At 35.3% G+C, this 141113-nt stretch overlaps 15 protein-coding genes across 42 annotated transcripts in view; 7 read left to right on the top strand and 8 right to left on the bottom strand.

The window, feature by feature from the left end:
• The window catches only part of LOC104889696 (hypothetical protein), a 3476-nt gene extending 3048 nt beyond the window's left edge, over nucleotides 1–428 (bottom strand). The window contains exon 1 of one of the 3 annotated variants that reach the window (XM_057393208.1): nucleotides 185–428. The gene's annotated coding sequence lies outside the window, so the exon portion shown is untranslated. The remainder of the gene's footprint in view (nucleotides 1–184) is intronic. The other 2 variants (XM_057393209.1, XM_010674981.4) reach the window with 2 other exon arrangements.
• A 3724-nt stretch (nucleotides 429–4152) lies between these two features.
• LOC104889695 (putative pentatricopeptide repeat-containing protein At3g47840) lies at nucleotides 4153–8486 on the bottom strand. Of its 3 annotated transcripts, XM_048640054.2 has the most exons (3): nucleotides 8161–8485; nucleotides 6050–8048; nucleotides 4153–4994 (listed from the first exon to the last, which is right to left on the bottom strand). In XM_048640054.2, the coding sequence occupies exon 2, from the start codon at nucleotides 7660–7662 to the stop codon at nucleotides 6187–6189; it is 1476 nt and encodes a 491-aa protein (XP_048496011.1). In that variant the 5' UTR covers nucleotides 7663–8048; nucleotides 8161–8485; the 3' UTR covers nucleotides 4153–4994; nucleotides 6050–6186. The 3 variants fall into 3 exon arrangements, with proteins under 3 accessions (XP_048496011.1, XP_010673279.1, XP_010673280.1); XM_010674977.4 differs by having other exon boundaries at nucleotides 6050–8485; XM_010674978.4 differs by lacking the exon at nucleotides 4153–4994 and adding an exon at nucleotides 5580–5939 and having other exon boundaries at nucleotides 6050–8486.
• A 2202-nt stretch (nucleotides 8487–10688) lies between these two features.
• LOC104889694 (protein PHR1-LIKE 2) lies at nucleotides 10689–16454 on the top strand. Of its 8 annotated transcripts, none has more exons than XM_010674976.4 (7): nucleotides 10705–11360; nucleotides 14536–14612; nucleotides 14755–14809; nucleotides 15087–15165; nucleotides 15267–15336; nucleotides 15595–15727; nucleotides 16132–16454. In XM_010674976.4, the coding sequence occupies exons 1-7, from the start codon at nucleotides 11123–11125 to the stop codon at nucleotides 16134–16136; spliced, it is 657 nt and encodes a 218-aa protein (XP_010673278.1). In that variant the 5' UTR covers nucleotides 10705–11122; the 3' UTR covers nucleotides 16137–16454. The 8 variants fall into 8 exon arrangements, 6 of the variants coding, with proteins under 6 accessions (XP_048496009.1, XP_048496006.1, XP_048496010.1 ...); XR_789596.4 differs by having other exon boundaries at nucleotides 10708–11360; nucleotides 14755–14767; nucleotides 15595–15824; XR_789595.4 differs by having other exon boundaries at nucleotides 10711–11360; nucleotides 15595–15824.
• Nucleotides 16455–18148: 1694 nt separating this feature from the next.
• LOC104889693 (snRNA-activating protein complex subunit) lies at nucleotides 18149–25801 on the top strand. Of its 2 annotated transcripts, XM_048640047.2 has the most exons (12): nucleotides 18149–18322; nucleotides 19289–19536; nucleotides 19632–19698; nucleotides 20004–20059; nucleotides 20323–20543; nucleotides 21046–21082; nucleotides 21158–21226; nucleotides 21346–21427; nucleotides 23570–23665; nucleotides 23909–24034; nucleotides 24499–24756; nucleotides 25329–25801. In XM_048640047.2, exons 2-12 carry the CDS (start codon nucleotides 19334–19336, stop codon nucleotides 25617–25619), a joined length of 1506 nt encoding a protein of 501 aa, XP_048496004.1. In that variant the 5' UTR covers nucleotides 18149–18322; nucleotides 19289–19333; the 3' UTR covers nucleotides 25620–25801. The 2 variants fall into 2 exon arrangements, with proteins under 2 accessions (XP_048496004.1, XP_010673277.1); XM_010674975.4 differs by lacking the exon at nucleotides 21046–21082 and having other exon boundaries at nucleotides 18151–18322; nucleotides 20323–20527; nucleotides 21158–21246.
• Nucleotides 25802–27897: 2096 nt separating this feature from the next.
• Nucleotides 27898–33226, top strand: LOC104889692 (protein WHAT'S THIS FACTOR 1, chloroplastic). The gene is made up of 2 exons (XM_010674974.4): nucleotides 27898–28132; nucleotides 28518–33226. The coding sequence occupies exon 2, from the start codon at nucleotides 28647–28649 to the stop codon at nucleotides 30123–30125; it is 1479 nt and encodes a 492-aa protein (XP_010673276.2). The 5' UTR covers nucleotides 27898–28132; nucleotides 28518–28646; the 3' UTR covers nucleotides 30126–33226.
• Nucleotides 33227–43000: 9774 nt separating this feature from the next.
• Nucleotides 43001–49148, top strand: LOC104889691 (hypothetical protein). Of its 3 annotated transcripts, none has more exons than XM_010674971.4 (10): nucleotides 43001–43184; nucleotides 44005–44143; nucleotides 44266–44433; nucleotides 44536–44622; nucleotides 45427–45561; nucleotides 45786–45896; nucleotides 46399–46490; nucleotides 46566–46671; nucleotides 46903–46989; nucleotides 48165–49148. In XM_010674971.4, the coding sequence occupies exons 2-10, from the start codon at nucleotides 44012–44014 to the stop codon at nucleotides 48576–48578; spliced, it is 1332 nt and encodes a 443-aa protein (XP_010673273.1). In that variant the 5' UTR covers nucleotides 43001–43184; nucleotides 44005–44011; the 3' UTR covers nucleotides 48579–49148. The 3 variants fall into 3 exon arrangements, with proteins under 3 accessions (XP_010673273.1, XP_010673274.1, XP_019103836.1); XM_010674972.4 differs by lacking the exon at nucleotides 43001–43184 and adding an exon at nucleotides 43244–43378; XM_019248291.3 differs by lacking the exon at nucleotides 43001–43184 and adding an exon at nucleotides 43429–43815.
• Nucleotides 49149–60214: 11066 nt separating this feature from the next.
• Nucleotides 60215–64336, top strand: LOC104889690 (probably inactive leucine-rich repeat receptor-like protein kinase At3g28040). Its single transcript, XM_010674970.4, has 2 exons — nucleotides 60215–62103; nucleotides 62709–64336. Exons 1-2 carry the CDS (start codon nucleotides 60548–60550, stop codon nucleotides 64180–64182), a joined length of 3030 nt encoding a protein of 1009 aa, XP_010673272.2. The 5' UTR covers nucleotides 60215–60547; the 3' UTR covers nucleotides 64183–64336.
• Nucleotides 64337–68591: 4255 nt separating this feature from the next.
• LOC104889688 (eukaryotic translation initiation factor 3 subunit H) lies at nucleotides 68592–75617 on the bottom strand. 4 transcript variants are annotated; one of them, XM_019248289.3, is made up of 13 exons: nucleotides 75434–75617; nucleotides 75249–75334; nucleotides 73719–73835; nucleotides 73474–73577; nucleotides 72805–72871; nucleotides 71955–72088; nucleotides 71824–71872; nucleotides 71210–71281; nucleotides 71016–71117; nucleotides 70855–70922; nucleotides 69971–70123; nucleotides 69283–69354; nucleotides 68592–68863 (listed from the first exon to the last, which is right to left on the bottom strand). In XM_019248289.3, exons 1-12 carry the CDS (start codon nucleotides 75441–75443, stop codon nucleotides 69297–69299), a joined length of 1020 nt encoding a protein of 339 aa, XP_019103834.1. In that variant the 5' UTR covers nucleotides 75444–75617; the 3' UTR covers nucleotides 68592–68863; nucleotides 69283–69296. The 4 variants fall into 4 exon arrangements, with proteins under 4 accessions (XP_019103834.1, XP_019103833.1, XP_010673270.1 ...); XM_019248288.3 differs by lacking the exon at nucleotides 68592–68863 and adding an exon at nucleotides 68917–69203; XM_010674968.4 differs by lacking the exon at nucleotides 68592–68863 and having other exon boundaries at nucleotides 68917–69354; nucleotides 75434–75616.
• Nucleotides 75618–78186: 2569 nt separating this feature from the next.
• LOC104889687 (CRIB domain-containing protein RIC4) lies at nucleotides 78187–79733 on the bottom strand. The gene is made up of 3 exons (XM_010674967.4): nucleotides 79348–79733; nucleotides 79078–79197; nucleotides 78187–78666 (listed from the first exon to the last, which is right to left on the bottom strand). The coding sequence occupies exons 1-3, from the start codon at nucleotides 79469–79471 to the stop codon at nucleotides 78422–78424; spliced, it is 489 nt and encodes a 162-aa protein (XP_010673269.2). The 5' UTR covers nucleotides 79472–79733; the 3' UTR covers nucleotides 78187–78421.
• Nucleotides 79734–80894: 1161 nt separating this feature from the next.
• LOC104889686 (leucine-rich repeat receptor protein kinase MSP1) lies at nucleotides 80895–88818 on the bottom strand. The gene is made up of 3 exons (XM_010674966.4): nucleotides 88348–88818; nucleotides 87025–87099; nucleotides 80895–84999 (listed from the first exon to the last, which is right to left on the bottom strand). The coding sequence occupies exon 3, from the start codon at nucleotides 84979–84981 to the stop codon at nucleotides 81157–81159; it is 3825 nt and encodes a 1274-aa protein (XP_010673268.2). The 5' UTR covers nucleotides 84982–84999; nucleotides 87025–87099; nucleotides 88348–88818; the 3' UTR covers nucleotides 80895–81156.
• Nucleotides 88819–94916: 6098 nt separating this feature from the next.
• On the top strand, nucleotides 94917–112071 carry LOC104889684 (15-cis-zeta-carotene isomerase, chloroplastic). Of its 9 annotated transcripts, none has more exons than XR_008968526.1 (10): nucleotides 94917–95435; nucleotides 97187–97333; nucleotides 97537–97746; nucleotides 98395–99021; nucleotides 102758–102982; nucleotides 103172–104124; nucleotides 104218–106404; nucleotides 107751–107883; nucleotides 108532–108656; nucleotides 110119–112071. XR_008968526.1 is itself a non-coding variant. In XM_010674965.4 (4 exons), the coding sequence occupies exons 1-4, from the start codon at nucleotides 95034–95036 to the stop codon at nucleotides 98728–98730; spliced, it is 1095 nt and encodes a 364-aa protein (XP_010673267.2). In that variant the 5' UTR covers nucleotides 94917–95033; the 3' UTR covers nucleotides 98731–99197. The 9 variants fall into 9 exon arrangements, 1 of the variants encoding a protein (XP_010673267.2); XR_008968524.1 differs by having other exon boundaries at nucleotides 107738–107883; XR_007272082.2 differs by lacking the exon at nucleotides 107751–107883 and having other exon boundaries at nucleotides 103172–104069; nucleotides 104171–106404.
• Nucleotides 99566–102230, bottom strand: LOC104889683 (amino acid transporter AVT1H). Its single transcript, XM_057393207.1, has 3 exons — nucleotides 101894–102230; nucleotides 100928–101529; nucleotides 99566–100422 (listed from the first exon to the last, which is right to left on the bottom strand). The coding sequence occupies exons 1-3, from the start codon at nucleotides 102096–102098 to the stop codon at nucleotides 99880–99882; spliced, it is 1350 nt and encodes a 449-aa protein (XP_057249190.1). The 5' UTR covers nucleotides 102099–102230; the 3' UTR covers nucleotides 99566–99879.
• A 4487-nt stretch (nucleotides 112072–116558) lies between the features above and the next one.
• On the top strand, nucleotides 116559–118376 carry LOC104889677 (protein PHYTOCHROME KINASE SUBSTRATE 4). Its single transcript, XM_019248361.2, has 2 exons — nucleotides 116559–117507; nucleotides 117637–118376. Exons 1-2 carry the CDS (start codon nucleotides 116559–116561, stop codon nucleotides 118374–118376), a joined length of 1689 nt encoding a protein of 562 aa, XP_019103906.2.
• Nucleotides 118377–125286: 6910 nt separating this feature from the next.
• Nucleotides 125287–131535, bottom strand: LOC104889675 (uncharacterized). 3 transcript variants are annotated; one of them, XM_010674951.4, is made up of 6 exons: nucleotides 131351–131535; nucleotides 130971–131022; nucleotides 129212–129659; nucleotides 126917–128648; nucleotides 126349–126555; nucleotides 125287–126073 (listed from the first exon to the last, which is right to left on the bottom strand). In XM_010674951.4, exons 3-6 carry the CDS (start codon nucleotides 129556–129558, stop codon nucleotides 125762–125764), a joined length of 2598 nt encoding a protein of 865 aa, XP_010673253.1. In that variant the 5' UTR covers nucleotides 129559–129659; nucleotides 130971–131022; nucleotides 131351–131535; the 3' UTR covers nucleotides 125287–125761. The 3 variants fall into 3 exon arrangements, with proteins under 3 accessions (XP_010673253.1, XP_057249189.1, XP_019103831.1); XM_057393206.1 differs by lacking the exon at nucleotides 131351–131535 and having other exon boundaries at nucleotides 130971–131344; XM_019248286.2 differs by lacking the exons at nucleotides 130971–131022; nucleotides 131351–131535 and adding an exon at nucleotides 130436–130935.
• A 7181-nt stretch (nucleotides 131536–138716) lies between these two features.
• The window catches only part of LOC104889674 (14 kDa zinc-binding protein), a 4669-nt gene continuing 2272 nt past the window's right edge, over nucleotides 138717–141113 (bottom strand). Inside the window, exons 4-6 of the mRNA XM_010674950.3 lie at nucleotides 140399–140488; nucleotides 139241–139358; nucleotides 138717–139006 (exon numbers count right to left, since the gene is read on the bottom strand). Coding sequence (XP_010673252.2) covers nucleotides 138939–139006; nucleotides 139241–139358; nucleotides 140399–140488 — 276 coding nt within the window. The 3' untranslated portion in view covers nucleotides 138717–138938. The remainder of the gene's footprint in view (nucleotides 139007–139240; nucleotides 139359–140398; nucleotides 140489–141113) is intronic.

Here is a 141113-nt window from a genome sequence, read left to right as displayed (position 1 = left end):
GAAAGTTCACATTTACAACTGTGATATGGTATCACATCCTCAAATTAACCAAAAACAATAATCTTACTAATTGTTTACCAAATTTTCCAATACATCCCTCTATAATACTTGAAAATCTCCATAAATTAAGTTTCTAATATTACTCCATAATCATAGTTTTAAACTGTACAACCCACAAACTTACAGAAACTCCATTGAGATTGATGATTGTAGCTATAAAAGTTCAGCTTGAAAGTGATGAACAGATAAATGAAGATATGAAGTAAATTACTTGTACTCCATAATAAAAAAAAGTTGAAGAAATCAGATGGGTTTTTTAAGTAGAGAGAAAAAGAGAGTAAATTTGTGTAAGTGATGTTATGTTGGCAGGTAAAGGGTGATGGTGCAAATCTACTTGTACGGCAAACACTCCCCACTTACATAGTTACATGTGTGACCCAATATCTGCTAAAAACAAAGTTATCTTTTTTCTTAGGCTTACTAGTAGCCTAGTTTTACTAGGAGTATTGATATTTGATCATGTCATGTGGTGAGATAGATTTGGTTGAGTATGGTTATTTAGAGGGTCCACTAGTGGAAAAATGAAGAAGGGCTGCGCTAAAAAAGGCATGTAGGGCTGCGCTTTTTGACAGCAGCCCTTTCAGTAGCAGCCCTTCACTTTTTAAGTAGGGCTGCGCTAGAAAAGCGCAGCCCTTAAGCTAGAAGGGCTGCGCTAGTTAGGAAAAAGCGCAGCCCTTCTAGCCCAGAAGGGCTGCGCTAGTTGAAGAAAAGCGCAGCCCTTCTGGGCTAAAGGGCTGCGCTTTTTCCTAACTAGCGCAGCCCTTCCTACCAAAAAAAAAAATTTTTGTCATTTTTTTACTCATAATCTCACATTTTCTGAAATTAAACAGAAGAGAAGAGAAACGAAACGAAAATACTAAACCCAAAACAATAAAAAGAATGAAACGAAAATGAAAAAAAGGAACAAAAACTAATATACAAAGAGAAGTATACAATAAGTATACAAGAACATTAATCAAAACAAAGATGAAAATACAAGAATTAATAAAAGAGAAGTATACAAGAACATTAATCAAAATAAACAAAGAGAAGCATACAGAATAACATTAATCAAAATAAACAAGAGAAGTATACAAGAACATTAATCAAAACATAAAACAAGAGAAGTATACAAGAACATTAATCAAAATATATAAACAAAGAGAAGTATACAAGAACATTATAGATCTGAAAATACAAGAACTACAACCTAATAATGTTTAAATACATAAAACAAAACCCAAATACATAATTTAAGGAAAAAAAAATTTCGGAAAAACTTAAAATGGCTATTTGGAGGCTTAAACGAACTCGGATGGCTTAAAAAGCCTAAACTCACGCATAGCGGTGAGTTTGACTCGTTGGCTCGTTCCGCTTCCGAAAAGGTATCACAATAGGCAATCGGACTCCGTCGCCATGTTTAGTGCAAATCATTTCAAGGTTTTTGTCGCAAATGTTTATGGGAGTTTTTGAGAGAGAAGAGAGGATGAGAGAGAAGAGAGGATGAGAGAGAAGGAGGAAAGGAATAATGAGGGACGTGAGAGAGGAGAGAGAATGAGGATAATATATTTGACGAATCCCCGCTCAATATTTCAAAGCCGCGATTCCGAAATTTCAAATTTTTTCAGGAAGGGCTGCGCTTTTTTAAAAAAGCGCAGCCCTACTAAGCAGAAGGGCTGCGCTTTTTAAAAAGCGCAACCCTTCACTTAGTAGGGCTGCGCTTTTTTAAATAAGCGCAGCCCTTCACTAGTAGGGCTGCGCTTTTACGAAAAGCGCATCCCTTCCTGCGCAGCCCTTTATGTTTTTTCCCCTAGTGGTCGTTGTCTACAAGGACAAACTTTAGTTTAGAAAACTACAAAATCACCAAATAAAGGTTTGTTTTAGAGGTGATTATGTTCAGGTCAGGCCGGGTTTAAAAAAATTATCCTTTAATCAGGTCGGGCCGAAATTCGAGCCAAAATAAGCGGGTTTGTCAGGTTGAGTCAAAAAATTGACTGAAAAGTCCTTTCTGACTTGCCCAAAGCAAAAAAAAGGGTCGGGCCGGGACAAAAAATCTGCCCAAACCCGCCCAAAAATAGCGTCAGGCCGAGCTGGAGTTGATCAGGTCTAGTTTGTTTGTTATCGTCTGTTCTCATATTTTATTAAAAAAACTAAATACAAAAATAGAGAATTCATAAAAAGTAGTTTTCAATTTTCTATTGTCAATTTTCAAAATGACATATATAGTATAAGTATGACTAATTTTTAGTTTATTATACTCATATATCATATAATTTTTATATTTATAAAACCAAACCATGAAAATTGACAGGACTGGTCCCTGAGTTAAGGTTTTATGATTAAAAAAAAAATAGTGGTCTTACACTTATAATGTTTGTTCATAAGGACTAAGGTTAGTTTGTTCAATATCGGTTATTAACCAATACTTCCAAAATTCTTCGAAAGAAAATTAAATTTGGGTGTTCTCATTAATCGGCAAAAATAAAGTTTCACTTTTTTCTTTTCTTCTCATGGGATTTTATCAGAGTGGTAAGATAAATGAAACTTTCAATGAAAAGTCTTTGATAAATTAGGGCGCACCAGAAAATCTATATGGTCTTTCATTAATTGATACACTATTAATATACAATCTACTGCTAAGTGTAATTAGGCCACAGGCCCATTAATACTAACTACAGTCATTAATTACATAGGCTTAATACAACATGGTTCAATACTCCCCTCAAGTTGGAGCATGAATGTCACAAATGCCCAACTTGCTCAATAGGTGAAGAAATTGGCGTTTGCCAAGAGCCTTAGTGAAAATGTCGGCGAGCTGCGCATTAGTGAGAACATGATGAGTGGTGATGAGGCCATCCCGAATCGCATCACGCACATAGTGACAATCAACCTCAATGTGTTTCATACGCTCAACTTACTCTGATACCATGATAAATTAGGGCGCACCAGAAAATCTATATTGCCTTTCATTAACTGATACACTATTAATATAAAATCTACTGCTAAGTGTAATTAGGCCATAGGCCCTTTAATACTATCTACAGTAATTAATTACATAGGCTTAATACAACATGGTCCAATAATCTTACTTCCTAATTTATTTAGTAGTCTTACTCCCTAATCCTTGCCGCGAATAACTATTGGTTGTTAATTGGCTCACTCAATCTTGTTCAACAGCTAGTAAATTTCGAGTGACTATTACGAAATTTGAGCAATTCACCCTTTAATAGTGCACTAATTTAACTTTTATGCTAAACCACAACATAGACCATTAATATTTTAAATTCTTTAAGTACCAAAATATTGATATTTAGCAAATATATATTGAAATATATTCAATCACATTTTGGATAATGCTATTTTACAAAAAATCTTTTTCTATTTCTTTATAATTGCAACTAAATTTTCTGGCAAATAGTTTTAGCGGGATAATAGAAACCCTATACAAGATATCAATAGTCAAAGGTGTATCTTAATTCATAGGGACTGTGCAAAAGAAAACTGGATCTGAATATTTGAGACAGAGGGGTATCGTCAAGTGATCAAGTGACTTGAACTAATTCTTTAATCATAAAAGATGAAATTTTAAGGCAGGGAAATCTCAAGAATACTGGTACCTGTTTTTCACTCTCAAACTCTCAACTGTTGAGAGCACAGTAGGATGCTAAATCTCTTCAGTCTGCAATTGCATTGTCCAATCACATCTACTTCCTCCGTTTCGTTTTAAATGCAACAAAGGGGTATTATTTGTAAGATATAAAGTATTCATTTGTTGCATTTAAAATGAAACGGGGAAGTATATACTATGACATTAAAACTCTACAGTAGGGTGCACATCTTCAGTAAAATCACAGCCTTCAAATGCTACTTCCAAGTGTTGTACTATATATGCGCAAGCTGTGCTCAAAATACTTGATTCAAGAGTTATGCTCAAAATACTTCCTACATCTTATCATATTAGGTTACATAATTTGACTTTTATAGTCAAACTTCCCAAACATTAAACTATAAGTAGAATAGATTAGGGAGAGAGAAAGCATGGAAAAGTATCGTTAAGAGTTTTAGTTTGTTCTCGGGAGAGATTTAAGCCTCTCGATTGTAGCGGATCTAGAATTTCTATCTAGTGGCGAAACAAAATCTCAACTTTATATCGAAAATTTCCAATATTTTCAAATTCAAGTGGGTTCAATTGACCCTACAACTCTGAATGTCGCTACACCCCTGTTCTCAAAAGCTTGTTACTAACTTTACATTATCTGCAACTTCCATTGAATCAATACAAATCAATTTCTAGTAATTAACACTAACTTAATCTGGCATCAGCTATGGCAGTTCATTACAGACAACGTTAGACAATTCGCAAACATGCCTCATCCAAAGTTTTGGACAGGTATCAACAGATCACTACCGTTCTCTAGAATGCGCCTGAGCTGAAAGCCTGAAACCAAAGATGCCTGCACTCATTCACTAAGTGCATCAAAACTGTAGTTTTATCTGTTATCCCAAACACTCTTGCTTACAGCTACGAATAACTCTTGAATTATGCACAGCCAAAGTGTAGCTGCTGATCTATTTCGTTTTCTGGTTTCCTTTTCTCGTCTTCCTATTCTGGTACTGTATATGAGAAAGTCTTACACCCACCATAAAAACCAAAACCTGCTGGCTTGTGTGGTTGTGTCTGTGCCTCTCGTGCTGGCTAGACCTAGAACCAAGGCTAGGGCACGACAAAATCCACGGACCCACTGTGTCGTGCCTAGGCAATAAAAACTTGAGTTTGGTGTGCTCTTCATGTCGAAGTTTTCCCCTCGTTTTAGTGTCATCTTTAGGTACATAGGCTAAATACAATCATGAACTTTCGCCACCTTTCTTCTACCCGAGGTGTTCCTTTATAAATTATGATGCCCACTCCGGATCCCTATTTCAGCTCGAATTCCATTAGTACTCCCTTGTGCCTCCTACACATAATCATGAGACTCCAAGTTGACATAAAGCATCTTCCAACAATTTTATTCACCAACTAAAGCAATGCAAACATCTATATATACTAGTAATTCAGAACATAATACTGTTGCAGAAAGGGGGAACAAATCAAATATGCTGCCTTTTCTGAAAAGACTACACCCCGTGACATTCCAGTAAATTATAACGAACCAGAGCCCTAAAATCATCAAACTAACATCCTAGACTGGTGTAGGGTATGAAATGTATTCAATAAAGGAGCTGTCATTAGCATTAGTAGTTGTAGTTGGCACTCATCCCGCTCTTGCTTTCGTAAACACAAATGCAGAAAGGATCCGATTGGAATAATCATTAAGTTCTCCAAAAACCATTGAACAAATATTGGCTCATTCTCCTTTCAGGAAATGCACCAAAACAAGAGAAGGTTTTACATTTGAAATGATATGGAGATCTTGCAGAAAGTTTTGTATCACAAGCAAATTTGTTCTGTTTAAGTCAATTTTTCCCTTCAGCTTCTCATAATGAGTTGGAATTCCGAACTCTAAAGGAGGAAGAAATCCATCAACCAGACCAAAAACTAGTTGAAAAATCCAAAACCAAACAACTTGAAACTTATGCCATAAGACAAATCCAAATATTTACATCCACTTGGATGCAACAAAAAAAAGGACTTTGGTTCCCAGCTTTAGCAATCAAAGCTGACAGATTTGAAGTTATTGGTTTATTGCATAAGATGAGTTAGTATGAACAACAGTAGATGAAAGTTTCAGCCGAATTGTACTCTATTATAAGCATTAATCTGATTTGATACATGTTTTGTTTGATTTCTCAACGCTACTGCTTTCTTCGGTGGTCTTTTATTCATGGTTGCTAGTGCAAAACAAGAATCACGCTCATATGCTATTATGGTCAAACTCCTTCACCAGGACAGACTAATGTACCTTAATCAACAGTAGATTAATAATTGGAATAAGTAGGATACAAGTCAAAAACAAAATAATTAGTGTTCATATATAATGCAAATTAATTGAAACTGAGAGTAGAGTAATACCTTGGTACATCTCAAGTAGCTGTATAGTTCGATACTCTCCTGTTTCACTTGCCTTGCAAGAACTACTCTGGCCCACATCATTTTTTCCAAAAGGATTTTGATTCCAAGCTTCAACGTATTATGACATGCCATACCAACTAAGAATATCTCAATTGTTCATCTACCTCAATCCAACTCCATGCTGCACCCTTTTCTACCCCTTTCGGCTTCATTAATTTTCTAACATTGGCAGCCTCATCCCATGAGCCATTTTCAGCATATATATGAGCCATTGTTATACGTGAAGCGGAACTGTTTGGCTGCAGAGCAAAGAGACGATTAGCAACCTCTCTTCCCACATCAACTGCACCATACGTTTTGCAGCAACGCAAGAGGGAACTCAACATTACACAATTAGGATCAAAAGGCATCTCATCCATTAGTTGCATTGCCTCTATTACATGTCCTTGTCTTGCATACAAGTCAATCAGACAAGCATATTGGTCTAATGTAGGAGACATATCATAATCTTTTATCATCTTCTTGAAGTGTTCTACAGCAATATCAAGAAAGCCAGCATGATTACAAGCACTGAACACTACACTAAAGCTAGTATGATCAGGTAGAAAACCTTTACTAACCATATGATCAAAAAGTTCTAGCGCTTCAATTGCTCTTCCACTCTGAGCATACCCTAAAACCATAGTTGTCCAAATAACATTGTTCCTCTCAATTGCTTGATCGAAAACATAACGAGCTTCATTGACGCTACCATTTTTTGAGTACATGTCAATCAGAGAGCTTAGAACAAACATATTGGTCAAGGAACCTAATTTTATTACCAAGCCATGAACCTGCTTCCCAAGTTGAAAAACAGATAGCCTCGCAGAAGCATGCAAAATACTACTCATTGTAAAGTCAGTGGAATGTATACCCCAATTTCTCATTAGTAAAAACAGTCTGACTGCATTCTCAATGTAAAGGTTCTGGCAATAACAAGCCATCATTGAGTTGTAGACAATCTTATCCCTGCTTGCTGCTTCATGAAAAATAAGAGCAGCTTGATCCACACTCCCACACTTTGAGTAATAACTAATCAAAGCGCTAGCCACGAAAATATGAGCAACAAATCCAAGCTTGATAACATGAGCATGAACTAGTAAGCCTTGTTCAAGAGGTTCTGTCTCTTCAGTGCACGCAGCAATAACACTAACATAAGTGTAGCAATTAGGTTCAATGTCACTTCTTAACATCTTCTTGAACAAAAAGTTGGCTTCTACTCCATAACCACATTGTGAATACCCATATATAATCGATGTCCATGACACTTTATCATGAAGCTTCATCCCATCAAATATACTCCTAGCATCCTCAATCCCACAACATTTCGCATAAAAATCAACAAGCACGCTGCTCAAAACTAGATTATCTACATAACCATACTGAATTATCTTAGCATGGATTTGCAAACCCAATTGCCCATTTTGAAACTTTGCACATGAATTTAGTGTTGCACATAAATCATACTTACTCACCTCAGTTCCTACATGTACATTTCTCAAAAACACTCTCCCATACATTCTAAGCATTGTTTTGCACGACAAAGAAATCAGCCCACTTCCCAATTTCACCATTTCCCTTACAATACAACCTAAGTGGAGGACCTACATTGCACCAAGGGATGATGTTCGACACCCGAGAGAAATAAAAAGCTCTCTATATTTTTTCTCCAAAATTGTGTTTAATTGTCGATACTGCAACCCCAAATTTCCACCCTCATAACCTATCACTGAAACCGCAAAACTAAATCCTGGACAGTGTTACTCCAACACCTTCATTTACCTCAAAAACTGATACGACACTTTACTTGGATACTTCATTTTTAACTTAAAAACTTGACTTTTTTCTACAAAATAGCCGAGCCGGACACTTGGACACCCATAACCGAGAGTAGACACTCAATCTCAATCCGTGTCTGAGTAACATAGAACTTGGGTCCGCCACTGATTATTGATGCACACTTCAAATAAAAATTGCCCACTTTACAATATGTGGATACAGATTATATTAAATGAACAAATTGAATAACCTAAATTCGAAAGCACAAAAGATTGAATTTTTTTGAAACTCACCTCCTCAATTGTATGTTTCTCTTCTCTAATTATATTTTGCTCTATCTTCAATCTTCAATCCTCTCAGTGCTTTAATTGACCGAAAATGCTCCAATTATTAAGTAGAAATTTCTTCCCCTATCTCCAATTATTAGGTTTCCATTGATATAGAGAGAACGGACAGAAGATAGAGAAAGAAGGAAGATGGAGGTGGACTAGTGGTATACAGGGAGAAGTACAAGCGGAAGTTTAGAGAGTGAGATTCGGGGGGCTGAAGAAAATGTGTAGAGAATAAACAAGTGATGGGATTCGTATGTTTGTTTGTTTCATACTCCCTCCGTCCTCTATTAGCCGTGTTCATTTTAAGGGTATCTCTTAGTAAAAGTAAATTTTTGAGGAGCAATTTGTAAGTTATGTTATTGGTCGTAGTACGCTCTGGATCTCATCAAATTGCAATTCAAATTGTATTTTTGCGGTTTGGGTTAGTTTACGGTATCAAAAGTTTGTGTTGGTTTGCAATTTTAATGGTTTGGGTTAGTCTGCAGTTTCAGAAATTTGTGTTGGTTTGCAGTTTTAATGGTTTCGGTTGATTTGAGGTTTCAGAAATTTGTGTTGGTTTGCAATGTTAAGCATTACCATGATTATTTAAAATAAAGTTTACTCTTATGTTTTTTTTTTCTATTTTAGACTTATGGACTCTTTGCATCCAATTACTACATATTGGGGTTTACAACATATATGTACCGGATGTTTTAGCACTTTATGAGTTTCTTTTCCTAGCAATTTGAAAATAATTAACTATTCCAACAACATTGTAGGTAGTTTATAAATTCATTTAGAAATTTGAAATTTCTTTGGCTCCTTTACAACAACTTTTACCACATTTTTTTTACAAAAGCTACAGTAAATTATAAAACGCCTATCGCTGATAAAAAAAATGGTTAAACCACATTGCCTAGAACAATTTAACGCGGTGTGTTTTGGGGGCAAAGTACGGTACAGTTTGAGGTAAAGTGCAAGGTGGTACAGTTTCGGAAAGTGTCATGGGATTGTGCATTTTCATAACATAGGATTTATCTATTTGTACTAATATCATGGGTCATGTACGGAGAGTTTGTTGAACTTTTTCTTGGTCAAAAGTGATTGTTTGATGTGGTCAAAATAATCGCATTCATTATCTTAAAGTACTTACTAACCAAAGACTAACGAGTAAAACACGCCTCTTACTGACAAAGTGTTTTTGAACATTAAGGGATTCATTCCTATCTGTTTAGCCATTACCCATTAAAATAGCTAAGCATATATATTCACCAAGTTTAATAGCTTATCAGTTGGAACAATGCCTCTTGAATCCATAGCCCCGCTAAAAAAATTGTACTATTTTTCGTTGGCGAATCCATGCTTGCAACATGTCTATAGCTCCAGCCTTCATGTCCCCAGCAATCACAAACTTGAGTATAATTCTAAATTTAGCATTTGCAGGCGAAACACTTGGAAATAAAGGGAAAAGTAAAAGGATCCATATTCCCTACTCCCAAGCAGACCCAAGCACAACATTTGGGAGTAGTGCTAGATCCAGGATTATAGTTTCCATGGTTCAGTGATACGGTAGGAGGGTAGAAATTTAGGGTTGCAATATTGACAATTAAACACGATTTTGGAAAAAATAAAATAAACCTTCTTATTTCTTTAGAGTGTCGTATACCAATGTATTATTCATTGTCTTAACATAAGTCCTCTAATGTTAAGAGGATTTAAGATGAATCCCCAACGAATTATACCAAACAACCTTGATCATTGATACTTAAAACTTTACCCTATATAGGATTTTACCTATTCCATATTCCTTCCCAAAATTTTTAGAAGAGAGCTTAAAAAAAGGAGTTTGTTAATTATTGCCCCAAAATTACTTAATATCGCCACAAATCCATTTTTTCGGAGTATTTTACCCTTTTTTCCTTTCCACACCACCCACCACCCCCACCTCCACTGACACCTGTGACCCTCCACCGCCGTCACCTGTAACTCTCCACCGCCGTCACCTACCTCCCCCAACCATCACCATCACCCACGTACGATTTTTTTTTTTTAGGTTTGGGCGAACGTCCAACGTCCGCGGTGGACGTTCGCCCCATGGCTGGAACGTCTGGCCTGGACGTTCCGGCCATGGGTGGAACGTCCACGGGGAGAGCGGTCTTGGTCTCAGGTTGTCGGGAGTGATGGACCTGCGAGGCCGTCGGAAGTCTGAGTACAGTGCCACAGCAGGAGGTGGCCGGCGAGTGGCGACTGAGAAGGAGAGAGAACTCAGGGGTTAAGGGTTTGGGAAGTAGAGAGAACTCAGAGTTAAAGATACGGTCTGTCGTGGCATGATCGGAGGTGGGTGGTGTGGTGGCGGCAGTCTGTTAGGAGGTGGGTGGTGGTGGTGGCGGCAGTCTGTTAGGAGGTGGGTGGTGGTGGTGGGGTGATGATCTATGGAAAAAAGAGAGAAAGTTATAGAGGTAATTTTAACTATTTTTTAGGCGATTTTAAGTAATTAGTGGGCGATGTATAGAAGTTCAGTACAAAAAACACTTCAAAAGTTGTAACCCCCCTTAATCACAAGAAAAGAAAGAGAAAAAGATAGCTATAAAAAGACGTAGAAGTCACAGATAGATTCAGACATCACAGCTCATTTTACTCAAACAATACAAACCAAAATTCCAGGTCAAGAACACAAGGATAGAGAATAAAGAGGTGATAAAATTTTGTAATACAGTGGTCCAAACTACAACTATTGACAACTCAGTGAGTTCACTAATTTAAACTCCCCTCAAAAAAAAAAAAAAAACCCAAATCCCCTTTTTCACTGAAATCACCAAAAAGCATAGAAAAGAAGAACAAAGAGTACTGATTCTCCCCTTTTTTCTTCTGTTACTTTCAACTTTTCTACAAAAATTCACAATTTTTCTTAAAATTAAGAAAAATTTTAAAAAGAAAAAAAAAGATGTATCCAAGATTCATTCAACCGCATCATCAACATCAACAGCAACAACAACTTCATGAATCTTTGAATGTAATGGCGGGTCCCATTGATGAGATTCATCAAGTGGGTCCCAATAATAGTTCTTCTCCAACGGACCCACGACTTGTGTTGACTTCTGATCCAAAACCACGTCTTCGTTGGACTGCAGACCTCCATGAACGTTTTGTTGATGCAGTTACTCAGCTTGGTGGGCCCAATAGTATGTTCTTTCTATCTTTGTTGGATCTGATTTTATGTTGTGTTGTTATGATTTTATCAAAGTTTTTAACTTTTTCTTTGCTTGATGGTGTTTTGAGAAAAAAAAAAAAGTGGGGTTTTGTGTTATGGGTGTGTATGTTCTCATGAAATTAAATGCTAAAATGGGTATATTATAATGTTGTTATGCTTTCTCAAAGTTTCAACTTTTTTTTGGGTGTTTTGAGAAAAAAAAGTGGGATTTTGTTTTGTGGGTGTGTATGTTCTCATGAAATTAAATGCTAAAATGGGTATATTACAATGTTGTTGTTATGATTTCTCAAAGTTCCAATTTTTTTGGGTGTTTTGAGAAACAAGTGGGATTTTGTTCTATGGTTGTGTATGTTGTCATGAAATTAAGTGATCAATGGGTATATTATAATGTTGTTGTTATGATTTCTCAAAGTTTCATTTTTTTTGGGTTTTTTGAGAAAAAAGTGAGATTTTGTTCTATGGTTGTGTATGCTCTCATTAAATTAAATGCTAAAATGGGTATATTATAATGTTGTTTTGATTTATCAAAGTTTCAATTTTTTTGGGTGTTTTGAGGAAAAAGTGGGATTTTGGTTTATGGGTGTGTATGTTGTCATGAAATTAAATGCTCAAATGGGTATATTATAATGTTTTTTATTTTCTTCCTTCTTGTAATACTATATAGTTTCGGTTGTTGCTCTTGATTGTGTAATGGGCTAAGTAATGTTGATGTTATTATGGTTCTCAAAGTTTGAACTTTTATAGGTGTTTGAGAAAAAGGGGGGATTTTGTTTTATGAGTATGTTTGTTTTCATGAAATTAAATGTCAAAAATGGGTATATCATAATGATTTTTTTTTTCCTACTTGGTATATGGTTTTGTTTGTTGCTCCTGGTTGTGTGATGGGCTAATTTTGTTTCATGGAATAAATGTCGGGGTTGGAAAATTTTGGATTTATATTAAGTACTACTGTACTAGTATGACAGTGAAGTAAAGGATAAATCATAAATGTGTTGGTAAATGACTTAATGTTAATGTTGTTATGATTCTAATTTCTAAAGTTTGAACTTTTCTGGGTGTTAGAAAAAAAGTGCGATTTTGTTTTATGAGCATGTATCTAAACTGGATAGTTGACTTTATAATTTCCTTTTTTCTTCTTGTAATATTAATTTGTTTGTTGATCTTTATTGTCTGATGGGCTAATTTTGTTTTGTGGAATAATGTATTTACATTGAGCATGACAGTGTAGAAGGAAATGATTGCGTTGGATAATGTTAGTGTTATACTACATTATGTTTTAAATAGGAGTATAGAACTATGGAACACATAGAACCATAGGATAATGATTCCGTATTTCCGTAGTGGAAACAGTTCTAAGAGTAATCCTTTTGTGGAGTTGGTTGTTTTTGGAGATTAGGTTGGATAAGGTGAAGGTGACGGGGTTATTGTTACAATGATGTATGGGATTATAAAGAAGAAGATTCTTTGGGCATTCTGTCTAAAATTTGGGTGTCTGCCTTTAGGTTTGTCTATCACAATATTGGACTCTCACGTTGGTTGATAACGAAGTTTTTTGGCCATTTAACAGAAATGACGAAGATGAAAAGGTAAAGAGGTTGTTATCAAGTACTAACTTGTGAGGAAGGGTGTCATGCGCGGTGTGGTACATTAAAGTGGGTTCTATCTCTCGTCTCATTTTCATGTATGGATTTGTTGATAAAAATAATTTGAAAGGGGTATAAATTGGATTGCAGCCGGAAAGATTAGATGCTTAGTAAGCAGAAGTGATTCAGATTATTGATGTTGAGATCCTAATGAAGTTGGCTCTGTTGTATTATTCAGCTAATAAGTTCCAATAAGTTCAAGTGGACTCTAATAAGTTCCAGTAAGTTCTAATTACTTATGAAATAACCTTCTAGAAGTTCCAATAATTTCAACTAAGTTCAGCAAAATTAAGGTGACGAGAACGCACCCGAAGCCCTTTTCCTATAAAAGGTCAATCACTTACTGGTTTCTAGGTGATTCTCGTGATGAAGGCGCCTGTGATATCCTGGTGCCCTGCAGAAATTGTGCATGCAAGGGATGCTAATAGTGTAGTTGATGTAGATGGTTTTCCTTTGACATGTTTGATTAAGTGGTGCCACTCTGCTATTTGAGTGATATTCAAAGTTGATATGCTTTTGAGAGTTGTTTGCAAAGAAATGGGAAAGTTAAATTTTACATTAAGACACACAACTGAGAGTTTTGGTAATGCTGTAGTGAAGGGACTTGGCGAAGACTAAAAGAAGCCCTTACTTATCCATTTGTAAACTTCTGCTGTCAGTCATCATACCATCCACTTATCATCTGTTGTAAGAGGGAAATGTAATTGGGTTGTAATGTTTGTAGCGAAATTGCAGTCAAGTCTTAATATCATCATCACAATTATCCCCTTCTTAACTGAGCTATTTTGTAGAACCTATGAAGCAACTCAAATACTTAGAGGCTTCATTGAGTTGGATGGACCTTATATTCCTCTCTGACGTAGTTCTTTTTTACAATGTATGTTTCTTTCTCTCGACATATATATTGGTTAAAAGCTCTCTATCTACCTGTATAGCTATATGAGATATCAGGGAGTGGGCCAGTGGGGGAGTGCAGTGAAAGATTCATCCTTCTCCCCTAGAAAGCCACTGTTTTTCTCCGTCACTGAGATTTTAATATCTGTTCAATGTATTCATCCTAAACTCGTTTTCACGTGTTAAAATGTGAACTGCTATTATGAGTGCACACTGACTCTCTACCCTTCTACCGGTTCTTGCTGGCTATGGGGAAAATTGCTTCATGTGGACCTTCCTTAACCTGGCCAATGGTGGGACATATACTTGGCTGTTGTTGCTATACTGAATTTGTAGAATATCACTCGCGGAGTCGCGATCCTTAATCGTTGGAAATAAGATTAACTTAACAAGTCGTATGTTGTTGTGGCTTCATAGCTTCTCCATGGAATATTTAGTTCTTTATTACGCGTAACTTTTAGCCTGCCTTATTTGTTTCCACAATGATAGCCATGCTTTGAAGCACTATCCTCTTTTAATATTTTTGTAACCATTGACAAGCTGAAAACCAAGGTTTTTTTTGTCCCTTTTTCGAGCTTCTAATGAATGTTTGAACATGAATTTTTGCAGAAGCTACACCAAAGGCTATTATGCGGACAATGGGTGTGAAGGGATTGACTCTTTTCCATTTGAAAAGTCATCTTCAGGTTTAAATTTGTTCTATAACTATCTACCTCAAATGTAATATCAGTCATTTTCGAACAAGTCAGAGTGGAAGCAATCTTAATGCAACCATTTCATCAACCTGCTTGTAAGTTTCTAATTAGTAATTTCTTTTGTTCATGGCAGAAATACAGACTAGGTAAGCAATCGGGGAAGGATATGGGTGAGGCTCCAAAAGATGGTGCGTGTCACGCAAAAAAAGTTTTTCTATCTTTAATAATCTCGAAGTTGTCTTTCTATGCAACATTTTATACCATAAAATGAAACTTAGTTTTTTATTTGCATTTTTATATTGTTATAAGGTCATCTTATGCTGCCAAAAGAACGATAAAAATACTAAAACTCTTTTTCTAAAATGGGGATCGCTTATACAAGTACTAAACGAAGTAAAATGTGAAGTATTTAGCTTAGCAGAATATATTGCTCTCATTACTGATCATCAACAATAATGACCAAAGGAATCTCGGGCTCATACCATTTGGAAAGCCCTCGCACCAGTAATTCTTCTTCAAGTTTGCCAACATCAGACATGGATGAGTAAGAATTTGTAAATTTTATTCTCATACTTATAGCTGACTGATATCGTTTACTCTAACATCTAATATCGCTGATATTCATGTAAAATTTGGCTTGAGAAGGGGTTTTAAGGTTAAGGAGGCATTAAGAACTCAAATGGAGGTACAGACTAAACTACATTTGCAGGTTGAGGTATGCAAGTTTTCGAATTCCAGTGCATGTAACATCAAAGAGGATATTGGAATTATCTGAACTTAGAATTATAAGAACTTATTTTACTTGTGAATGGAACATCGAACCTGTGTAGTCCTTGTATATAACCTATAAAAAAAATTAAACTGAAAAGAACAAAGCATTAGAATTGTTGTTTTCTTTTGCAGGACTAACTAACTTCTGTGGTGGATCATCAGGTGTTTTATGTGAATAATTATATTTTGTTTATTACTGTAGGCTGAGAAGCACTTACAGATACGACAGGATGCAGAGCGAAGATATATGGCGATGCTTGAGAGAGCTTGTAAGATCCTTGCTGACCAACTTATGGGGGTTGCAATTGCAGAAAATCATGTGCAGACACTTCAAGGTCAGGCATCGGAAGCTGTTTACCCTTCACAAACTCACAGATAAAGTAGATTCCATGGTGCTGCATGCTATGTTATTTGGACTCAGGCTGGACATAGGTATTATCTTAGTGTTTGACTTGGCAATTTCATAAAAAAAATTCTTAATTTCGGCTCAAAATGAAGTACAAAGTGTCCATGCTTATATTAGTGTGTCAAGGACCCGACCCGACTAGGGTCCTTGAGGTAAATTGACGAATGTAAGTAACATAGGGTGTTGAGGATCCAACCTGAATACTCCGTACTTGGGTTAAAATGAAGAATCCGAGTAACATAGGATGCGTCCAAATCTAAATCTTCAAAGGGATGATTGCTTTACTGTAAGCTGCTTGACGTGAAAATAATTAATGTCTTTCGAGCTTTACAGAATGATACTTAGCGGGAGGCAGCACAAGGGTCATTTCAGGCTTGGATCAACAAGGGTTGGATTTTGTTAGGGTGGATGACTGATTGCTTGATTATGATATCTTCATTTTACAAGATGGTGTTACATTCCAGAAATGAAGATGGAGTTACACTCATCGATGTTCGGCAAAGTACTGATTTTTACGTTTCTTCTGTTAACTTAGTGTAGCCTGTATGTGACTTACTTCTTCCCTGAAGAACATAATCTATAGGGAAGATAAAAGTTGCTTGTAAAATCAATTGAAGTTATGCTAATGTTTCTAACATGAAGATTTACCTTTGCCATATCCTCGTACTTCGTCTCCATACCATTCTAATTTGAGTTTTAAGCTAGTATCTTTATTATTGCTTTTTAAGATTGATGTTTATCATCTCGTTTGTATTTTATTTGTTTGAATTATTGTAAAGATTAATGTACATGGAGCAATATTTTTGTGAAAATATTGTGTCAGATCGTCTGACCTAAATATTTGATCATATGGACCACCCTTAAAGCCAAAGAAACACAAAGAAATATAGAGTATTTGTGGAGCAAGGTCCAAATTTTTCTTTTTCCTCTTTTCAACTTTCTCTCTCCTCTTCGGCCTCTCAATCCTGCCAATCCTTCGCCTTAACCCTGTTGATCCCTCGCCATTGAATGATTCTGACTTCCTCTGTATTGAAATTGACGGCTGGTTTAAAGATGATGGAGCCAACCACAATGACGAGGACAATAACGGTAATGGTAATGAATTTAGGACTTTACTAAAATGGACCAGCCGGCCCAGCGGAATGTCAACATTTTTTTTAAAAAAACGGATCTGCGGATCCGGGTCTGTTATGCATATCCGGACCCGGATCCGTGATATGACAAATGGACCCGAATCCGACCCGGATCCAACGGGTCCATAATTCTAGGGTCCAGACCCGGGAAAACGGATCCGGGTCCAGGATCCACTGCCATCTCTAGTTATGATAATGATAACGATAACGAAGAGAATGCAAGTGAAGATGATGACAATGATGATGTCAGAAGCGTTGAGATCGAAGGACAATATGATCAAAGTGTACCGGGATCGACCCAATTTTTTTTTGTTTAGAATGGTTTTGAGCAACCTAAAAATGAGTTTTTAGTTCAAATTTTGTCTCGCTTCAATTTTAGCCCTAAAAGACCGTCGTTTTGGGCTAAAAAGCGAGCCTTGTGCACAAAATTTTGGTCTGGCCCGACTAGTACGCAATTTTTAAAGCGCGGCCAAGAGGTAATAAGTATTTTGTATTTTTTTGAAAAACACAATAAAAGCTACCTCATATACTACTTTTATCAATATTAGAGTTTTAACTTAGTTCAAATGCTAAGGTCTTGTTCTTTTGGAATCAACTAGAGGTGATCAACATGGACCCGACTTGTGAGCCCGAAAATGTGTTGGTTTTGGACACATTTGTTTTACCCGTGCTCTGACCTCGACCCAATTTTAGGGCAAAAATTCGAGCCAAAGGTAACCTAAATATGAAAATCTAGTCTCATATTTGCCCGATCCGAAAATGCCCCCAAAAATCCACTTGGCCTGGTCCAAAATAGCAGGTTTTGGTGTGGCAATTTCGACCTGAGGCCTCGGCCCAAAATGGACCATTTTTTTTAGCCAAAGCCCGACCCAATTTATGATCACCTCTAAATTAAACTCAACTAAACTATATTATTTAAACTGAAATAAGCTAAACTATACTCCCTCTGTTTTTTTTTTTTTTTTTTTTTTTATCTTTCTCACCTTTGTGCTCATCTCCGAATGCACATCTTTGAACTTAAATATCTTTCATTATATATTAGTAAAAATTATAACGATTGAATATTAATAATAATAACGTATTACTTAAAAATTCTCTAATAATATCAAGATTTTGAATGAGAACGATAAAAAAAACAGAGCGAGTACTTAACAAAATTTCAATTAATTCAGTCTAAGAAAACAAGACCTAAGAGCTACTTTTAAAAATCTATTGCTGAATAGTACGCCTTTTAATTTACCCTTCTTTGCTGTTAAAATTGTTCTCTCTCTCTCCTCATTCCTGGAAAAAGGCTTCAAGCATACCGATTTTCCGACGAAGTCACGGCGGACCTACATCACCTTCAACCGACCTCTTCACTGCACCATTGTTGGGGGCGCACGAATTTCGAGGTACATATTGAATGCTTCACTTTACTCTACTGTGCTTAATTAATCTACTAGAATTTCATGAACAACACATTCTTATATGAAAATTGTAAGCATTAAACTTTTCAACTAATCCTAATTTAACTACCCAACTATGTTTTTCTTTACTTTTTATTGTTTGCTTGAGGAGAATTTTACCCATTATTTTTTCAATTGAATACTAATGGTAATTGGTAGAGCGTGGAATAATTGCTGCTTTTGGTTTATTTTTTTGGGTTACAATTTAATTATAGCTAAGCGCAATTTAGAAGGTACAACCGTACTAGAAACTAGAAAGTGCACCCTGTTATTTGATTTTGAATTGTATGTTCTTTTCATTACCTCAATACTGCAAATTAGTAGGTGCATACGTCCGTGTGGTGAGGAAAGTATGCACAATGAACATCAAACATTAGGTTATGAACATAAAGACTAACACCAATTAACATAACAGAGATGTACATATGTTCATTTGGCTTGTCAGCCATGTACACGTGTTCGTTTGACTTGTTATTCATATGGACGTGTGTACCATTTACGAATTGCCTCAGTACGAAAAAGAATATGAACTTATTTTCTCTCCCGGTACATACGTAAAAGAACATGACTCAATATGGAAAATAACATGGAGTTGTTATAACAAGAAAATAGTAAGTGTCGTTTCACCATCGGTATGCTCTTTTAATTCAAAGGTATGCTCTTTTAGTTTGGTTATTTGGTACATAGAAAAAGAACATACCTCAATTTGGAACATAACTCAATTTGGAACATAACTCAATTTGATACACAACTCAATTTGAAAAAGAGCATGAAATTGTTTAAAATATGCTTCTATGTAAGTAGTTTTCAAAATCGGTATGACATTTTAATTTAAAATGTATGTTCATTCAATTTTTGTACATACAAAAGAACCTAAGACAATATGAAAACAAATGTAAAATTGGTTAACAGGAAAACCATTCAATTTGTTGGTTCCTGATTGTTTGGGGAAAAAAGATGGAGAAGGGGGAGTCTTCGCAGCAAATTTCGGATGAAGAATCCTTGGTTTCGATTCCTCGAGGAGGTCCTATCTTTGTACATGATTTTGTAAGCCCCCTCACTAGAGTTTCAGTTTTTGAATCTGAGGTTTTCCATGAATTGGAAAGTTTGAAGGCTGAGTTAGGTTCTGAACCTACAGATTTTGCAGAAGAAGATATTTCGTAAGTCAGCCTTTTCGTCCTTCTTTCATCCCCTTTACACTGATTTCCTTATTACTTTTGGTGATGATTTGAGCTATTAATTTGTATTTTTTTAGGGTGGATGAACTGAAAATATACAGTGATGAGGAGTTGGTTGCTGAGGCTATGAAGATTGCATTTGAGGTATGTTATCGTTCATATTAATGTCAATTATATAAGTGCTACATTCTGTTGTATCCTATGTTGCTCATATACGGGTGTCCAAGTGTCCGACTCGGCTATTTTGTAGAAAAAGACAAGTTTTTAGTTTGAAATAAAGTATCCAAGTGAAGTGTCGTGTCGGACAGGACACGCACGACACCCGATTTTTGAGGTAAATGAAGGTGTCGGAGTAACATAGGTTGTAGAGTGCAGGTTGGGCCTAATTTGCCTTTTTATTGTTCCTTCTCTTGGATGGTTCTTGAATTATCCTAATGCTTCTTTTGTAGGATGATCTGGAGGATGAAACTTCTTCAGACATGGCAGAAGACCCATGCTGCTCAAGGTTAGTGTAGCTGACATGTTACCATTTGATCAGCTCGTCTGTTATGTTTCTCGGAATACTATGCCTCCACTCACATAAAAAGGTCATGTGCAGGTGACTTTCTTTTTATGTGAGAGGAAACATGGTATTCCAGGCCACTGCACTGTTTGATAGAGTGGTTAATCAAATAACTTTAAGTACTGTTTATTGGCAGATCAGTTGCTAGAGTATTGCTTGAGCTTGCAGTAAACATATGTCTTATCGTTGAGTGTCTTAATTTCCAGGGCTGAAGATTATCAAAGGATGTTTGATGCTGATATGTATGCTTCATGTGACTCCTCTACTGGCTTTTCCTCTGATACAAGTTACAATGGAGATAAAGTTGATGCCAATTTGAACAAGAGGAAGAGAAATACTAAGAATAAGGCCAAGTCAAAGAATGGGAAGACAAAGAAATTGATTAATCATGCAAAGGATAATCAAGTTGATGTATTGTTCTTCCTCAGTAATGTCATTATCTATGCTGCAGTTTTTGCTTTAATTTTTTATCTTCCTTCTTTTATGACTTTACCCTTTATGCCCCTTCTCCCCAAGTTTGGGATTTTTGAGGTCTATCTAAGTGAGAGTCTCATGATGACCTTCAATTTGAATAAGGCAACCAGGAGCGCTATCAGTCATCAACCTTGTGCTTTTAGTGATCTAAAAGGTTTATTCTGTTCTTCGGTTGGTGTACAGAGATACTTGAATGAAGGCACTGTTGCCTATTTTCTGACAAGAACCTGTAGGATCTCATATCATCAGTGACCTTTTACCCTGCCTATCTTCTGACAAAAACTTGTGGAAGTTCAAATTATTTGTCTTTTTATGCCCATAGGACTATTCTATAACTGGATTGGCCGCTTCTTAGATTCAAGAGTTCAACTTGATGCTGATAGGACTCTCTTTTCCGTTTGATTTCTAAGTTTTTCCTTAATAGAAATTGACTTGCAATATTATTTTGTTTGAAGGACAAGACCTGCAGAATGTAGCTTCCATATTTTTCAGGTATATAATTTGCATTGTGAAGTTTGCTATTGCATCCATCTTGACTCTCAGATATTTATGTTCTTGTAATTGTAGGACTCCTATCTTGCAAAAGTGGAGCATCTTGCAAAAATCAGGCAGAAGCAGGAAGAAGATAAAGCATCAGTAAAACTTCATTCATTCAAGTGTGTGATTAATCTCTTTGAAATTGTCTTCTGGCAGACCTGTGTATTTTTTGGCCTTGGTTCTAACCTTTCCGTGCTCTGATTGTTGGTGAATTTCAGTCGTGAGAAGGATGACGCTGCTGCTTTATCTTCTGGAATTGAAACTCTTAAATATCTCGAAGCATATAATTGTCCAGTCAAGGTGTGTGCTATGAAACATTCTTGGCTTTCTTGCAGATTTATGATTCCTGGTTTATTTTGTTTTCTCAACTTTCGAGTCACTCAGATGTTACATTAATTGATGAATTTGTGGTGTTGGTTTGAGTTGTGATCTGATGGTCCTTGACAGTTGCCACCACCTCCTGTAATTTTCAACCCTTTTCTCCCTTTTGTGCTTGGTTTGGTGGGAGTGAGGGGAGGTAAAAAAAAAATGCTCAGCTCTTTATAATACTGCATTGAAATATGTTAGAGCTAATGAACTCTCTTGTCATCATTGTATCTCTATAATTCAATAGAGTTGTGGACTGTAATATAACTGATAAGATTTGGCGGCCTTATGAAAAATGCTTATCTTACCACCTTTTCTATTTTCGGTTTCACTCTTATCGTTTCATACCAGTTTATAATAGTTGTGGATTAAAAAAAGTGATCCTATTTGAATGGTAGGGTTAAGTGTGCTTAAGTCATATTAGGTTTGGGGTGCTGACTTTCTATGATATTCATGTGACTCTGCTGTCCACCAAATGCTACAAGTGGGAAAGGCAAAGAAGGAAAGTTGCTCATCAGATTTTGCTGTGCTCCAAAAGACATGTTCCGCATATGATAGTTTGCCTTAAATAATCCAAAAAGCACTAGACAGATTTGCAAAATATGATATGCTCCCTCTACCCATAATAAAGTTCGATTCGACTTTAGCATGAAGGTTATTACTCGTCAGTTTGATATATGTCCATTGAATTCTGAATTTGCCTGTGATAAAGTGGTTTTGTTGAGAGACTAACATATTAGCGCAAGGTTATGGTTGGGAATTATGCATTCTTAAAGTACTGACCTTTTGACTTTCATAACTTAATAAGGTAAAGGGATTTTATATGAATAACCCTATATTTCAGGTGGTTTTTTTTTTTTCAAAAAATCCTCAACTTTGCAACCTTTCCAGAGCTAAGCCCCAACTTGTAAAATGTCATTACACTTAACAATACCGGGGACGACATTAATAAGGTAAAGAATACTACTGAAATACTCCCTGCACACCACATCCTCTCTCAAAAATTTCATCTACTTATCATAGTTTCTTCTCCTGTATCCCCATTCAACGATTTGTATACTACGTAAAGCAGGATGCTGTAGATGAAAATTCCGAAAGGAGTTATGGCTTGTAGGGGGTATTTTAATAGGACTTTTTCCCTAGAATTGTTATCCTCAAAATCATTATGTTTAATGATTTTTCACAAGTTGAGGGTTATCTTAGGAAGGGGTGAATGTGGAGGTTATTCGAGAAAAACACCTGTAAAACAAGTTTATGTGATATAAAATCCGAAATTGCTGTTGTTTAAGGGATATTCCAACCTATTAATACGTAAGTTTGATTTGAGATCATCATTTTATTACAATCTATTGGTAATCTATTCTTTTCACTAGTTTTGCAGTGGAAGTGCTGCTTCCTTTATTTTTTCTCATGCATCCATACCTACTTTGGCTAATTGTGCAAGAATCATAATGTGCATGTTGATTTTGAATTTTATTTTTTAGCTATAAACTTCAGATAATTCAATTATGAACATGCAATATTAGGGGAAGTAGATGTATCTAAAACTTCTAATTCAGTGGCAAATGAAATATACCATGTCTATACTCTACAGTGCAAATGTACTACTCCCTCTGTCCCATACAGTGCTTGTTTCCTTTTTGGGTGTCCCAAAATTTTATGCTTGTTTCTTTTTTAATTCCTCATCTTTTCTTGATTTGCCTAAAGAAAAACCGTGTCACCATCATTTATTGGCTTCCTTGGAATTTGTTTTTTTCTTTGTTTATTCAACCCGACTGTTGAATTAGTCATACATTTGGTGCTTTTTCACCCATTATTCTCCATTCTCTCTCCTAAAGTCAGTTTTTTTCCCCCCACAACATTGATTGTACATCATTTTATGTCCACTTATCTTAATTCTAGTGAAAGATGAGAATCAAGCACTATATTATGGGATGTAGGGGGTATATATGTCCAGACCTTGTCAGCAGTTTCTGTACTGGGTTCCTTTTGTAACTTTGTCCAGTAAATAATTTATCTCCGAATGTCTTCCTTTTGCCTTTTTGTTTATAACGCTTTTGATTATGATGGAAGCAGGTGAAGTGTTCACTGACAGGGAAACCTGGACCAATTCAATATCCAGAAGTGATTCTGTGTGTTGAGATCTATCATAACAAATGTTCCTGGCAAAAGGTATGAATGCATATGCTCTTAGGTTAGAAACTTAAATTGCAGTGCTTGGACTTGCTCATGTCTATTTGTCTCTGATTTATAATACTGTCAATTGATTTCCTATATGAGAAGAAAAAAGTAGAAAAGATTCTCTCTTAATTAGAATGTGTGAATGGAGTTATGAGAAAATGTAGTTCCACAATTGGCTTAACGTCTTGTAGATTTTCAAATGATTTTTCCCTGTCTGTCTCCTTCTCTTGGCAGACACAAGAATTATTGGTCCTTGGGAGTCAGGCCCTGACTGAGCTGAGGGATAAGATTCGCTGTTTGACGGATACGGTTATGCAGAAAGCTGGTGCATATGACCCATCTGGATATTTCCTAATAGAGGTAAGTGACGATGTGACATACAAATTCTCTTGTTCGTTTTGTCCAAATGCTGCCTGTTTACTAGACCCTTTAGCTTTATTATTGGGTAGGTTGGACCGAACAACAGGTCGGGTCAATGGCAAGTCACCTACTTATGGTTAGACTGGGCTGGCCCATGTGGGTTCCAGGTAAGGTTATCAAGGGATGAGCCATTTGAGGAATAAGGACAGGCGAAAGGAGAGAGAAATCTCCCCCATGTAGCGAACCTTAAAATTTTTGTACTTGTTGTATCTATTCCTGTTTATGAAATCATTTGCGTATGATTTTGGCATTTTGTCCAATTATTGACCTTGTCCAGGCCCTGTCCATTGAAGATCATATCTTGTAGAAAAATGTTAACCTGTCCCTACTCTTATGTTCATTGGCTATCCTGTCCATTTACTTGACCTACTGTCTTATGTATTAATGGAGCTCTGTTACTGTAGGAGGTGTTCTGCAATGACTTAAGGGACTCTTCTGCTATTGACTATAGTGAGCCAATTTTTGATTGGCTTAAGAATCAGAAAGAAGAGGCACTTGCAAAATGGAATTGCATTCTATCTGGTGTAGGAAAGCGTCGGAAGATTCCTTTGGAGAGCAAGCCAATTTCCAAGTTGCCTAATTTTAGATCAGTGGATATGCACAGGGCTCGCTTTTGCGACTTGGGATTCCGTCTTGGCTCTGGATATCTTTACTGCCACCAGGTAATTCTCAATTCTGATCACTTCTCTTACACTTTTTCACTGTATTTAGTTTCTAGACATCTCTTTTGAGATGTCCCAATTAGTTACAACATTCCTTGCTTGATGTTTTGTAAGATTTCTCTCTCTACTTTTGGATTCCAGTCCCACCTATCCACTCTTTTCACTCCACTTTTTCCCTTAAAAATGTGCCAGAAGTGAATTTTTATAACTAATATGTGGGACGAAGGGCTTATAATCTATGGAAGAACTTCTGGAAAGGTACTTCCAAGAACCAACCATTCATTGCAGCTGAAACTACTTAATTACCCTTGTCTAATCGCTTGATGTCCAATTAGCGCGGATATAACCCTCTTTTCAGATGCAATAGGTGAAAAGGGTGGATTAGGTACATCTGAGCTTATGGTTGGTCAGAGAAATTGTACTCTAACAATCAGCGTTCTTATGGAAGTAGCTACAACTAGCCTCTTCTCTTGAATATATTATTTGTCTGTGACTTCATTATCATTCTCTTCCTCCTATGTTACGACTTCTTGGAACATGACTACTGATGTTACCAGCAAAACTATATGTAGGGAGGTTGTAAGCATGTTATTGTGATCAGAGACATGAGATTGATTCACCCTGACGATGTACAAAACCGGGCAGCTTACCCGTTGATTGTGTATCAACTGAAAAAGATTTTGAAGAAGTGCTCCGTCTGTCGTATCTACAAAGCCACAAAGGTGACTTTAGACGATAAGTTGGCCGGGGAAAACCCTTGTTACTTCTGTGATAACTGTTATTACCTCCTCCATTACTCTGCAGATGGAACTCTGCTGTATAGTTCCTTCAAAGTGTACGATTATCTTCAAGATTACTGCTAGTGTTCTTTTTGTATTGAAGGTGTACCACTGTAATTGTATATTCTATTCTGTTCTTTCTCCTCCATTGGATGTCTTCGCTCTTAAAGATCATTTCTTTACTATTGTAGATTAGTATTCTTTGAATCTCTGTATGAGAATCTAAAAATAATTTGTTAATAAATTACATCTAAATTTATGTTAAATCTGGCAGAAAAAGTTAAATCTGACAAGAATTCAGGCTTAAATGAACTTGAAATTGTTTTCTTTGTTTGCCTTCTCCCCTCTATGTATTCTCAAGCCACATAAATCTAGCGATGCCTGACATGAGCGGGTTACCCATGGGCTATATTCCTAGTGTTGCTCGACTAATTGGTATGACACGGTAAGCAGATTATGGCGTAGCACGACCAATTTTTGGCACAACTGAAATCTATTTGGAATTTCGAATAGCACGATCGATGAAGGAGGTAGTGGTTGGGTACGAAACGGTGACCAGCTTATGAGCTAGCACAATTGCTTTGTCTAGAGTACAAGATGCTTAAGTTCTTGATAATAACGTTGCTTGGAGTTCATATCTATGACTTGATAGTGGTAACGGTTAAAAACACTTCCTAGCTAATGTTAATAGTAGTTTGGAACTTGGGGGCATTGTCTGCAGTATCTCATTTGCAGTAGTTTGAAACATGGGAGCATTTTCTGCAGTATCTCATTTTCAAGTGCCCAATTATAAGCACTTGTTTGAACTTTATCCGGTTGATGTCATTACTAATCCTACGTAAATAAGGTGTTGCTTGGTTGTCATAAAAAATCATAGAAACGAGGAAGCATATTCTTCTAAGAAGTGGAAGATGGTATTGTTTGGTTGACAAAATCGTGAGTTACACCTCGTAGGAAGTCCTACCTCTCCTAAAATGGAGGAAGTTGCTAGTAGTCTTTTTTGTATACATGGGAAATTAACTTTTCATGTTCAACCAAACAATATGTGTTGGTACTTCATAGGATATACTTATCCATGGGAGAAGCTTCTTCTTAGGAAATTATACTTCCTATGATCAATCAAACGACATCTAATAGTACGAAACGAATCACATTTTGCCACATTTATAATTGATGATTTGTTGTATTTCCTTTCAATCGATTCATAACGCTTCGAGCCCAACCAATATCCATCCAATTTCCGTTTTCTTTTAGGAGTGTGTCTTGGATATGTCGATTGTGTTATGGTCGAAATCCTACTCACCACGACCTGGTTGAAGTGTGAAAGTATTATTACAAATCAAATTTATTACTTTAGTTACCTTAAGAGGCTCATCTAGGCCTCTAATGTTCCAACTTCCAAGTACAAATAGCCATCATGGAACTAGAGGGATAAGGATCCCGCCCATATTATTTTCATATAAAACTCCAAGATCATGTGGATATTTATTATTCAGGAAATTTTTTCTATTAGATCATTGTGATACCTTGTAATCATTCCTACTTACTTTTGTACAATTTGAAATGCACATTTTTAACTACAAATATCTCTAAATAAGTATTAGTACAATTATAAAAACTAAATATTTCTAAACACTACACAACTAGACGAATCTGACCAAATCTCATATAAATATGTATATTATATAATAATCACTACATATGGTCAACGTTTTCTAACTTTGACTAGAATATTTCAAGTAAGAAAAATAATAGAATTATAGTCTCGACTTCTTGTGATCCAAAGAAACCGAAGTTGTTTAGTACTCATAAGTCATAACACTTACACTTGATTCTCATATTACTAAAGCTTTACAACTTTTATGATACCAATTAATTATTAATCACGGGCTATACACTGGGTGAGGAAAATTTTTCATTTATGAACACTGTACTTTAAAACGATAACACTATACCATTTGGTCTAGTGGTTAAGACTTCAACTTGAGAACACGAGATGAAAGTCTATACTATGTAATTTTAATTTTTTTTTAAAAAAAAATATACATGGTTTACATGAAGTAAAACACCATTAAAAAGAGCGCCACGTGGCATCGTTCCTTGTTTAGGAACATCTGTTAACATTATTTTTTTGAGGGGAAAAAACCAAGCTAGCATCACTTCAACGACAAAATGTCAATGAGTACATAAGGAGTCACTTCACTAGGATAATGGTTCTCCCAACTAGCTCAATACCAAAAGTAACTAGCTTAGCTAAGTGGTGTACAACAAAATTGTCATCTCGTTTAACATGAGACCAAAAAAGAGAATTAAAATTTCTATATAAGATAAAATTGAGTTCCGAGAGAAAAACAACATGCTTTAATAGACGGTTTATAACAACTTGACAATCCGATTCCAATATAATCTCCTCAAGCCCATAGCGAGATCAATATACCTTGTCATTCGAGGGTTTTTCCGCTGCATATTTACGAGCTGCTTTCACCTTTCTTGCTGTTTCTTTCACGAAAATAAAACACCCGGGAAGAAAAGAGATTTTCGAAAAAGTAACAATTAGGGCACTTGTAAAGGAAATTGGAGCTATTTATTTATGTCTGGTAAGCAAGCTTTTCTGCTGTTATATTGTTTCTCTTCTCAGTTTTAGTTGCCTACAATATGTTTGTTGAAATGCCTGAATGAATATTTTCTACTATTTTCTTCTTGCTATTCATAACTTACTGGGTTTTTTTTTTCATTTAGGTATATTGTTTATAAATTTGTTGTTATGTTTAACATAATCAGGAATTAGAAATATATGCATTACTGCTTGTTGGGTTTTTTCATTTTGGAGGAAGTATGCGCTATTCTGCATTTCTGCTTATCTGCTGATGTTTTTAATCTTGCTTGGAGTTTTTCACTTTTTGTCTTTTGGGTAAATTTAATTTGCTTAGTAACTGTTGATTAGTCTACAATGCTAATTGGCATGGTGGTAATCTTTAATAGATGCCGCTTGGAGTATAATCTCGATGCAGCTGCTCGTGCCATCACACCGCGATTATTGTTTGATCTTTGATTGAGAGCTAGTTTTTAATCCTGATAACTCAATAAGTTCCTGTATTTTGAAGCTTGAATATGGCATTGCTTATGCCTGTTCCTTTCTCTGAGAGAGGGAGATGTTACTTTGATATTAAATCGAGTTTTTTACCTTGTGTAACAATGGATAGGATCGGTAGGGATGGAAAAGATTCTGTTTTTATGAGTAATGTTAAGAAAGGGTCCCTCTCCATCTGTTGTTCTGCTCCAAAGCTTGTACGAGATCGCTCGTTAGATAGGCATGTGGTAAAGCAAAATAGAATCCGGTTTGTGCAGAAGCTTAGAGTCTTGCTTGCTTCAAAACCTAAACACTACATGCCTCTCCATATTCTTTCTAAATGCCGCTCCTACTTGGCTCTATCAAAGCCTCGGTCTATTCTCTCCATGATCCAACGCTATCCTACCATTTTTGAGCTCTTCTACATTCCATATGCACCTACTCCACTTAACGCAACCAAAACATACTCGCAACTGTGTGTGCGTCTAACCCCTGCTGCTGAATCACTTTCTATGCGAGAAGCCCATCTTAAGTCTACTGCTTCTGTTACACTGGCCAAAAAGCTTCAAAAGCTTCTCATGCTTTCTCCTCATAGAAGGCTTGTTTTGTCAAAGCTTGTCCATTTGGGTCCTGATCTTGGTCTACGACCCAATTTTAGGTCCTGTCTTTGCAATGAACATCCTGAAAAATTTAAGATTGTTGATACATCCTATGGTCGTGCGCTTGAACTGGTTTCTTGGGACCCAAACTTAGCTTTCCCGATGGAAAAACTTAAAAACCATTTACCAGATCTGATAGTGGACCGGCCCTTGAAATTTAAGCTGGTTAAACTAAGAAAGGGGATGAATGTGAAAAGACGCCATCATGATTTTTTAATCAAATTTGGAGAAATACCAGATATTTGTCCATATAAGACTTCTTTTGAGGAATTCCAGAAAAATTCTATTGAAGCAGAAAAGAGGGCTTGCAGTGTAGTGAGGGAAATTTTGGGGATGACAATGGAAAAGAGAACGTTGATTGATCATTTGACACATTTTAGAAAGGATTTTGGGCTACCCAACAAGTTAAGGGCTATGTTAGTTCGGCACCCTGAGCTTTTCTATGTAAGTTTGAAGGGGCAGAGGGACTCAGTGTTCTTGGTGGAAGCGTATGATGATAACGGTGACCTTATCCAGAAGGATGAAGCTCTTATTATCAAAGACCAGTTGTTTGGGTTGGTCAAGCAAGGCAAGAGAATAAGGCGAGAAAGGAAATTGGCCCTAGATAAGGATGTCACTGTCATTAATGATTACCCTGTGGCTGTCCCTGACCACGAGCTGAAACCTTTTGATGATGTTTATGAAGATGATGGATTAGAGGATCTTTTTAACTGGGATGATTCAGATTTTGGAATTTATGAGGAAGACAGTGATGAGGAGTATGGTCCACCCGTAAATGTAAGTGTGGAGCAGCAATTCTGGATCTCAGAAGATTTTGAAAGGGGTCTTGGTGAAAATGGTGATACTTCTGAGTGCTGGTAGTAGTGTATGTTGACACTGAATAGTTTTGAAGAGAAACAGAGTGAAAGCTGTGAATAAAGAAAGTTATTCAACATCCTATATAATTTAATCTGTGTCTATAGTGCTTTCTTGCATGTATAGTCTGGTGATGAAGGTAAATCCTTCCTTCGTTTTTGCTATCCTTTATCTTTTTCCTTTCCCTTTATGATTTTAGAAATTTGGGGGCAGGGGAGGGGGTTAACACTGTAAATGGTGTATATGGCACAGATTATACAAGATATTAACTTGCGACCCCAGCTATGATATGAGGTTTAACTATGCTTCCTCTCTGATTCATAGAGCTGCTCTTTCTTGCTGTGTTTTGTTGGTTATAGATATATGTGCTAACAGCCTAGGGTAAACACATGATGCTTTTACATAGCCACTACTAGCACTCTCCTCCAATCGTGATGGTAAGTAACTGAGTATGAAAAGGGTCGAAAAGTGTCTTCAAGAAGCGTTAATATCTGCTTCAGGGTTTATGCTGCTCAGAGCATTGGCAGTCTCTGCAAGTTGTTTGTTCAGCAGATTTACTTCTTATAGGTAATACTCTCTTAGTGGTAAGCAGCATGGACAACTGGACAGGTGTTTCAACTTTCAAATATTATTACATTTCTTGCTTTTAGCTGAAGCACTTTCTATATGCTATTACTCAAAAGACCTGATGCTACACCTTGCAATTTAGGGATTGTGTGCTGTGAAAGTTTCAAATTGATGGTGGGGTCATGGATGCAAGAATTGGGCTCGAGTCCCATAGTCCCGACGTGGCTCCCCTGCGCCTGTGGAACAAGTTATCGCACCCTCTTGTTCGAGTTCTGCCTTGATGACCGGATGGAAATATTGAAGTATACTCGCATTTGGGGTTGGAACTAACTTATAGACTCGGTCTCGTCTCACAGCAAGCTGTTTGGTTTAGTCCTAGCTATGGGTCCTTCATCCATTAGTTGGTATCCCGTTAGCAGTTCACCAAGTGAACGAGTCTTGGTTGGCCTATTGCTTGATCATAATAATTCCCTTTTTCGTGAATTTTCAAATAATGATGTTTTAAATATCACTTTTGCCTCTCGAGAAGCCAATCCAATACTTTTCAAATATTCATGTGGAATATGGTTTTTTTTTTTAACACGTTCGTAAATAATCCTCCTGAGTGTCTACACATCAATTTTGTGAAGCACACAACTGAAACATGTCGAAAGCCCTTCTATATGCTGCTGGGAAATCTATTACCTCCCAAATCTTATTGAACTTTGAGCATACCCTCCCCACTTCAGGGCAGGAGGGATCAAGTGTTTGAGAATCTGTGATGAACCAGCTCCACCGTCTCTTCACCCCCCCCCCCCCCCCCCCCCCAAGGTGGGCAGAAGAGAAGTCATCACATCATTTCCATTGATTAGTATCGCTTTACCACATCATTTCCAGATAGTATAATTTATTTTGGCAAATTATGGCCAAGTATCCTTAGAAAATTTCGGAGCTATAAACCTGTCTTTTTTTCTTGTGTGCTATGTGAGATTGTCCATCCCTTCTCATCTAGAATGCCTGCATTCGTTAGGGCTTTCCTTCTTTTGGTATGTGTGGTTATTCAGAAATGTCAATGGCTTTCAAGTGCTTCAGGGTGACTGCTATGCCTCCTGTAAAGTATTGGCTTTTATCTGTGAGCTGGATTCTATCTAGAGTGAATTGTTTCTCGTGGATAAGTGCAAGTTACTGCATTCTGCTTATCTTAGACAATTTAGGGTTTTTTTCCAACTGAAGTTAATTAGCACAATTTTTTTTCTCTAACATAAGTCTTTGCTTTAACTTCCCTCTTTTACGTCCCACACCAAATTCCTAGTACCAGTTATTGCCACCAGTATGTGGAAGAACATCCTGTTGCAGATCCTATGTGAAAGGGACTAGTTTTGGAGCATTGCGGATGGGTCCCTTCTAGCTTTGGAGGGTTCCTTAGTTTATGCTCCAACAGCAATTTTGGCTTCTGATGACCGCACACTAATAGAACTACTGTGTGGACAGATACGGGTCAAACATCTTCATCATAATCAACTCGTTCAGAATTCCATCTCGTCTCTCTTGCTTTTTCCCCCCCTTCCTCTTCTTAGTTTATGCTTCCTACTATTTTTCAGCTATAAGCTCCTGTACATTCCAATTTATCTCTGTATGCGATATTGCTTTCACTAGTAATGTCTTAGTGTTTACAAACTTCTTGGTATGTTCTAAAACATTGCACAACCCATTGACATGGGAAACACTATTCTTAATTCTTAACATTTGTGGTTTGATCGTAAATTGATTGGATTATTGGTTTTTATCTAGTTATACATCCCCCCCTCCTGGGCTCCTGTTCTCTTTTTTGAACTTTTTTAGGTTGCTGTCCTGTGGTTTGGAAGGATTCTCTTGCATGCTTGTCTGCAAGTTCTGTATTGTTTGTTTCGCTGCTCAAGTTCGTATTACATAAGATCTGGAGAGCTGTTCTCCATTTGGTGCCATCAAAGCTAGGTCTTCTTATTTCAAGGTATGGTTCAAGTACTTGTTTTTGAAGCTACATTTACTGATCTATATTGTAGCAAAGAAGCCAGCAATTGCACAATGCACACACTAATTTGCAGCAAGGGGTATTTGAAGATTCAAAGAACCAAGAAGTTATTCATCAAGCAACGTCTTGCTGATGGCTTGACCTTCGTATCTCAACAACAATTACATAATTTACATCTTATGTTTTTTGGAAATCAGAACCATCAAGAAGAGATTAGTTGAAAGCCAAGTCATCGACTGACCGATTTCTTTGTTTCAACGAATCAAGTACAAGCCAGTATTTTCCCTATATGTTCAAAGTGAAAACTCCCTTTCATTCTTGGAACTGCCTTCCTTGCTTTCATCCCTTGTGGCGAACTAGACTGATGTTCCTTTTTTTTTTTTTTTTGCTTTCTTTCCTTTTAGTACTGAACTGAGAACAAAGGCTGAGGAGAGAAAATAGGTCGAACGACTAAATTGAAATTATTGGTAGGTTTGATTGAAACTTGAAAGTAGGAAGTATTGTTTTTCCGGTGTAGAATCTAAGAAAGTGAAAAAAATTGTTTGGTTGACGCTAGGCAAATTAACTTTATTGCGGAAGTAGAAGTTTTCGTGAAATTGCTTTTTTTGTGTGTTTGTGTCAACTAAACAACTCCACAATTTTTCCACTTTTCTAAAGCTTCTACTTTACATGCTACTTATATTATCCAAACAAGCACAGAGACAAGTAAAATGGTAAATAATACACTTGTAAACCAAGATTTCTGAAGACAAGAAACCTGGTTTTGTCAAAGCTAAAATGTAGAGCAAGTATAATGACATATTGTCATTTTCAATATTTAAAGTGTAATTGTTTTGAACATTTAAATACTCTTGTGGTAAATTGTACTTTCTTGTGTGAAAGTATCAAAACTACTGCTCATACAGAAGAAGAATGCAGATACAAACAAGGATTGTTAAGATCGGTTTTATTGTGTTACTATTATTGCCTTGCGAGTCATGTTATGGTAAGAATCTTATAACCTTTCTTGAATCTTGATAAAGGGTTTTGCATCACCTTCGGTTCAGAGATCTTGGAATCGAGTCTCTCACCCCTTGTAAGGAGGAATTCACAATCCCCCCCCCCTCCCCGGTTCGCAAGGGACTTCAACTTACCTTAAAAAGAATTCTGTTAATGAGGAATTCACAATCCCCCCCCCTCCCCGGTTCGCAAGGGACTTCAACTTACCTTAAAAAGAATTCTGTTAATGATTGCATTATTTGGACTTTTACATCATTCACACACTCACTTTTGACCATCATTTGTGATTTAGATATGAGTTTATAACTAGTTATTATGCCCGGGCTATGCCCCGGGTAAGAAAATTTTCATTTATTAATATTGTACTTTGATATGATATCACTAAATACAACTTGGTCTAGTGGTTAAAACTTTAGTACATGAGCTTGAGGTCACGTGATCAAAACCTATACTATGCAATTTCTAATTTTTTTCATTGTACATGGATTACATGAACTAAAACTCCCTAGGGAGAGCGTCACGTGACACCGTTCCCGATTTACGCACGCCTTTTAATATATTAGTATATATGTTAATCTTTTGTCATTTTTACTAAAATTATGAGTTACATATATTAATAGTAAAGTTGTGAATTGACAATTGAGAAACTCTAAATTTTTCCATTATAAAAACACAAACACATAGTAAGTGTAATTTAAAACCTTTTTTAACCCAATCTTTTAAAAATTATGGAGCGTATTTTATATTTATTGATATTAACTAATTTGAACTTATTTTTCTGGCTTATAAATATTTTAGCTTATCAAAAGCTAAGTGCCCCACGGGCATCTCCTAAAAAAACTTTATCGAAATGTAATTGTTCACTTTAATCGATTTTGTCTAATATTATATTACCTAAACTTATCCAAATGAATTTGAAATTGTTTTATTTGTTACTATTTTTGTCTAAAATTGACTAGTTTTATGTGCTAAGGTGTCCATAATTGTTTGAATACAGCTTATGTTTGATTTATTTGAATTTATTTTAAGTAAACATATCTAAATTTGTCTGAACGTATTATAACTTATCTAAATTTATTTTATCAGAATTAAGTTTGAGTAAGTTATAATAAGATGAAGTGAACCAACTTCATAAATCTTAATTTTATGACTAAAATACTTGCGTATTTAAAGTGTTAATCTTGTGATCTTCTCAAATTTGATATGTTCTCTTCAAGATGTTATCAACTTAGAATTTTGCTATTTGGCAACTGGTTATGTGGTTAACAATTAACATATCAATTCTTTTAGCGTGTTGATTTTGCGTAAGTGTACATAGCAATTTTTACACACCCAAAACCTAAACTCGCACATCCAAAACATACATTTGCACATCCAAATAATATGTATGTATCCAAAAATCATGTCTCCACATCCAAAATATATATTTGTACATCCAAATTACGTATTTACACATCTAAAGAGTATATTGCACATCAAAAAAATATGTTTGCACATCCAAACTACATATTTCAAATCCAAACACTATATTTACACATCAAAAAAATTGCTTGCAAATCTAAATGTGTGATTGCGCGTCCAAAGATTTTATTTTCACATCTAAAGAGAATAATTTGTAAATTAATAAATTCTTAGATGTGCAAACAGTCTGAGGTAGTGAGGTGAATCATGGATGTGCATATTTAAGGGATTAAATGTGCATCACATGTATACATTTGACCAAAATAGGATAATGGTTGGCTTATTTTTAGTCTAACCAGACACAATCATCTTTTCATCAATTTGTTCACAGTCGAACAATTTGGTATTTAGCCTTTTCTTTTTTAACAAGTTACTATACGTATTTAAACGGAAAATAATTAGTCTACCCATCAGGTAATATATCCACTACTAATAGAGAGTAATGGTAAGTGATGATAGTAGAATCCAACTCATATGATATTTTAATTCTTTTATTAATAGTGGGTAGATTATCCACCGAGTAGATGTAACAACTTCGTATTTAAACCACTAGTATTGTTTCTCTGACAAATATAGTTATGATGGCTTAAAAGAACGTTGAATTGGTGAAAGAAATATCGACAAATGAACAGCAAAACTTGCACTACTTTGAGTAGGAATATTTCCCTTTTTCCCCTTCCACATGGCCTATGTTTTCTTGGTCTAGAAAAAGAAAACGCACTATAATGAGGAATAAAAAATAGGAATAACAATAAATAAAAAAAACTACATGGCACAATAAATAATGGAATAACTTCTAGAGGATTTTTATACTCCACATTTTGCTAACATTTTACATAAAAGATTGAGCATATGTCTCCTATTCTCCAACACCACAAGTTTGGATTGTCAATCTCCACTAAAGTTTTTACATCTTTTCGATGCAAGGGTGTGTTTATGTTTAACTTAATTAAGCAAGTTGTTGCCTAATTAAGCAAGTTTTGCTTAATCAAGCAAGTTTTATTTTCGAACTTAAAGACTATATTAACGTAAAATTTCGTGTTCATGTGGTTGTGTATCTCATGATGCTTGATTGTTTGATATTTTTTTCGTCATTGAGATATGGTGTAGACACGTAATCTTAACATTACGTGATTATTTTACGTAATAGAAAATATTACATGATGGTTTTAGATAGTAATTTGTTAAAAAAGAAAAAAAATCGATATATGAGTTTGTCCCGCATGAAAGAAAGAGATATTATATAAGATGAATAACTATAAGTATTGAATGATGATCTGCTTTACCTACGACTATTTTGAAATGGAATTTTATTAGATTCGTGAGGGAACTAATTTCACATAATACCTTTTCATAACCCCAACTATCCACCAAAGCACACATGCAATCAAATTCTTGAAAAGAACATTGGAGTTTTAGCTTTTATGACATAGCATGATAGCATGCAGAAGATGAGAATAATGGTAGAGAACTCTGTATATGCCAATGTTAGTACATACTTGCATGTATCTTCCCCTTTTCACCTATTATAAAATTTGAAATGCTCACGAAACATATATCTAACGTTATAATAAATCAAAGGAAAAATTGATAAAAATAGTCCAAACTATTACCGTTTTATTCGAAATAATCTCAACTTTGAATTATTCTAGAATAATTTCAATGTGTCTTTTTCTACCGAAACCAGAACTATTGCTAAATAATAAAATGTCAAGTGAGCTAAACTATAGATATTGCACTTTTATATAAAGCACCGTTTAAAATATCTTATTTTATCAGATATTATAAGTTAGTTTATACTAATACTTTTGTTATCTTTATCTTTAGAGTTCACAAAGCTTGTCCACATAATAAGTCAAATATTGCCAATAATTTTGGAGCCATGGGAAGATTTTTGCATAAGTTGAATAAATCTCTCCCACTTTCGGTGGTGTATAAATATATTCTTTGCAAGTTTATTTCAGGTTAGAAAAGGAAAACGTGTTCTTATGCACATTTTCTTATTCAATCTTCACTCGGTTTTAAAAGATAAGGTACGTATGATGTTCGAGGTCGAACTTTGACAGTTAATTACTCTCAATTTATGTTGATAAAAATTTTTAAAAGTAATATTATTATAGTATTTTTTTAGACGAATCCAACGGTATAATTTTTATATATTGTATTTGAGAGATATTTATGATCTAAACAAATTTTCATAAAGCGTAAATGCCTTATATTTTAAAATAGAGGGAGTATCATCTAAGTCTATTATATAATACAAATTATTATGATAGGCGGTTTAATTTTAACGAAAATGACAAATTTAAGCATACATTTTTCTAACAATCCTATTTTATCTCACTTTAACCCAACGCTAACTTAGTTGTCCTTTCTTTTCTATTTTCTTGTTTCCTTTGAGTCTTGAATGACTACAACATGCATTTTTAAAAAAGAATAACACGACAGTCTTACTTAATGTATTACACTATTCACTAAATGATATAAAAAAAGTGATTTTCAATTAGATTAAACTGGTCACTAAATAGATTAAACTAGTTACTATATTTAGAAATGTGGTCAGATATCTTCTTAGTATTGAACTTAAGCAATTACCTGGTTTTAAATTAAAAGTATATGGTCTATTTATAAGACCAACCTTTAATATAGGACAAAAAAACTTCTCGAATATACATTTGGTGGGGTTTGAAAAAGATGTAGGCTACCTTGCTTTTAATTAGTTCAAACAAAAAGATCTTTTTTTTCTAGAGAAATCATTAACAAGAAAAGCAAGTATGGGATGATCATATGAGACACCAGTATTACTCATAATCATAATTCTCAAAAAAAAAAAAATCTTTTAATTAGTAAGAATAACATCTTAAAAAATTTGGAATTATCACCCATATTACTTGATAATTTAATGTTAAAATCTTTTTATATGAGATTTGACAAATATATAAAAAGTAAGACAATAATATGTTCTAAACATTATATACTATATTTCTTTTTTTTCGTGTTCAATCTAATTTCATTTTGTTAGAGCTCGTTTGGTTACCGCTGGAACGAACTTAATTCCTATGGGAAGTCTTATTTCATGGAAAGTAAATTATGATCTTGTCTATTTTTTAGGAAATGGCTTTTGGTGTTTGGTTGAGCATATGAATTTGTAATTGACACGAATTTCTAATCATCAAGGGGGGATCGGTGATTAATTTCCTACACTTCATAGGAATTTTCATTTCCTTAGAAATTCTATTTCTCATGAATTCACTATTTCCTGCATACCAAACAACCATCCTATTTTATACTCCCTCCGTTTCACAATATAAGGCACGCACAATATTCGAGGTCGAACTTTGACATTTAATTACTCTCAATTTATGTGGATAAAAAAAATTTAAAAATAATATTATTATAGTATTTTTCAAGACGAATTCAACGGTATAATTTTTATAATTTTATTTAACGTATTTGAGAAATATTTGTTGTCAAAGTAAATTTTCGTAAAACGCAAATGACTTATATTTTGAAACAGAGGGAGTATTTCCTAGGAAATCCAAATTCCAGTGAAATTTTAAGTGAACCAACCTACCTCTTTAATACTATATATTTTAGGTTTGAATTTGAATAGCTGCCCACCTATCATAGGTGGGTTACATCTTTAATACTATATAATTAACATAAAGTTGGGTATATTTTCTTGAATTAGCTAAGTTTGAGTTGGAAAGATTTGTTGGATTACACTCATGAAAATGATTGCTTAACAATATATCTTCATTGTGAGGCTCAAATAAGGCAAAACGCCCACATCATTAAACAGGATATTTAGGAAATAACTGGAGGATTTGATGAATTCAGGAAGCTTTTTCCACAGATATTAATGAGATATAGAAAGAGACAGCATTATCACATGAACCTAAAAATTTCACTTTCTATTTTTATAGAAAAAATTATCCATGACCCTTCAATAATAATTCTTCATTTGCCTTATTTGTTACCTACTTCAACTTATTTCATGTTCATCTTTCAAAAAAAAAAAATGTTCATATTTTCCTCGGGTAAAATCGAAAATGAAAATAAAAAGTTCTTATTATATTTGGTGAAATTAGTGATATTTGGTTAAGACTTGCTAATTTTGATGATAAATTTGTTAATCTAAAAATCTATAATAGAGTATAAAAGTTTCATGACATGCTTTATCTTGAAAAATGTTTTGCATATACTCCGTAATAATTTCCACATTCTTTACCTATTATTATAAGGCACAACGATTTAAAAGGTGATTTTATATTTTTATGTTAAAGAGAGAGACGAAAATAAGGTGTGATAAGAACGAGTAATTATACATTAGGGAGAAAGAAAAAGTATATTTTTATAAAAATTGCAATTGTTCGATTTGCACGCTTGGATGTAATTAGTAATTTTGTATAAAGAATAAGTAGTAAAAATTGGAGGAAGTGAGTAATTTCATGTTGCAAATAATTGAAAAGTTTTTGTGAATAGACCTCTCAACAACGTGGAAGTCGACGTGTATTATTTGGGGATATCGAAAATATCTTTTAATGGATATTTCTTTTGAAAAAGTTAGAGCTTATTGGAAAAATTGTATTGCATCCTACAAAAATATTGATCCCAAATTATATTATTTTGTAGCTATCAAATAAAAATGGTTGAGATTGGCTAGTGTCTATCAATATGACTACATATGATAATTATTTTTTAACAAAAATAGTCATCACGGATTGAGCCACTAGAATTAAATAGCAAATCTTTTAAAGGGTTAAAAAACTAAGAAATAGACAAAAGTGTAAAACCAACAACTAACAATAATACAAGTGTACTTTATTTACGTATTTGAGTATGATAGTATCTAGAACACTTGTGATTCTATGCATGCGCATACCTTTACGTTGATTGTAATTGACAAAGCGTGAGGTGCACATACTAGTTCTAATTATTCAATGTTGTGCTTCCTTCAATGGCTATGATAATTACTCCCTATGTTATACAGACACGGATTGAGTGTCTACTCGGATACGGGTTTTTAAGTCTTCGACTCGGCTATTTTGTAGAAAAAAGTCAAGATTTTAATTTAAAATGAAGTATCCAAGTAAAGTATCGTGTCAGACACAACACCCCGTTTTTGAGGTAAATGAAGGTGTCAGGGTAACACTGATAAGTACACCAAACATTTGGATTGGCTAGTGAGTAATAATCAGGAAGCATAAATCATTAAGGATCTATTCTTTTGAACTTATTTTCGGTTCAGTTAAATTTGATTTAGTTCATTCTAGTTTAATTTCTTTGTACAATTTAGTTTCTCTCAGTTCAATTCAAATTTTTTCAGTCTAATATAATGAGGTCTAACTCAAACAATGTTGATATTACCTACACTCTCTTTAACATTTTTTTGTGTAGGAACTACTAGTGGATTATGGAATACATTATATGTCCCATAATAGGTCCCATTCTTCTGCCCTTTCCCGGAAGTCGATGACTATTTATAGCTATTACAAAGTTCGACCTAATGCTTTTTATACAAAACTTCTACCTCGAGCACACGCAATGGAGCCGTAGACAATCAAGTAGGGTAAAATAAAGTTGGTAAATAAACGAAAAAGAAACATATTAAATAACAAAAAAGATTGAGAAAGTGATCACATGAAAAGAAAGGGAACAAAATAAAATTCAAAGAAATGGAAAATTTAATCAGGTATTCAAAATATATAGTTGAAGTCTTGAAGAAACTAGTTCAAGCAATATGTTACCATTTTTGTACCATGCAGTGTGCCTTTGGTGGCCAAGAATATAAACATAGTTGAAGTTTGACTCATTTGAGCTTGACTAAGCCTTAGCTTGTCTTAGCTCATGGCTAATCTTCTCTACCTTGGCGTGTCTTCGGAGTTCCAAAGCTTAACGAGATTGTCTGTACCTTAATCCTGATATGTAGATTATATTTCTCATATAATAACAAAGATAAGGTAATTCTTATCTCGACATACTTGAGTTGAACATTACCACGCACAACGCCAACTAGAGTACTCTATTATGTTTATTATTTGAATTTTTTTTATCATACCAAGTTTACACTATAACACAAACTCAACCAATCACATTCGATGGAATAAGCATGTATTAGAAAAAAAATACGCGCTCAAGTTATAAAACTATAAATTTAAGCTAAATAGAGCATAACTAATCTAGTGACAAGTCAACTCGAGTCAAACTTTAATAAAGCTTCGCCCGACAAAAAAATAAAAGAGCCGAGCTTTATTAAAGTTCAACTCGAGTTGGCTTGTCACTAGGTTAGTTATGCCCTATGCCTTGTCTTGCCATTCTCCTAGACTTGCATGTTCGTATCTTGGCCCATCCCTACTTCACTTGTTTAAGAGAGCATCTCTACTTCACTTGTAAATTCGTTTAATTCCATCGTTCCATGTCATATCTCAACCATATTAGATAAGATTGAAAGGAATATTATTTCTTTTTTATAGGGGGTATCTTATTTTCTTTGCCGACTTTCTTGTCATTGTGTTTGTTTTCTTTTATGGCAAATAGAATACTACCCAAATCTATGCTACCAAATACATCGTCTTTTCTTTTCCTTTTACATAGATGTGTAGTGTACTATTATTATATTCCTGCCAATGTTCTCTTCACTTTTTTTTTTTTCAACTATAACTAGAACACATCATAACTAGAACACATCAAATAATCATGTAAGTTTTCCTTGTATAAATATTATTTAATTTATTTTGACTTATTTAAAATAGAAATATTTTTAAATAAGTTTTGATAAATTTCATATATTATAAATATAGATTCATATAGATTAAAACTAGTCTTACATGCACACCGTACGTGTGAAAGTAAATAGAAATTAAAATTACTATATTGTCATATCTAATAACCTCAAATTATACGTAAAAAGAATCGTTCACAAAGTTTATCTAAAGAAAGATTTGGCATAATTTCTATTTAGAAAACATTAAGTAATTATGTGCATATATAGGGGAATTCATTGATTAAATAATATTCACATTATTATTATATAAATTTAAGTAATTAAGTCTTGTATGAAGTTTTTTTCCTCTCGTCCTCCTTTCTAACTGTTAGAGAAAAAAAACTTCATAGAAGACTTAATTCACAAATTTTAATCTGATACTCAATAGACGATAATTTTGACTCAAGCGAATTTCAATATGATGTATGTTGTTTCTTTTTTTTCGTCATTATGCATTGTCGGGGGATTATTATGCATCGATTTGCCTTATTTCGTACAATCTGCATGAAACAGAATAGACTGTTTCGTCCGATCTGCACGAAACTGTCTATTATGTTTCATTGCACGAAACAGTCTATTCTATTTCATGCAGACTGCACGAAATAAGATTGCACAAAACAGTAAATTCGAACCTTCAATAATTTTAGCAGTTTCTTTCCAAATTATAACTCGCAATTTGCTGTTTGGTGTTTTGAAACCACGAAAATGGAGAGAGAAATAAGAGAAATCACTGAATTTGCTGTGTTGTTATGGAGAAATCACTCGAAAATGGAGGAATTCTTAGATATTAAATTGGTACAACCCTAGAAAAAAAAGCCACAGAAATGGTAGAAGGAGAAAGTAGGCGTGAATGAGTGTTATGAGGGGTAATACTGAATTGTATTGGTAATGTGAGGTTACATTTAGCAACTACGTTGATGAATGCATTTCTCTTTTCCCTAACCAAAAAATATGATATCAAAATTATCATATCATTTCAGACCTCCCCCTCCCCTTCTTTATACTTTGTACCGCCTTCGTGGCTCATATGGATAAAAGAAAAAAATCATTTCATACCTCATTTGTGTTTAGACGGCCCATCAGTTTCTCTCTTTCCCCCACAAGGCCACAACCCCATAAAGTCGGTTTACATTTGCTGGAAAATAAATCAATAACATAAAATAAAGTAAAAAAAATAAACCATTAATATCTGATATTGAAGATTATAATTGGGGAAGAAAAGGAGGAAAAATTCAAGTGGAAGAAGCAACGAGAGTTTTCAAGGTTACCCAATTTTAAAAAGGTGAATTTTTTTCCCTCTACCTTATAAATATCTAATATTTTTATTTATTGATATATTTATTTTGTATGTATTATTGTTTATAGTGTTGTCTTAATCTTCAATTTTCTTTTTGTTGTTGTTGTTGGGTATTTATCCATATTTCATTTTTGGGTTGTTTGGTCGCATTATTTTTTTCTAGAAGTTGAAAGGAGAAGGTATGTTTTAGGGCTTTGAAGAACCCAAATTTTTCTTCTTTTATGTGGTTTTTCTGTTCAATTTTATGTGGGTATTTAATTTTGTTAGATGGGTTTATGATTTCTTCAATTTTGCTGTTAATCAGATGTGAAATTTATTGAGGTTTTTCCGAAAAATCATTTTGCATTGTACATCTGTTCATTTTTGGCAAAATTAAAATTTTGCATCTATGATTTTCAATAATACGGTGGATGTAGATCTCTAGAAGATCTGGAATGATATTAATTTTATGGGTTTGTTCTGTTAATTGGTAATTGGTATTCACATCTGTGAAAGACAATTTTGGGTCTTTTTGCTGATTTTGTCAACACTGAACTAGCTGGAGGAGAGAAGGAAGGTGTCAACTTGTAAGTTAGGGATTGAAAAACATAACAAATTCAAATTCACTGCTGATTGGGTAATTGATAGTTCTTTGTAAATCTAGCTTTGAGATTCATAGTTGATACTCTTGTTTGGGTGGGTAAGTGGTAGTCTTTGTAAATCTAGCTTTGAGTGGTGGAGCAGTTGGGACTTGGGCGGGCCTGAAAATTAACTAGATACTTAACGACGAGCGAATTAATCACACATCACATCTATTTTGATTCAGGCGAATCATGTCTGAACAACAAGTTGACGAATTCGATTACATGGCCGATGAACATGATGTGGCTGATTTCATTGATGAAGTGGACGGGGAGTTTTATGCCAGAGACGATGGCAATATAGGAATGGAAGAGTATGATTTGGTCAGTAGTCTCTCTTCATGTGTTTCTAGTTTGTTTAGATTAGAGCTGTTGATATGTTTCTTTCTTTATCTTGGTCACTTTTGAACTTATTTAGTACTGAAATTTAGTTGCTTGATATCCAGCTTTCTAAGGTGACTGATACCTCAGCTGCCAGCGCCAGGAGAGGCAAAGACATTCAGGGTATTCCATGGGATAGATTGAATATAACAAGAGAGAAATACAGATTAACTAGGCTGGAACAGTACAAGAATTATGAAAATATTCCAACTTCTGGGGAATCCATAGACAAGGTTGGTTACTTGCCTGTAGCAGCTAGGCTTTGCCTTAGAAGTATCTAATGGTAAAATGTTATTCTAGGGATTTTGTGTAATGAATGATCTGGGTGTGATTAGGAATGGAAGTCAAAGGAGAAAGGTGGAAACTACTATGAGTTCTTCTACAATTCAAGATTGGTCAAGCCTACGATTCTACATTTTCAGGTTTTTTCTGCTTTGCTGTATAGGTTATGTGGGTAAAATGAGATTATCAAGTTTAGATTTATATTACCGTTGGATTTTGTTCTAAATGTGGCTCTGTCTTTCTATGTTATAGATGTGTGTTGCAAACTAGTATGATCTGAAATTGGTCAGTGAGGCCTTTGTCCCAACTTCTGATGGTGACAAGAGTGGACATGGCGAAATTATGTTTCTGAAATTGCTCAATAGTTTTGTTTCACACTATTGCCGTGTCATACATTTCTGCTCATTTGGAGACATTCCTGATGTACTTTATCAGTAGTTCTGAGATTTCCTAGGTTCAAACTGGTAATTTTGGAGTACAATTCTAGTTATGTGGGCTGTGCCAATGAAGAAGGTGAACAGTTAGATCACTTATTAGGTCATTGAATTCAATTACAAAACCAATTGGCAATCTGATGACTAATTTACTACACTTGTAAGCGGGTCATATTCTTTGTCTTTTTGAATGTGGGTGAGCTGCCATGTACAAGGTAGTGAGATCCAGATACGTGCTGGGAGTTCTCGCATTGGCATTTTGTATCATTTGTATAGCAGTTACTGTCTATGGGTAATGGGAACGGGAATTGCTATATGAGTTCATTTCTTTCCTTATTATATGTCAAAATTTGCACAAGTTCAGTGTTCTCCTTCTGAGAAACAATTTTGTTTATTTTTGGGAAGAGTTTTTCTTAATCCCATCTCTTTTATGTTGATTTAATCTTTGTTTATTTTTTAAGTTGGATCATGGCTTGATGTTATTGTGTATTTGTGCTCTCCTATTTGCAGCTAAGAAATCTTGTGTGGGCTACGTCAAAACATGATGTTTATCTAATGTCCAACTACCAAGTGATGCATTGGTCATCATTAACTCGAAATTTGTCAGAGGTGGTCAATTTTGCTGGACATGTATCCCCTTCTGAGGTATCACCAGTCCTATCTTGAAACGTTAAATTTTTTTTTCTCCGTGGAATTTTCCTGTCCAGTTATGCTATCACTTATTTGTATATTGCATTAGTATTCGAGCAACAAGGAGCTTGAATATTATATTCCCCTATTTCTTTAGCTTTACACTTTTTTGAAGCTTCTTAGCGTAAGTCTTTGATTAATTCAACTCTAATGGTATTCTTTGTTTTATGATGTTGCAGAAACACAAAGGAAGTTTGCTTGAAGGTTTCACCCAAACTCAGATTAGTACACTAGCAGTCAAAGACAAACTCATGGTTGCAGGGGGGTTCCAAGGAGAATTAGTATGCAAGGTGTGCTAGCAATTTCAATTTGTTCAGCGACTTCTATTTGTTCTCCACAATACTTCAATCTCTTAAATGTGATGCTTTTCTCATGGACATAAGCTCGCTTCACTAGCGCTGAGACATGTTAGGTAATTTTCTAGTTGGCTGGTGTTTGGGAGAGGATTTCATAGTTGCATCAGTGCTTCTAATTAAAGGGTCAAAGTGCCAAAAGAATGACCCCATAAGAAAAAAAGTTCCGAAAGGATGAGTTTAGCAAAGTAAGTTGACCATTTTGAAAGAAGAACCAAGTAGTCACATTTGGGGGTTGACTATCTGAAGGTTTTGAATTATTGTTCCTTGAACTATTAATTTGTCCTGTTATAGCGGCTCTCCTAATGGTTCATTTTGGCTTAGCGTTTAAGTATCTTTTCTTTCCCTTTTGGCGACATTGGCGTGTTTATAGGATTTCATATTTTGATTACATGATAGATTCAATGGATTTTTTTTTACGCTGATTAAAATTTTGCAGCGTCTTGATAAACATGGTATCAGTTTCTGTGCCCGTACAACATACGATGATAATGCCATCACCAATGCAGTTGAGATTTTTAACAGTCTGAGGTATTATAAGATGTGACTAATAGCACTACTATTAAAATGACGTGGACCTCCTTATATGTAAATGTTTTGTTGCAGTGGTTGTTATCATTTCTTGGCATCAAATAATGATTGTGGAATACGGCTGTATGATATGGAGAGATTTCAACACCTGAACCACTTCCGTTTTCCTTGGCCAGTAAATGTGAGTGTTTTTATCCTTGCATTATGTGCATCATTTCATTTCCTTTGCTCTCCTAGTCTCCGTACGGCGCACACATCAAATGAAAATTGGAGCAAATATGGGATTGTGAAAGCATGTTCTTTTTTTTTGTGTGTGTGTGTGTGGGGGGGGGGGGGTTCAGAGTTGTGTTCCGCATCTGTTGGGTTTAGTTATGCTATTTTTCTGGCTTTGTGATTTTTTGTTTTGATGCAGCATACATCCATTAGCCCAGATCGGAGGCTCATTGCTGTTGTAGGTGATCATGTCGATGGTTTGCTTGTTGATTCACAAAGTGGAAAGGTATGTAAAACAATGCATGATGTATAAACATATTGATGTTCCTTATTCATATTCCGTTCGGATTGTTTTCATTGTGGAAGCATTCAGCATATTTCCTTTCTAGCTGCATACCTGAATCTTGAGAGATCGTTGGCTGATGGGTCCCAGCCTCTGGACTTGTAGGCTAGGCGAGCTTGATTGTCAATCCCCCCCCCCCCCCCCCCCAAAACAGGTTTTCACTAGATAGGGCTAGTTCGGCGACCTTCCTGCCTGCCTGCCTACTAGGCTTACGAATTATTGAAGGCTTGGGATATGTCATATGCCTTCTAATTTTATAAGCATAAACATGTGTAGGTTTATCCAAGTGTCAGCATTCGTCAAACTGCTTCGATGTTTTTGGCCTATTTATTATGATTGTTCACGTGTCTCAAGTGAAAAATGAAGAGAAGACATGATTGAAATGAGAAAATCTTGTGGTGTTGCCTCTTCTTTTGCTGAGTTATACTTTCTCTTTTGTATATTTCTTCAACTCCGTAGTAGCAAAGTAGTAACCGTTTCTTACGTCCTGTTTGGTAGCTAGTGTTAAATATTTGTAGAGGTAATGAATCAAATATAATGGAAGATCATCCTCAACATGTCTTTTTCTTCCTAAAGCTACATTACTACCTCTAAAGTGCTCAAAGATGCTATGGATTTTTTGTGAAGACAAAGAGGTACTTGTGATGTGGATGGACAAGCAGTATTATGGATTTTGTAGTACGAGACTTTCTTCACATAATTATTTATAAACTCATTATCATCACAATTTATTATCGCCTACCATATAGGTGGTTGTAATTATAAACGCAGATGGAGGTGTAGCAAATGTTGTACTGGTATTTAGATTTGACAAGTATAATTATTGGAATTATGAGTGAGAAATATATGGCACCAGGAAAGTTCTTTGTGGATAGATGCTAATGAATGGAGGAAGTCATTCTAGATGAGCTTTTTGGCCAAACTTGAACAATTTAGAAGATGAATGTAGACATTACAGTCATATTCATATTGTTTGTCTGCATAATTTTCAACAAGTTAATGCATCAAAACTCAATAGTCTGTTAATTATGTCCTCAAAAGTCAAAATAGAACAACTTATTTTGAACAGTCTCCATAGACAAGTATTGATCATTTAAATGGTTTCTTGCTATGGGCAGGTTGTCTCCACAGTGGAAGGTCATCGTGATTATTCCTTTGCTACAGCTTGGCATCCAGACGGCCGTGTTTTTGCCACCGGCAATCAAGACAAGACATGCCGGGTTTGGGATGTGAGGAAGCTTTCAGAATCAGTAGCAGTTTTGAAAGGAAACTTGGGTGCAACCCGATCCATTCGATTCTCATCAGATGGTAATTTCATGGTGGCTGCTGAACCAGCTGATTTTGTCCATGTATACAGTACAAAAGCAAATTACGAGAAGCGACAGGAGATTGATTTCTTCGGGGAGATATCCGGAGTATCTTTGAGCCCTGATGACGAGTGTTTATACATAGGAATATGGGACAGGACCTACGCGAGCTTATTACAGTACAACAGAAAACACGCGTACCAATACCTGGATTCGTTCATCTGAATGACAGAAAAACTGCTCAATATTTATCAGCAAGGGGTTTGAAGATTGTGCTTAAAAGGTTTTCTCAAAGAAAAAGGTTACTCATAGAATATATCCTGTACCGAACAAGAGAGGAGAGAATGGCTGCGCCCACTCGAAACCGAAATTACAAAATCGCCGCTCTCTCTTTGTTCATGTAGAGAAAAGTGTTCTTGTTGTTAGTAGTCTTAACTCTTTGTGAAAGTATGGATCTTTTGTCATGAAATAGGTTACCATTTAGAATAAAAGCAGTTGGAGATAATGCTAGTAAACTAGTTGAGTGTACCTTGTAGATGTGTACACTGTACAGTGAGGTATGCTATGATAGTATGATAGGTTTTAAGTTTCTACATTTTCCTTCTATTTTTATTTTTATTCTTGTAAACCCCTTTTCCCTTCTTTTTTTTTTTGGAAAGAAAAATATGTTTGGGGTTTGGGCTGTTTTTCGATATCGATTTCGCTTAATGTAAAGTATCAGTGTAGCAGTGTCTGGACTTGAGTCTGTGGAAGTGAACATTACATCTTTCAGAAAAATCTGAACTCCCTCTTCAATGTGTTTGTGTTTGATGATTAGTTGTGTCGAATTGTCAATTGTTTAAAATTTAAAGTATGTGTAATTTTCAATATGATTTCAAGAAATTCAATGTATGTTTACTTTTCAATATGATTTCAAGTTATAATATACTCCGAATTCGACTTAAATCTGATGCAGATAATGTGATTTATGTGATTTCAAGTGATAATATGATAAATACGTTTGTGCATATTGCATAGCTATAGCATGGGTTTGAAATTGGAATAATGAATATTGCATCAAACAGAAGAAATTATTATCACTTTAGCTAAAAGAAATACTTCTTCCGTTTCGAATTATATGAAATAAATTTACTTTTTCACTATTCATATTTATTACTTTGACTAAGATTTGTGATTTATACATAATAAAAAACATAGTTAACTGGAATCTTGTTGATTCGTCTCCTGATGTATTATTATAAAATGTAATTTTTATAATTTTTACTTATATATAATTACAGATTTTTGTGGTCAAAATAATGCATTGATATGCATTAAAATGGACTTGTTGCATTTAATTCGGAACAGAGGGAGTATCAATTATATAACAAAAAGCTTCTTGTGAATTGTGATTTGCCATGGTAGCTTGTACTTTATTAGACAGCTGCAAAAGTTTGGGCTCCTGGCCCTCTTTGTTTCCTGCTGGGCTCCTGGCTCTCTTTGTTTCCTGCAGTCCAGAGCATGCTTTGGGCTTACTGGACCACTGGTGCCCAACGAGCTCTGAATTATGATCGTTTGATCATGAATTAGTAGATAATAGGAAAAATTCAAGAAGGGGCTCGACAATTACCCATTTTCTTTTACAAGTTTCAATTATAAATTATTTTTTGTTGGTCCCAAGTTTGTCATCTTGTGATTTTCGTACATCCTAAGTTATTTATAACCGATTTAGAAGGTAAGATTTTCAAAGATTTACCATCTTTGAACAATTCCAGCAAGTGACAGAAATTTACAAACTTGGACCAATATTTAAAAATCTTACCTTCTAAACTGGTTATAAGTTAGTCGGGACCTATGAAAATCACAAGATAGTAAACTTGAGACCTAAAGGGAATAATCCATAGTTGGAACTTATTAAAGAAAATGGGTAATAGTTAAGCCCTTTCTTGTAAATTTTTCCTAGATAATATGTAGATTCATAATTATAAAATCCTAGTTAAATCTATACCAGATCTGGCTAGAATGATGACATTTATATTTAAGAAACATCTCTAATGCTACCCTAAACTAGTTTATAGATTGCATATATCATGGTTGGATTTATTTAGAATAAGTTAAGTTAAAAAGATTACCTTCGTCTTATCGTAAATTATAGTAAGACAATTTTATATGAGAATTTGTGAAAAATATTATTACGCTAAATGATATATGTATATGTCGCAATATTTGTATTTAAAATGTCAAATTTTTATACTCTTAATCAAATATATAATTGAAGACAATAATATTAGTTAAGCATCATCATAGGTACTACAAACTTTATCATAAATTGGGGTGTACCGTGAGCATGACATACAAAGATTATTTTTTTTGCTCATTGTTCATTAAAATAATTCAAATGAGCAAAACTTAATATTGCGTGTACCATACATATTTTATTTTATTTTATTTTTTTAAAATTGGTAAGAAGAATTTCTCTAGGCTGCCCTCGCACAAGGCCCCACCCAGATGTCCATTACAAGCCAAACACTCTCCAATCCCCTTCCCACCTCAAATCCCAAGCAAATGCTTAGTATACGAATCGAACCCTAGACCTTGTTAGGGAAGATAGGAAAAGCTCACCACTTGAGCCAATCTCAATTCCTTCGTATACCATGCATATAGTACACTCGGATGAATGATAAATTAACTTCAAAAATTATGAAAAGAGGCGTCTAATTTTAATATAAAAGTAAACATAGTCACTAAAATGATTAAACTAGTTACCGAAAGAAATTATCCTAGTCACTAGTAGGCTAATTCTCTTTTTAATATTGAGCTTACCATTATCTAATTTTTATTTAAAAATAGGCCGTCTTTTACAAGACAAACTCAATGAACTTTAAGAAGTACCGATATCTTTTAAATATACCTTGAAAAAAGAATGGGGTGTATAATAAAATTAAATAAAGTAGTAGGACCAACTTAACCTGTTTGAGAAGCTAACTTCTAAGGTTACGAGAAAAGACGGTGAAAGAAGAAAAATTAGAGAACACCCGTGAACGTGAACTTAATTTGGATCTTGTGATGTTGTAGGTGTCTTGTACTCTTGTCCATGTTCCCTTGAAAAATGGGCACCTTTTCATGATTCTTAATTAATTCATGTACTAATTTAATACTAATACATATTATAAATATAATATCAATGCTAATGGTTTTTTTGGGGTGAGTTAATTGTTATGAGTAATCTAGGAATGATGATACATATTTAATTATTAAGTGATTACATGGTTAGTTTGAATTTTGAAAGCTTAGATTTTAAATTAGTGATGTCCAAACAAAGATTTCATTCTTGCACAAACAAATGTTAATTGCTAATTTCGAAGTTAATTATCTTTGTCGTTTGATTAATTTAGTGAGATTTAATCAAGATTATGGAATTGGTCATTGAATTATATTGTGTATAAGTTGACCAAGTTATTGACCATATTGTTTGTCCTTTGATTAGAGGAAGACAAACCAATGCAACCATTGCATAATGTTGGAAAGAGGAGGTTATTTATGTGAAGTATGTGATTTCACTTTTTTCATATTAAAGAGAGATTATCTCATTCAAATTTATTTATTCTCATTTCATATTATTAATTGCTTTTATAGAAATCCAATTCTTAAAACAAAAAATATATAACGTTGCTGCGTGGACACTTCATGCCATCACGTGGATGTCGTGTTTTATGGTCATTATATATCAGACGTCAAACACATGTGTGTCAAAGACATCACGATACGGCGATATGTGTTAGATTTCAAATTTTCTATAGTTTTATTATCATGAACACTAGGAAACTCGTAAAACATTTGATGAAAAATTTCTTAACTACAACGCTTGTATGAAACAATACTTCCTCCATTTTGAAATGAATGAAACGCTTCTCTTTTTTGTGTGACAACTTTTTCAGAGAAATACCACACCGTATTCCATATTACCCAAGGTTCGAATCCTCATCCAAACAATATGTTGGTGCATCTAATTTTCAGGGATGTTTAGCCTTGTACCCAGCTTCTGAGTTGGTTCCCTGCAGAGCTAGTAGCCTAGCAAAGATTGGTCTTCGAACCAATTATGTTTCCTAATAAAAAAATTCTAATAAGTACACAAAAGAGAAAACAAAGTCACAAGCATTCTTTTATCTTAATAAAGAATAATGATACAATCAAATCTAGAAAATCAAACCAAGAATGTATTGGCCCGGTGGTTAAGATTGAGGTGCTGTGAACAATAAATCACGTATTCAAATCCCTCATCCCCTTCTTTGTACTGACTTCGTGGCTCATATTAAACAAAAAAAATCTAGAAAATCAAGAAATAATGCAAGATTTAGTTGTATTATAGTTATGATGGGATACTTATTCTAAAATACCATGTTTATGCATTATGATTAATCAGCGTGATAAGTAGCAGAAACATTAGGTTAAGAATCATCCCTTCTAAATACTACTATATGGCAGGCCAAATACTATATATATCACCGTCATGATGTCATCCAACAATATATAGCATTGAAGAAATGCATTGTTTACCCGTGAGGGCAATAGAGGCATAATATCACCATAATAAGATCACATGTGATGTGATGAACAAGTTATATGTTGGAAGTTGAAGGTCCATAATGCAACATCACATCAACATAATAAGGCAAACAAAGCCAAAACTAGAATTATGAAAGGCCATGTAAATGCATTATTTGTGGCCTAAAAGGCTAAAAAAAAAACTATGGAGTACAATGCTGAGTATTTGTATTATGCTCACTTTTACTTATCTTTGAGGATTCTTCAAGATATGTTGTTGATTGATAAATGATTGGTACCAACATGCTTACATGCTAGTTCATTAGCCAGTAGGTGCTAGCCAAGTTAATTCCTATTGAGCTTGGTCTAAATGGTCTAGGTTGGTCCAGACTCCATTAGGCTACATTCTTATTATCTGTGTTGTGACCGTCTTAGTCTAGGACATGATTGAGATAGATATCAGTTTAAGTTCAATATCTATCAATTCAGCGGTTCAACCCATAACATCTATACAATTATACACGTCACGTGTCACTACTATTACTCCACTAGAATTATCCAATGTGTATATAAGTCATGTCAATTAACAAAAGTAAAATTAGCTTGCAACAAGATTTGAACCTGTGACTTTTTGCTATTATAACATGACACAATTACCATCTCAACCAACTTTTAATAATGCTTTAAGTGTCCACAATAAAAAATTAAATTACCATCTAGGAAAAGACATAATACAATAAGAAGCCACCAGAGAATCAACCTCTTGATAAAAAAAAAAAAAAATCGGAGGCCGTCATTTTGCATTATGAAGAAAGAAAACCTCACTTACAGAACTACAGAAGTGGAAGTAAGGACGTGTAAATCAATAAACATTAAAAAAATCTAAAAATCTATTTAACATGGAAACTCTCATGAATATCATGTTTCTCATTTCTGAAATTCGAGAGGACAAAATTTCTTTGAAAGACCAGCGAGTTTCTTGCCTCAATGATCTCCAGTCCCAAAATGATATTTTCCCAACTAAAAATCTCTTAGCTAACTCTATATTCGATTCCCTATTATATACATCTTTTGCCGGTAATAAACAAAACTACAACAGATTTCTATGCAACAATAGTTATTTAATCCTAAATTTTGGATTTCACGAGAAATGAACAAATGGGGTGTTCAGAGACTTTTTCGAGGCAACATAAATGTGCCAAGCATCCGCGGAATGTTACAAGTTACATCGGCTTTCCTAGGAATGTTTCGGGAGAAAATATGACCAGGTCCGGAGAAGTCCAAAAATGTCCCAAAAACAGTCAAAATTGAAGGTTATAATACACGTTTTCATACTTTCGGTGGCCCGAGATCCGAACGGCACGGGGTGCAAAAACAGCCAAAATTGAAGGTTATAAATACACACTTTCATACTTTCCGTGGCCCGAGATCCGGAAGGCACGGGGTGCCTTCTAGGGACATGGGATGTCAATGGAAAGGAGTCAAGTGGCTTGGAACAAATATATGAATGCATTTACATTCATTTTGAGGTAATTTTGGGTTTCAGTAGAAATGAACAAATGCGGCGTTCAAAGACTTTTCGAGACAATGCAAATGGTGCGAAATACCACGCAACATTACAAGGCACGTCGACTTTCCTAGAAATGTTTCAAGAAAATATCACCTTTCCCCGAGAAGTCCAAAAATGTCCCAAAAACAGCCAATATTAAAGCTTATAATACACGCTTTCAGACTTCTCCGGGGCCACAGCTCCAAACGCCACAGAATGCCTCTTAGGGACCTGGGAAGTCATTAGAAAGGAGTCATGTGGCTTGGAACGAATATGTGGATGCCTTTACGTTCATTTCGAGGCAGTTTTCGGTTTCACGAGAAATAAACAAATGGGGTGTTTAGAGACTTTTCGAGGCAATGCAAATTGTGCCAAGCATCCGTGCAACGTTACAAGTCACTTAGGCACTCCTAGGAATATTTCGAGAGAAAATATGACCAGGCCCGGAGAAGTCAAAAAATGTTCCAAAAACAGCCAAAATTGAAGGTTATATAATACACGCTTTCGGGCTTTCTTGGGGCCCGAATACCGAACGCCACGAGATGACTCCTAGAGGCATGGGAGGTCATTAGAAAGGAGTCATGTGGCTTGGAACGAATATGTGGATGCTTTTACGTTAATTTCGAGGCAGTTTTAGGTTTCACGAGAAATTAACAATTGAGGTGTATAAAGGCTTTTCTAGGCAACACTAATGGTGCGAAGCACCCGTGAAACGTTACAAGTCACGTCGGCACTCCTAGGAATGTTTCGGGAGAAAATACGACCAGGCTTGAAGAAGTAAAAAAAAAAATGTCCCAAAAACAACCAAACTTGAAGGTTATAATACACGCTTTAGGACTTTCCCGGGGTTCGAGCTCCGAACGCTACGAGATGCCTCCTACGGCCATGGAAGGTCATTGGAAAGGAGTCATTACGAGAAATGAATATATGGATGCCTTTACGTTCATTTCGACGCAATTTTGGGTTTCACGAGAAATGAACAAATGGGGTGTTCAGAGACTTTTCGAGGCAATGCAAATGGTGCCAAGCACACGCGCAACGTAAAAATCATGTCGGCACTCCTAGGAATGTTTCGGGAGAAAATAGGACCAGTCTCGGAGAAGTCCAAAAATGTCCAAAAACAATCAAAATTGAAGGTTATTATACACGTTTTCGAACTTTCTCGGGGTCCAAGCTCCGAACGCCACGGGATGCCTCCTAGGGACATGGGAGATCATTGGGAAGGAGTAATGTGTCTTGGAACGAATATGTGGATGCCTTTATCTTCATTTCATGACAATTTTGGGTTTCACGAGAAATGAACATATGGGGGTGTTTAGAGGATTTTCCAGGCAACGCAAATGGTACCAAGTAACCTCACAACGCTATAAGTCACGTCGACTTTTCTAGGAACGTCTGGGGAGAAAATAATATGACCAGGCCCGTAGAAGTCCAACAATGTCCCAAAAACAACCAAAATTGAAGGTTATAATACACGCTTTCAGACTTTCCCGAGGATCGAGCTACGGACGCCATGGGATGCCTCTTAGCGACATGGGAGGTCATTGGAAATGAGTCATGTGGGTTGGAGCAAATATGTGGATGCTCTTACGTTCATTTCAAGGCAATTTTGGGTTTGACGATAAACGAACAAATGGGGTGTTAGAGGCTTTTCGAGGCAATGCAAATGGTGCCAAGCACCCGCGCAACTTTTCAAGTCACGTCGGCACTCCTAGTAATGTTTCGGGAGAAAATTTTACCAGGTCCGGAGAAGTCCAAAAATGTCACAAAAACGGTCAAAATCGAAGGTTATAATACACGCTTTCGGAATTTGACGGGGTCCGAGCTCCGAACGCCACGGGGTGCCTTCTAGCACCATGGGAGGTCATTGGAAAAAGTCATGCGGCTTGGAATGAATATATGGATGCATTTACGTTCATTTCGAGGCAATTTTAGGTTTCACGAGAAACGAACAAATGGGGTATTTAGAGGCTTTTCGAGGCAACACAAATGGTGCCAAGAACCCGCGCAATGTTACAAGTCACGTCGGCCTTCCTAGGAACGTTTCGGGAGAAAATATGACCAGGTCCGAAAAAGTCCAAACATGTCCCAAAAACAGTCAAAATTGAAAGCTATAATACACGCTTTCTGACTTTTTCGGGGTCCAAGCTCCGAAAGCCACACGCTTCCTCCTAGGGACATGGGAGGTCATTAGAAAGGAGTCATATGACTTGGAATGAATATGTGGATGTAAAATGTCTTTACATTCATTTCGAGGCAATTTGGGTTTCACGAGAAACGAACAAATGGGGTGTTAGAGGCTTTTCGAGGCAATACAAATGGTGTCAAGTACCCGCGCAACGTTTCAAGTTACGTCGGCACTCCTAGTAATGTTTCGGGAAAAAAATTTACCAGGTCCGGAGAAGTCGAAAAATATCACAAAAACGGTCAAAATTGAAGGTTATAATACACGCTTTCAAACTTTTCCGGGGCCCAAGCCCCAAATGCCACAGGTTGCCTCCTACGGCCATGGGAGGTCACTGGAAAGTAGTCATGGGACTTGGAACGAATATATGGATGCCTTTACGTTCATTTCGAGGCAATTTTGGGTTTCACGAGAAATGAACAAATGGATTGTTCAAAGGCTTTTCAAGATAATGCAAATGGTATCAAGCAACGCGCAAAGTCACAAGTCATTTCGACACTCCTAGGACTGTTTCAGAGAGAAAATATGACCAGGCCCGAAGAAGTCTAAAAATGCCCCAAAAACAACCAAAATTGAAGGTTATTATACACGCTTTCGGACTTTCCCGGGGCCCGAGCTCCGAACGCCACAAGATGTCTCCTAGGGAAATGGGAGATGATCGGAAAGGATTCATGTGGTTTGGAACAAATATATGGGTGTCTTTACGTTCATTACGAGGTAATTTTGGGTTTCATGAGAAATGAACAAATGGGATGTTTAGAGGCTTTTCGAGGCAACACAAATGATGCCAAGCACTAGCGCAACGTCACAAGTCACGTCGACTTTTCTAGAAATTTTTCGGGAGAAAATATGATCAGGCCCGGAGAAGTCCAAAAATGTCCCAAAAACCGCAAAAATTGAAGGTTATAAATAGTAAAAACTTAAGGTGACCCAATCCGATTAAAATTTAGCCAAACTAATACGACCTCCGTTTTTTTTCTATTAGAACAATATGTTTGGATACAATTTTTAAGGATTTGGAACAAATGAGTAGTTTAGCATAAAAATAACTCTTTACTTAACTAGAGTAAGAGAGAAATCATCCTTAGAAAATAAAAGCAATTTTATAAAGCAAAGTGAGTAATTGATGATGGTTTTAATAAGATAAAGTAAGGGTAATATTGTCAATTAAAATTGTTTTTTATACCAAAATCGGAATTGTTGCAATAGATGTAAACTACCCAAAATAGTAATTATTGTAATATAAAAGGAACGGATAAAGTATATTGTAACATCGTCTCATGTACAAATCTATAATATGTAAACTTCTGTGTATTATAGGAGTTTTAGTGCTTTACCATTTAATACTACCATACATCATTTATTCTAAAATGAGTAAGATATTGATGGAGACTATGGAATATAAGAAAGCAAAGAGATGGAAACAAAAAAATTGTGACCTGTGTGCAGAAAGAGTCGGTCTTATAAGAGACCATCTAATTTAATTTAAAGTTAGGCTTTTTTTTCTTTTGGTAAGATGAAGGGAACTCACTTGAGAGGGGATATGATAAATTACTCAAATGAGTCCTATGAGGTTTAATCCCTATACCTCAGGGATAACAGATGGGAAGCGATACCACTACTCCACCACTTAAACCTCAATTAGGCAACTATTCAAGTTCAATATGAAGAAGAGAACACACCACTTTTTGAATATAGTGAATAGTTTAAGCTATGTCGATTAACAAAAGTAAAATTAGCTTGCAACAAGATTTGAACCTGTGACTTCTTGCTATTATAACATTACACAATTATCATCTCAACCAACTTTTAGCCATGCTTTAGTTGTCCATATTATTATATTTGTATCTTTTAAATGTTGAGGTTTCCTTAATATATTTTAGTGGGAATGGAAAAAAATACATATCAAGTTCGAACACAATACCAACCCAAAATAACGCCCGGGCCCACATACGGAAATACTAGTATTAGTCAAAGCTTGGCATCTATCAGTATATAACATGGAACATATATGTTCCACACGGGTTAAACAAAATATATTTGTTTAAGTCGAACATATCATATTAACCCTAAATATCTATTAGTTTAAGCATATAAACTAATAGTCTTACCTATAAACTGAACATGATCTCATTTCACTCATTCTAAATGACAGAGACGCATTCATGCAAGACGTGTTGTTATAGATAATTCTCACATTCTAAAATTTTAGAGTTATATATTACTATGATATCTACATATTTGTATTAGAGATATTTTTGTGTAAGAATCTCAAAGCATTACCACCTTAGTATGCATTAATGAGGGACCTATTTATATTGAGGTAACGATAGTTTTGTCTAAATTTCACTCAAAAATAAACGCCACAAGTTAATGATTTTTGTTTCATTTAAAAATTGTACTTGTAGTAGAGTAAAAATTTCATGCACAAACTATTAATGCATTGGCTTTTCTTTTTTTGTTTTATTTTAAGAATGAAGAGCCACGTAATGCTATTAGATGTATCATTTATGGAAATTTTAAATGATATCTAAAATATACAAAATCATCTTAGAAAGAGAATCCATCCAAGAAATTTTAGAGAATATTTTAGAAAGAGAATTAGGAAACAAACAAAAACTCTTTTTCATAACAAGTAGAGGAAATTACGTTCTCTAACCTATTTGACAAACATAATTAAAAGAGACGGTCTAATTTTAATATAAAAGTAGACCTAGTAACTAAATGGATTAAACTAGTAACCGAAATAAATTAACCTAGTCACTATTGGGCTTTAATATTGGGCTTAGCATTGCCTAATTGTAATTTAAAAGTAGGCGGTCTCTTACAAGACAAACTCCCTATTTGAATAGTAAAATCGCTAAACATTACATTAGTAGGATTGTCCTTTACCTATAGGTTTGAGAGTTATCTTATAGATTTATCAACTCCCACATATTCATACATATATGCGGTAGGCCTAAGGGCTAATTTTCGATACAATAACACTTATGGACATAACAAGAAAATAACTAGCATACCTTACTGATCAAAATTACCAATATGTTTTTTTTTTCCATATGAGCCACGAAGGCAGTACGAAGAAGGGGAGGGAACGATTCGAACATGTGATCTATCGCTCACAACACCTCAATCTTAACCACTAGTCCAAGACATCCTTGGTAAAATTACCAATATGTTCATGGTCATGGAAAGAGCAAGCACATTATAATCATCTACATACTTGTACCTATTTTAAATTGGCTAAACAGAATTTTTAGAGATTTTAACTAGCTGACCTCCACAATTTGGCCTTCCTAGGACTTCACATCAACTGCCCAACTGGTTGTTGTTAACTATTAGTCCTCCTAGGTAATCAAGCCTCTGCCAAAAACTAAATTTAACCCCACAATTTTACTATCCTCAATTTTTAGTCAATTACCAGCAGTAACTACTAAACAGCCAAAAGATTCCAAATGTCATACATTTTTGAACTATAATTCAAAAAAAAAAAAGAGGAAGCAACCTTAAGAACAGACAAAAATGCACAGATAGGATACCCTAAACAAGAGGATGAAAACATTTTGAAGCATTATATAGTGTAATAATTTATCTTCTGGTGATATCACATGCATTTTTTGGACCAATTACTTGACTTGTCCCTGTCTTAACACCCCTTACAGGCTTGAAGCTTTTGCACCATAATTGTTAAAACATTCTCTTATAGATTTCATTCAATCTCCTCTGCTGTATCTGCATTTCTTCCTTTTCTTTTCCCTGCAAAACCCACCAAAAATTCATACCCACTTATCCTTTTTAGGCAAAAGGTTTCACCTTTTTTGGGTATATACTCTTTAACTCCAGTTCATATGATTTTTTAGTGTCTTAGAGCTATGTTTACATAACTTTAGGCACCAAAATAGTATATCATAATACTGCACAAAAAAACTGGCAAAAATGGGAACTCTGCAATGTCTTGTGTGCCTTCTACTGGTAGCATGCTCTACTACCATGAGAGGCTCCCAGGCAGCCAATGAGGACTCAGCAGTCGGTCTGAACGACGACGTTTTGGGCCTAATAGTCTTCAAGTCAGACCTCCATGATCCACCAGCATTAAGCTCATGGACTGAGGATGATGGATCATCTTGCTCTTGGAAGTACATTCAATGCAACCCGTCGACAGGCCGGGTTATTGGGCTTTCCCTCACAGGGCTAGGCCTTTCAGGCAGGCTAGGGAAAGGGCTGCAGAAGTTGCAAGAACTTAAGGTACTGTCACTAGCAAAAAACAACCTCACTGGTGAAATAAGTCCAGAATTAGCCCAACTTCCTAAACTTCACACACTTGATCTTAGTTTTAACAAATTTACTGGGCAAATTCCAACTTCATTTTCCAATCTAGGTTCTTCTCTAAGATATCTTGATCTAACACAGAATGTGTTATCTGGTCCATTACCTGATGACATTTTCCAAACTTTTCAGTCTTTAAACTACCTTTCTTTATCAGGAAACTCATTTGAAGGTCCAATTCCTAGTTCACTCTCTAAGTGTAGTGTTCTAACTGGTTTAAATCTCTCAAACAATCATTTTTCTGGTAATCCATTTGCACAAAATAGTGGGATTTTTGCTTTAAATAGGCTTAGATTGTTAGACTTTTCTAACAATTTCCTCTCTGGTAATTTTCCTACTGGTATTTATACCTTGCATAATCTCAAAGAATTACATTTGCAAGGTAATCAATTATCAGGTTCTATACCATTTGATATTGGTCTTTGTCCTCATTTGCTTAAACTTGATCTAAGCAATAATTATTTTACTGGAGAAATTCCCACAACATTTGGTACACTGAAGTCTCTAGTTTTCCTAAGTTTAGCACATAATACCTTATCTGGTGAATTTCCTCAGTGGGTTGGAAATTTGATCAATTTGCAACATTTAGATTTCTCAAAGAATAGTTTGACAGGAGTTTTACCTATGTCAATGGGTGACCTCAAATTACTTCAATCTCTCAGTTTGTCAAACAACAAGATTACTGGAAACTTACCCACTTCAGTAGTTTACTGCACTGAGCTAAAAACCCTACAACTTAAGGGTAACCTCTTGAATGGGAGCATCCCAGAAGGGCTGTTTACAATGGGTTTACAGAAGATAGACTTGTCAGAAAACATGTTCTCTGGTTCGATCCCACCGGCCTCTGGTCGAGACTTTGAGTCCTTGCTTGTGTTGGATTTATCAAAGAATGATCTTAAAGGAGAAATCCCACCAGAAATGGGACTTTTTTCTAGCTTGAGGTACTTAAATTTGTCTTGGAATAACCTACATTCTAGGATACCCCCAGAAATTGGGTATCTGCAGAATTTGACAGTCCTAGATATTAGGGACAGTGCTTTATATGGGTTGATTCCTGGTGATTTATGTGATTCATCAAGCAGCTTGTCTATCCTTCAGTTGGATGACAATGCCTTGACTGGCCCTATTCCGCAGGAGATTGGCAATTGCTCATCACTATACTTATTGTAAGTACTATTTTACTAATTAGTTACTTCTACTGTGTTACGCGTCGCTTGCACAAATGATGGTGCGGCATTATGAGTAACCCCATATATGCTTCATCAGTAACTCCATTATATGCATTAACAACTCTATTACAACCTTAGTAATTCTTAGCACTATCCCATATATGCATTATTAGTAACCCCGTTAATCTTAATCACTAACTCACCATATATCACACCATCTACTACTGATGTCGTACTTCACATATAAAAATTTGTACACTTTTCTTGTTTCATTTGTGAGTTTCTATGTTTGAGGTTTTCCTCCATGAAAACTATCATGATTATTGAAACCAATATTATAGTTTCTGGTTTCTGTCTCCAACAGATTTTTACCCCCTAAATAAAGTCTATATTGAGTGACAATTACTGTACTCTAAACATAACATTATAACACCTAGTCACAAAATTAAACACTTGAAACAAAACCACTAGATACTTTATAGTTTATACCAAATATAACAATTTATGTTTGCACTTTGCACCAATAAAAAATTTATGTTTCTTTCCTTTCTCTTTGAGCTTTACTAATCGTGATTGCGTTATGAATTATTTCCATTTCACAGGAGCTTGTCTCATAATAGTTTGAGTGGTGCAATCCCGAGCTCCATCTCGATGCTAAAGAGGCTTGAGATTCTGAGGCTAGAGTCGAACGAGCTTAGTGGGGAGATGCCGAAGGAGCTAGGTACATTGCAAGATTTACTTGCAGTCAATGTCTCCTACAACAAGCTCATTGGTAGGCTTCCTCCTGGAGGAATATTTCCCAACCTAGATGCAAGTGCATTGCAAGGAAACTTAGGACTTTGTTCACCCTTACTAAAAGGTCCATGCAAGATGAACGTACAGAAGCCATTAGTCCTTGATCCCAATGCATATCCCAATCAAGTGCATGGAAATGATGCAGGGAATCAGATAGCAAAAGGATTAGAGCCTCATAAGTTCCTCAGTATCTCAGCCATCATCGCGATATCAGCAGCTGTAATAATTGTATGTGGGGTGGTAATCATTACTCTACTAAACGCTTCTGCAAGAAGAAAACTCGCATTTATTGACAACGCGTTAGAAAGCATTTTCTCGAGTTCTTCCCGTTCAGGAACACCCTCTGTAGGGAGGCTAGTATTGTTCGATACAAGGTCATCAGGGAATTTGTTTGCAGATCCTGAATCTCTTATCAACAAGTCTTCTGAGATCGGAGGAGGTGTTTTTGGCACGGTCTACAAGGCTTCTATAGGGGCGGAAGGGAGGATCGTGGCAGTAAAAAAGCTATACAAGTCCAACATACTTCAATACCCTGAAGACTTTGATAGGGAGGTCAGAGCTTTAGGAAAGGTAAGACACTTAAATGTGGCTTCCCTTAGAGGATACTATTGGACTCCTCAATTACAGCTCTTGGTATCAGATTATGCTTACAATGAAAGCCTTCAATTCAGGCTCCATGAAAGGCCACTAAACATGGCTCCTTTGTCTTGGGCTACAAGATTCAGAGTCTTACTCGGAACAGCAAAAGGACTCGCACATTTACACCATTCTTGCACTCCACCAATCATACATTATAACTTGAAGCCGAGCAATATCTTACTAGATGAAAATTATAATGCTAAGGTTGCTGACTTTGGATTAGCAAAGCTGCTTACCAAGATTGATAATCACAGTATGTCCGGGAACAGATTTCAGGGTGCACCAGGATATGCTGCACCTGAATTAGCATGTCAGAGCTTGAGAGTTAATGAGAAGTGTGATGTTTATAGTTTTGGAGTTATGGCGCTTGAGATTGTAACAGGAAGACGGCCTATAGAATATGGGGAGGACAATGTGCTGATACTGAACGACCATGTAAGGGTGTTGCTTGAAGAAGGGAACGTGTTGGAGTGTGTTGATCAAAGTATAGGAGAGTACCCTGATGAGGAAGTGTTGCCTGTTTTGAAATTGGCATTGGTTTGTACTTCGCAAATTCCTTCGAGCAGGCCTTCGATGTCAGAGGTAGTTCAGATTCTTCAAGTGATCAAAACTCCAGTTCCTCAAAGACAAGAAGCTTATTGAAGGAGTACTAACTAGGTAGGATGTGAAGAACTTGTATGTTTTTGTTAATTTTATGTTTTGAAATAGGATTTTGATAATGACTTTCATGATGTAATTTTCTGATAGTCTGTGTTTTATTAACTACACTTTTGGCAATGAAAGTTATGTTTCAAAATATGGTTTCTACTATGTTGCTCAGACTCGGGTACCCATGTCCGACACAGATACGTGTCCAAGTGTCCTACTCGGCTATTTTTGGAATTTTTTTCTATTTTTTAGCCCAAAACAAGTGTCCAAGTGTCCCTCCGAGTGTCGAGGATCCGACACGGGTACTTGAGGTGAAATGAAGAGTCCGAGCAACATAGGGTTTCTAACATACTCAAACTCAATATTCATCTCTCCATATTCTTTAAGGATACATAAGTATCAGGGTTTCACCTTGGGCATCCAATCTAATCGTATGAAATATTTATAAAGAAGGAAATTATCTCTTACTTCTATTTAATATCAGAGAGCGAGTTGAATAGGTATGAGAATGATCCACTTGAAAATTTCATTAGTCCTAGCATACCTAAACTCAACTCAAGAGGTTGATGAGCAGGCTTTGACTTTCTAGTACTTGTAATTTCTATCTTGTAAATATGAAGTAACTTGCAGTCAATCCTTGTAAATTTTACACCTATCAAAACTTGCAAAAACTCTAAAATATGGATGTCATTAGCAACAAGATTATGTCTTTGGTCACAGTTCTCATAGTTAAATTGAGATTTAACCTAATAACTTGTACTCCTCGGTCTTTTTTAGTTGGTACATTATGTTTTTCACGGTTTTGAGACACAATTTCAAACCTTAATATCTTGAGTAATGTATACGAGAAAATTATAAAAATTAGTATATATTTGGAAAAGTACACATTGAGAGAAATCAAACAAGATTTCACATCACTATATTTTAATTTACTTAAAGAAGGTTAAAGTTGTCATGCGAATAGTACTCACAAATGGAATATAACAATTTAAAAAAGACGGAGAGAGTACTTAAAATTGAGCTAGAAAAACTCACAACTTCGCTTAAAGTTAAGTGTATGTCTACCTTAAGATTGAGCTCGCCCGACTCATTGTCACCCTTAGTATTAGAAATCACCCGTGGTGTTAGAGCATGATTTTCATTTGGTTAATGAAACTATAGCCTAACTATAAGTCCTCCATATAATGATTTACTAGGCAGAAACTCCGGTGTGAATGTGAAATCAACCAACCTTAGGCTCAAGCAGCATGGGTCCTAGTGTGAAGTGTCCTACATTATCAAATTAATGGACTAGCCCAGCTTGGATCTATCTGAAAAATCCAGTGGTCTGAGTTCAAACTCAGCTAGAAACTCCCAAATGCAGTATTTATTATTACTGCATCATTATTTTGTCCTGGTTTCCTACTATTTTTTCATGACAAGTTTTTCTTTTCAAATTTAAACTGTGCACTTTTTTTTTTTTGACAGCAAAAACTGTGCACTTAATTTGGATGTTTGTCATGTTTCTGCATATTACATTCTGAAATGTAATGAAGAATTATATGGTGACAATTTTATGGATAATTAGCTAATCAACATCAATGGTCATATCCTAGTGTATGAGTATTACTGTATGTATGTCAGAAGTTTAAAGCAGTTTTAGATTTCTCTTCTATTACCTTTTTACAGTACGCAAAAAGGTCAAAAAATGATTAGGCAATTATAGCAGACAACTCAAAGTAATGCTCCAGCTGATAAACACGCATGATGTACCTCTACGAATGGGGTACATGTTACATGTGAATATGTGACTGCAGTTGCACTGTGCAATGCAGGGTACATATCCTTTCGCATGTGGGGTTGTACTTCCCCTAAGATAAGGACATAGTGTTAATAAATACTACCTCCGTATTTTTTTAGTTGCAACATTTGGTTTGTGACACTATTCATCAACCAATTTTGATGAACTATTTCGCATTATTATATAAGAAAAAACATAGTCAAGTGGGGTCTTGTTAGATTCGTCTCAATGCGACAACTCCAAATATCAAATTTTTATAATTTTTACTTACACCCAATAAGAGATATTAATGTTCAAAGAATCGTCTCGGCAAATGATGCGTATTGGATTCGCATCCCATTTTGTTTCTTTCAGTTATTTTGTTTAAAAATGATATCTATATTTTATTCATCTTAATCATAATTATTGTAAGTTAATTTAGAGTATGAGCTTCATTTTGTAATAAGTAGAATAGAAGTGAAGATGTTCACGTTCTCTTGGTTATTCTGGCGCAGCGAAATCATTTTGGTAATTGTGAACAATCTACAACGAATTTTCCAGAGATTCTTTTTTTGGTGGATTGCTAACATCTTGAAGTTTAATCCTACCAAATTTGGTTACATTTCATGAAGAAACGAAGTAACAGCAGCCTTTCCTTTGAGACGTGGTTTCACTGATTTTAACAAAGGAAGGAGGAGAAGCTAAGTAAGGAAGCAAGCAGCTGCCCAAGGGAGTTAGGGAGGTGTGTGCTTGAGGTGCTTATGTTTAATTAAGTGTTAGTTTAGTCCTAAACATGCTTTACTTGCACTAATTGTAATAGTTAGCTACTTAGCTCCAAAAATCAGTTTTTGTAACATGTTACATGTTTTACGGTTGTATGTACTTAGTTTAGGATGTAAGATGTGCCAAGTTAGATGTCCAAGTAGGTGTGCTGCAGCAATGATGAGTTCTCTTGAAAGGAGGAGTCTTCAAGTGAAGGAAATGATCCCATTGGACCTCTAAATGAAGCTTCACAACCAAGGGAAGCAAGGAAGGAAGCTACGGCAGCCTTAGGGGATTTTTGTAGTATTTTGGCTTTGTTTAATCTCCTAGTGTATTAGACTTAGGGCCTGTTCTCCCCAGCTTATTTTCGGTTCAGTTCAATTCAGTTCAGTTCAGTTCAGTTCAGATCAGTTCAGTTCAGTTCAGATCAATTCAGTTCAGTTCAATTCAGATCAGTTCAGATCAGTTCAGTTCAGCTCTTGACAATACTTTTACTCTCACATATCACTATTCATTTTAGTTCAATTCAGTTCAGTTCAATTCAGTTCAGTTTAGTTCAGATCAGTTCAGCTCAGATCAGTTCAATTCAGTTCAATTCAGTTCAGTTCAATTCAGTTCAGTTCAGTCCAGTCCAGTCCAGTCCAGTCCAGCTGTTTTATACCGAAAAGAACAGGCTCTTAGCTTATTTTGTAGTAAGTCTTTTAATCTATGTACTATATATATGTAACTTGGGTTATCAATAAAAATCAGATTGGAATGTTGAAAATTGAGCTATATGCTTATTGAAAATTTGGAGGGTTAAATCCAAAATTTCTTCTTGTGGTTAAGGAGTGAACTTAATCTCAAAACCCTTAAGTTAAGTGAGTGAAGCTTAATTTGAGAGAGAGTTAGGATAATTAGTGAGTGAAGCTAATTAAAATACTCTCAAATCCATCCTAAAATAGGTTTAAGGTGAGTGAAGCCTTTAATTTGTTTTAGAACCCTTAAGCAATCATAAGTGAGTGAAGCTTGTGAAAACTTAAGCTAGGATCCCTAACCGGATTCATATCAGCAAATGTGAAAAAGCAAATGTTGCAACTAAAAAAAACAGAGGTAATAGTTAAAGGTAACAAGTAGTGTTAATGGTAATTAGGTTTAGAATTTTGTTGTATGCAATATTTAGATTTGCAATACATAGATTTTTTTAAATAGTCTTTTGCTTAGAAATTTATGACATAATAATACGTCAGTTGATGTAATTAATGCTTAATATTTTTATTTTTAACTTATTATATGCTTAGAGCTTCATATATCATTTTCTTTAATTTATTGGCAATTTGAAAGTTTTCATCCCAATACACAAGTTCATCTGCAAACTCTTATAGATTTTATTACCACTTTAGAAGTGGTGATCTAAAACTGGTAATGAAAATGTGTGGACAAAAACATATACTTGTGATATAGACATTAGGGTGGGACATTCTTTTCAAATTTATGAAATATCAACTTTTTATAAATTGTGCTTACAGCATATAAATATATTTAAATTGGCAAACATATCGAAAAGAATGTATCAAATGTTTAGAAATACAGAAAATAATTCATAATTGTTATAGACATAATTAACGACTACAAAACAGAACGTCAATAATTTTGAACCAACTTCTGGAGTTCTACTAGTTGCTAATGCAAAATCTCCAATTATAGGACAATTCGCTTCAGGCTTAGAGAGGTTGATGAGCTTTTTTTTTGACAAATTCTGCGGTGGACTCATGTAATCATTTGAATTCTTACAGACTAACTTTTCCCTAAAATTGTATTTTTGGTCCATATTATGAGTCTTGGTGCTAGTTTTTTTTTTAAGTCAACCTACCATTAATTCTTTCAAGTGAGACACTTCTCGTCACCAAAACCAAAAATTAAAAATAAATAAATAAATTTGGTAGCCCATCTGATCAATATATCCAACAATAAACATGATAGAAAATAGTCTCTAACTAGGGCAATAAAGGTTCCTAAATAAAAGCAAAAATAAGTTCTCCAAATTCAAGTCACCTTTACCATGAGTGTATACTCCAACCACCTGGTCATCTTTATATCAAACCTCGATAAAACTTAGCTCATCCGACCCAAAGCCGTAAAAGTGATTCCCCGGTGCATGTCGCATCTCAGACGCTGGAAAAAAAACTCGCTCACTAGTATAAAGATGAAGTGCATAAGCCCAGAGCTTCAAATATCCATTGGGATTACTCAGCAGCAAATTACATGCAAAGCCCTTACGAGCTCCTTATAGAGTGTACACATAAATTTAAAGAACTCCAATGAAAACCATGGGGCAAAGCATAGTTATTGCAGCCAGTCATTTTCTCCTTTCATATCCAAGCAATGATTCTATGAGCTGAAGTGTATGATACAAACATCACAGAATTTAAAGAAAAAAAAGCACCAAGAATGCGGTCAGACAAAAATAAACTAGTCTACAAATCTTCGTTTCTCGAAAATTGACACCAACTCCCTGGAAAATTTTGATCCATAAAGGACAGGATTTCTAAGCAGCAAAAATGTATTTGTGAGTTTTTGTGGGAGAGGCTCACCAAGCTTCCGCTTATCAATTTTCATGCAATGCTTTGGTCAAATATAGTCTGCTAAAGTTCTGTCCAGCAACCCTGCAATAGATCAAAAGCATTAAAATTTTGCAGTCTCACACCCCCGCCCAGCGGGTGAAAGGTAATCACGAGTAGCAGAATCATCATTAGAACCATCATACTTGCCGACCACCAATGAACTGATCGTATTAACCAACCGAAGTTAACTTCAGTCATTATAGTCGCGACAGTAAAATCATAGTTTCAGCATGAAGCTACAAATCCAATTGAATAACAAATATAAAGAGAAATGTACGACTAAGAAGATAGAAAAGCCTTATAATTCATGAAAGACAATTAACCGACTAAATATATCCCATCACTTGGACTCAAGTGCTTCTGACATACACAGCTACTTGTCTACTCAGCTTTTGTACAAAATGATGTCATAATTTCAATCAAAAATAAAGTCTCACATGTCCATATCCTTGACGGTGTGTCAAGGTTCCGATCCAAGTACGAGAGGTAAAATGAAGAGTCCGAGCAACACAATATGTTATTTGGAAACTCACAAGCTCCAAAAGTTCATTTGTGATCCAAAAAAAAAAAGGAAAGGACAGTCCAACTTTTTTAAGCAATTGTTCCAACTTCCAGGCATGACATCTCAAAATTTTGGACCAAGTTAAAGTTTACATACCCATTAATTTGGTTGCAGTAGTTGGCAATTTGATTTGTTATGAGGAAACTATCCAATCGTGATGGCTCAGGAATTGGCTTGAAGATTGGATTTGAAGGATCCTCTTCAGCTAAAGGCTCTTCTCCGGCTGCTTTACGTGACATGTTCTCCGCCCTACAAAACACAGTTGGCATGAATGAGAGACAAAAAGATCGAATAATTCCCATATGCATCACTCCATTCTGTTTCCTCAGTGACAATGCTGCTAATGTAACCAAATTAACATTCAATACTATCATAATAAAACTCTGACGCTCACCCTATATTACTTTATACAACTCTTTTACAGCAAAAACAACGGGTATGGTCTAGGGAGGTCAGGACTCAGATGTTTTGACCAAGATTGTAAAAAAGGAACGACGTCCCATACATGATTAGTTAAATAAAAGCACTAGTAGTTGTTTAAGTGGTAGTAAAAACGTTTCCATACAAATATAAATTGCAGTGACATCAGAAGACACAACTGACAAAACCATAATTTCAAAAACAAATAATGACCCGGACTAAAGGAGAAGAACACAGGAGCCAAATCAAACATGACCTAATGACCAAGACTAAGAGAGAAAAGCCCATCTGGAAGTCCACCGCAGGACTTTCCTAGCAGGGGTTGATCTCAGCCAAGTTCTGTCTGTTTACTTTTCCCCAAGGCTTTCAAGTTTAAAGGCCCAATTCAGACTCACTGTGAGGGCCCTAAATGTGATCCTTCTATACCTCTTCACATTTCTTTCAAACTCATTTTTTATGGGAAAACTGACTTAAACAAAAGAAATTAACCACTGGCCAAAGATGTTATATCCCTTTTCTTTAGCTTAGAGGTTGCTAGGTTCAAGAATCACAGATATTACCTTCTCTTTTGAAGCCATGCTTGCTGCTGAGCTTGTTGACGGGAGAGATTCCGGTAATAAAATTGGAACTGCACCAACATAGGAGAACAAGAAAGTCAGTATTGTCAAACTAAAAGGAGCCTCAATTAGACAACAAATTTCATAAAGGCATGAAATCTGACCTTCTGCTGTTCCATAGACAAATCATCCATGCACTCAACCAAAAATTCCAAGTTCCTCTCCATGTATGGAGTAGTAGATAATTGCAGCCGGTCATAATCACACTATAATAGAAGTACAAGCCACACACATTCTCATACAAGTCTCTATGAAATAGCGATTTCTCGCAAAACAATGCAGGATTGTAAAGACATACCTGAGTGACCGGTGAGTCAGTTTCAAGTTCTGTCATCACTGCACTTATTAGAGGCGAGTTCGAGACTTTGATCTGCCAAGTACAAAATTCAGTTATTCTAAAGATAACGCAAACATACAGTACTTTTTAAGTGAAGTCTTTTCAGCCTAAACAAATGACAGCCCAGAGAAGCAATCATATTGTTAGCACTAAAGGGGGTGAAAAATCTTTATCGACCCCTGGAGTAATTTTTTGGTACATGCAACGAATCCTGGGTCTAAGGATTGAGGCTTTCGCATTATTGTTGTTGTTTAGATGCAGAAGTGAAATGAAAATTTTTTTAAGTCTCCTTGATGCGAGATAACCAAGTATAAGCCAAAAATATTCATGAAACCGAACAAGGTCATCCCCAAAGACCACATTGCAATTTTATGTCCCAAGAGGCACTAACTAAGTAGTAAGTATCTCTACTCATCTCCATCACCAATGTATACTCCCTCCCTCAAAGCTTGAAAGCAATGTGGACGGAGAAAGTAACTCGTAAGAACACAACTTTCTATAATTCATCTTATTATAATAGAGTAAACAACTGTCTAACATATTCACATTCAAGATGAGAAAAAATGAGAACTTACCGGTATTTCTTCAAAAATATCCACCCATGTCAGGTTCTTCTCCCTCAATCTGTCACATTTAATAGGTGGGTAAGAGTGCAAGTAGATTAACTTCTCAAGAAAAACAACTTTAACCGAGGAAAATGGCATACTTCTCTCCAGTAAAATTATTGCTGCGGTATAGCTCCATAAAAGAATCTGAAAGCTTTAATGCCTTGAGAGCCAGAACACCTTGATTTGATTTTGATGGATCATATATAATGCAAACACAGCGCCTTATATTTTCCTGCAATGTCATATGATTACCATTAGAGATGGCATACAAATTGGGGAGAGAATACAAGGAAACAATGCAAAAGATAAACATGGTGCTAATCTGATAGATAGATAAGTCATACTCTTTAAGTCTAGATAATTTTACAAAAAAAAAAAAAAACATTAGATTAACAATTTTTTTAAGAATAAGGGAAGTCCTCAAGTGTATAAAATAATACTGTAATTACTAGTAAAGCTCAACAGCATAAATCATTTACAGCTGAAAGGGAGTGTTGTGACTAGCATTCTCATTGTACAAACAGGTAAGCTGAATATGCTAGAATGCTACTGGTCTTTGGAACCACAAAAATGACATAAGATCCAAGAAAAGGGATTTTGCACTAAAATTCAATTTTACGGATACTATAGAGATAGTATCATACTATCTGCTACCTTGGTCTCAGAACAACAGACGACATTTGATATTAGAAGCCAAAAATTTACTAACTTCAGCAAAATATGTGTTGAGTCACAATATTAAAGTATCATTGAAAAATTTATCTTAGAGTATCTTTGAAAGGTAAATTTCCTCGTCACAGTTAAAGATCAATCATAATGTCACCCAGTATAAAATAATGCAACAATGGCAAAACATTTGGTGAATTCAATTGGAATAAACATGCCACTGGATCATCTTAGTCATACATGTGTATATTGAATGCATGTTTAAACAGAAAAAAAAAATACCTGGTAATTCATGAATGTCTCAATTAGTTCCACGGTCTGATACGACCCCAACAAGGTTGACTGATACCTGAAATGTTGCATTCGTCTGCATGAGAATCTAAAAGGCGACAACCATAACTAAAGTACTTTTTGGGTAGGGTTTAGGGAGGTTAAGTATACACAGCCTCATCGCCAGTGAACCATGACTAGCTAAGAGCTATTGCTAAAAGACCCCAGCAAATATGTTTTTTAAAAGGCACAAACTAATACTCCCTCAGTTTCACATTATAAGCCACACATGGCTTTCGGAAATTTACTTGGACAACTAAAATCTCCTATACTCCAACCGTTCCATTTTGATATAATCCTTATTTTCCATAGCTTCCAATGCACGAATTGAGCCTTTAATATCTTCGATTACGCATTAGTAAAATTTTGAAACAAGTTTATGCTTTAAAAATACACATTGAAACTGATATAAATCAAATCCCATATTGTTTTTTTTACACATTAGTGAGAATAGGACATGAAAAGTTCAAAACTACTAGTACAACAAGTTTACACTATATTCAGGATAAAAGGGACAGGAGTCTGCTGTGAGTTGCTGTTTGAGAATAGGACATGAAAAGTTATAAGAAACACACTTTGGCAGAAACATATACCAACAAAATAAAAACAAGTATTGCTCACCATCCAACAGTGTTGTTGTCAACATTAACCTCTCTCAAGCACCTCATCATTTCAAGTTGATAATTAGCACCTTCAGCCTCGAGTTCTTCATCCTCTTCTCTGATCTAAATATGTTTTGAGTGACGATTAAAAGAAAGGCATTAACAAATTCAAAAAGACCCTCATGCTTGCTAAAACTCTCAAGGTTGAGCAAGGTAGCAAACAGTAGAGGAAAGAAAATAATAGACTAAAATCACTTTACATACCGGGAAGGGAAAGCAGTTAGTAACTTCAAGGACACTGCCAACATCTAAGCCAAGAAGCTGCCCGGTGACTAAGGCAGGGGAAAACTCCTTACAATGTTTAATTATTTTCAGTATTGCCTGCTCAAGAAAACACATCAATAACCAAATGCCGAAGTTTCAGATGCCTGCTAATATACACCTCTATAAGCACAAGTAGGATGAATCAAATACATAAAATGCAGCCCATTTTTCAATATATCACCACTTACAGCTTTAATTACCAATGTTAAATAAATATGACGTTACAATTAGAAACTACATGAATTCGTGTCAAGCATCAGACTAAGGTATATCGTCTTACTTTCTCAATTAGATGACTATTGGAAAACTGCACTTGTAATAGAACAAAAAAAAAGCTCATACTAGAAAGCACCCATAAAACACATTAACTTCACATTTTAGGAATTTGCAGATCGAATCTTCCTCTTGTTCACATTTCTATCGGGTGTTCAACATCACACCTTTTATCAGGAATAGATTGCCAGCACCACTAGCCATCCCCTACCACCACCTATCTTAACTAAATAGTTTACAGTCTAATCTTAGCCTACGATCAAAAGGAAAACCTTCTGATTCAAATACCTCTTAAACGAGCAATCTCTGTCCACGTCACTTACTCAGACTCATTCTCTCGGGAAAAAAGAAGTTCTGTCCAACTTCCATAAATGGCAAATCTTCCCGCTTCTTTAATTATGTCTCTCTCTTCAGTCCATATATGGGTGATTGATTCAGTCTGTCTCCCTCCCTCCCTCCTTTGTCAGTTCTTGCCAAATGGCGGCTTTCAAGTAAATCTCTTTCAACATCGTCATTATGTTTGTAAGTTAATGCAACATCCATAATCCCTTGATTTCTACAACAGAACTATCCACTTCACTTCATTCTTCTCTCTCTCTCTCTCTCTCTCCCAACCAATATATGACTCATAGGTCCACTTCCCCTTTCTCAGCTCTTTCTACATAGCAGACTTGAAAGGATCTCTGTCTGTTCCGTCTAAGCCAGGTTTTCGGCTGAATCTCATTCAATTCATAAGTTCAGCCAAAACCCCTCAAGCTCTCAATTCTCTCCAATTGAACCCTCCGCTAGTCTCTAATCGTCGAACATCACCCAATTTATCTTCAAGTCAGCAAATAATTCACTTGATCCCAATCCTCCAATTTCATATACACCACAAAGACTCTAACTTTCATATAACTATTCTCTCTTATTCCCCCCTTCAGCTAAATTCAAATCAATTTTCAATCCAAATATCCAATTGGGTGCATATTTCATACAATTTCCTCTTTCACACAGTTACATTACTACAATTTTCTCTTTCTTTTTCCTCAAAACTTTGTGCAAATCAACCTCCCTCCCAAAAAAAAAGGATCCAAACTTCAGCAGAAAAAACCCATCAAATCTCATGAATCCAAAACATATGGAAAACGACATTTCGATTAATAACTTATAAACTTCCATAAAAAAAGAGCTAAAAATAAGTGTGGAGAAAATTACCAAGCCCTCAATTTGAACAACGCGAAGAGGAAGAGCAACTTCCTCTGTTTTCGCAGCTTGAAGAAAAGATCGAATTGGTGCAGCTGCTTCAAAATACCACCATAAATTCACTCGTCAAGAAAAATCGCAAAAAGAAGAAATCGCGAAACAAAATTATAGAAATGATAGGGAATAAATAAACTTACGATTCGCCATGATTGAAAGCTCGAACAACAGGAAGAGAAAACAAAAGATGAATAGATTCAAGTGAAGAGATTTTCTACTTCCTGTTTATGAGAGAGAAAGAGAGATAAACCCTAGATACCCAAAATTTTATTCCTTTCGGATTTTTTTTGTAGAGGGGATTTTAAGTCACTCTCTATTGTTAAATGACTCATTGTAGTTTTTGGTTAAATTAAAAGATTTTGCTAAATGCCGCCCAATTTTTTCCTACTAACGTCATGTATTTATACTTGTTAGTTGTTATGTATTTATACTCATACATTTCCTTACTCTCTTTCACTCTACATTAGCATTCTCTTAGTAATATAACGAGATGGTAAAAAGCTTGAAGTCGTTGGAAAATGTGAATTATCGAAAATTTTTAAAATCTCGTAGTCCTTCAATGGAGGAAATGGAAGGGATGAGAGAGGGAGAGAGAGTGAAAGATGAGAGGGAATGGAAAAGGTGAGGAGGAATAAGGGGGGGCGGAAAGGGAATGAGTGAGGGAATGGGGAATGGGGAATAGGGAATGGAGGGGAAAGAGAACGAAAGACCCTTGTATCTTTATACCAAAATACAAGGCGTTAGTAGAAAAAACATGATGACGTTTAGCAAATAAGTTAAATTATAGTTTTGAGTAATGTCTGGAATTCGAAATGTTACTCCACTTAATTACCACATCTCCCTCAATGACTCACTATAGTTACTTAGTTAATGGTGGCTAGTTTAACTAAAATACAGTGAGATTAGAGTTGATCAACTCCATACCGACCTGCGAGCTCAGCCCGACCCGAATTATATTTGTTTTGGATTGGACTTTGGGATAGTTAAAAAGGACTTTTTAGCCCATGTTTTTCGGCCCGACTTGATTTTGGTCCGAAAAACCCGCTCATTTTGGCCAGAAATATCGGGCTTGGGAACATTTTTTTTTGCCCATAACTTGGTCCGACATGACCCGACCAATGGGCAATTTTTCTAGACGTGATTCCCGAACCTCGCCCGGCCCATGATCACCTCTAAGTGAGATCAATTAAAGAAAAGAAAAATATGTTATTTGGATTTATAATATTAATTGAAAAATAGATATTGTAACACTTGAGTTGTCGCTAGTTCATATTATACCTTCGTTATTAAGTGCTAGTTTGGTTGACAAGAATTCAGGTAGACAATGAAAATTCTCATGATTTTTCTCATTTTGAGAAGTTGTTTGGTTGACAAAAAGTTGAGAAAAATGGGTGCAATGGAAATTCTATGGGAAATTGAAATTTCCACAAAATATGTGAATTTAATTACCCACTCCTTCCTTGGTCAATCAGAATTCATGAAAACTGTAAATTTCTTCATTTTAATTTTTAACCAAATAAATTTAGACAATTTCCTAGGAATTACATAAGGGGAAGGAATTAAATTTCCCATTTATACCAAACGAGTATTCCCTTCATTTCATAATATCGTGCTTGTTTCTTCTTACACGGACTCCAATATATATATATATCTCTGACTTTCCGTATTTTCAATTTCGTATTAATAATAAATATAAAAAATTGATATTATGAAAATACTCATTGGGGAGAACCTAGACCTGGGCATGGGCCGGACATGTTCACAGGCTCAGCCCGCGGTTTTGGGAAATGGCGGGTCGGGCTTAAAAATTTCATATTTTGCCCGCGGGCCGGGCTCGTGCCTCCTGCGAGCCTGATCCGTATTTTATGTTGTTTTTTTGACATTTTAAGGCTAAAAAAAGAAAGGAAATGAGTGTTCGGCCCACGCGGGCTCGTGTCGATGCAGGCTTGAAATAAAATTTCTTTACCGTGACAGACCCCCGGGCCCACGTAGTAGACAATGGGCCAGGTCAAGCTTCGAGCAGACTCGTGCCGGCCCAGCCTGGCCTGACCCGCGTGCTGGCCCGTCCCATGCACACCTCTAGGCGTACCTAACCATGTCCCTATTATTGACTTGACTCCAAAAAGTAAAAAAAGGTTGAAACACAAGTCTTCAATTGCCTTATAAAAGGGATGAATTTGGCCAAAGAAACCCTAATTCGGTTCCTTTGAAGACACACTGAGGCAGCCAAGACTTTCTCTGTTTCTTGTTTGCCTTTCTAGTCTTCTGTTAACTTCAATTAGGAGTCGGAAGACAAAACTTCAGTCATCTCCAGAAAGCCATTGCTATTATTAGTTAGCTTTGTGCTCGCTGTGATGCCTACATAATATTAACTTAATTCTCCATTAATCTTTTATTACTTCACTATTAGTTTTTCTTCTCTGTTTATTGGTGAAAATTAATTGTAGAAAAAGAGAAGATTTTTTGGTTAGATTTTCTGTTGTGGGTTAGTTCAATTTCTACTTTTCTATCCCAGATTTTAATTATTTGGCTATTGCTGCCATTTTTTTGAGTTGGGTTTTGTTGAATCTTGAAGAAAATGCTTAATTTTTTTGCTTTTACTATCCAAGATCTTATCTTTTGGTTATTTTTCTATGAATTTTGAGGTTAAAAAATGGTAATTTAAAGAAATGCTTAAATTTGTTTACCTTTACTATCCAAAATCTGATCTTTTGGTTGTTTTTCTGTGAGTTGAGGTAAGATAATGGTAATTTTCATTGAATAATTTGCACAACAGAAGATTGATACGATTTGATTCCAAAGATTACATACAATCAAATTTGAGGTAAGAAAGATGGTAATGTCATGGGTTTTCTGAATAATCTGCATTGTTAATCCAATCTCAATCAATTCATAGCACAAAAGATTGATATGATCTAATTTCCATATATTACATACAATGATACAATCACTCCAGAATTTTAAGAGCTAAATTAGTTGAAATTCACACTACTAACAACATGAACAATGATTTTTTCCCTTTTTCATCTCATATATATATATAATCAAATCAATGAGTAAAAACTAACCAAAATAAGCCTATAATTGTAAGAAATTAAACCCAAATATCTTCCTTTATAACTGTTGTATCAAACTTGTTTAACATCTCCAGTAGTAGCAGCAGAAGCTTGTTGTGCCATTGCAACTTCAAATTGTTTCAAAGAAATTGATGGGAATGAAATAATTTCTGAAGGTGTTAAATTCTCCCACCCTTTTGTGGCATTTGATATTGTTGTTGAACCATCCCATCCTATGTGTGTTAGATGCTTCACATCTGTTGGATACCCTATTTCCAAATCCTTTTCTTCTTCTTCATGCATCTCTTCCTTATAGACTAGTTAATCACAAACAACCAATATCATAACATAGAATAAATTGTCCATGAATTGGATAGAAAATTATTTCAAAATCGATGCGAATGTTAGTATGTCGAAGCACAAGTGTTGGAAACAAATGTAGTACTTCTTCCGTTTCGTTTTAAATACAACAAATGAGTATTATTTATGAGATGTAAAATATTTATTTGTTGCATTTAAAACGAAACAGAGGAAGTATCATGGTCTATTAGTGTTATTGATATGTGTCATTTGTGTTTCGATAATACAACATTTGTGATTAGATATAGTACTATGGTCTATGGTACTAAAAAGTTGTGATGAGCAAATAATGTTCATGTTGGTTATTGAGATGTTTGCATAAATCATTATTCGAGTTATGAATTTGCAAAAGAAACTGTTGTTCTTACCAAAGAATTGAGAGATGGATTTGAGACTTTTGATCAATCTTCGAATTCCATGGGATAACTTGGATTTTGGAAGCTTGAAGCTGAAGGATTTCTTGGTGATAGATGAATCCTTTTGTCTACCTTGGAGAACATATAAAGCAGAATCCAACCAAATTTAATCATTGAATTATTGAAGTGAGCTTAATTATTATCTGATAGGATTAGCATAATCAATCACACAATTGAAAAAACATGAAGCTGGAAATAATCAAGAAAAGAAAGAGTTCATACTAGTTTGAGTTGCATTATTAGGAGGTATCCCGGAGCCAACAGCAACACTCGAACGAGAAGAGCAATCGAACGAGTAAGGAAGGATTATCCATCTATCAGTTTGTACCTTCATGTGTTTACTCATTAATGACACAATAACAACAGTTGATAATACTAATTAAGGAGATATAACAAAGCAAGTAGAAAGCTATAATATGTGAAATGAAGTTTTGAGGTGAATGAAGGGTGGTAGTAGTTTCTTGATTAGCCTTAATTATTAAGGATGAATCATAAATCATGCAACGTGTGGAATGTGGATATGTAAAGTACAAATCTAAGTTTGGTGCAAGAGATGCAAAGAAGAGAGAAAAGAGAGGAACTATCATGGTCATGGAGTAGTTAAATTAGTTGGTGGAACCGTGCTACTCAACCAACTAAATTGTTGATTGCAAGTCCTTACTCCCTCTGTTTCAAATTATAAGTCATTTTAGCCAAAAATTTTTGTTTCAAAATATAAGGCATTTTCCATTACCAATGTAAAATTAAATGCAACTTTATACTATCAAGATAATATTATAGGTTATTTTCTATTATCAATACAATATTTAATGTCAATTCTTATTACCTATGCAAATCTAACTAAAACTAACTAAATTCTTAATATGCGTAAAAGTGGTTTACATGCCTTATAATTTGAAACGGAGGGAGTATTATTTTTAGCTATTTTGTCGTTTAAGTAAATATGAGCCCACTAAATTTAATCAATAAAATACCACCTTTCCTCTTTTATAGTTGAACAAGCCACCATTTCCATATAAATTAGGCATATTTGTGTTCATAGAGGACAATCAAGAAGAAAAAAATTACTATGTCTATTAGTCTATGTGGTTAATCATTATCGTGATCAATAATAAATTGGCATGAGGATAATTAAACGGGTCTTTGAATTTTGAATAAACATTTGTTTACCCTAGATAAAGGTTATCCTATCGCTAGAAACTATATTGGGGTGATTTTTTTTCTTATAAATTACGCATAAATAAGTTCCAACAACTTCTTTTTGTCATTTCAGTTACCAAATAGAACTTTTACTATTAAAATCCTTAACTATCTATTATACTTCCTCCGTTTCATAATACTCGCGACACTTTCCATTGTGGGAAGTTTCGCATTACTTGCTACACTTCCTTTTTGGACAATAAGCTCTCTCTATATTTCTCTCCTCTCTATGCGTCCCTTTTCTTTTTACTCTCTACCTCTTTCTTTTCCGAAAATTATCTAGGAGTCCATGAATTGATAAGTGTAGCGAGTAATATAAAATGGAGGAAGGATAAAATTATAAAAGATATTTTAAAGTATATGATTTTTCTGGTCTATATACAATGAAAGTAGGTCCACTAGTAACTTAAAGAGGTAGAGTCTGAGGAGAAAGATGATGTATTAGGTCAAGTCAATTACAAGTAAAATTCCTGGATTTAAGATTCAGACAGACACTCAAGCATGTCTTTGTTTTTAAGAAGTGAAGGTGGTGGCCAAATCTTATGTGCTGAAGAAGGCAGAATAGGGGATTTTGGTGGCTTTTAATTCTGCTGAACTTATCAACAAGTCAGCTAACTGTCAAGATTACGGTTTAAAAATGCTATCTAGTGGGCCCAAGGCCCCAAACTATGGTGATTTCAAGAATGAGGGCATAATTTCATTCAAATCACCCACAATAACTTTTCTGATCTCTAATGTGACTTATTTACAGATGCTACATTCAATCAAAGAACTATGCTTCAGATTACAATTCCCAACTTACACAAGATGGGAACTTGATTATAGTACTACTTAACTCTCTATTTTTATTTCCTTCAACAGCTTAACCACTTCGAGCATGTTGGGTCTCTTTGCAGGATTGTCGTCGGTGCACATTCGAGCGACATTTAGGACCTGCAACATTTGATGCCTCCACACTGCGACAGATGGAATATATGAATCGAGCACTTCGTCTTCTCTGTCATTAGCCATCAGCACACGAACCCAACCTACCAAGTTACCGCCCTCAATGTCAGCCTGCCCAGTTGGTGCCCTGCCAGTAACCAGCTCCAGCATCACCACACCAAAGCTGTATATATCACCTTTTGTTGTCGCCACCATAGACTGTCCATACTCCGGAGGTATATACCCGAATGTACCAGCAAGGACGGTGCTGACATGGCTCTCATAAGCACTGATTATTCGGGCGAGCCCAAAGTCTGAGACTTTGGGCTGAAAGTTGCGATCCAGTAGTATGTTGCTGGACTTGATGTCCCGGTGAATGATATGAGGCACAAACCCATGATGCAGAAACGCAATGCCCCGGGCAGCCCCCAAACAGATCTTGAAACGGGTGGGCCAATTGAGGGCTTCCACTGCATCAGCTCGATTTCTCAACCATACATCAAGGCTCCCGTTCTCCATGTATTCATACACTAGAAACCTTTCCTCAGAAAAGACGCAATACCCAGATAATGGAACAAGGTTTTCATGACGAACTTTTCCAACAGTCTCCAACTCAGCTAGAAATTCTCTATCACCATGGAAGTGGCCTCCATTAAGCCGCTTCACAGCTATGATCCGCCCCTCTGGAAGGGATGCTTTGTAAACTGTACCGAATCCACCATCTCCAATTATATACGTCTTGCTGAAGTTATCAGTGGCGGATAAAATTTCTGTGAGGCTCAAACGGGTGAGAGAATGCTCGAATGTAGCAACGTTAATGCTTAACGGTTCCTTAGACTTCTTGCACATAGGCTCATCAGACAGCTCAACTGTTGTTACAAACCCATTGTTTCTCCTGTCAAGAAGTTCCCCTTCGTGCTTCAATATCCAGTGCCTACCCGCACAGATTATTAGAACAAGAAGCACAATAATGACCCCAATCATTGCACCCCACACAGGAGCTCGGGAAGCTGTTCGCGGAGGGACAGAGGCTAAGCATGGCTGGTTATGCTGAGTGCAGGAATCAGGCACAGGTCCCAGGAATCTGTTGGCGGACAGATTGATGAAGGAAAGGCCTTCAATGTCACAGATATTGCATGGAACATAGTTTTCAAAATTATTACCAGAAAGATCTAGGTATGTCAAGGCAGCAAGGTTTGATATAGAGGTTGGAAGGCTTCCTGTCAAAGAATTGGCGTGAAGGTCTAAAAAGGAGAGGGTGGTTAAGTTTGCAAGGGAGTCACATAAGGGGCCAGAAAAATGGTTATTGCTAGCATTTAGGTGAACAAGTGAACTGGTAGGTGCAAAGTGGCAAGGGATGGTTCCGGAAAGGGAATTTGCACTGATATCCAGGTAGGTCAGGCTTTCGATACTGAAGACAGATGGTGGCAATGAGCCACTGAGAAGGTTCCATGAAAAATCCAGCTCAGTTAAGCTAGGCATCAATGAGGCCAAGTTATCTGGAATAGAACCAGTAAGCTTGTTGTGGGAAAGGATAAGGCCCTGAAGATTCTTCAATGTGAAAGTTTTGGGTATGACCGGACCAGTTAAATGATTGGAAGACAAATTTACCAAGCTCAAGTGGGAAAGGCCAGATAGTTCAGATGGAATGCTGCCATTCAGTTCATTATTGTGTAATAATAGCTCTGTTATTACAAAGCACTGGCCAATTGATGCAGGAATTGGACCCTCAAACTTGTTGTAGGAGAGATCAAGCAAGCCATAATGCTGAATGAACTCGGAATCTGGCAAGGGCACCTTTTGGAAACCAGAGCATATCTCTTCAGGAATGAGACCAGAGAAGTTATTCCACGCTAATACCAAATTATCCAGCAATTTCAATCTTGAAATGGACTTTGGAATATGACCTGTAAAGCTGTTTGAACCAAGATCCAAGGATACAAGGCCTGTGCAGTTAAAAAGTTCCATAGGAATCTCTCCGGTTAATTTATTACCATGCAGAGAGAGATTAGTGAGGTTCCTCAGTTCTCCAACAGAAGCTGGGATGGCCCCTTCAAAGAAATTATTATCTAATTCCAGTCTCTGTAACGTCTGAACCTTAGCAAGAGCTGGAGAAATCTTTCCAGTAAGCAGATTACTACCGAGAGAAATTTCCTTCAGAGTTTTGGACTCCCATAGCTGATCAGGGATCTTTCCGAGAAATTTGTTCTTCGAAAAATCCACGGTGTAAAGAGGAAGATCACCCAAGTAATCAGGCAATTCACCAGAAAGACTGTTTCCCGTCAATATCAAATTAGTCAGATTGTGACAGTTTCTGAAGGTATCTTCAATGCTTCCAGTGAAGTTATTGTTTGACAATGACAAAAAATTTAGAGACAGCGCATTGCATATTTCTGTAGACAATTCACCAGAAAGCATGTTAGAATTCATGTCAAGCCACCTTAAATTCGGCAGATCGAGTGGTGGTATAGACCCTGTGAAGAGGTTCTCTGCTATCATGATAGATGCCACTTGCTTCCAGTTGGATATCCAACTAGGGATCATCCCTGACAAGTGGTTGGAATCAAGCATCAGAGATTCAATCGATTCCATCCCAGCAAGTCCATCCGCTAGAGGACCAGAAAAAGAGTTGAAGGAAAGGTGTAAAGTCTTCAGCCTCTTGCAGTTACCCAGCTGTCCAGGTATGCTCCCACTCAACCCAGCATTTCCAGCTAGAAGGTACACTAAACTGGTCAATTTTCCAAAGCTTGCTGGCAGTTCTCCCATGAAAGAGTTATGTCCTATGTTCAAATACATCAAATGGGATAGCTCAGCCAATTCTTCCGGAATAGCACCTGTAAGCCTGCAGTTCTGGACATTGAGCTCCTGAAGTGCCCTGAGATTGCTGATAGATGATGGTATAGCTCCACTGATGCTGTTGTCTGCCAGATCGATTGAAGTTAGATTCATCAAATTCCCTATATCTGCTGGTATGGATCCAGTTATGGAGTTCACTGAGAAATCAATCCTTATGAGGCCCTTTAGATTTCCGAACCCAGGAAAGATAGGACCAGTAAATCTGTTGTGACTAGCATCAAAGTACGAGAGACTAGTAAGGCCGCCCAAACTTGAAGGGAGCACACCAGAAAAAGAGTTTGCACCAAGATCAAGCGACTCCAATTTTGAGAGAATTCCGAGTTCTGGCGGAAGATTTCCAGAGAAATAATTCGCATGAAGTGAAAGCTCTACAAGTTCCGTTAGAAGGCCAATAGTCGAAGGCAAGCGACCAGAAAATGCGTTACCATCCAGCACAAATTTCCTGAGATTTTTCAGATTGGACACAGTTGAAGGTAGGGTTCCAGACAGCTCATTGCCACTCAGGTCCAGGACCTCAAGTTCCTCAAGACTCCAGATGTTTTCAGGCACGACACCCGTGAGCCCACACTTACTGAGATTAAGATACTTCAGGTGCTTTAATTCTCCTATGCTACTAGGAAAAGGTAAGTCTAGTGAAGAAGATTTACAAGGCAGATTAAGCCTAACAACTTCCAAACCTGTACACTCCACGCCTGTCCAGTTACAAACAGGTGTCTCCGGGTAAAACCAGCTGGGAATCATATCTTTTCTCTGGATTAAACTCTTCCTTAAAGCAGTGACTATCTCCAATTCACTGGAAGCACTGGCCAAGGAAGCACACAGCACACCCAACACAAGACAAGTTAAACGCAGAATCTTCATTCTATACAATCTCATAAGAACAAATTTGCATCCCTGCATATATAAAGAAACATCATATTAAGTCCAAAAGATCTGGATAATTTAAAATAGGTACAAATCTAAGGCAACTCAAGGACACATTTTTGTATCTAAGCACTTTGCTGCTAGCTAGCTCAAAAAGATGACACTACCATTAAGCAGAATAGCAGATTACACACCTTAACTAAAGTTTAGATAACCACATATCCACATGAACACTCAAGAGCAAGGTAGAGAAAAGACAGAACACATAACTACAAAAAAGTAGAACTCCAAGGAATTCAAATAGAAATTCAAATATAGGTAAATTAAGGCACTTTTTCCACTCTCTTCCTCCCTGATCCTTGCTCATTTTGCTACTCTTCAACCTTGTTCTTTTGGACTGAATTTTGGCTGAAATGAAATTTAAGCACAAAAACAGATTGATGGTTGAAAACTAAAAAAATAAGTCCAAAAGAACACGGCCTTAGAAGTACTAAATCATCAACATCAAGTATTTTACTCACCTTGATTGCAAATTTACAACTTAGGAACCACAGACCCCACTATACTTCATGCCAAAGTTAGAGTCTTAAAGAGAAGCACAAACTAGGAGAACAAAATGATAGAACTATAAAGGTCAAGAAACTCAATAAAATTTCAAAATAAGTCCTAAAGTTCAAATCTTCATTGTTACAAAATCATGAGGAAAGTAAGAAAATCTAAATGGACCCCTACATCTCAACCTTTAACCCCATCACGGGTACCCACCACCATTGCAAATCATATACCCCACTTCAAGTACTTCTGGAACCATAATTGTAAGGAGAGTTTATTTCTAAAAATAGAATGCTGCAAACACAGAAATCATAATTCACAAGGATAATTCCAAAAATTGAGCTTTGACCCCCCCAAATGTGGTCCAAAATTGATCTTGCCCCACAAAGAAAACCCTAAAGAAACTGTTCTTCTTCCCTCCCAACCCCACTTCACTCACTCCTCAATTAAAGAAACTCATAATTTATACTTCCTGTTATAAGTTATAACACATACAAACACTCACATTTCTTAGAGTATGTACAATGGGGCTCTCCAACTAGCTCTCCAACTAGCTCTCCAAGGAGAGAGAAAATGGAGAGCCACCTCTTACCCAACAATGGGGCTCTTAGGTGTGTCTTGGGTGTCTCTCCATGGAGACACTTTGCCAAAGGGCTCTTGGGGGAGATACCATTTGGGTTGATGGAGAGATGGCTCTCCAATGTGTGGGACCCACTTTTTATTGTAATTACTTCAATTCTTTTTTCTTCATGCAACCATTTAATGATCTTTTCTATAAAAATAAAAAAAAAAGATGGTAATAATTATTATGCCAACAAGTATAATTTTCCTTTATCTATAAAATGAGCCTAATATTGGATATTTAAAAATTAGTTTTTCATGTTGTAGGTTAATTCTTCATTCCATGCCAAATTTATGAAAATTAAATATTAGCACTCATAATTATATTGTTTTTTAAAAATTCTACTTTGCTTAAATTATGAAAAAGATTAATTTGTAATTATATTTAATTTACATGAATAACTTAATTTATATAACTTTGATCATAATATGAAATGAAGTTTATTTATTGACATGGGGACCACAAAATAATGAAAAGTTGAATGGAGAGCTCTTTAAAGGGTTTTATTATTGTTGGGTGTTTTTAGACATGGCTCTTGAGAGTAGCTTGAAGAGAGAGAATAGGAGAGAGAGTGTGGAGAGCTAGTTGGAGAGACACCAACCATTGTACATGCTCTTACCCTCTCCGCAAACCCCCCTATTCTCCCCCAAATTTGTTCCCAAATTCCGTTGTTGTATATTATAACAGTTACACATACAAACACTCACATTTCGTACCCTCCTTCCAAACCTCCCCTAATCTCCCCCAAATTCGTTCGAAAACCCCGTCATGAATTATAATAGTAACAGTTAAGAATACCTTAGAGCTCACTCAATTATCATTCACCAGCTAAAGTTTCTAAAATTTTGAAACTCTAAAGAAGTAAAAATAAAGGGTGTTACCTTTTCAATTTTCACTTAACAGTGATGTATATACTGAACCTTATTGCATACAATCACTTCCTCCTCATTGCATCACTGAAAGAAGAAAAAGAGAGGTCTTAATTAATCAAATAAAAAGAGAGGAGAGAGAAAGTGAGATCAGCTCAAATTAATGAAGTTCATTAAATCAAAACCACTTCCATTGAATTCTAGTACTACTATAGACTAATAGTACTAGTACAATTCAAGCACTTTACCATGAATTACCTAGTTCATAAACTTAGACAAACAAAAAAAAGACCTTTTTTCAAACTATTACACGGAGTGCAAAGGTTACAGCAACATCTACATGAATCATTAATGAACTCGAATGAAACCATAATTCAGAAAATCAGATTTACACTTTTTCATGATGAATTAAAAAATAAAAAGGGGCTCAAAAAAGATATTTGCAAAATCTTTTGTACAAGCTAATTAAAATAATAAAACCCTAGCACACGCAAACATCCAATCAATGAATTAATACTATTATTTAAATATCTAGAGATTAAATTATCTAAAAAAATTGACAATAAATGCAACTCAACCTCCACTTTACATTACATTAATCTGAAGAACAAAACGTTTACGATTAAAAAATTGACAAAATCTACGAATTCATCGGAAAATGACAACGAAAAAAGCGCCGAAAAACAACATTCTTCCAAATAAGAAAGAAAAAATCGAGAATTGAACTCATATCATACTATTATGATTATGAGCTACTATTTTCCAGTAATATTATAGAACTTCCGAATTTACTGAAAATGACAAACGAAAAAAACGTCGAAAAACAGCATTCTTCCAAAAAAAATAAACGAGAACTAAATTCATATATTATGAGCTACAATTTACCAGTAATATTTGAAATTCAGAAGAAAAAAAGTTTAGGATTGAATTGATATCGTAATTATGAACTTACAAATTCACTAGAAGATACGAAAAAAAAGCGTCAAAAAACATCATTCTTCAAAAAAAAAAATAAAAATAGAGAATTAAATTCATATATGAATATGAGCTAATATTTCCCAATGATATTTGAAATTCAGAAAAAAAAGGTTTAGAATTGAATTAATATCGTAATTATGAACTTACAAATTCACTAGAAAATACGAAAAATGCGTCAAAAAAACAGCATTCTTACAAAATTAAAACAAAAATAGAGAATTGAATTCATATAATGAGCTACTATTTAGCAGTAATATTTGAAAATCGGAACAAAAACATAGAATTGATTTAACATCGTAATTACAAGCTGCAAATAGAAGTAATACTTGAAAATTAAGAAAATAAAGCGAAATATACCTGAGTTAGGTTAATCCAGAAGAAAAGCGTGAAAATGTTAAAAAAAGAAGAGGAGAGAGAAAGTAGTGGTGTGTTATGTGTATGTGTTTCCGTACAATGCAGCTTTGAATTCGTTGAATAAGAGTTGAATGCTTTTTTATTTGATTTTCTGGGAGTAAATCGAATCTTTTTATATAATAATCTCAACTAAAAAGGAAAAATGAAGTGGAGAAGAAAGAAAAAGTGAAGAGTTTGTTAAAATGGTGATGATGATATATTGATGTTTCTGCAGAAATTTTAACTTCATTGATGTGGAGAGAGAAATAGAGAAGAAGAAGTTGTAGTAGTAGTACTTGAGGTAGGGGTCCATACTAGTAGTTGCTAGGGCTAGTTTGGCGTGGCGCAGAATGCGTGAGCTCACTGAAGAGAGAGAGAAGCGGTTACTTCCAAAATTTCTGCAGAGGGATAGGGTATCTTGATTCTTCACCCCTCCTCCTCCCCTCTCTCTCCACTTTATTTTCTACCATATCGAGTATTCGAGTTTAGTTGGTAAAGTCTTGTAAGCGTGGTACTTTAAATTTTAGACCTAAGGGTAAGAACATTGGAAGTCTTAAGAGGAGTCTTGAGGGAAGTCTTATTGCAAGACTCAACAAAACTTAGGTGTTGTTTGGTTGGAAGCTATTTCCCTTGGAAATAGAAATTCCTAGGAAATACATTATGGGTGTTGTGTTTGGTTGAACGGAAATGGGAGAAGCATAGGGAGTACAAATTCCAACGGAAATAGAATTTCCCATGAAACATGGGAAATCACTCACCAAGCCCCCCCTTGGTGAGTAATTTCCTAGGAAATGCAATTTCCTATGGTGTCAATCAAACAATTTTGTCTAATTCCTAGGAAATTAACAAGGGAAAGAATTTCCCATGAAATGTAAATTCCCATGGGAAATTACTTCCCATGTGAACCAAACGAAACCTTAGCTATATCTGAGTAAAGTCTTGGACAAAGTTTTGAGTTGAGTTTTGATATTCAAGACTACTCTCAAGACTCTTGCCATGCAAGGAATATATTTTTTGGGCAGTAAAAAATGTCACGTGTCTTTTTCTTTTTTGTGGAGTGAGTCTGTATGGAGTCTGAGGAATAAAGTGTAAAATTGAAATGAGTTTGAAATGAGTCTGTAGAATTAAAAATTAGTAAAAAGCTGATGTGACATAGTCTGAAGTTTGGAGTTGAGTTTGAGGGATAAACTTACCCTAACATTGAATCTCGTTTACATTTTAGTCCTCCGTCTTCTATTAGTTTACCTTTTTCTTTTGCATAGAATTTTAGGAGAAATAATGTTGTGGTCATAGAAAGAAAGAGAAACTGTTATTTTATATTAAAGTTGAATGTATGTGTGATAAAAAGTTTGTAGTCCCATTTCAAAAACAGCAAAAAAAAAAAAGGGTAAACTAATAAAGGACACCCTTAAAAGAAATACGGGTAAACTAATAGAGGACGGAGGGAATATATTAGAGAAAGTATTGTGTCAAATAGGTCAAAGATAAGTAAGATAATAGGTAATTTAATTCGACGAAAATAAGATTTATAGGATATTTAAGATGAATTTATATAAGTAATTTAAAGTTAGATTAGTTTAGAATTCACATAGGTCAAAGATAAGTTGGATAAAGTGTTCTTAGATGTATATACTTGCTCCAATTTTTTTTACTACACACATTTTTTTAATGGAAGCTAGTATTAAAGAGTTGAAAGTGGGAGTTGTAAAAGCCTAAAAGGTAGATGACTCATATGATTGAGAAAAGTACATGACAAAAGATTTTCAAAATTTGAAATAATGTTTAATTTAATTTTTCATATGAATTTAACAAAATTCATATGAGTACATGACAATATCTTTTTTTCTAATATTTGTTAGAAAATATTAAAAGTTTGACCGTAAAAAAAATTCAAAAAATGAGCATGGAGAACTGAAGAAGTTATTATGCTATGTCCCCATCATTTTTCTTTCCATATAATGTGTTTGAAAAGTATATTTTGGACTTAATGCATTAATACTCCATATGATTATTTTTCTTTCCATATTAATGACAACTACCTATATTTGTACATAAATGATATTCTTATATCTTTTTAGATTAATGAGAAGAAGTGTCTTACTAGACCGTAACCTCTTGTATATATGCTAACACGATCCAACTACATAGACAAGGTTCGTTAGGAGTTGGAGAAGAGGGAGAAGGATAAGAGAATCACAACTCCAAAGTGTGTGTAGTGGAGTTCGAATTAATCGTACAACATTATTGAGTTTGTGAGACACAACCCTCACCACTAAACCAACAATTACTACTAAAAATATTAAGCTCCACTAGCCTAGAAGGCAAAATTTCAAAAAACTACCTTTTATAACATAAAATTTTCAAAACACTACCTTATAAAATTTTTCTTTCAAAAATCTACCTTATATAACATAATGTTTTCAATATACTGCCATTTGATTTTTTTGTTGACGTTGACTCTTTAATAACATCAGCCCTAATTGTTGTTGCCGGTAGGGCAACAAACAAAAAAGAGAAGAACAAAAATGGAGGAGAGAGAAGCTAGCGGGAGAGGTAATCATTAAGAACAAAATAAAATGAAGGTCAGTTTGGCACCTTATGTCAGCGGTATCTGGTCGTGAGATCAAGGTAATAAGTAGCAATGAACTCGTCATAGGTGGTTAAACCCTCATAATGGGATGGGTCGATTTTTTGGTGGATGGAGGTGGTGGTGAGGTGGGATGGCAAGCATGGTTGTTACATGTGGTAGGGGCGGTGGCGGCGGCGGGAGAAGGGAAAAACTCGTAATTTTCACGTGTTATTAATGGAACAAAACTAATATTTTAAAATTCCATTAAGTGGTAGTGATTTAAAAAAAAAATAGTCAATCTTGATATTTATATAAAATTTTAGACAACTTAAATATTTATTTCAAAAAAAAGTATCAAAAGTATGGCATTTGTTGACAAATTTTCCTATATCCTATAATGGTATTAAACATGATCAAGTTATTCGAGTACCATTGAAAGTGTTTTAGATATCTAATGATTTTCTTTTTATCATTTTTCTGGTGACTAAAAAGTGTGACGTACTGAGCAATACTTCATAAGATAGACATTGAGACCATGTTTTTTAGGCTGAACTGAACTAAACATAATTAAGGTAAAATTGTGAAAGAAAAGTAGTCGAACTGAACTGAAACTATACTCAAAACATCATGGATAAGTGTGCACTCTTGTTCTCTTCCGCATAAAGCAGTTGAACTGAACTGAACTGAACTGAACTGAACTGAATTGAACTGAAATGAATAGTGATATGTGAGAGTAAAAGTATTGTCAAGAGCTGAACTGAACTGGTATGAACTGAACTGAACTGAATTGAATTGAACTGAACTGAACTGAAAATAAGCTGGGGAGAACAGACCCTCAGATGATGGAAAACCAAGCATTTACATATAACGCTAACTTATACATACAACAATGCTTCCTACATGATTACTGTAGGGTTACTTGGTTGTGGCTTCTTTTTTCTCGAAGCTTTGGTGCATATTCTCGTGAAATAGCCATGCTTATTATTTGCCATTAATGGATGACTTATTAATCACAACTTATGGAAAACAACCACAACCACAACCACATTAATTTTTTAACATACTTGAAAAAGGAAAGCATGGAAAATCACTGCAAATTCAACTTTAAGATGTAAAATTGTATTTATTCCTCAATCCCGAAATATATGTTAATCAGAGGAAAGAGACAACAAGTCCAAGTAAAAGTAGTTCATTAATAAAATAGTGTAAACAAGTAGTTTAAGAAAGTGACAATAGCATGAATATGGAATATTTATTTATATATGTGTAATGTGTTGTAACAATTGCATGAGAATGTGGTGGGGCCCATCAAATTTTTGTATGGTGCAGCATCTGCTGCATGGATGTTCTTGTGAGTTGTGATTCTGAAGAAAGCTTCTGTGTATGAACAAATGCAAAAAGTAAGGTGAGGATCACAAGGTGGTGATTGATGGCCAACAGAAGATCTCACGCAAATATTTCTTGGAAAATACTTTTACTTCATAGCTTTTTTTTTTGGTTACTGTTAAGAGTGTTAGTTTACCTCTTTGCCTGATCAATAAAGAATCTGTTCTCTTTACTATTTTAGGTCTAATAAGTTTAGAGGTGGGCATACATTGGACCAACAACCTAATTCATTGTCCGCTAAGTGGGCTGTGGACTTGTCACGGTCAAAAAATTTATTTCAAGACCGCACTGGCACGAGCCCGCTTAGATGGCACGTGGGCCGAACATCCCTTTGTTTTTTAGTCTAAAACTGTCAAAAATTAAAAATAGACAACATAAAACACGTGTCAGTCCCGCAAAGAGGCACGAGCTCGGCCTGCAAACCCACGGGTTTGGGACAGGTCGTGGACAAAATATGAAAATTTCAAGCCGGCCCGCCGCTCACAGGCTTCAACCAGACATTTCCCCGAGCCCGTGAACAGGCATGGCCCATGCCCAGGTCTAAATAAGTTTATAACAAGTCTGATAGGATTTGATTAGGTCTAACACAACACTCATTTATAAGTTTCAATAACGGTTAATAAAATCTAATAAGTGCAGTTCAAATAAGTTTAAGCTTTTTCAGGTAAAGAGAACACACCCTAAGACATTCTTTTTATTATTAATATCTTCAAAATATGATTTAATAAAATCAGTAACTTAAATCTACATGTTGAAATGAGTCTAATAAGATCTTACAAGAAAATGTTTAGTGTTACGTAATAATTTTGAATACGATCAAAATTCATAATATAAACTTTGGCTTTGAAAAGCAAATGGGTAAACTAATAAAAAATAAAGTGAATATTTACTATCGTTGTTGAATTAGTGCTTTGTTATAGAAGTTATAGGTGTTTTAGGCCCTCGTTTAACCTTGATATATAGTTTGTTTTGTTAGTTAGTTTTATTAACTAATTGTGGTTATATTAGTATACTCCCTGTTTTTTTTTTTTATTATTCTCACTTTTTTGTGTCCGTCTCCCAATGTACCTCTTTGAACTTAAATATTTTTCATTATATATTAGTAAAAATTATAACGATTAAATATTAATAATGTAATAATTGAGACGAATCAAACAAGACCCCACATGAGTATATTTTCTCTTATAAATTGGAAACAAATTGAGAAGATTCTCTCTAAGCAATAGTGTCAAGATTCCAAGTGATAGATAAAAAACTGAGGGAGTAGTTGTTTGTCTGAAACTAAGGGGCCGTTTGGTTGAAGTTGGGAAGTCTAGCTTCCCTTGAATTCACATTGCTTTCATTTCCTAGAAGTACATTTTTTTGTTTGGTTGAACATGGGGAATTCTATTTCCCATGAGAATTTCCACTTACCAAGGGGGGCTTAGGTAAGTTATTTCCTCAATTTTGTAGAAAATAAAACTTCCTAGGAAGTTGGACTTCCCATGTTTTGCCAACCAAACAACAACACATATACCTACTTCCTAAGAATTCTAATTTCCCATGTATTTGAAGGTTGACCAAACAAGCTCTAAACTGTATAAAATATAAAAGTACTACTTATCTTTTGACAAACGGTTTAGGAGAATTAGGTCGCGACCAATTGGATGCTTGGGGCTTGGGAGATCGGTGGTAATTTTTACTTTATATCGATTTGCAATGAGAATTTATATTTTTTTCTACTTTCATAAAGATTTGCGAATCGACATACTAGATACAAGCAAAAGCACTCTTATATTTTTTAGATGCAATATTTACCATTATAGTGAGTGGATTATTGATGCAAAGAATTATCTACTATTTTATTTCGAATCCAAGACAAAGCATAATCACTCTTATATATTGTCTGTTGTTTTTTTGGATGCAAAATCGATATATTCCTTTCACATGATTTTTTCTAAGTTCATCTGAATTGAACTTATTAAAACTTATGAAATAATAAATTTATTGACACTTATTAAAGTTTATTATATAAGGGGCTTAAAATTATCTTAACTACACTAAACTTATTAGACGTAAAACTTACTATTTTTTAAAAATGAAGAGAATACACCCTGAAATAATTATATTAAAGGCATATATATTGAAGGACGATATTATAAGATCAGATAAAAATTAAAAATATTTTAGAAAATTTTAGCTCCAAATATAAAAACAGCTACTAAATCATACAAGGACACAAGAACCTTAGCCTTTTTTTTATTATTAGAAATGATAATTGATCCGAAGACCAATCCCTGCTATGCTACTAGCCCGCAGGACACACCAGCTCAGAGGCTTCGAGGTGATACTCCACTGAGCTATCACCTTTCCCTCAGAAACCTTAGCCTTTGTTAAACCCGAATTTGATAAACAAACACCCCATCCAAACATTTTTTTCCACCTTTCTTTTATATCCGAAACGCATCGCTCTTTCACTTACATGCACTATCCTCATTATACAAACGTGTGCACCTTCTAATTTGCCGAGTCGACGTGATGGAGCAGTGAATCACTCCCAGTCTCCCACCTCATAGCCTCATCAGAATTGAGGAGCCCAAATGCAATTAGTTATCCAGAAACAAAAGCCCAAATCCTAATTTTGGAGCCAAAATCTCTCACTTACCATTATCATACTCTCTCTCTCTCCTACCAAACAAACTATTTTCATCCATCAATGGCGTCCTCACTTCTACTATCAACCCCATTTCTCTCTCCTCATCAACGAAACCCTAAATCCCCAATTTCCAAACCCTCACTTTCTCTCTCCTCAACCTCAATTTCCCGAAAATTCGCCCTCTCAGAATTCAACCGCACAATTCACTTCACTCCGAAACCTCCATTATCACAACGACGGCGATTTATCGCCGGAAATTCCGTCGGAGATTCCGACGATTTTCTCATCGGAGAAGATTCCGCCACTTTTGAACTTAGCAAGCAGAAGATATCTTCTTGGGTTTACTTTACGTTGATTTTGGGAGTTGTGTTGTTCGCGCTTAATTTTCTTTGGATTGATAATTCTACTGGTTTTGGCAAGTATTTTATTGATGCTCTTGAGAGTATTTTTCAGAGTCCCGAGGTAATTTTCATGTGCTGCTATCAATCTATGTCGAATTTATTACTTCGTCAATGCACAACTTTGACCATTAGTGTATTCAATTATCTATTATTAAAGACTTATAATATTTTTAGAAAAATATGGTCAAAGTAGAGTCGTGAATAGTATAAAAGTCAAAGTCAAGGTGGAGCAATGTATAGGTTGTGATCTTACTCTTGCCTGTGTAGCTTAGTGCCATGTTTGTTCAATAATGATTTTCAACGAATTTTGAGCAATATTGTTGATACTATGCTAAAATGACTAAGATTATACAATATGATGGAAGATAGAGGAAAGTGTTAGCTTGCATTAAGAGGGGGAAAGTAAAGAAGGTAGTTAGGCTAATAGCATAGTGTTTGTGTCCGAGATTATACATGGCATTGGGCTGGGGGTGCCTGAAGCATGGCGCGACCTGGCTTGGTATTATATAGTACTAGTCTTTTATGCACGCGATGCGTGCTTTGATTGTTTGGGTTTATTCTTAATAAATTTCATCAAAATATAATTATAGAAGTGTGATTTATAATTATTGTTATGTAAGCAGCTGTAACATGTAAAGTTTTTAGGAAATGAGATAAACATTTAGGTGTAAAGTTTTGTAGTCAAATTAACTCTGTAATTTTTTTTATTGAGTAACCATTTTTCTCATTATGTCAATTTACTTTGTTAATGGTTATTTAGTTTATTATTGGAATTTTTGACCCATCTTTAAATTAGGAAAGGATATAATTGTACAAAATATGAATATCCAATAAAGTATATATATTTAGCTAAGGATAAAAAAGACATTTCATTGGGGACACCATAGCTCCCCCCTTGGCTTATATAATAGAGATATGCGGCACAACAAGAGGCACATGGTGTATCTGTATTATTGAAAGTATGAACATTCTAATAGGATATACTGGAAGTGTATTTCCGGACAGATTAAAGATATCAGGGCGTATCCCTAGCATTGTGTGGGTTAGGGGAAACGACCTAAATTTGTAGAGAAGGATCCTAGGGGAAGTATTAATGTAACTGGGAATTGGGATGGCAATGTCATAGGGCTACTGGGACTAGAAAGATGATAGCAATAAGATTTTGACTATTTTCAAACGAGGAGGAAAAAGAATAATAAGGAACCGTAGCATAAGGGTCTTTCGGTACCCCTTATCTATGTAATTTTCACTGCCTTGTCAATAATTTGGCATGTAACTTGGTATCTTTATCCAGGTGAAGGCTGTGGAGGTATTGCTCCTATCATGTCCTATTTGAAGTGTGAACATTCTAATAGGAGTCATATAGTTGCATTAATTTAGTTGGACTAGTTTGTACAAGCTTTATTCAACGAGCTTGGTTGCAGCTGAATGTAACTTTGATCACACTAGCCAATTCACTTGAGTTCTTTTTTGAGATCAGGCATTTTTTCTTTTCAAGGAGTCTTGACTCTTCAGGCATCTCATTTTTGCTTGATGAAGAGCGTCATACTCATGTGCTCTCCATTCTAACTCAGTTATAAGCAGGATCCTTTTGAGTAATTTGTGGCTGGTGTGGCAGGTTTTGTTTCTGATATGGAATTTGTATCAACGTGCGGAGATTTTTCAGTTTGAAATATTTGGCTTGTTTTTCTTGGCTATTTTATTAGTTTAATATCCATCATTTAACTTGGTTTTCATATGTTAATGTTGAAAATACCTTCAGCAGCTCATTCTGAGCATCAAAAGCCTGAATCTTTCAATCATCTTATATAGGTTGTGTTGCTGAGCCTTACTGTCATATTTGCTGCTGTTCACAGTGGATTGGCTAGTTTTAGGGCTGTGGGTGAGAAAATTATAGGAGAGCGTGCTTTCCGTGTCCTATTTGCAGGAGTATCTCTTCCACTAGCTGTTAGCACTGTGGTAAGATTTGCCTTTCTTTAATTCATAAGTGTATCTTGATTTGTTTGTTTTTATTTTGTGTTTTTCTTTCTTGATGGTTCAGTTGTTGTAGAAAACTCTATAGCAGTCTTTGCCATTGTGTCTTCTTTGAATCACGAGGCCACCGCTCTATCCAAGAAATTGGTTTATACTATAATCATTGTCTGATTGACTCTCTTTTTCAGGTCTATTTCATTAACCATAGATATGATGGGATACAATTATGGCAGCTTCAAGGTGTTCCTGGAGTACATCAGCTAGTGTGGTTATCTTCATTCATCTCATTCCTTTTCCTCTATCCGTCAACCTTTAATTTGTTAGAAGTAGCAGCTGTTGACAAGCCGAAATTGCATCTTTGGGAAACAGGAATCATGAGAATTACACGCCATCCACAGGTGTATTTCACATTATCAATTGCCTTCTAGGCCTATGAAGTTTATCATTATTCTTTATTTAATTGTATGGGTCATATGCTTTGCTATCAGGTGTTTTGAAATCACTGAAGACGGATTCCTAAACACTTCCTTTTATAGGGCACTACTTTTTAGAATTTTGAGCAGTTGGATACCTGGATGGGGTATAAACTTGATATCTACTTGAGTTTTCTACTGCAAATATGTTATTGCTATCATGCCTTTGTGGCTTCAAAGTGGCTGAATTAAGTTGAGAGATTTTCAAAGATTATGGCGCCATTTCATCTTTTCTTCCTTATAAAATAAAATGATGTGTGTCAAATATAAAGGTTATTACCCAAAAATAAAAAAAATTGGTTATGATGTGGCGAGTGATGGAGAGGGAAATATGCTGTTCCAACAGAAGCTAAACTGATAGGAGGCATTCCAGTGTGGATGCTCTAAAGCCTGCTCTTCAAATATATAAATATATATATTCTTTTTTGGAATTTGAACCAACCCTGCAACTCTGAAGCCTTCCCTCTTCGCCTTCTAATATTCACATCTCGTGATTTTATTCATTTTGCTTTGCATATGGTCTTGAAGAATTGACTAGTTTTCCTTTTTTTCTTTTTTCTTTTTCCCATAAAGATGGTTGGACAGGTAATCTGGTGTCTTGCTCACACAATTTGGATTGGGAACTCTGTGGCAGTTGCCGCCTCCCTTGGCTTGATTGGGCACCATTTATTTGGCGTTTGGAATGGGGATAGACGGTTGGCTTTACGGCATGGGGATGCTTTTGAGATGGTGAAGAAACGGACAAGTATCATTCCATTTGCTGCTATAATTGATGGACGGCAAAGATTACCAAGAGACTATTACAAAGAATTTATCCGGGTCCCATATCTGGCAGTGACTGCAGTCACCCTAGGTGCTTATTTTGCTCACCCACTTATGCAGTCAGCCAGTTTTCGACTCCACTGGTAGGAGCAAACGGGTTTTTATTCAATAAAAACTGATAAGTTCCATGATGTAACCATAAGTTCACCACCAAAGAAAGCATCTAAAGAAAGATTGTTGCTCACTGTAGCTGCCAATACTTCACTCATGCTGTCGATACTTGGTACCACCTTCTTAATCGCATGATGTTCCTTAGTGTGAAAGACTAGCTTGCACAATGGAGAAATGTGTATTGGCATGCACCTGAGTAGATTTGCACATGACAATTTGTAGAAGCATGATGCAGCAACTGTTGGCCTCCTATCGCAGCCTAGGGTGGTGCGTCCTGATTCCCTTTTATTTTCAGTTTTCACACAAAAGAATTGCGCAGGCTTCACATTGTATATTAGTGTACATTTTTTTAAAAAATATTGTCAATATAATTGTGATGGTGGAAGACACTGATCTGAGTGATCTCTATGATTAGCAGAAATAGTAAAATAAATTCCATTGAATTTTGATGTTTGTGTTGTTTTTTGTTCTATCTGTTTTCAGAGGTAGAGAAACCATCTAATAGTTTGTACTTCTGATATAGTGCAGAACTCTATAACAACACATGTGAACGGAGTTATAGCCTATAGGTCATTATTATGTCATATTACATGACATTTTGTTGATTAAGCTTCAGGAATATGCATTGTCTCTTGCTCCATTCTTGCTAGGTTTATCCTCACTAGGTTTGTTTTACCTTATAATAAACGTTCATAGAAAATTAGTATCAAAAAAACGCGAAATAAGGTTTGATAAGGGATACACAAGCTCAATTCATAAATAAATGAAGTTCAATCATGGACAGAAGTTCAGATTTGGAAAATTTATTTTAGATAAGGGCTTTCAGACGAAAATGATGCCTTAATATTATTGCTTCTTTCCAATAATTACACAATAGGATACCTGCCTGAGATGCATTCTCTATCCAACCATTGTTACGATGAGAACTGAATGTTTCAGCTAGATACAACTCTATACTTAGACAAAGTCTCATGGATCCCCTAGCTGTAAATGTTTCTGCTATAATTTCATCAGGTATCACTATTACACATAGGTACCATGCATAGGAAATAGTGAATAATACAAAAACTATCTTCTTTGCTGTTCATGTCATCTGAGATTCCCGAAAGAAAAGGAGCGGCATCCTCATCCTGAACGAGTAGCTGTTGTGATTATTTTTATAAGTGACTTTGAAGATGCAATAGTTCCAGTTATGCTAATAACAGACCCAATTGTGATGATAATCACGTTGAGGAATAACCGAGGTTTGGATATTTCAGTAAGATAAATTTTGGTATAAAAGGTGCAAGGAATAATGATGCATATGCTGATACTGACAAACGAGCCGGTTAGACTAAGAACATGGTGGAAGTACGGCACAGAAAGAGCGAGGGTCAGTATAGTTATAAGAATAATTGAGCCTATGCTACTCCGTATGATTTTCCTTGTCCTGGACTTTTTGAAAGATGAAAGATTGCGCTCGAGTTGGACTGCAAATGGGGCAAACTGGAGTGCATATTTGGTCATAGGTGTCAGCACTGTTGCCCAAAGGGCAATTTTGGTGGCAATGCGATCTTGTGGCATACTGAGCGTGATCTGGGAACTGATGTCTGTCCCAAACATTTTTGCACCCAAGAAGGCCAAGGCTGTGTAGAGCGACATGACTATTGTGAAGCTCACTACAACAACCTGAAAAGAATCAGCATGAAGGAAAGAACATCAGTGGTAGTAGATTAGCAATGTTACATCTTTTTTTCCTTTTCTTTTGGTTGGGGGGGGGGGGGAAGAGAGGGTAAGATCAGACACAACCCAGCCTATCTTAGGTCTCCGGTATAGGATAGGTCGAGCCCAGCATTCATGAATGAGCCCTCACTTCCCCCTTCCCCCTTCCCCAATACCCATTGGGTCCAAGGTGGCATCCTTAACATATCTGCCAACACTAGGGTTTTGCTCTCTTTTCCTGATGTTTAGTTAAGCCAAGTTATATTTACTGATTTTAACTCTATAATTTTTTGAAGTTGAAAAAAACAGGCCTAAGGAAGTGAGGCAGTTGAGGCTCCAACCCCAAATATTGAGACCATAATATGCTCATGTTATCATTGATGTAGAAGCTCATGGGCAAGTGGATTAGTTGTTTTTTGGTCATACTACTGTCATCTTACTGTAATTACATGACATTGACTGTGGAATCTACCTTCATATACTTGGAGGGATCTTTCATGGATGTGTATATGTTGGGAAAAACAACGTGCCCTGCGTAACTATAGGCATAAAGTCCAGATACATGAGGAATTTCGTTTAGGCGTAGAACCGGTATGTTATGGTTTGCCTTCACCACCCCTGATATTGCTGTACTTGTCACTGTAAGAAAGATGAGCGCTGACATGATAATACCACCAGCTGATAGAAAAGCTATTGAAGAGAGGTCTCTGAGCCATAGACTAGGAAGTGTTATGAAAACTGCTATTGTGGTTAGTATCTTCGATTTCTCGAGAATGGGTACCTTAAAAGGAATTCCTGTGAAGACCATATCCAAGTTATCATGAAGTAAAATTGTGTAGGATACAAGGCCCATGAAAATTTCTGTGTAACTAAATATTGCAGCTATGATTTTTCCTTTTGTCCCGAATGCTTGCTGTCCAATGTCAGTAAAGCTTCTTGACTCAGGAATTTTGTTGAGGCATTTACCAATTAGGCAAGCAGTATAAGCACATATCATTCCGAGTCCTAAAAGCAAGAATATTGAAACCCACCCTGCATGTTGCAAGCCGTATGAATTGGATAACTGCCCTAGACCTGTAAAAGATTTTGAAACAAGGAAAAAAATTTCAGTTGTTCTTGAAACATTTTCTGTTTGCTTCTCGATATTATGTGGTTATTTGGTTGGGTTAATGTACATAGGAAATTGAAGCACCTTAGAAGTGAAGATTTCTTCTGTCAATTTGGCTGATAAAGAACACAAGAAGTACAACTTTCTATTCAGTGGAGGAAACTGCTTACCTCCCCAGTCCCCACAGGAATAAGGAAGTTCTGCTTCCTACGTTCAACCAAACAATTTATACAATTCATGAACTTCCTACATCTAACCAAACAATTACTTAGACAGTTAGATATGATGATGATGATTAAAGCATACAAGGAAGTAGCTAATGCGTGTTACCTATTACCATCCCAGTCATGTTGATGATAGACTGAGTGAAAGAGCAACTGCGCTGAACAGGTTGCTTTATGTCTGTACATTCATTACTTTCTGTCTTAAACTTCCCCTCTACATGCTCACACTCGCTCATTTTATTTTCCTCAACACACAACTCACAACTCACACACTCAACGCGTGATATATCATGCCCCATTTTGCTCTCCATGACTTCCGTGCAACTTACTATGCAATTCAGGGGAAGCTAATTTCTGTTCAAGTTTCTGGTTCTCACCCTAAGTGGTATTATTTGCAAATGGGTTTTCGCCTAACATAAGATTCTTAGCTCTCAGAGACTATATGGAGGTAGAGGTGTATATATAGTTCAAAAGGTTTATGTTTCAGGAATCAAGTGATGCAGAAACAAATCTGTTAGCTTCCGAGTGTGTCATGTGTCGTAGATAAGGTGAGAATGAAAGTAATAGTTGTCTGAATTGTGTTCTCTTCCTGACGTGTAAAGAATACACCACGTGTGAAGATTATGACCTATGATATAATAACTGGTCCTGGTGCAGTCAGTCTGACCTAATTTATGGTTGAGATGTGCAATTATAAGCTAGAATCTGACTCAAGGTTAGTGGTAATGGTTGCAATTATGGATACGACTCTAAATGTTTTAATATCTGATTAATGATGGTTTTCATGTTCTGATACCCATGGAAATATCTTTGTAGTACTGTGAGTGATGTTATTTATTCCTGATGCATTGTTTGGTTATATATGGTAACAAAGCTAATTTAGCAGAGGGATAGCTATATAGAGACATGATCTATCTTTATATGACACTTTCTTTCTTGAAATAACCCCAAAAGTGTATGTTGATGACAGGCTGACAGTGATGTTCATCTGATCTGACAATGACCTGGTTGTGCATGAGATTACTATCTATCTTGTTAAGAAGTTGTTAAAATGGAAAGACTTACCTGCATCCATCAACATGAGATTTGGCCAAGCCTATGGAATATGGAATTTTTTTACAAGGCTTGATGTCGATTGTGGACAAGAGAGGACCAAAAAGGTGAAACCTTCTTGCGGGCGAGTTTGCAGTTTCAGGTACTTTTCAATTTTCAGGTGTTCTGGCTGAGTGATGCTATGCTGCCAAATTACTCACGTTAAAATTTTTTTGGATTTCTGTTCATGGACACCATTGTAAAGACATAATATCCTAAAATTAGATGCTGAACTTGTTTTTTTTCAAAAACTTACAAATTGATTGTTGAAACATTGCTGTGTTCTTTGTAGGCTGCTCAGTTCGATGATGGTTGTTTTGGGTTGATATGTTGGTTAATGGTGCTTCTTTTCCTTTAATTGCTTATCTAATGAGCTGCTGAAGTTCAAGATGTTAACTGTAATTATAAGGGTAACTTAAACTATATTAACTAATAAGGGTAACTTTTAAACAAAAAGTAGGGACTTTAACTCTAATGGGTGTGACTTAACAAAACATATTCAACACTAAATATAATAAGGGTAACTTATCAACGAAAATCGGTTACTTTTAACTCAGTCTCTAATAAGTGTAACTTAGAAAAACATAATCATGACTTTTAACTATAACGAGGGTAAACATAATGAGGGTGAATCCAGTTTTGAGCATAGTGTTGTTACTAAGTTGATTTTCTATCCTATATTGTATTGGTACAGAGTACAGACTTCATTGATTTGTTTTGAGAGTTGTTTCTAAGTTCTTGGTACGCATAACTTTTTTGGGCTTATATGAAAAAATATTGCCATCACAAAACAATACACATAATACACAACAGTTACATTCAAATTCTTACAAAGAAATATAGTCATGCTGGTAGCTGAACAAGTACTGAAAGAGTGTGGGGGAGCTACCGCGGTTAATTAAGGTCATGGCGAAGATGCTTAGAAATAAATCAAATGAAGATACATGGCTGAGAATATTGTCAAAGTTGCAATCACCATCTGATCATTAGCTGCAGCCCACGAAAGAAGTGTTCGATGTTTTCAGAGTAGTAGTGTATAATGAATCAGATGACATCCTTAAACGTGACCATGAGATTTGCCAAGACTATTTGATCGAGTATTGGAAAGCCAAAGATCTGATTAGTAATGCGCACATGTTTCCAAGGACACGGAAAGAAGGACGAAATTTGAATGTAACTGGTTATTGCTGGTAAGACCAAATGGCAGTCAGTATAGCAAATCTAGATAGTAACTGGTTATTGCTGGTAAGACCAAATGACAAGCTAAGTACCCTTATGTTGAACAATGCAGATGTGTTTGAGTGATTTATCTGATATGCTGTAACCTGCAACCTGCAGTATATACCTGCAAATCCTGAATGTGGTAAGGTCTCCACATTGTTTACGAGCAAGATCACATCTTGAGATACAGTGGAATCGAATTGCACTTGTGATTGCTAAAGAAGTAGCTACACCGCCAATGGATGCATATAGCGGAATTCAGATCCTTCATTTTAACCATTGGTGCTCAACTGCTCATGTTGTAAATCATCTTTGTCAGATAGACATCTCCAACTGCTCAGCTAAACGACATCTTAAGCATTCGGATGGTACAGACATTTGATTTAATCAAGCTTGTGCTTAAGCGAGTTTGTGCATTAGAGATGGTCAGAAATGTTCTCAGCTTACTACCCAAATGTGCTAAATGTTATCAGCTAAGAACAAGTATTTACTATCAAAATGTGGAGACTATCCATTTATGATTACCCTAAAATACTTGTTCTAGTTGATGTTGAATGACAATATTCTCTTACTAAAAATAAACGGAGTCTTATTAGAGCTAATTTTATATATCGAAGCTAAGGCAAGTACGTCTTTTGGGGTTCGATTAGAGTCATAAACTCGCCAAAAGGAGAAGATGGAGTTGAAAGTGTTTGAAAATAGATAGTTTTCAAATCTACACAAGAAATTATGAATAAAGAAGTTGTTCAAAAACAAAGAATTTAGAATTCGGTGTGTCCTAATAATTTGAAAGCACTGACTTTATAAAATGATGCAAAACAAACCAGCAAGCCAAACTAGTATTTATTAGATATAATCGTTATTGCTTTATTTTAAGGATTTTTTGTCCCAAACTACCTTTAACTTTCAAGTTTTTGCGAGAAACTACCTTATAAAAAAATTGTTGTCATAAACTACCTTACTTTACAATTTTGTTGTTGACAGCTACCTTATGCGGTTTCCGGCGTTAACTTTTGTTTTTTCAGTTCAAAATTGTGGGAAAAAAAAATTACCCTTGTGGGAATTGAGGAGGGTGATTGTTTCAATTTTAGTTTAAGTAGAAGAGGAATTTAATGGTGGATTGGTGGTATAAAGTGTCACATAGATATGAGGGAGAGAGCGCGCGCACACCGGAAAATGAGGAAATTAGGGTGAGGAAAATTGAAAAAAGGGTTTGAAGAGGTCAAGTGATATAATGTGACAATAAAAAGCGGAAAAAACAAAAGTCAACGTCGGAAATCGGCCTAAGGTAGTTGTCAACAACAAAATGGTAAAAGTAAGGTAGTTTGGGACAACAATTTTTTTATAAGGTAATTTCTCGCAAAAACATAAAAGTTAAAGGTAGTTTGGGACAAAAAACCCTTATTTTAATTAAATTTCCTCCAAAATGAGCCCCTTTCTTTTATGTGTCCTATGAGGTTGCTCCTCTTAACAACCCCAAGGCCATGCTTCCACCAGAATAGAGATAATCAATAAGGCAATGAATGTATTATAACCTTCATCATTAAAGCTTGAATCCTCGTAACCGATGAGGAAGTTAAGTTACAAGTAGAAGAAAAAACATTTATGAATTTCACTCGTTGCCTTATCGATCGAGCTTGCCCAGGGTGCAGGCTAACGGACGAAAGCTCTGACTAACGTTTCAATCCCGATCGGGTGAGTTTCATATTTATTATATTTTATCTTTACTCTAATAGAGAGCCCACTATAAACACAATGGGCCGACCCACTTAATTTTAACCCGAAAAAAGAGCAAAATTGAAATATGTTTAGGGAGATTGCTAGCATAGACAATTTGGCACGTTCTATTCCAAGAAATGATTCATCGAAAAATTGAGTTACAAATAATATGAACACATTAAAATCTAGTCGTACATACAACCCTTCTTGGGAATACTTTTTTTGACCCAACTTTTCCTTGGCTCATTCTAGGCACAAGCCATAAGGCCTGCTGTATTTCAAGCTCTCTATTTTATTATTTTGGGTAATTCTTAAGTTTTCGCGTACTTAAACTTAAGGTGCGTTCTCTTCACCATAATCCGAGCCCGGAATTGTTTCGAACCCGGGCTTCGGTGTCGGGTTGGTAACCATTCAGGTAGCTTAGCTATGATTTAGAAACAATAACGCCCTCCGCAAGGCGCAAACCATTATTTTTTAGTCGACGTTTTTCAAATTCATTGGACTTGTTCACAGTTGAAAGGCGTAACCCTGACAAGGAATGGTGGTTAAAACAGAGAAGATTACTTTTGCTACTGAGCAAAGTAGGTATGTTTTAACTTAAATTCTTGAGTTCAAGTTTTCATTTTTGGGTTTCATCATCTTTACAGTTATGATATTGTTGGTAAGAAATTCCACACTTAATTCTGGGTGTTAGACTTAGTTTGGATAATAACTTATATGTCTTCAGCAAATTAAATTCATGTCATTTTGTCTCTTTTTGCTTTTATTAAGTGGCAAAAAGACGTGGGTTTTTATAGTCTAAGCTATTTTTGTATTCACTGATGGCTAGATATGAAAGATGAATGTGATGCAATAGAAAAGATAGTAAGGTTAAGATGGCATTGTTGTCTTTCAAGTTAAGTTGTGAACATTCATGGATGAACAACCATATTTTTGTCGAACATTGCAACTGGGAGTCATGAGTCTTTTAGTTCAACTAACCATCTTGAATTTCAATGATGTTGAAACCCTTTTCAAGTGCTTTTGTTTGTGCTAGAATTTGTGGTTGTGTCGAAGTTTTCGTTGTGATTTGTTTTGGTATCTACTACATATTTTATTACTCTAAGAACAACACTTGATGTTTCAGAATTATGAAACAAAAATTATGATATATAAGCTGGAAAAAAAAGACATTTGGGTACTCTTTTGTATTGGAATTATGTAACTCCTGGGCATATGTCTCCAATCTATCTACATTTTGAGATGATAGAGTGCTGTGGTTGTTGCTGTTTGAGCCAATGTTACTCAAACATGGATTGAGTGTCTACTCGGTGTCCAAGTGTCCGACTCGGCTATTTTGTAGAAGAAAGTCAAGTTTTTAGTTTAAAATGAAGTATCCAAGTAAAGTATCGTGTCGGACACGACACAACACCACCTTTTTTAGGTAAATGAAGGTGTTGGAGTAACACTGGTTTGAGCTAGAGCTATTGATAGATTGCAACATCATACAACATTATATTTGTTGTCAATCCTCGTTAATAAGATTCTGATGCGCGTCGCTTTCTCTTTATTTGAGTTGATCTACATGCAAAGAACTGGGTCCTCAACTGACTTGTTTTTTGCCATACAATTCACATTTGACAGACACAACCTTCCTTCAATATATGGGATATGCTACTAATTTAATTATACTCTTGTTCATTAGAAAACAACATGCAATGCTAGGAGTTCAATGATTTTTGCTTTAAAATAGTTTCTGTCGCATTCCGTTGGAATTATGAAATATATATGCTCTGTTGTGACCTGAAGTTAATGAATATTATCCTTGTTAACATTTGGTAGTTGTGAATTGAACTTGAGTAGCCCTTAGGTGAATGTATTGTAAATCATCTGAATTTATGTAAGTTTAATTTTTGTGAAACCTTTTTCTTGTCTAAAGTTCAAACAAACAGGACGATGATTTGTTGGCATGTGATGTCTTTGAGTGTTCATCTATCGTTCAAGCTAGCTGTTTGTAATCACTGGATGCCATGGATGTTTGTAGAGTTTCTACTAACACTAATATCAGGAGGATCTTGAGCCAATGTATGGCCTTTATTGTTGTTAAAGCTGTTTTATTAAGTTTCTTGATTTTAATTTTTTACCCTTTAGAATATTATCAGTTATTGCCTTGATGATTGTACATTCGTAATGAAAGAATTGATACTCTTCCTGTCCACCAGGTTCTTGACAGAGTTTAGAAAGAGAAACGGAGAAAGCTGATATATTTTTCATCTGGTTTCTTTGATATAATTAGGAAGCAAAGAATTATTGGTTGAACACTTGTGTCTTTCATCTTTGTTCTAGGAGTAGTTATTGAATTCTTCTTTGGCAGAGGGTTGGGAACATAATGAACATAACCTGTTCTTCTTTTCTCTTGGAGAAACAAGAGATTGTTTTGTGAAAAAACATGCAGCTGGGAATGGATTTTCTTTCTATTTTTCCTTTCCTTTGGTGGTGGTGATGAGGGCCGTGTGTGTGTGTGTGTGTGTGTGTGTGTGTGTGTGTGTGTGTGTGTGTGTGTGTGTGTGTGTGGTTATGGTTGGTGGGTTATTGGAAGGAGGGTTCCAGTCTTAGTAAACTACTTGTCTAGTTCTTTAGCATGCATATTTGTCTTTCTTCCACCTTTTTTGTGTGATACAATGCATATTAATCTGTAGTTCTTTTGGTAACTAGCTTTATCTGATTCTTCAGCCACAGAAGGTGGCCTTGCCCGGAGCAGGGTGGTGTAGAAAAGACATGGAGGGAAAATCAGAAGGCTATCTACAATGAAATTGATATTCTAAGCCTAAAAAACCAGTTTGATACAGTTTTACCAGGTTGCTTTTATATTCCTGTGGACTGTTTGATGAATTCTTTTTCTAGTTGACAGCATATTGTTTCATGAATTTAGTGAGTAGCACACATATCTGTTCAGAAAACCTTGCTTTATGAGTTGGATTAGGAATGTTAACATTCTCAAAAAGAACGAATAGCAGATGCTTGTGTTTGTTTGAGGGATGGGTTCTTGCTCTATCATAGTAATTCACTTTCATGATAGGGTGCTTCTGAAATCTTATTCGAAAATCGGATTTTGATATGATAAGACTTAGGGTTAATAGGGTATCATACTTTTTACAACAGATGTTTGGGCGAAGCATATCTATGCTCTATCATAGTATTTCACTTGTGACAGAGCTAAGTTTATGCATCTGCACTTACTGAAAAATTGTTGATTTCCCCAAATACAAGAGAAAATATAATTTAACTTGGACAAGGATTGCTATTCTAATAATAGTGAAAGGGATTTTTTCCCCCACTCTTGAGTTGTCCTATTTATGACGTCTACCATTATGGACTTGGAATCATTTGACCTCATTCTGCAAGGGTATAAAACTAGTGTCTAGCGTCTCTATTGGGGTAATATGCAGTAATAGATGACAATGACGGAATGTTTTCTGTCACGTCCTTCTTTCTTATATGTTATGTGGCTGCAGGACAAGCAAGAAACTAGTTGTTTTTATACACGTGAGCCATCATAAATGGTTAATAGCCTGAACTAATTGCACATGCTTCAAATATATTGTAAATGGATGTTGTTCGGAAGTACTTTTCAGTAAATTTCTTATGGTAAATGGTTGTTTATAGCCTTGGATAGTATGAAAGAGTCAAGCACAAAACGGTCATGCACATCAATAGCACAAAACGCTCATGCACATCAATAGACCACTATAACATATTGGGAGTACAATAGACACTTACAGTTAATATAACATATTGCAAGTAAGCTTACTTTTATATATAGTTAAGTGGGCATACCAACGTTCCTTATTATGGCATGGATCCAACTGGCTCGTACTTATGGTGTGATACTGTGATTTTGGTCTATTTCGAGTACTCGTCATTTTATCGTCTTGTTGGCATTTTGCCAAATTTTCTTTCCTATATTGTGGTCCAACCGACAAGCGTGTATTCAGCTATTTTTTCAGCCACTGTTGAAAACTTGACTTTTTATTTTTTGTTATTGCTTAGTCCAACATTTCAATCACGGTTTCCTGTCTTGTAATATGTGGTTATATGCAACCATTCTTGTCAATCTCCAGTCATTTTAGCAATCTGATCCAAATTTCTTTCATGGATGCGACCTATAGCTCTTGGTTTTTGGTGATTTCTGGTTGTGGACCAGACTCATGTTGCAGCATCATTTAAGAACGTTGTCATCTTCTTTGTGTATTGTTTAGTATGTTTTTCCATGTCTGTGATGATATTTTGAAAACGGACTTTTCATTATATTTTGTGTAGCTTCTGAACTGTCGCACTCAAAATTTTGGCTGCTATCCTTACATACATAAAAGAGATGGCGTAAAGCTTCACACCTTCACTGTTTGAAGCTCAGTAAGCTTCACCTTGGGATACCACGCGTGCCTTTATTTTTTTTTGGGTCTTCAATATTGCTTTGCTTGTTAAGGAGTGTCCTATTCTCAATTCATTTTCATATAAATCTCATTAGACTAATCATTTTAGATATTATGAAGCTGTCCTTGGTCTTTTTTGTTTTGGTGTCCTCATATGTTTTGGATGATTCGTGCTGCATGCCTGCTATGGAGTTAATGTTTTATAGATTTCATTGGACAGAGTTCTCAATACGTCTCTATGACTGGTACTTTTCTGTTTTTCCTGCTATATGGCCCTGATTCTTAATGGTTTTTTGTTGCTGTATGGCTAGATAAAGACGTCTATTTTGAATTCAGGGTAAAATATAGCTGTCAGTTAGGGAATATCTCTCTGCACTTGCACCCTTGACAGTTGATAATAATTGTACTTTCCTGCAACTATGAAAATTCTCTTATCCTGCACCAGCTCTCTGCTATTTTTTTTCGCATGTTGCATTAGTTGACAGGAAGATGATTCTTAGACATCTTTAAAGTTCTATCATCTATTTAATGGGAAGGGTACAATTACCCTCTATAGATAACATTCTGCGAGAAACGGATCCGTCTTCTCGTAACGCTTTGACTTGGAAGATGTGAACCTCTCGGTCTCTAATATCTATCTGCTCACTTGTACAGTGGACACATGCTCTAAAAACAATACATGTTGTCCTTGACTAAACTTTGCCAAAACATATAGACATAATTTTTTTCCAGTCATTTATTTGTCTAAGAGCTTGTGTTTATCTAGGGTGTCACTTTGAGTTTTGGTACTTCAGAGGTGTTTTTTTAATGATAAGGATAATGACCATGAGTCCATGACCAGACCCCTGTTTTATACGGTTTCTTGGTCCAGTATTTGCGGGTTAGACACTTGGGAGCAGTGGGAAAAGGATCAGGGATCCCTACCTCCAACTTGTTCCAATCACCTTCAGTTGGCGAGATTCAGACCCCATACCGTTCATATGTGAGGTAAGAGTGTTAACAAGTGAACCAAACCAAAAGCTTACTGTAATTTACAGTGATTTGGGATGATGATATATGTGAAACCTAAAGCTTACTGTAATTTACCTAAATTAGCTGTTACTTGTTTGGCAGTAATTATTTTTCTGCTGATGCTTTGTTTCTACAACTCAGTTTTTTCATCTGTTCAATCTGATAAGTGTTTTATTGCCTTTTATGTCTTTTATGGTAGGGTACACAGGCTTCTTTGCCTCCTAGAAATATTGACTAGAGGCACTGAACCATGCCAAGCCATGCTATTGGGTTGCTTTCAAGTTTCGTCCGTGTACGAATCTCTGGTTGTCCTACACCGCGATTGTGTGGCAGTAAATTAATCATCTTTAACTTGTTAAAGGTCATTAAAGAGTTTTCGATAGATTAAGAGCGTGTATGACAACAACCTTGTAGGTAGATTTTAAAGATTTGAGCAAGTCGAAACACTACTGTCAAAAGACCAACTCAACCAAAAGCTTAAATTGATGGTTGAGGCCATGTTGGCTCCGATACCATGTCAAAGGACCAACTCAACCAAAAGCTTAAGCTGATGGTTGAAGCCCAGGAATAGATCTATACTCTATCAACTACTAAAGATGAAAATGGTGTTTGCTCAACGATATCGAATTCAATGTAGCGACTTGTTAAGAAGAAAGCTCCAAACTTTTCTTGTAAAGAATTCTAAATATGTAAAGATATTGATCCAGGGAAGCTAGTTGGTGATCTAGTTTCTTCAATCTTCCATTTTGGATAGAGTATTACTGTATTATCCAAAATTTGTCATGTTCTTTTGCCATTTTATTGGAAGAGATTTTGAGTTCACCTGTGATTTTGCTTGTTGATATTGTTGTTCCCCAAACACAGCTTCATTTTAATTATTGAATTGAACATGCTGATAACCAGAGATTATTGGAGCATATTTGTAATGAGGCCAAATTTCCAGCCTATACTTTTGATTATTTATCAACGTGGTCTTGCTTCCTAAAGAGTAGAAACAGGGAAAAAAAGGAAAAATAGCCTAAGAAAATGGTGACCACAAATTTTCATGCATGATTTCTTTCCATTCCTGAATAGATCGAATTGTCAAAGAACTTGGACCCGCAGTCTCTCTCTCACATTATATCCTCTATCAGTAGACAGTAGGGCTGCTCAGAGTGCGGTCTGGACTACACCAAACCGCAATCCAAACCTTTTTTTCGCGGTTTGGGTTGGTTTGCGGTTTTAAAATCGCGGTTTGGGTTATGATTTCAAGCAAACCACGGTTTACGATTTGCGTTTTAATTTTTGTAAATCGAAACCGCACTGTAAACAACAATTTTATATGATTTTTTTTTTAAAAAATTAAATAAACTTGACAAGGTGGTATACAAGTATACAACTGAAAAAAGAAGCTTGAGGTAAAGAACTTGGACACTTTTGATAAATTATTATTTAAGTTTAATTATGAAATCAACTTCATATTTAATTATAAAAAAAAAATCAACTTCATATTTATTTGGACTCTTTATTTTTATTAACAATTTGGTTTTACTCTTAGATTACAAAATTAATGTCGCTTAAACCGCAAACCAAACCGCACCAAACCGTTTTGCACGGTCTGATTTGGGTTGGTTTGGGCAACAGTGCGGTGCGGTTTGAATTGGAAAAATGTCAAACCATATATTTGCGGCTTGGGTTAGGTTACATCCCAAATCGCACCAACCCAAACCGCAAACACCCCTAGTAGAAAGTACAGACATGATTAGTGATATCGCTTTTAATATCACATCTTAAGTGCTAGAGATCAAACTTTATGGGATTTATTTGAGGTATTCGCTTTATCCCCTTTAAGTGAGCCAACCTCCTTCATTTTACGTAAAAAAAATAAAAATATATAGTTATCAGAGTATATTTCTACGAACGTACAATCTATAATGAAAGAACGTAATATTGTGCTTTTGTTCGAACGCTATGAAACATGGTGGTCACCTCTAATAAAATTTTGATGATAGACATGCATGTACAAAGACGTTACTCAAATTGGATTGAAATTATTAGTAAGTTCACTGTCCCACACTCCCACTTTAATTCATTGGGTGAACACTTCAAAACAAGAAAGATCTCTATTCCATTTTGAATTTTAATATCATATTTTTATAAATTAGGATACTATAAAATGATGTGTCAAAAATAACTCGATTGCATCACCGAATTTATGCGTGCAATTAGATAATCAAACTAATTTTTAGCCCCGGGTTATACCCTGAATAATTATATCTTTCATTTATTAATATTTACTTTGAAATAATAACATCAAGTATCACTTGGTTTAGTGGTTAAAATATTAGTATATACGCTTGTGATCTTGGAATCGAATCTTACATAATGCATTTTCTATTTTTTTAATATATGTGGATTACACAACTCCAAGCGAAGGCACCACGTGGCATCGTTCCTTGCTTAGGAACGCCTTTTGATATATTAGTATAGATTTTGACACTAATAGATCCTACCAAAATGTCATGTGATTATCTTTAAATGATTAACCTATAATAGTTACAGTAACCATGAATTAAAATATAACTCCCAACTCATAAACTTACCTCCTAGGTAACCCAAATTAGATGCCTTCTTGACGCCTCTAATTAAATAGACAGAGTAAGTATGTTTTCGGAAACGGAAGTAAAACTGGTTGTAACTAGTTTCGTATAACCGAAACCAACTCTTGAAAATTAGAAATTGACGAGAAAAACAAGGGCCAATCATTTAATCGATTTCATATTTAGAACCAAATACCCCATCTATTTTCGACCCTAACAAAATAGTAGCATATAAACAAGAATGTACCATTTCAACCCAATTTCAAGTGGTTGTTAGGTGTAGTTGTAACTTGTAACTATACCTTTCACCTTTGTTTTATATGAGCAATGAATTACAATGGTCCATGAGCAATGAAATTCAACACTTTTAGTGTTTGAGGAATAACGGGAAGACCGATTGTGAAAAAGGGACGCATGTTTTGATCTTGGGAGGCTTTCCTTTGATAAATGTTGAACTTCCATATCATTAGTTTATACTCCATCCGTTTCCTAAAGATCTTCCCACTTACTGTTCCTACAGATACCAAGGAAAATCAAGTTGTGTGGGGCATGGTGTGAGTAAAGTAGGAGAGAGAAAGGGGTTAAGATAAATAAACAAATATAAAGGGTGTTATAGAGAGAGAAAGGGAGTAAAATTAAATTAATAATGTAATGGTGGACCATATGATAGTGACATGAGAGGGTAAATAGGGAAATTCGTTTTGCCAAATAAGGAATAAAGCAAAATAGGGAAGATCTTTTGGAAACACCCTTAAACGGAAAGAGGGAAGATCTTTAGGAAACGGAGGGAGTATTTCACTATTACGTTTTCACTATTGACTAGTTTTTAGGTTTGGGTTATGCCTCTGATAATTATATCTTTTATTTATTAATATTTGGGTTATGCTATATGCAACCCTTATGATTGCATATAAGATATTAATAACATTGCTTAAAGTAAAAATTACTTGTAAATTTATGACAAAAGTTTGCATTAATCTATGTAATAAATGATCAGTTAATACCTTCTTTCTTTTTTTTCTTTTTTTTTTCATTTTTAGCTTCTTATATGCAGCGCTTAGTACTGCATCTAGCTTTTTCCTTAACATTTTATTTCAAAATGATAACATCAAGTATCACTTGGTTTAGTGAAAAAGACTTTAGTATGCTTATGATCACGGGGACGAATCTGTACAATGCTTTTTCACATCACTAAAGTATCAAATAAAACTAGTAAAAGCCAAATTGCCTTAGTCAATTTATACTTTATTTTTTAAAAAAATAATTGACTCAAAAGTCTATCTCTATTAAGGTAATAAAAAGTCTTAAAATTTAGAATGATTCCACTGAGTTATCACATCTTCCTCGTCAATTCATGTTATAGATAGGCACCTATCGAGCCATTAGAACTTTTGTGAGAGGTATTAGTAGAAGTATGTAGATAGGCACCCATCAATCCATGACAACTTTCGACAAAAGAAGATTGGTCTAACTCTAACCTTTAGTACTTGGAGTTATCTTATAATAATCATGACTTTTAAAAGAGTACTAATATAAACCAAATTGCATGTAAATGTCACGTTCATCATCGTGAGGTACCATGAAGCGTAGTTATCCTTCACTAATTAGTAATTATACTCCCAACAACTTTACAACAAAGTCTTCAACACTGGGGTAGCCTTATTCAATTATCAAGAGTTTAGATTGCAACTACTAGTTAATCAGAAATTGCCTTTTAAAGGCTTTTCGAGGGGACCATAACCTACACATGATGAAATCAATTCCAACTGTTACCAAAATTTTATTAAATTTTAGGGTGTATTTGATAATTGGTCCGAATATCAACCCTTGTTATAATACTACCCTAGATGTTAGTACAAGGCTCAACAACACATAAGTAATAGGGCTGTTCAAAAATATCCGATCCGAAATTTCGGATATCGTATCCGATTTTAAGATTTTGGATCGGATATCCGGAAAAAAATCGGATTTTCAGATCGGAAATTTTTCAAAAACGTCAACGGCGGCCCGATTTGAAAATACGGTGATCCGATCCGAAATTTTCTCATCGCAATTCCTCCGATTCGAAATTTTCGGATCGGATATCCAACATTGAACAACCCTAATAAGTAAACGCCCCAACATATTATTGAGAAGAAGATTTAAAATCTGGGCAATGTCCTGGAATTCGGGATGGTACTAAGGAAATGAAAGAAAAGAATTTTTTTATAAAAATGTTTTCACTTCCAAATCAACTAACCATAATCTTAAACATTATGGTACTATTATAGTCAATACTCAACATAACTAACACACCTTTTTATTCCTATTCCATCTTTTCCTTCTTTTAGAGAAAACTAATACACATTGATGTTAACTCTTATACCCATCTACCATTACTTGTCCCACATCACATCATTTCAACCAATTTTTTTTTTTTTTATCAAAAAAAAACCAAACCATGCCCCATTTCTCCTTTGTCCAAAAAAGCATATCTATCATAATTCATACACACCCATATGAGATATACTCCTAATCTCCCAAAAAAATCCATCCTATATTTCTTCCTCCCTTACTTTTTTTATTTTGTGTGTTAGCAAATACTCCTAAAACTTAGTTGTATTATTTTGTTGCTTTGTTGATAAATTATTGATCATCCAAAGTTCATATATACTACTTCATTTTGAAGATCAACAATGCAAAAACATCAAAACAAACTCTCCCTTGTAAGCACCAAAAAAACACATTAGTAAAAAAAATGGATCAATTTCATGATCCTAATCAACAACAAATTACTCCTAAACCAATGTTTGATGTCATAGAACCATCAATGGTTAGAGCTCAATTCATCTCTAAAAGAGATATATCCTTTTCTTCCTACCTTCATCAATCTCAAATTCATAAAAACAAGTACACGCCTCAAATAGGCCTAAACAAAACAGAGGATTCTGATCAAATTAGCATATTTGATGCAGCAAAGTACTTCAGTGATCTTCCTGATGACCAAAAAACTCATGAACATACAAAGGGAATCCATAATCAACTCGTTTCGATCCCCCCAAGGTTGTCCTCAGTATCATCATCTATAGATGATAATGGGAGCAACTATGGGGGTAGAAATAGTAGTAACTATAGAGCAAGGTCATTTCATGCAACTCCAACGGCCTCTTCGGAGGCTAGTTGGAATAGCCAGACGGGTTTGTTAGCAAACCCGCCTGGCTCAGTTGGTGTTAGCATCCCCAAAGCATTGTCACCTAATAGTAGTACTAGTACTACTAGTAACGCGGCCCCAAGATGGCCTAGGATAAGCACGAAATGGCTTATTCCTAGACGAAAATGTCCTTGTTCGGGGAAGAAATCAGTGCAAGTAGAAGAAAGGATTGAATCTAATACACCAAGGATGGTGGATTTAAGGCGTAGTAGTTCTTCAAATGGTAGTGCAACTAATTACATCTCTTCCTCTTGGTACTCTCCTAGGCAAAATAGTCCCAAAAAAGTTGGTATAACAATTCCTTTAACATCCCCAAATGTTGTTATGGCCCCTCAAGAGCCTAGGAATAACGTCAACTTTAATCTCGTTGCAAGAAACTCAAATGAAAATAACCACCACCACCACCACCAACCAGATGGTGGATTTTTGTCTGTCGACTCGAATCCCAAGGTGGTGGGACCCTTGAAGTCTTTTTCTAATCATTCAGAAATAATTGGTACTACTGCTACTACTGTTACTGCTACTGCTACTACTACTGCTGCTGGTACTGCTGCTACTGCTGCTACTACTGCTAGTGTCGGTGGTACGATTAGTACTACTAATGGTTTTACTTTCCCAATCCTAGAGAATCCTCCTGTTGGTGTGAAGAAGATGTTCAATGTGATAGCAGAGCCTCCTAGGGACTCATTGGAGGTGTACCAACCTAGGAGCCACTCGAGTCCCAAGTCTCGAAGAACGAGCTACGAGGATGATAATGTGCTTAGTGATGGGAGCTCAGACTTGTTTGAGATTGAGAGTTTCTCTACGACTTACCCTTGTAGAGACTCAATGGATGAAGTTGTTGTTCATGCTTCAAGTTTTAATAGTAGTACTATGAAGAGACTTGGGATTGTTTGTAGGAGCAACAACAATGTGGATGAATGTGATGATGGTATGGATGAGCCTATGACACCTTCTGTGGCACCAACAGAGTGTTATGCTCCTAGTGAAGTTAGTGTTGATTGGAGTGTCACAACTGCCGAGGGATTTGACCGAGCTAGCCTTACCAACTTCTCTGTTTCGGCCTCTGAAATCGGACTATACGCCGCCATGAGGCGAGAATCGGAGAGAAATAATGGTGGTGGTGGTGGAGGTGGTGGTGGTGGTGAGGATAAGAGGAGTACTAAAGGAGGTGGGAAAGGGAATAATGGGAGTAATGGTGGTGGGTTGTTGAGCTGTCGATGTGAGAAGGCAGTTAGTGTGGGACCGGTGCCAATAAAGTGCTCGGCCGAGGGGGGCCCGCCGATCGCGGCGAGGCATGTGAGTGGTAGGGCAACACAGCAGCCTCATGGAGTAGCAGCCCATGTCAATGGGAGGTGGAAATAGCAAGGCAAAGACACTGCAGGGTTGTGTGGGTGGGAAAAGGTCATGGTGTATTTTTCTTTTGCATATGCCTTTTGCAACATCATGAAGAACCGCATCTTTTTAATTTGATAATTAACTGGTTGAGCCTAAAAGTGAGGATTTATACCCACAAGCAGATATCCACACAAATACCTCAAATTTGGAGTTAATGAGAATCGAACTCCCGATTATGAGGTTGGGAGGTTGGAGCTCCAATCATTGGACTCCCACGTGATTCTACATGAGGAACCACAATTGGTTTGGTATGTTGTTGTGTATTGGGTTAAATGTTTTAGGCAAATAACATACAAAAAAGAATTGTCTCTATTATTGTTCTTATAAAGGAAAACTGTCTAGGATCATTAGTGTAGGCTGTTTTTAAGTCTTTGTTTCTCTTCTTTAATTTGGTTTTTGTGGAAATTATGTTCTTTATATTGTCGTTTCGATGACTTTTGTGAGTGTTTGTTTTTGTTAGTTTGTGTGAATGAGATAGTTAGTGCTAGCTGTATTTGTAGTGCTTGTAAATTGGAACATTTTATGAGGAAATTCAGCATATTTATTAATTGAATTGGAATTCTTGTTTTACATTCACCTAGTTCATAAACATAGTAGCAATACTTCGATTAGGAATATGATAAATATAGCCCTACAAATAAATATAGCAAGTTAAAGTGAAAATATTAAGCATTATTAATATCGATCGACATGTGATTTTGTCATAAATAAAACACTAGCTCTGTAATTTTATTCTTTCATTTTACTCACTTTTCCACGTTAAATTTTTCTTTCACACCAACTATTGTTACTTATTGTGGTGCCATTTTTAGAAAGGAGAAATAAATTACGAAGGTACTACCAATTTAAGATATGTGTTTGATGCTTATATACATCACCGATCCTAAGAATTGCATATATTAAAATCGTTAAAAATAGGAGTGATGTATTACTTGTTGTTTTCATATCTACTTTCGTATCATAAATTAAATATTAGCTCGAATAGATTTTCAGTTAACTTCTTTGGATGATGTATTACTTATTGTTTTCATATCTACTTTCGTATCTCATTTATCAATCAATGTAGATGCTGGATGACTTTTCAATGAATGATAATTTTCTTCCTGTCAAAAAAAACGAGGAATTAGAAAAAGGGAAGGAAATGTAAGCGCATAAAGATGCCATCATGTTATTTAGTTAGGCTGTTAAACCCTTCATAGTAAATATCATTAAAAAGTTGATCAAATATTAGGTTTTAAACCCTACATAGAAAATCCTCCTTTGTCTATTGTCGAATGTTGAGTACTTTTACTGGCATATAGTGGTGCATAGAACATGGTTGAGCACTTTTAAAGAGATCTTTTATATTGTAATTTTTTTCTTTTTCTTTGGTTCTTTTCTGACCTACTTAAGTTAATGATTAATTATATTAAACTTTGACTTACATTAGGTGCTTAATCTATTATTCTATTAGATGTTCAGATTAGTTTTAATAATTTGTCTATTTACATTTGTCTAGCTATCTGCTCGTAAACTATGTCTTAAATAACGTAGTAAGAACATCTCCTTTCATTTATTTTTAATGGTTTCAATTTACCTTTTTACGCTTGCTGATATAAATGTTTGAGAATTAAATTTGTATTTGTAAAATTTTTTAAAAAATTAATATTTCGAAAGTATATATCAAAACGAATGACTATATTTTTCCTCTTCCATTAATTACAAATGATAGTCAAATATAAATATATAAATTAAATAGTGTCAAAACTCAATGCGTAATCACTAAAAAAATAGCACAAGTTATTAGAATAGGCGGTCTAATTATAACATAAAATTAGACGAGCACAACACTGAATTTTTCTAACAAGCCCATTCCATTTCACACTAACCCAGCAATATCCTAATCATCCCTTCCCTTCTAATTCATTTATTTTCTTAATTCTCAAACTACAACAGTCAATTTCAAAAAATAACTCGATAGTCTTACCGAACGGATTAAACTAGTCACTAAAAGGGTTAGAGAATGTCACTTCTGAATAGATTAAACTGGTTACGAAATAGATTAAACTAGTCACTATATTAAAAAAAAAGATGGCAAGTTCTCTTCTTTAATTTATATTGAACTTGAGCCGTGCCTAATCTAGGCAAATATATTAAAAGGCGTGCATAAACAAGAAACTGTGCCACGTGGCACTCTCCCTAGGGAGTTTTAGTTATGTAATCCATGTGCAATAAAAAAAATTTAGAAATTGTGTAGTATATATAGGGTTAGAGAATGTCACTTCTGAATAGATTAAACTGGTTACGAAATAGATTAAACTAGTCACTATATTAAAAAAAAAAAAAAGATGGCATGTTCTCTTCTTTATATTGAACTTGAGCCGTGCCTAATCTAGGCAAATATATTAAAAGGCGTGCATAAACAAGAAACTGTGCCACGTGGCACTCTCCCTAGGGAGTTTTAGTTATGTAATCCATATACAGTAAAAAAATTTAGAAATTGCGTAGTATAGGGTTTGATCCCGAGACCTCAAGTACATATACTAAAGTCTTAACCACTAGGCAAAGTTGTATATACTGTTATTATCATAAAGTATTATATTAATAAATGAAATTTTTTCTTACCCGTGACATAGCCCGGGTCTAATAACTAGTTTTAAACTAAAAGTAGGCGGTTTCTTATAAGACCAAGATGGAGTAATAAATTAGAAGGATAATAGATTTCTACCTTCTAAAAAAATATTAATAGTGCCCATGATGGTTTGTTATTTGTTAATAGGGTGCACACAAACATCCAACTTTCTCCTTCATGATTGATGTGTTGTCTGTTCCATTAGGTACTCTATGGGACAACTTCTTTTGTTTATTGCTTTTCATGATTAGTAATCTGATAGAAATTCTACATAATATAAGTTAGAAAATTTAAGTAATAAATTTATCTAATATAATTCGTGCAAAACGCCAATCTAATCATGGGTTATATATTATCACATAAAATTCAAGAGTTCACTCATGATTGACATTTTCCTATGAACTTGTACTATTGTCACAAATGCCTCTCATGTAGAACCACAACTTTAAAATAAATCTTTATTTGATATTTGTTGTCTATAGACCATAAGTTTAGAGATGACAAATGAGTTGTAACACGTTGTATTCAAGTCCATGTTAAATTCAAACGAGTTAATAAACCCTTAAATTAAGCTAGTTATAGTATGTTTTGGTCAAGAGAAACACAAAAATGACAATTTATTAGGCCAATTACTTTTCACATAAATCTGACACGTACAAACATGGAGTTATTGAGGGAAACATCGAACTGGCATCACACACACAAAAAAAACAACGAAACACGAAACTGACTTGAACGCAACATAATTTGATCGAATAGTCGTATTATGGAATCATCCTATATTCTATATAGTTTTTGACGTAATTTGAGAACAACTCAAATCAACACGAATGCGACTCTTCCATCTAGATGGATGCTCTACAATCTCTTGGAGCGGTACGTCTCTCATATGATGTGATGCAAGTAACTCTTGTTGGCTAATATTTCACTTAATGTAAAGGTTTGTGTTCCATTGTTTCCCTTGATAGCAAAATACCAAGAATAAATAATTGAAGTTTCAATTGTTTCTTCCTCGTCCACCATTTTAGGTTATTAAGCTTTGAGATATGATGGTAGTGAAAAAGGTGGTATGAAATTATGGGTAATAAAACCTTGGCCCAATAATAAAGTAAAATAGATGGAAGTAACTTCTAGTAAAGGGCAAAGAAAGTGGGCCCAATCATTGATCTGGCCTTTTTGGCAGCCGAAAAACTCGTATAGTTTTGTAGCTTTTGACAGCAAACTAGTGGGCTCTCACATACAATTAGCTCGTGGTTTCACTTTTACCTTAATTTTTCGCTTTAAACTAGTATTTTGGTTCGAACGATATCCCGGATCAGTTACAATTGCCGATTATATTATTATTCATAATTGATTCTATTAGCTTTTCGTAATATTTTATCTAGTGTGAAATTGGAAATTGGATGTTATAACATGATAAATTGTTTAACAAATTTTTTTAAGAATTAGGGATAGAAACAACAATTTCAATGGAATTTGGGTAAGAAAATGTTATTACAAAAGAATTGAAGATCATATTAAGGTGTATAATAAAATTGTACTACTTATAACCATAGATACAATAATATAGAGGGTTTATATGTAATTAGAAGTTGGATAAGTTGAAGAGTGTTTGAGTTTCTAAAATTAGTTGATGCCCAAAACAAAAGTTTATTGAAAGACCGAAAGAAGTCCAAAATGGAGGGGGGGGGGGGACCACAAAAGTGTCATAAGAAAGAAGGAAAACATAACTCTCATCCACTTGGGTTCAAAATAAGGAACAAAACTAACTTAGCTACCGATGCTTGGTGAACATTTAACTATTAACCGTTTTACAGATAATGGGGAGGACCACTCCCCGAGTAGGCTCCATGGGTCCGCAACTGCATGTAGATGTTGGTTTGGTTGAATATAGGAAGTAGTATTATCTAAAAAATTGTAAAATTATTTCCCTTGAAGTTACAATTTTTAAGAAGTGGTAAAAATTGTTTGATTACTTACGTAAAATAGAACATCTATCCCATGAAAAGTACTGCTTATCTAGTCTCGTCGTTTGCATTTATGTCTTACTCATAAGTCATAACCTCTCCAATTTCAAAAACACATAGGTATTGTTTGGTTACTCATAGCCTCTCCAATTTTTAGAAACTCGTAAGTTCCTATGCGTTTGTATCGATACATATAGGTGTTGTTTGGGTAGTCATAATCTCTTGCAAGTCAATCCAGTCTCCATTAACAAGTTAGACATTTTGCGAGTGGAGGGTAAGAAAAGTAAGAAAATCCCTCTCCCAAAGTACTAATCACGGGGAATGAACCTCCAATGAGGACCTATAAGGTTAGAACATTTTATCCTTTCCACTAGACCAAACTTAATACTACTAGTATCGTATTCGTATCTATGCCCAATATGAGTACGACTACCAAAATGAAGTACCTATATTTCATAAGTGAAGAGTGGCGCGTGTCGCGTGGATGCACGGTGCACCTCATACGCCGCCTAACGCCGGTGACGAAGAAGCACGCACCCCCTTCTCGCGTAGGTATACTTCACATCCCTCCCAAAGAAAACCGACCATAAAAATGTCATAAAAACCATCAACACAAGACAACTGTTTTAGACCTACATGAAATAGAAATAAGTTATTGCACTACTTTCCTAGCTACTAATATCTGCTGCCCACCAAACTGAATTAAAAACCAGCAGCAAATACAACAACTGTGGTTACTTGTATTACATTAAATTCAATTATAATCCACTGTATTTCATCACTCAATATATATAAAAACCACCAAAAACTCAAACATCCCAACAAAAAAAATCAAACATCAAATAAAAACATCATCTTTAAAAAAATTTCTTTCTTCAAAAAGTGAAATATTTGATTTTAATGGCATCTCTTGTTTTGCTAGTATCAGAGTTTCTTCATCCTCTCAACACCCAGATTGTTTACAATTACAATTTTTCATCATCAACTTCAACTGCTGCTGCTACATCTAATTTGCAGAAGAAGAAGAAGAACAGTGTAAATTATGATCAAGTATTGAAGAAAATTGGGGAATTTGAGACCCAAAAACAAGCTGATTTAATTTTGGAAGATGATTTACCTCATTTAAGCATTGATTCTGAGCTTGTTTGGCCTTAATTTTTTATAGTTTTCATTAGTTTAATTGTATTCCACAAATTGTACTGTATTTATTTAGTTAATTGTGGAGTAGTTTAATCATTTGGGCATCTTATTATTGGCACAAGATGTTATTTTTGCGTGTTATTGTGTCACAATTAAGCCTTTTTTTGAGGGGATTAAGGTTTTATATCTAAAAATATCATTATTGCCGTGGGAAATTTTGAGCTGTAAATTTATTATTTATTACTAGTGATTTTAAGAATTTAATTTCATTATTTTCAAATATGTTTAAGTTTGCAGGTCACATAGTACTTCTAAAAACTACCATTTGGATTTTGGAACGAATGAAGGAGTGTGACAAAAACATAATACTTCTATTGAAAAATAGAAATTTAGGGGGAGGGGGGTTGGATCCGTTCTAATATCACAAAATCACGATCGTTGAGCATAAATAATCCTTTTAAATATCCTCTTTCACATCATTGTCAAATGCAACCTTTCTAAGAGGGTGTGTAACGATCTGATGTAGAATTAGAGTTAATAATCGTGTGTACGCAAAATCGTTGCAATCCCGCACAAAATCCTATCAACAAATCAGCCTTCAACTGGAGCCAAAATCCAAATCGAGCTAACACACAAAGAAACCAAACTAATACACCCACCGTGAAGGAGGTGATTACAAATCCCGTGAAGAAGACTAAAGTCATCACACATATGAGACTTATTGAAAACTACGAAAAAAATAGAAAATCAACTAGAAACTGCAAAAAGGAGATAAAAAGAGGCTTATCATGGATGTAAATATTCATAACAACCCTTAAGAGATTTTTTTTATGAAAAGAGGATAGAAGGGATAACAACTAGGGTTTTTTTATTCTCTTGAATTGAACTTATCTTAACTAAAACTTTTTTTTATATTTTCTCATTACCTTGTGATATTATCATTAATTATATCCACCTGCCAATTGGAGCTTTACGCGAAATCTATACAAATCTATTAAAACGCGTTTTAAGGAACAACGCTATGTGACATTCTTCCTTAGATTGCTTTATAAGTTATAACGTGTAATCCACATGCAATAAAAAATAGATAAGAAAACATGAATTCATTTCTGAATTTTGATCAAAAGATGCAGAACATATGAAATAGTGGACACAAAACTAAGTAATTCGTCCCTACTTTTGATAATTCTAATTACATATATTAAAATATTATTTAAAAACATACACCAAACAGAATCTAATAACAATTCATGTAATCGATATTATTTCCTATATATTTGGAAAAAAAAAAAAAACAAGTACATATTAATCTCTCTTCCTCTAAAGAAAACACTATCTAATTATCTTACATGGTCGAAACACAAGACAACTACTCTTCATTCCAAAACCAAGAAGTACCCTTGTCCAATTCTTGTACATAAGGTACATTATACTTCCTTCGTCCTCCAATTAGTGCTCGCCTTCTTACTCTTTTAGTCTACGACTCGCAAGTCGCAACATTATGAGTCACATATATTACCAAGTACGCAAACATTTGATGAAGGGAACGGATGAACACTTCAAATTAGACTACCCATTGACAGGACTTGCGCCTGAACTTCAAGTTCACACTTTTTTAATCCAGCAAGCAAAGCTCAAAACTCATTCATTTGTTCAGACTCAAAAAGAATATTGAAAGATTTAGCATTACTGAGGCTATCTTTCAAGATTGAGATCTGACCATCCTTTAAGAGTGTATCTTCTTCAAGGCCCTCTATCTTCTTCTTAAGTGACACAACTTCGCGGTTTAGCAACATGTTTTTCTCGCTATATTCCTCCACTTGTTGCCATATCAACTCTCTTTCTTGACTTACTTTCGCTAAAATTCCTCGAGTTGTTGTGAGCTCCTCTTCACACGACCGTAAGTCTCCTTGGAGCTCATTTATGGTACCATCCTTTTTGATCATCTGTCCAAGCAATTTTTAAGATATTCTATATTTAGTATTGATAACTGATAACTGATTTACTCTTATGCTAATACTTGTGTCGGATATGGGTATGTATCCAAGTGTCTGACTTGGCTATATATTTTGTGAAAAAATACCATGATTTTAACCCAAAATGAATATTGATCTAAAACAAGTACTTGAGTTACATAGATTAATAACACAAGCGAGAATGTAGCCAAGCAAAAAAGTAGAAATTAGTAAGTGCTAAAAAGAATTGCCTTGAAATTAGTTACCTGAAGCTCAAGATTCTTCATTTTATGATTAACACAAGAAACAGCATCAGCTCCCTCCTGGATCTCTCTCTTAAGGACATCATGACTCCTTAGTGATCTGGCTAGTTCGACCTGCATTTTTTCTACTTCCTTCTCTTTAGAATACATTTTTTCTTTAAGGATGCTTGTCAATAGTCTCTCTGCCTTGACCTCGGATTTCAGATCATCCTATAAAGTAAATGATACAATACACATCAGAAAAATTACGAAAAATAGACTACACCCTCCATTCACAAATATATAGTAGTCAAGTGGGATCTTGTTAGATTTCATCAACATGTATTTTCAATAACATCCAATTTTCGGACTTCTAACCGACACACACTTCAATATAATAACGGTTAAAGATGTGAATTGGAGACTGTGCGAAAGTAAGTATAAGAGACAAAAACAAATGGAGTGAAAGTATATCTTCAAATAATAGGATCATAATCACAACAAAGATGGACTATAGAATCCTTTGAGATAGTGTTTGCTTTAGGTACTGCTTATGTAAAGGCAAACCTATTATTAATAAGTTTCAGCTTACCTCAATTGTCTTTCTGTTAGCTGTATCACGTAATTGAGGCTCAACACTAACTAGCTCGGTGTTCTCCTGTAAAACAGAAGCAGTTTTTCGTAGGCTTCTTGTTAGCTGCTCTAAATCCTTCCTGAATCCCTGAACTTTTATACTATATTGAATGAAAGAATGTGATTCCACAAATCCCTCAGAACTTGTTTTCCTCTCGAGAACAAGGAGCAAATTTTCACACATTTGGATACTCTCATTCAAAAGTGATAATCCCGTGTTTTTCAAGCACTGAACATAAGATCCGACCTCCTGCTCCAACTTCAAAGCTGAGGATCCACCCACTTTTCCCATACCTTTTATACGCTCCAACAAATATATGTTTTCACTCCGAAGAGTGTTCGTTTCAGCAGATGAAGTCTCAAGCTGTCTCCTCAGATCCTGTTCAACTCCTGTTAATCGGAGTTGCTCTATTTGCAACTTATTTGTCAAGTTCTCTGATTTTAAGCATTGCCTTAATCCATCAACTGTTCTCTCTTGTTCATTACAAGTCCCTTGTAGCCTTGAAACTACTTTGGTCAACTCCATATATTCTCTCTCTTTTTCTTTGTAATTTCTTTCCATAGATGATTGAACTTCTTCAGCAACTCTCAACTTATCTTGAATCCCAGACAGTTTTTTCTGCAGACTGTCATTTTCTGATTTAGTTGTATCCATTTTAGCTGTTAGATTCTTAAGATGAATCTCCATGTGTGATAATCTATCAGTGTACTCTTTTTCCTTGTTGTAGAAACCCGAAACTTCTCTCTGAAGAGACACATTTTGCTCTGCAAGTTCTCTTACTCGGTCTCTTAATCGCTGCTCTTCTGATTCAAATTCTCTAAGTTTGATCTCCCACTCACCCGACCTTCTATCCAGCTCCTTCTGTAACCGAGAATGCATCTCATCTTTCTCTTTCTCCAGTTTTGTTATCGCTGAGTTCATTTCTCCCTTCAATTTTGACGCTGCTTCTTTAGCAGCAATCCTTTCAGCAATTCGACTCTGTAATTGATCATACATATCAAGTGCCAAGTTCCTTTCCTCGTCAAGTAGGCTTCTGACAGTCTGGCACAAAGCTGATAAATCACCACTGTTATACTGAAACAATCCTCCATGAGCAAGCTGGCCAGAGAGTAGCCGCACCTTCTCTTTAACTTCCTCTAGTTTCCACTGCAATGCTAAATCAGTGGGATCATCCGTTTCTTCAGATAACAATGTAAAACTTTTCCCATCCAAGTGCTTGTCAAGGATATCCTCCAGTGGAGAATTTTTTTCTGAGATATCAACTGTGGGCTTACACCTTTGCCCATCTAAATCCTTATCTCCACGTTTTTTTGGATCACATAAATGTTCTATCCTCAGAAGTCTTTCAACCACATCTTTTGCAAGCTTTCTTGGAGACTCGTGTTGATTTTTGGACTCCAAAGAGTACTCTCTAGATGTAACATCAGAAGAGAAAAACAAATCGCGCTCTTTGGAACTTCTAGGATAAAGACTACTGATTCCAAACTTCCTTTCTTGATGATGCTCACCATCTATGTATAGGTCTAGCACTTTCCCTGGGACTGTAGTTGAACCAAAGGAACTCCGAGGTGAACTTGAATTGGACGGGCAGGAACAAGCATGGTCACGTAAGACTTCTGCATGAGGTATTTGAATGGTAGCTACATTAAATCTTTCTGTCCTTGAATCGCTGTTTCTGGAGTTATAATCACTGCGAGAGTAGATTATGGACAAAATCAAAGAAAGATCCATAAAAAAGTTGATATGCTAAAAAAAATTGGCCTCAAATCGCTGTTTGTGAACTGATAATCACTGCGAGAATAGAATACTGAAAAGACAGAAAGATAGAATACATGAAAGGTTCTAATACAGTTGATCTGACTATAGAATTATAGGCGTTTTATGGGTCCAACGCAAAACTTGTTAAGCATTAAATTACTAGAAATTGCTAAAAGCACGAGTATTTCTGAATGTATGTGAAATAAGTCATTCAACCCCAATATATATGAAATACAAGATTCTTACCGACTGATAAGAAACTTTATATTTCAATTCCATAGAATCAATTATCTAAGATTAGGGCTTGTATGTTCTTCTCTAAATCAATTGACAAATTGTACAAGAATATATAAATTTTTTTATCATAAAAAAGATGCATCTCATATTCCATTTATGAAACAAAGGGGGGAAATGCGTACTAAATGCATGAACTTAAAAACTACTATCAGAACTCTGGAATCTTATTCAGTAAATTCAGCAGACAAAGGAGCATACCAATCAGAACAATTACACATTCTGAGGCTTGATGTAATATTTTTTGAATCCGTCAATCCACTTGGGATTTGTTTACTGAACCCACCATTGTTGTCCTCTGCTGATGACATTTGAAAGCTCCGGCTCCTCTTTAGAACTAAGCTCCTTGTCCGTGATATGGTTTTTTTCTCAGTAACTTTTTGGTCACAGAAGAATTGCCCGGAACTTTGTAACTTATTCTCCAAATTTCCTGAAGTTACTGCCTTCCATTGCTTTTGCGGAGACTGTTTCTTATCTCTTTTCGCTGGAGATCTCTGACGTTCTTCTCCATGTGATGACGAAGATTTGGGAAAGAAAAGTTTTTTCATCCTTAATCTTGGAGTAGCAGCATGTAACCAGCAAGTGTATGATATAAGGTTAAAGCCTTCTTCCTACTTTGCCTAATTAAGCTTTGTGTGATGAGAAGACCCTACAAAGATAGAAAAGATTTGTATAAAGATAGCGGTCAGTGCTGATTACTCTGTTAAAGAGTGAGACATGCTTCATATAGAAAAACTGTGGCATTTGCTCATTCATAACCTAAACTGCAGTGGATAAACTGTCAGAATTCTTTCAGTTCTGGACACATCTAAGCTCGAACACAGAGAATATTATTATATTCTACCAAACATTTATCGAAAATATGTTTGTGATGAGAGCTTCTTAATACTATGCTAACACAGAAGCCTTAAGTTTGAAATGCAACAATTTCAATCAGCCAAGCTTCACAGTGGCTTAATTAGTAGACTACAGTGAACCAATGTGTGCTTAACTGATTAACAGTTACATAATTAAGGCTATGAAGCATCATCATAAAGTGGAACATCGACCTCCTAGAACAAGAAACTAATCAAAACATCAACTCCTTATTAAAGTAGACATCACTAGCAAAAGACTTATGAGCCAATTGGTATGCGGGAATGAAGTATATAGGTAATATCGTGAAGAAATTCTCGTGTATATGTCCATGGTAATGCTTATCTATCCCCCAAGTAAATGTTTCCTTCAAAAAATTCCATTACCACGGACAGTGACATGTGAATTACTTACAAAATTATGTACAAATTCATCAACACCATTTATTACCAGCTACCAGACGGGCCATTATTTCCTAATTTCATCCATGCTAAGAAATACTAGAATTCCAATACAACCCCCCCCCCCTCCCCAAGGAAAAACTAGCAGAAATAGTAGCAAAATTCTCACTTCGAAGCAGCAGCATTACTCGGACTCTTCATTTCAACCCAAAATATACAGTTGAAATTCGGCACACCATTAGGCCGGACAATGCAGACAAAACCAATGTCCTTATATAGATATCAAGCAATAGTTGTAGTCAAATTACAGGACAAAACTCCAAATTTTAGTACAATAAATCTTCTCTGCCAGCAATCATTTTCGTACAGTATCTCTTTTTTCTTGATAACTGCATTAGTAAGAACAAAATCATTGAGCCTCCAATTTAAGTTCTAACATTTCTAGTATGAGCAAAAAATCATGACTTTGTACTATCAAAAATCCCAACTTCTGCAAATGCACAAATCAAACTAGCAAGATACATTACTAAAGGTAAATTCTTTTAGCCCCCTTCAAATTCATAGGTTTAAATTTACTTCATAACATTATTTTAGTGAAAAAATAAATAAATCAATTCATCAACCAAGATAAGTGAAAGAAGAACTATCTAAAGGGGTAAAAACAAAAAAATCAAACATCTTCAAAGGTGTAAAATTTAACTCACCCACAATTCTTTAGCAGATGAACAAGAGCTTCCAGCAAATTTTTAGTCAACCCTTCAACAAAAAACATAAAATTTCCAGCATAAAACATACAAATATCAAAAATAAAGCATACCTAATAACAACTCTAGTGACAGATAAACTATAGTTTTCAAACAAATATGAAAATACCCTCAATCAAAATCAAATGATTCTGTGAAAGGACAAATACCCATCTCAGAAAATTGTACAAAAAGCCCATATATGAAAATGAATCATCAACTGAATTAAATGTAGAAAACCCAGTTTCTCCAAATTCTTGTGACATAAATAGAAAAAAGTAACCAAAATATTTAGCAGAAGTTATAGTTTAAAGTGGTAAAATTTACTAGAAATGTGATACCTGAAAAATGTAGCAAAGAAGATACAAAGGAAGATGATGATTGATGATGATGACAATGGAGCGTATCTCAAAATTGATGCAGTTACGTATATATGAAAAATTGAAAAGCGAGTAAACTAAATTAATTATAGTATAACTAAAAAAATTATAGTAAAGTAGATTTTTTTAACAGTGTAATTAGTGAAAGAGTAGAGAAACTAGAGAAAAGAATAGTAACGGAAGGAAAAAGAGAAGGGGAGATGATGTAAAAGAAAAGATTTGAATTTTTCAATGTTTGGATTTAATGGAAATATTAAGTAATTAAAATTCGTCTAATTTTGGGAGAAAAAGAAATGCAAGAATTATTAAAAATTGTGTTTATTTTCTGTTTTATGAAATGTTATAGAATGATTTTTGAACTATATATGTGTTATTTCTTTAATTTCGTCACCTTCAATTCTTTTCCATCCGATTATCGCCTATAATTGAGAGTTAGAAATAACCTAATGATTAGAGCTTTTTTTCCAGTTTTTAAGATCGTGGGATCAATTCTCACCCTTGGCAAGTTGGGATCCTCCCTATTCTTCCAACTTGTTAAAGTTTCTCCTTACCTTATTAAAAAAAACTGCCTGCAATTTGTGTTATACACACGGGGTAGTGATACATATACCTAAGATGGACAGACGCAGCTGTTGGAGTTCTCATCCATAATCACGAAGGTCGATTGGACTATGCCAAAGCCTTTAATCTGGGTCAAACTTCAGTCCTTATCGCCGATGCCACAACGTTTCAACAAGGTCTCAAACTAGCTATTCACTTGGGCATCAACATCATAATAGAAGGAACCTCTTTGTTATCAATGTCATTAACGATCATTAGTCTGTTCCGTGGAAAATTGCAAATATTCTTGCAAACTGTAAGCTAATGCTCATTCACTGTGCCACTTACCAAATCAGACATGTGTTCAGAGAAGCCAATCGAGCTGCTGATTAAATAGCCAACGTAGAACATCTAGACGCATTAGGCATTCCCCTCGAGAGGAGGGTATCCTAATGTTTTTATCTTACCTTTTAAAAAAATTGATAAAGATACATGAGATTAGAATTAAATCTCGTCTATAATATTACCCTTTTGACTCTCAACACACCTGAAAAGATAAGCAAATTGGTTCGATATAGTACCTTTTTTCTGTAGAAAATTGTATTGGAGGGTTTTTTTTAATGATAAAAGCCAGTTATAAATTTTCAACAACTTTACTAAGTTAATTGGTATCCACTATATAGTAATCATATAAGATTCTCTTTCAGTTAATTTTTTTCTAGGTGAGTAATTTAATGGAAGTTTCATACCGTAGTTGGAATATGTGGCTATTACATGTTTTAATTTTTTTTCTTATTCTTTTTAGTTTTTCTTGTTAATTTTTTACTATGTTTTATTTTATATATATATATTTTTTACATTTGAGAAATAAGATAAACATATATGCTTGAAATAATTTGGGATTCGTCCTAATGAAATTATCTTGATGATAAAAGTTAAAAGTTTCTAGTTTATTGATCTTTATTGTTGTTGTTATTTAAATCCTAATGAAGTTAATTGCAACTATTGAAGTAACAGTCATTACTGGAAATGCTCCTTTAATAACATCTATTGATGAATGAATTACTATCAATTATCATCAGTCCTTAATAAATAACATAGTTAAAAAGTGAATTTCTAAATATTTTAATGTTGAAATGTACACACTTGTTAGAAAATTAACTATGCTCAATTAAACAAAACTTAATAGAAAACTATACCATCAATATTTGAGCAAGTAGTTTATGTTAAATTGAAGTGAGTAGGTCGATATGTTAAATAAAGAATAAACATGTTGCAACCTCTTTAATCATTTGTGTAGCTTATTTTTTTTAAGTGGATTGACCTTTGGTCATTTAATTAAATAGGTGGCCGAAAAATCACCATGTTTAGCTTATAGAAATTTTCCAAGGATGCATGTTCCTCCTAAGCATTACAATTTACAACGTCATATCATCTTCTATCTATTATGCCAATTGCCAAATTAACTTTTGTGTATAGGAAAATAACAATGACCTGGATATGGGCCGGGTCAGGCCTGTTCACGAGCTCGGTCTGCGGGTTTGGAGAAATGATGGGACGACTGAATTGAGCTTGAAATTTCCAGATTTTTCCAAGGCTCAGCCCAAGCCTACGGGTCCGCGGGCCGGGCCTGGCCCGTGTTTTATAATTTTTTTGGGGCAGTTTTAAGCTAAAAAACAAAGGAAAAAGGGCATTCGGTCCACGGGCCATCGTGCCCGTACGAGCCTGAAATAAAATTTCTTGACTGTGACCGTCCCACGTAGCGGACAACGGATAGGGCATCGAACATACCCGGACCGTACATGGCCCAAACCGTGTCGGGCCGCGTGCTGTCCCGACCCATGCCCACCTCTAATTTATAACATGTTTTTTTTATCTTAAAGAACGCACTATCAACGTGCTAAATCAATGTACTGAAAATCAAACAAACTCAAACTATATCCAAATCTATAATATAATGTTGTATTTGGTAAATTTATTTCGTTGGATGCATTTAACTTGTAGCATATTATATCCACAAAAAAAAATGTCAATATGTACTTTTACTCGGTTATAATCAAAGTTTGCCAACTTCAATACTCAAAACACTAAGTCACGAGTTCATTCATCATACACTCGATACACTCAGGATTAATTTTTGCTCATTTAATATATTTTGCTCATTTGAATAATTTTAAATGAGTAATGAGAAAAAGAAAAAAAAACTTTCAGTATACCATACATATTACATTCAAGTTTATGATAAACTTTTCGCTTTAACTCACTAAAGAAAATTAAAAGAGTTCGCTCATGGTACACCCAGGGGTATTTTTGTAATAAATTAGAACTTCAGGTGCTCATTTGACATCAAATTTACTCATTTGGGCATTTTGCTCATTTGCTCATTTTGCTCATTTTGTAATAAAAGTGTTTGCTAATTTTCTTAAATGAATAGAAATGTTTGCTCATTTGCGCATTTATTCATTTTACTCATTTGTCCATTCGCTCATTTTGTTCATTTGAAAAAAATAATCTTGGGTGTACCGTGAGCATAGTACACCCAGTTGTACTATAAATATTCTCAAATTAAAAGGTTGGGAAGATGGCCTGGCCTTTGCCCTTTAGGCACATAACCTGCAATCATGGGTAGTTTGTGTTTATGCTGTTTGCTCTTTCTTTTTATCCCTTTGTCAAAAGCTGAAGGGGAATGATATGACATGTAGGGTAATACTAGCCCATAAAAGTCTTTAAAAACTGTTTCTTTTCCCCTGGAAAATTCTACTGAAGTACTAGGTCATCTAATTTTTACACTATACTTTCTTATCTTTTAATTGTTTCATCATTTTATATAACAGTATGAAAAAGTGTAGTGTACCATATTCTCATAACTATTATGTACTTAAGATAGAATATTACTACTTCCGTCTTTATTAATTTATCCGTATTTCTTTTTGGGATGTCCTTTAGTTAAGAATTGGGATATCTTGATTAGCGAGCATAAAAACAGGGCACACTTTCGATGGCCCCGCGACGGCAAGCGAGATCGTACCTCTTTTTCCATGCCTGTTTGGGGTTTCTACTTTTAAAATGGGATCACTAATTTTTCATCACACATACATTTAACTTTAATATAAAATAATAGTTCATCTTTTTTTTTATGTCCCACAACATTGTTTCTCCTAAAATTTTGTGCAAAAGAATTGGTTAACTAATAAAGACCTGAAGGAGTATACTCCGTCATCATCAGCCAGATTTATCCATTTGAGCTATGATTCATACTATTGAGGACTTGAGGTCAAGTGTGCTGTGTTTAATTATATGGTTTGTGCCTTTTGGCTTATCTTATTTGATTATTTTTCTTAATAGACTTTGGTGGGGTGTAATCTTGTATACCAAATTATTATTTTTTCCCTATATGTTTTAAATCTTTTTTTGTTATAAAGAGTTCAGTTTTTCTAAAAATAGGATGAAATATTTTATTGTGAGACTTTATTAGTTATCTTTATATTTTAGAGTGGTTTTGTCTTGTGTATATTGTGCTTTTTTTTTTACTTTTAGTTCCTTTTATGGGATGAAATTTTCGCCAAATTTGATCTGAAATTATTTTATATGATCTAATTTACAATATGAATTTGTCATGCAAAAATACTCTAGCATGCACTTTGAAGGACTCCAACTTACGAAGGTAAGATTTTCATGGAAATATAGAAGCTACAAATATAAAGCTCAATTCATTTAGTTTTTTTTTTATTATTATTAGGAAATTAAGTCAGCTCAAGAGCTAACCCCTACAAGTTTGGAGTAATTAAGGACCGAATCCCTGACCTCAGGGGTTAAGGGGAAGCGCTCTACCCACTTGAACTAACTCCTATCCTTGCTCAATTCATTTAGTTGCTTCATATGAAAATTTTATACCAACATGAGATCCACTTTTCTTTATTCATAGATTTTTTTTATTACACATACATCAATTTTTTTATTAGAAAAAATAATTGGGCCGAACACCATAGTTTGTTAGTCTATTGGAGTGCAGAGACAGAGGATTCGAATCGTAATTACTGGGCAAAGCCCGATAATTCGGGGTGTACTCTATAGAGCTATCATATTTCCTTCTTTTTATACATGCACCATGACTTTTATACATTTCCAAACATAAAACAAAAAAAATGCACATATATCCTCTATACATTTGCGTTTTTCCATGGCACTCCCTCCGTCCCAAAATATAATTCCCATTTCCTCTTTTTCACAGTAATTTATGCAAGTAGAGATAGTAAAGATTTTTTGTTTATTTAAATAAATGTTGTATGGGAAAAGATGATTTTAGGAGAGTGAATGGAGAATAATTGGTCAAAGAGCATTAATTGTAACATTTTGGTTAAATAACCAAAGGAAAAAACAAAATTCAAGAAGCAAATACATAATGGGACACGTTTTTTCTAGACAAATTACGGAGAAGTGTGAAACTAAATAAGCAAATGGGAACTATATTTTGGGACACTCAAAAATGGAAATGGAAACTATATTTTGAGACGGAGGAAGTATTTCCTATGATGCTAATATTTTTTACTTACAAAAAAATTCCAATAGCCTGAAGTCTACAACTAAAGTATGTTTTGCGATGTTTGTGTGGTAGGTTGTGTATAAAGGAATTTATACTTTATTAAAGACGAGGTTTCAACTAGCACAGTTTATTACTACCCTTCCTTTTCTCTTCTTGTTCTTTAAGTTTTCCATGTTCTTATGTGTCCTCATACAGTATGATTTCGACTGACGATCAATCATCTTCGATGGAAGTATTACAGATGGCTTTAGCGAGTTTGTAGGTTGCAATCCAAGTCATCTCAACAACCAAGAATCAATCAAAGGCGTTTATACTACCTTTTTATTTCCTTGTAATTTGGTTTTATTTTGTCTTCTAAGTATTGTAAGGGTCGCTAATAATCCAAGTAATATGTAAACTCTTTTTATTTATGCAAATTTTCTCGATGTAAAAAAAAAACAAGGTTGTTAACCTTGAAATTTTTCGCATTTTGCCATCTTTACTAGCATCCTTATCATAAAAAAAAGACTTTCTTTTTCTTTCTCTATTGAGGTTGATGTAACTATATAACCACTAGCTAGTAGACAATCACTACTCCTGCTATTGCGTTCTCTCTTTTTTTTCACATGCATTTCAAATGGTCCAATTTCTCGTTTAGTGTTTTCCAATTCACATTCTAAAATGAAATTTTAGATTAACAAATGTGAAAGAGATTTTATCACAATATTAAAGGTTTGTTCGGCAAAAATAGTTGTTGCAATAGTTGTTAGCTGTAATAATAGTTGTTAGATATTAGTTTTTGAGTTTGACTGTGAAAATTGCTTTTATGATAATTGTGTTCAATAAAACTAGCTGATAGTTTTGAAAAATAACAAAAATAAACTATATATAATCTTCAAAAGCTACCCCAAAGTTACCTCTACTCCAAGAGATAATATTGATCTATAACTATTTTCCAAGACACTAGTTCAAACACCAAACACTACTTCAAACACTATTTCACCAAACACTACTTTTCATCATTATTAGAGTTTTGACTTATACCGAACACTAAAAGCTATCACCGAACACGTCTGTAATCTAAATTGCCTCCTTCTAGATATTAGATAACTAGGATATCGTCTTAAGAGAGGGCAACTTTGCATTATCACATTCTTGCATTTATCTTGTATGAGAGTAATAATTAATTTATGAATTTAAGTACATCTTTTGCTCATGTTTCAGCCTCACTTTTCTTAGAATTGGACAAAATGAACAAAAACTGGCAAGTTCAGAAGAATAATGAATGATACCCACTTATCCAAAGCTTACCAACAATTTCAGCAAATGGGTCCCTTCCCCCAATACTAGGTGAATGAAGCCTCAAAGTTAGAACAAGGCAAACCCATGAATCAATTATAAGTTATATGAACCCACACAAAGTAACCAAATGGCTAGAAATGGTCTTCTTTTAGCATTTGATTTATCATTCTCAGCATTTTTTAAGTAACTTTCGATTGTTGATTTTAACTTTAAAACCAATCATATTAAAATTCAAAATTATCGGACCTAATTAAAACTGATATGAGCGATGATAAACTAAATAGATATATTTCTTAATTATTTTAAGAGGAAGTATAAGCCAAACCTAGCAAGTGGATCGGAAATACATGTACAAGTACCGGAATTACCAAGCAACGCTTGACATAGTGGTAAAGATTTGACCTTATGACTTTAAGGTCACGGGATCAAATCCCACTAGTGGTTCTTTGGAGTGAGATTTATCTTGCCATCCCCCCCCCCCTCCTTCCAAGGAGTTTGACCAACAAACCTGACTGGTTATACCTATACGAGGTGTTAGTTCAATAGGGTCATTCATCTTACCAACTTTTTAAAAAAAATCTATAAAGTACCAGAATTAGTATATTAGTATAAGTAAGAGTTTTACCTCGTATCCAAGAGATTTGGAGTTCAAGTGTACCAACTACCAAGTGAGGGGTGTTTAGGGGTAGGGATCCCCTTACCTTTCCCTCCTTAAGTGTCTGGCCCGCAAAAACTAAACCGGCAAACAGTGAGAGTTCAAGTTTAATTAGGGTCATTCTCCTTACCGGAAATTCAATTTCTAAAGTGCCAAACTTAGTATGTGAAATGACCTTCGTCGCTTCGTGCCATTATAGGTGGACTGTCAATACATGCATTGTGCATGATTTATCAACTCCTCCTGATTCAAACTCATTTCATAACAGTAGTTTCATGAAAGAATTATGAAAGATTAAGACTTACCAGTTAACAGAAAGATCAGGAGTTACTAGTTACCAGAATTATATGTAAGCAAGTACACTCAACGATTTGCAATTCTGGGTTCTATCTACAATAAACTAGGTATTTCTCCATCATCCAGAATACGACATTTCACTGAGCACCAAAAAGGAAAAAAAAAAAAAATACAAGATTTCACTGATTTGCGCCATATCATTCATCTTAACAGAAGCTCGCGTATGCGTTCATTCAGCCAGCAGGCCACTCCATTTGGCGTCCTCCGAGAAGGTGAACATGGATGTGATAAACAGATTGACCTACCAAATTGACATTAGTTTAACAAGTTAGACCATAGAGAACGAAGAAATGCTAGCTAAATGAAGAACTTGTTCTCCACCACACATAGGAGGAATTGCTGTGAGGCCAATACCAAGCGGATGTGCCAAAATTCCCTCTCCTCACGTTTGGTGGAGAACAATTCTCCAAATAGCCAGACTTGTAGAAAATTAGTCACAAATTGATCAATTCAATTTTCAGTCCAGATTTTTTACATCCTTTGGGTCCATCATTAATGACAATCCTGTAACCATCTTCAAGGCCTTCCTGTTTAGCAATAACCTTTGCAGTGTAAAGTAAGCGACCAAGGATATCGAAGTGTCTTTCCTCTGCCTACAATTTGGAAAGAATTCCCATTTAGTAGTAATTAACCAAAATTCATCGTTGTTCATCAAAAATGCGCTCCATTAGAGCATCAAAGGATTATCAATAGCGCTGGTGACGACAGAAAATAAGCGAACTGTGAAGACACTCCATTATGGATATGAAAATAGACGAGTCCTCTTAGTCTGAATAAGAATGTGTAATGCAAATCCCGACCAAACTATCACCTTGTTCCAAGGTCAGCTCCAAATCCCCTTACTTTTTTTGGAATGGTACATGTGGGTCTGAGCTGAGCCACCTATCGCTTCCCCCAATTATGAACCTGGGTCTCCGCCTGGGAGATGAGAGCAAATGCCACTAGAGCCAAGGCTCTTCGGCAGCTCCAAAATCCTCTCTACTAGTATAGCATGTACCTTTGTGGGGAATGATTCTGACGCTAGTCTACTTAGAGATCTCTCAACTTAACATACAAATAACAGCAAGAGAAAATTTTCTTGTCTCTCTCCACAAGCAAGGAACTGAGGTAAGAGAAAAAAGATAAGGCTCAATGATACTACTTCTTAACCAATCCGATTTCTAACTAAACCTAGCTGCAGTACCAATAAGTGTGAAATTTTCTAGTGAGCGCTCAGTTCAGCATTCTGCAGTACCTAACGCATCAGGTCTCATTTTTGCCAATTCTTTCACATACATCGTTGAAATCAAACAGGAAAAGGTAAGCTTGGCCCCCTCTTAACGTGTCACTTCTTAGTTCATATACTTCAGAGTTCAGGATGAGCTTAGAACACTTAGGGCTCGACTTCCCTTCTGAGTTTTGTCACAAAAATTACTTGACTACAGTCTACACCTAAGTAAAATATGATTCAGAGGAAACTATAACTGGTATAAGCGCATAGAATCACCCACAAAGGTAGCATCAAGACCCAGGCCCTTAAATCCCAAGGACGTCACCATCCAAATAACAACCTTTAATTAAATAAAATAAATTAACCATGTACACATCCAGAAAACAGGAATATGAAATACAACATTGTGGCTGTCATGAGTACCTTGGCGAGTCTGCTTAAACCATCCTTAACCTTGGGAATGATCAAGATGTGTACTGGAGCTTGTGGATTGATGTCCCGGAAAGCAAGAACCTACGTTTCTTGAAAGGAAAATATTAGTCTCTTATATAGAAAGATGATCCATCAGTATGTGGTTCAGAGCTTTAGATGCCAAAAATAAATAAAGTGTCCTAGTCCTAACACATATTTCTAACCCCATGTAATACATCACCAGAAAGAGCAAAGCTCTTCTGAGATGCGCATATCTTCTGAAAAGATCCATGCTTTAACGAAGACATGGTATGTAATACTGACAAGACAAAGAATTGCAGTACATATGAAGATATAAGAGCCAGAAATTTCTTTGATATCGGCTATAGACTTTTGTAATTAATCTCACATTCCATAAACCAAATTCTCTTATTAATGGAAAAGACTGACAAAACCAATGAAACTAAAATCTCATCAGAGAAAGAACACAAAGAATCAGTAATACAATAATTTTGCTTCTAAGTATACATAAACATGCAAGAATTATGTGACAAGGGAGTGCGGTACGAACAATGGTTGAATCTCCGTAAGATAGTTCTACAATGACGAACTACAAATTGAGTTGGCAGATGACAAAGATCTCTTAAGCCAGAGAGCAATATGCATAGAGAATTTACAATTATGGCCACAAGAATTGCAACACACACACATAATGAAGCTCATTCCT

The sequence above is a fragment of the Beta vulgaris genome, chromosome 3, assembly GCF_026745355.1.
Source record: "Beta vulgaris subsp. vulgaris cultivar EL10 chromosome 3, EL10.2, whole genome shotgun sequence".
In the NCBI taxonomy this organism is placed as follows: domain Eukaryota; kingdom Viridiplantae; phylum Streptophyta; class Magnoliopsida; order Caryophyllales; family Amaranthaceae; genus Beta; species Beta vulgaris.
This window is presented reverse-complemented; position numbering and strand designations above follow the sequence as displayed.

Bases quoted from the DNA above. Each gene is read 5' to 3' on its own strand.
- LOC104889695 (XM_010674978.4), bottom strand. From the start codon at position 7,662: ATGGTGAAATTGGGAAGTGGGCTGATTTCTTTGTCGTGCAAAACAATG.
- LOC104889694 (XM_048640049.2), top strand. From the start codon at position 11,123: ATGTATCCAAGATTCATTCAACCGCATCATCAACATCAACAGCAACAA. The intron at 14,613-14,754 runs GTTTAAATTTGT...TGTTCATGGCAG, and splicing joins ATTTGAAAAGTCATCTTCAG to AAATACAGACTAGGTAAGCA. The intron at 15,166-15,594 runs GTAAGAATTTGT...TTATTACTGTAG, and splicing joins CCAACATCAGACATGGATGA to GCTGAGAAGCACTTACAGAT.
- LOC104889693 (XM_048640047.2), top strand. From the start codon at position 19,334: ATGGAGAAGGGGGAGTCTTCGCAGCAAATTTCGGATGAAGAATCCTTG. The intron at 19,699-20,003 runs GTATGTTATCGT...CTTCTTTTGTAG, and splicing joins CTATGAAGATTGCATTTGAG to GATGATCTGGAGGATGAAAC. The intron at 20,544-21,045 runs GTAATGTCATTA...TTTTGTTTGAAG, and splicing joins TGATGTATTGTTCTTCCTCA to GACAAGACCTGCAGAATGTA.
- LOC104889692 (XM_010674974.4), top strand. From the start codon at position 28,647: ATGGCATTGCTTATGCCTGTTCCTTTCTCTGAGAGAGGGAGATGTTAC.
- LOC104889691 (XM_010674971.4), top strand. From the start codon at position 44,012: ATGTCTGAACAACAAGTTGACGAATTCGATTACATGGCCGATGAACAT. The intron at 46,491-46,565 runs GTATTATAAGAT...GTTTTGTTGCAG, and splicing joins GAGATTTTTAACAGTCTGAG to TGGTTGTTATCATTTCTTGG. The intron at 46,672-46,902 runs GTGAGTGTTTTT...GTTTTGATGCAG, and splicing joins GTTTTCCTTGGCCAGTAAAT to CATACATCCATTAGCCCAGA.
- LOC104889690 (XM_010674970.4), top strand. From the start codon at position 60,548: ATGGGAACTCTGCAATGTCTTGTGTGCCTTCTACTGGTAGCATGCTCT. The intron at 62,104-62,708 runs GTAAGTACTATT...TCCATTTCACAG, and splicing joins TGCTCATCACTATACTTATT to GAGCTTGTCTCATAATAGTT.
- LOC104889688 (XM_019248289.3), bottom strand. The intron at 73,836-75,248 runs GTAATTTTCTCC...TTTCTTGAGCAG, and splicing joins TTGTTCAAATTGAGGGCTTG to GCAATACTGAAAATAATTAA. The intron at 72,872-73,473 runs GTGAGCAATACT...GCAACATTTCAG, and splicing joins GACAACAACACTGTTGGATG to GTATCAGTCAACCTTGTTGG.
- LOC104889687 (XM_010674967.4), bottom strand. From the start codon at position 79,471: ATGAGTAAACACATGAAGGTACAAACTGATAGATGGATAATCCTTCCT. The intron at 79,198-79,347 runs GTATGAACTCTT...ATGTTCTCCAAG, and splicing joins TAATAATGCAACTCAAACTA to GTAGACAAAAGGATTCATCT. The intron at 78,667-79,077 runs GTAAGAACAACA...GTGATTAACTAG, and splicing joins ATCCATCTCTCAATTCTTTG to TCTATAAGGAAGAGATGCAT.
- LOC104889686 (XM_010674966.4), bottom strand. From the start codon at position 84,981: ATGAGATTGTATAGAATGAAGATTCTGCGTTTAACTTGTCTTGTGTTG.
- LOC104889684 (XM_010674965.4), top strand. From the start codon at position 95,034: ATGGCGTCCTCACTTCTACTATCAACCCCATTTCTCTCTCCTCATCAA. The intron at 95,436-97,186 runs GTAATTTTCATG...CATCTTATATAG, and splicing joins GTATTTTTCAGAGTCCCGAG to GTTGTGTTGCTGAGCCTTAC. The intron at 97,334-97,536 runs GTAAGATTTGCC...TCTCTTTTTCAG, and splicing joins CACTAGCTGTTAGCACTGTG to GTCTATTTCATTAACCATAG.
- LOC104889683 (XM_057393207.1), bottom strand. From the start codon at position 102,098: ATGGAGAGCAAAATGGGGCATGATATATCACGCGTTGAGTGTGTGAGT. The intron at 101,530-101,893 runs GTAACACGCATT...AATCTTTTACAG, and splicing joins CATGACTGGGATGGTAATAG to GTCTAGGGCAGTTATCCAAT. The intron at 100,423-100,927 runs GTAGATTCCACA...GATTCTTTTCAG, and splicing joins ATCCCTCCAAGTATATGAAG to GTTGTTGTAGTGAGCTTCAC.
- LOC104889677 (XM_019248361.2), top strand. From the start codon at position 116,559: ATGGATCAATTTCATGATCCTAATCAACAACAAATTACTCCTAAACCA. The intron at 117,508-117,636 runs GTACTACTGCTA...TCCCAATCCTAG, and splicing joins TAATCATTCAGAAATAATTG to AGAATCCTCCTGTTGGTGTG.
- LOC104889675 (XM_010674951.4), bottom strand. From the start codon at position 129,558: ATGAAAAAACTTTTCTTTCCCAAATCTTCGTCATCACATGGAGAAGAA. The intron at 126,556-126,916 runs GTAAGCTGAAAC...TTTACTTTATAG, and splicing joins CTAACAGAAAGACAATTGAG to GATGATCTGAAATCCGAGGT. The intron at 126,074-126,348 runs GTAACTAATTTC...TTGCTTGGACAG, and splicing joins TGAAGAATCTTGAGCTTCAG to ATGATCAAAAAGGATGGTAC.